General features: G+C 40.8%; 2 protein-coding genes, 2 long non-coding RNA genes and 1 other non-coding gene across 7 annotated transcripts in view; 4 read left to right on the plus strand and 1 right to left on the minus strand.

The window, feature by feature from the left end:
- Positions 1-1591: 1591 nt before the first annotated feature.
- CLEC3A (C-type lectin domain family 3 member A) lies at positions 1592-10103 on the plus strand. The gene is made up of 3 exons (XM_077133102.1): positions 1592-1770; positions 7434-7517; positions 9012-10103. Exons 1-3 carry the CDS (start codon positions 1656-1658, stop codon positions 9401-9403), a joined length of 591 nt encoding a protein of 196 aa, XP_076989217.1. The 5' UTR covers positions 1592-1655; the 3' UTR covers positions 9404-10103.
- LOC143659796 (uncharacterized) lies at positions 8131-34458 on the minus strand. Its single transcript, XR_013163749.1, has 3 exons — positions 34285-34458; positions 11129-11333; positions 8131-10017 (listed from the first exon to the last, which is right to left on the minus strand). It is a non-coding gene; the product is annotated as an uncharacterized LOC143659796 (long non-coding RNA).
- LOC143659799 (uncharacterized) lies at positions 16668-51475 on the plus strand. Its single transcript, XR_013163752.1, has 3 exons — positions 16668-16865; positions 28598-28774; positions 50889-51475. It is a non-coding gene; the product is annotated as an uncharacterized LOC143659799 (long non-coding RNA).
- A 22286-nt stretch (positions 51476-73761) lies between these two features.
- Positions 73762-144179, plus strand: part of WWOX (WW domain containing oxidoreductase) — a 972892-nt gene continuing 902474 nt past the window's right edge. For all 3 annotated transcript variants that reach the window (XR_013163742.1, XM_077133099.1, XM_077133100.1), the window contains exons 1-5: positions 73762-74216; positions 80603-80667; positions 81518-81575; positions 91978-92156; positions 129241-129347. Coding sequence is in view for 2 of the 3 variants with exons in the window: in XM_077133099.1 (XP_076989214.1) it covers positions 74110-74216; positions 80603-80667; positions 81518-81575; positions 91978-92156; positions 129241-129347 (516 nt within the window). In the remaining variant the exon portion in view is untranslated. The remainder of the gene's footprint in view (positions 74217-80602; positions 80668-81517; positions 81576-91977; positions 92157-129240; positions 129348-144179) is intronic.
- Positions 137158-137348, plus strand: LOC143660488 (U2 spliceosomal RNA). Its single transcript, XR_013164085.1, has one exon. It is a non-coding gene; the product is annotated as a U2 spliceosomal RNA (small nuclear RNA).

A 144179-nucleotide genomic window follows, 5' to 3' on the forward strand; every position in this document is an offset into this window, starting at 1 on the left:
ACTTGTCAGTTCTGTAACTGATATCTTAATTCATGGGAAAGATTTCACTGTTATTATTATTAAGCTCTGAGCATAGTGCTAAGTGCTTTGTAGCCTTTATTCCATCGAATCTTTCCAACAACCCTGTAGAGGAGGCATTCTTAGCCCCCTTATTAAGATGAGAAAGGATTCAGAGAGGCTTCTTGACTTACCCAAGATCACACAGATGATCAGTGAGGGGAAGGTAGCGTATGAACCCAGCTCAGTCTGTTTCCACAAACCTCTTAAATCCCTACACATAGACTGCTTACATCAGTGGAGCCTGAGTTATATGTAGAATCTTTATTTTGTGTTTCACCTTTGCATTGTTAAATTATGTCAGACTTTTCTACACTACTGGCTTTACCTTGGGGTTGTAACAATGCTGATAGGTAATAAAGTGGCTTTGGCTGGAAGAAAGTGAAGATGGAGCAAATCGTGTTTGTCTTCTGAGATTCAGAAGGAAGCAATTAACACTTGATTCTTTCTGTATTGTTGAAAAAAAAAGTTAAAATAAACTTGGTCCTTCAGAGCTTCCCAAATCTGCCACTCCTGCCTGCCATCGGTGCCTGGCTGGGTCTAAAGCACCATCTTGGGTACCCTTGGATGGGAGGTTGTTAACTTTTGATGCAAATGCCTCGCAGGTCCCTGAACTTGTCCACTTTTAAGGTTAAGAACAATTATACTAAGTCATTCATGATTCCACTGTTAGTTCTAAAATTCACTTGAAAGTGTTATTTACTGTGTTTGGGGTCGTTTCATGGAAAAAGGTGTCAGATGGTAGAGTCTGAAAGATAAGTGCAGTTGATACTTTACATTGATTTTTATGAAAATAATTCACCCTTTTATTTTATTTTTCACTCTAAAATGTTTTCCTAAGAATATAATTCTTAATGAAATCACAAAATTCTAATGGTGGGAGGTGCTATTTTTTAATCAGGGACAATTCCATGAATCCCATAGAACAAACCGTTCTCAACTTCCACTTGTGCTGTGTAGACGCGTGAGTATGTATAAGCACGTAAGTGTGTGTAGACACACCTTAGCTGTAGTGGCACTGTGGAGTCTCACACTTTCACATACACATACAAGCAGCAACTTTCCTGTTTATTTGTTTTTTGCCTTTTTTTTGTCCTGAAAACTGAATAATTTCCCAGAATATTAAGTGAACTTTAAAGCTTCAAATCAAAGACTTAAATGTTATGAACTTCAAGCTCCTTTTTCTCCCGCTCTCATACACACACACACACACACACACCCCAAACACATGTGTTGCTATTTTTCTCAACTGACTGGGTACACATCTTAAGACTAAGTTAAAAAAAAAAAAAAAGCAAAGCAGACAAAATCCTTGGTTAGCTAGGATACACTCTAAAAAAGCAAATCAACTAGGAAATACAGCAAAAATAAAATAAGACTCGAACACAAGCCAGACTCTAACAAGGGACCACCTTATGCTGTGGCCAGAAGAGACATTCAAACATTTCGTCAGCAGCGATTGCAGCCAAGCTTCACAGCTCCCTTGTATAAAGCCGGCCCCCGGCGTGCCAGAGCAAGATGCGTTTGCACCAGGTACTTGCTCCAGCTTGTGCTTCGGAGGACCTGGCAAAGTGACCCACCCGACTTGCCCAGGAGCCATGGCAAAGAAGGGCCTTGTAATTTGCATCCTAGTTGTCACCTTACTCCTGGATCAGACGTCCAGCCACACGGCCAGACTAAAAGCCAGGAAGCATAGCAAACGGCGAGTAAAAGGTAACAGGATTTCCCCAAGCCAAATTCTAGGTTCGCTCAGTGTGGGGAGGTGATGGGCTGTGTTAATTTCCAGACAACTCCAGGAAATAGTCCGAGGTCACCGCACCATGCCATTGTGGGCATATGACATTTCAGGGGTTGGAGGGAACTTTTGGTTCTCTGGGACAGTTTGATATTTGTAAGAATCATGTGGTGGGGCTTTTTTTTTTTTTTCAACAGAGAAAAGTATTTTATGAATATAAAATATTTCCCTATTGTAGAGCTATTGTCAGATGGGCTTGGAATGTACAATGTTCTTTAATAGAAGCTCCTCTGGTCACATGGACGGCTGCTATTCTGAGTGATGGATCAGCAGAACATATTGGTTATTAGAGCACAGTGTTTTAGTTGTAGATGTTGTGTGACTCTGTCCAAATAGATATTGGTAAGATAACTATAGTCTTATTAAATGTAGAGTAGACGATAAAGCTATTGGTAATTGCAGTTTTCTTTTCTGCCACCGGTTATCGTGTAGATATATTTCTATGTGTCTGGCAGTGTAAGAACAATCTGTACTGTATATTTGACTTTTTTCTTGTCATATACAAAGAAATAGAACCTCTCTTTAACTTAAAAATACCTCAATGCACAAAGTCATGTGGTTTTGTGATGACATTTTAATGCAGAATTGACTCTCTAAGCAATCCCACATGTGGGGCGGCTGGATTTGGGTTAAGAGGTTTAAAAGTTGCAGAGAACAAGGATGATGATAACTTGTTTGCAGGATACTGAAACCAGAGCAAAAAAGCATCAAGGCATGGAGTGGTCTTCACTCATCCTCAGACTGATTCGTTGTCATATCTTCAGGATATTTTCAGTGAAATGTTGCAGTGCTAGTTCCTTAACCATTTCACTTCATTTGTAACAAAACATAAATTTACCAAAAAATCAAAGTCTTAATTGGACACTGAACACAGGCAGACCAGAAGAAAGGGTGGGGGGTGGGGGGTGGGGGTGTCTTTTTGTTGTTGTCGCTGTTTTGTTTTGGGATTAAGAGGTGCCCTTTTATGTTCATTCTATTTTATGACATGAGCATAGCAGCATATTAAATAGCAGCTCACTTACGTGTATAAAATTCCAAACTGTGCATTTGTGTGTGTGAGTATGTACACGTAGATAATAAAAACTAAACTCCTTATTTCTGGGTGGTGAGATTTTTTGTTCTTTTTTGTTTTTGCTTCACTGTATTTTAAAAATAAAAATTAACATATTACCTGTAGACACACAAAAAATTAAAGATCGTTTTATAAGTAAGATTCAATCAAATAATTTGCAAGCAGCTTATAAAGTTAATAGGGCACCTAAATTCTTGATAACCGGCCTATATAAAAAAAGAAATGTAAACCTCAAATTACCCCTGGCTTTCTTAGAGGAATAAAACTAGCAATTTGTACAGAAAAAAAGAAGTGCCCTTTCTGGGGTGGGGTGGGGGGGTGGGGGGGGTTCATTTATAAAATTTAGATCTGTTGCCAGGTTTCTTAAGTGGATTTTTTTTCCTTATAAAATATATTTGCAGGTTACCTTTTTAAATGAAAGATTTAAATCGTTTTCATGAGTGGGTGAAGTATATTGCTGAAGATGAGTGCAGGGGAAGGAGGAAGAAAGAAAGGCAAACTGGGTGACGTGGAAAATTTTAGGGAGTGGCAAAGTGGTGACCACCCAGGAGTGATGTGGTGGGGTGAGGAAGGGAAAGGAGTGTGTGTGTGTGTGTGTGTGTGTGTGTGTGTGTGTGTGTGTTGTCTGTTGTCTGTGACGGTGTTTCTGAAGTGATAGCAGTTTAGCTCATATCCAAGTTTCTCCTTTCTCTCTCTCTCTCATACACACATATACCTTTTTGTTTGCTTGTATAACTGAATGGGTACATATTTTAAATATCATCTCCCAAAACAGTTTTTTCCAAGTAGAATCGAATGTAAGTGAAGCAATAAACCTAGACTTGCCAAAGAGTTGTCTCTCTCCCTCTCACACACAACTCACACACACACATGCACACACTTAAATACCAAGAAATAATTCCAAAGTTTATGAAATCAAAAGTGAGAGCCTTTTTCCTGCCCCAATCTTCCCTACAGAATTACCTACTATCAACTATTGAGTGATAGTACTTTCAGAAATTTTTAAATGTACAATTAAAAATCGACATTTTAACAAAAGAAAAATTGACCTATTATTGGGAGGTAAATGCATTTATTTCATCTATTAAATCTTGGATAGCTATCAGTGTAAGGCATACCTCATTCCTTTTTTTAAAAATGTGTGTCTCTACATTTACTTTTTTCTCTGTCTATACAAATACACACACAGAAGGCAGATATGTGATACGTATATAATAGGAAATTTTGCTCACAGCTTTTGTTTTGTTTTGGGTGCACAGGCTGGGAATTGAACCCGGGTCTTCCACATGGCATGTGAGAATTCTACCATTGAACTACCTGTGCAGCCTACCTCGTTTTATTTTTTTTTAACATGGGCCAGCACTGGGAATTGAACCTGGGTCTCTGGCATGACAGGCAAGAACTCTGCCATGAGCCACCGTGCCTACCCCCTACCTCATTCCTTTTTAACAGCTGTATAATATTCCACAAAATGGGTGGGTGATGACTTATTTATGCTGTTCTTAGTGAACTTTTACATGTTTTCAATCCATCTCTTTTTGATACAATGCCCAAGAAGCTGTTTGGTGCATATAGATTGATTCCCATATGTGGTAGTTAGATTCAGTTGTCAGCTTGGCCAGGTGAAGATGCCTAGTTAAATTGCTGTGGACATGAGCTGATCGGTTGCTGATTACATCTGCAGTCAGTTAGTTAGGAGGTGTGCCTGCTGCAATGAATGATGTTTGAGTTAATTGTCTGGTGCTTAAATGAGAGAGCTCAACGCAACACAGCCCAAGCAGCTCAGCATACCTCATCTCAGCACTCACAGCTCAGCCCAGGCCTTTGGACATACAGAAAGAAATCACCCGGGGGAAAGTTGTTGGAACCCGAGGTCTGGAGAGAAGGCCAGCAAAGCCCATCCTGTGCCTTCCCACATAAGAAAGAACCTCAGTGGAAAGTTAGCTGCCTTTCCTCTGAAGAACATTACATCAGCTAAATAAATCCCCTTTTATTGAAAGCCAATCCGTCCCTGGTGTGTTACATTCTGGTAGCTAGCAAACTACAACACCATACTAGGATGCTATTATAACTTTCTAGAAATAAAATTATAGGTTAACATACTTTCTAATTGTCTCCCCAAATGATAGTACCAGTCCATCCTCCCATCTTCAGAGAAGAATACCCATTCCCACTCACCTTGCCAACCCAAAAGCATATCATTGGCATATGATATCATATTTGGCCTTACCAATCTGACTAAAAAAAAAAAATCTTTTTTTAAAATTTGCATTTCTTTGGTTGTTAGGGAGGTTGAGCATTTTTCATATGTTTATTGCTTACTTCTTCTGGGAATTATTTCTGCATTTCTAAGTGGTACTTACTTTTAGAGAAGAGTAATAATACAATGAACGGAAGCCTTCTCTTGGACTAAAATTGAAATGGAGTGATTTAGCTCCAAACATAAGATTTTCCTGATAGTTACTTCCTAGGTTTCCAATTATGTGTTGCATTAGTGAATAACACACATTATTTACAATGAAATAGTTGGTTGATTTTTCCTCTGTTCGTTGTGGACAAAACACATCCATATTAGCCACAAAGGACTGAAGCAAAAACCCAAGGCACTTGGATAATGACTTCCAGAAGCCTAATTTTAATCTATATGTCTTCATGTTAATTATAATGTTCACAGTGGCCTCCCAACGGAAACCACTTACTTAAACAGAATGAAACAAAGCTGAGAGAGACAGGGGATGACATTTGTAGAGCTGACAACTTGTGACTTGGAAGTAAAGTCTTTAGTGGTTTTTGCAAGTCTGGTCCTGCACAGCTGATGCTTTTGCTCTCTGAATGCACCCTTATCTTTATTCTGGATTGAACGGACCCATCAAGGAAATCTTTGGGTTACTGTATTTCTAAACTGAGCAATTGGAGGCTTTGGGAATTAATGTGAGACATTAAGTGAAATGGAGGATGGAGCCATTGCTGGATACCCAGGAAGTCATTTTCCTAACCCAACGGTGAAACACATGGTTTAAGGAATAAATGTTTAAGGGGACAGCAAATTAGCATGAGTGGATTTTCAACCATTCTGAAACATCTAGGACAGAAACCAGATTCTCTATATGGCATCCTCACAAAGAGGCAGTTGGGGACCATTCAGTTCAATCTTTAAGCATCGTCTCTGTCTGAGGCTAAGGAGGTGTGTCCTAGGGACCAAAGAGGTAAAAGCAATCACTAAACAGAAGCAGCTGGAAGGGAGAGAGGGAGAAGAGGCTCGGAGTCAGTGAGATTCAAATCCTGGCTGCACCTTACTAGCTGGGAGACCTTGGATAGGTTCATTCATCTTTCTGTGTCTCTATTTCTTCTTCTGTGAAATGGGGATATTGGTAGTATCTACTTTATAAGATTAATGAAAGAATTAAGCTCTGGCACACAGAGTTTGGTGATTTTTAATTTTTATCATTTTTTATAATTCCTGCCTTTGAAGATTTACAAGCTGCTGCTAAAAGAGGCCCCATCAGGTCTAGAATTTTGACTTCTTCATCTCCCCATTAGGCACCCTTGTTTCAGGTTGATCAAGATCTGCAAAGATTCTTCAGTCTCATCTGTGGACATTCAAGACCAAATAAGTTGCTAATTCCTAATGGAGATGTATTTTCACATGGTGCTTTATCACTCTCTTTCCCTCCTCTTTGGTTCCTGCTTCTCCATGGAGATCCCTTTGCCCTGCTAGGAGCTGCCATACCTGACACATCGCTGTGTCCAGTGACTGGGGACAGAGGATTATGGGCCAAAAGAAATCAGAGTCAGAGTTCTGCCACTTGTCTGCCACGCCACTTAGTACATTGAACTCATCCTCCTTCTTCAATGGGAATTTCATTTTCCTCCTTTCATAGCTATTCTTAAAGAGCAAAGGAACATTTCATTCATCCAGCAGATATCATTAATGAATTATTATTATGTGCCAGGTATTGTGTTAAGCATCACAGGTACCATAAATAATAAATCAACTGACATAAAGTAAAATAATTATAGACAGAAGAAAGTGCTCTGAAGAAAAATAAACAATCATCAAAGAAAGAAATAATGGGAGGGATACTAATCAAGAGAGGAGGATTAAAAAGATCCTTTCAGAGGAGGACATATTTAAACTGTATCTTGATGAGAAGAAAACTAGGGCAAGAGTGTTGAAGCAGAAGGAACAGAAATACCAGGATCCTGAGTTACAACAGAGCTTGTTCTAGGATGCCTCAGAAATCCATCCTACCTAGAGAGGAAGTCTTACAGGATGGGACTGGAAAGTTAGGAAACCCACCTTACAGAAGGACTTGGCAGTAATTACAGCTCTTGGGAATTTCCGTGTACAAGTTACCATCATGCATTATTTTTATATCAACTAGGCTTGGTTTCATTAAAACCACCCTCTCCTTGGATTCTGGAATCCAAAACTTTATTGTGACTTTAAAAATTTTAATTTATGCTTTTCATTCCTTCTATCCCACTCCACCCTAAAATTTCACCCAGAAAAGGATGGCGATCTGAAGACTCAAGTTGAAAAGCTCTGGAGAGAAGTCAATGCGCTTAAGGAAATGCAAGCTCTGCAGACAGGTAAGACTGTACCTCATTGATGGTTGTCCCAAAAGAGGTGGGAAAAGAAACAGTGATTGCCAACAATTTAAAACATATTTAGAGTACATGTCGAGGTCTGGGTGACATCTTTTAAAAAGAGACATTGACAAGCTAGAGATGTGTCCAAGCCCGAGGACCCAAAAGCTGAGGAGATGACTGTTTTGGAAAATCAGGTTAATTTGTCACCCCATTCTTCTATATACGGGTGGTATAGAAATTAAAACAGGCATTTCAGAAATACATTTTCAGTAATTCTTTTCTAAAGGACATTGAAACATTTGAAGCAATTATTAACCAGCTAAAATAATAGGGATTTACTGGGTGTTTACTAAATGCTGACCAGGAGACCTGCTGAGATTCAACTAAACACAGGATCAGAAGACTCACTCAGCGTGAGATCCTCCTGGCAGGGCAATGGTGAGGAACCACAGCTAGACAGCAGGGCAGTGCCTGGCCTTCTTTCTCTGTGGGAGTAGAATCCGAGGAGAGGGTGGTTTTAATGAAACCAAGCCTAGTTGATATAAAAATAATGCACGATGGTAACTTGTACATGGAAATTCCCAAGAGCTTGTAATTATTAACAGGTCCTTCTGTAAGACAGGTCTTACTGTGCAGAGCTCCACAAGGAGCTAGTCTTCCAGGTCCTCTAGGGCTGAGGAAATGAGTCCCACTGGGTAGGACAGTCTCAGCCTTTACATGTCTCATACTCCATAGAAGCAACTCTGGTAGTAACTCCAAAAGCAAAGCTTCCAGGGTCCCAGTAAGGGACCTGCGCAATCACAAGAGTCACCACCTTCAGGGAAGCCTAAAGTAACAGCTTTCTATCAAGTATTTATAGCTGCCAGGTCAAGGGCATATTACTGATAAGGGGTCATTTTTACCCTATACTGTGTTCCCTGATACTAGGTGACATGCTCCCTTTATCCGGTTTCCAACATGATACCCTAAAACTGTCCTTATGTTTGGTTTATCCTGGATAATCAAAACAATATGTCCAGGGCTTGAGTTATCTGAGTAAGAAAACCACTATCTCTCCACGTACAATCTCATGCTTGTTTTTTACTTCTTATAAAATGTCATCCAGTTCCAAAAGTCCCAAGGAAATTCAGCATATAATATAACTACACAAACCAGCAAGCATGTGTATATCAAAGCAGTACATAAAGAGGCTTAAGGCAATGGTTTGAGTGTTGGGCAGACCTGGGTTTGTGCAGCTGTGAATCCATGTGCTAGGTGAGCTACATACTTATGCAATAAAGTTGTTAGAGATAACAATTTCTTTATGATTCATTATCCTGATATGTAAAAATGACAGTGTCTGGCCCATTACAAAAATCTTCAATCAATATTAATTCATCATTCTTATTATACATCTTTCCCTCCATGAATATTTATTGCTATTTGTCAGGTCCACTCGTAGGCATTTTATGCTCAAAAAAACATTTTATAATGTTAAATTTCACTTCTTCACAGTCTGTCTGCGAGGCACAAAAGTTCACAAGAAATGCTACCTTGCCTCAGAAGGCTTGAAGCATTTCCATGAAGCCAATGAAGACTGCATTTCCAAAGGAGGGACCCTGGTTATCCCCAGAAATGCTGACGAAATCAATGCCCTGCGAGACTATGGCAAGAGAAGCCTGCCAGGTGTCAATGAGTTTTGGCTGGGCATCAACGACATGGTCACCGAGGGCAAGTTTGTTGATGTCAATGGAGTTGCCATCTCCTTCCTCAACTGGGATCGAGCACAGCCTGGTGGTGGCAAGAAGGAAAACTGTGCCTTCTTCTCCCAGTCAGCGCAGGGCAAATGGAGTGATGAGGTGTGCCGTAGCAGTAAGAGATACATATGTGAATTTATCATCCCTTAATGGGTCCTTCTCAAATGTGGCTTCTGAGCAAGATCTGTCATGATTTACAGGCTGTTAGTCCCCAAGAATAAGAAGTGCAGCCCAGGAGTTTGTGTGTATAGGAGGAAAACAGAGCCTGTCAGGTTTGCTACCACTTTTCATTGTGATTTCTCCATCCGTGGGATAGAGGGGATCGGAAATGGCAATCCTGCCATGTGCACGCCATTACAACGGTTTCTGCAAAATGGGCAATCACGCTCTTCTCTCTTTTTCCCTCTCACCTGCATGCACTCAGTCCATTTTAAAAATATGATAACCATGCATTTCTTCAATCCAGCAAAGCAAGCTTAGGCTACCTGGATGATTTGGTCTTAAAAGTTTTTGTATATATTTGTTTAATGAGAATGCCCTAAATCAGAGATTCTGGCTGCCATATAATCCAGTAACTTTTTCGTCTGATGCTTGAGCTGTTCAATCCTGGCAGCAATACGTTCGTAGTCTGTTACCCGGCCCTTTCTTTGTATATATGCTGCCCATTGCCTTTAATTAGCTGCAGCTCCTGGTGACACATCCGTCTTGTTTGCTTATCCCCAACCCTTTTTTCTTTGGAAGTTCCAAGTCAGCGATCCAGAAACCTGAAAGGAATTGATAAAGTAACATATTTGGTCAATTTCCATTCCCGGCAATATATTACAATTTCCAGCTTGAATGGGAAGCTCTAAGGCAGAATAGGAGCAGCAGATTAGGTGGAGAAAGAGAATAGAAAAAAGAAACAAAACTACTTTCCCCTTCCTATAGTACCCTTACTCTGCCTTTATGAAATCAAGCGTGGATGGAATATAAACGAGTTTCCTTTTCACATTCTTTATATACTTATATATTTCAACCATCATATATTTAATGATGGGGCAATCTATCTTTGGAGCCTGAAAATTGGATTTAAGATACTATTTTGGAGCTGCACATACATGCAATTTTTTATTCTGTCAAATGCTATTCCTTCCAAGTTGTTTTACTAGATTGTATGAAGTAACTTCATTGCTTAATATGAAATTACAAAGTCTAGGCTTGGGGTAGATGGAATTTTTTTTAACATAGAACAAGGCAGTTCTAAATATATTCTGTTCTTCAAATAAATGTCTTTTTATTCTTTAAATGTTGAATGAGTTTGTGAGCATTATCCTGCTCTGCAAATGTTAACTAAGGGTGCTTGGAGTTAAATTTTAGTTCGTTTCATTGCACACTAATAAAGACTGAATTCTGATCAAAGTGGATGTATCTGGATGTTGATTACATTTATTCAAATTATATTGACTTACATTAAGCATGGTAAAATTTGGAAAAAAAAATTCTGTATTTGCTCAAACTGGCGATTCAGGTGTTCTCAGAGAACAGACAGTTTTACCTGATAGTAAAGAGGTAAAGTCTGAGGGTGGGGGTGGCTGGGGGGAGCTTTAAAAAGTAAGCACTCTCACAATTACCCTTGGTTGGTCTGGCCAGCTCCCTCCTCCAACACAACCTTTGTCTCCTTAAAGAAAATGACAAGAATGAAATTAGTAGTCATTCTTGCATTCTCTTCACTTTCCTGGCTCTGTGAGAAATTCGTTATATAATTGTCACTTCTCCTCAAGTGACACTTGTCACTGCTCCTGGCTGTGGGAGCCAGGCTCTAGATAGGCTGTAGAGGAACAAACTCAAGGCAGGAGATGCCCTCAGTCACATGCCAGGAGGTGGTAGAGACCTTACCCGAATCAGCTGATTCAGGATCTACAGGCTTCGTAACCATGGAGACGTGGTGATGAAGTTACTGTTGTCAGACAAGCCATGGGGACAGGTTCTCCTTTTTCATCTGTGGTAATGATCTGGGCAAAGCACTGCCCTGGAGGTGGCATTGAGTCTTTGGCCCCTGCGTGGAGTAAGGTGTCTGCCCTTCCACTTCTCCTTGAAAGGGCTGAAAAGACAGCATGGTTCACATGAGACCACTGCCAACTCTTGGGACCCCAGAAGATGGGTTAGTAATAGCATCCTCCCCACAGCAGCCCAATGAGAAGGAGGAAGAGACAATGCCTAAGTCAAAGGAACAGATGAAGGTTAATGGGGGAAATCAAGACTTCAGATGATGGGAGATGGACAGGACTGGATGGAGTGGTTTAGCTGTCTTTAAGAAGAAATGAACTAAACAAGTTCAGCAAGGTGGCAGGATAAATTAATGTGCAAAGTTCAGATTTTTGCACATAAAATTAATGTGCAAAAATCAATAACATTTCTATTCATAGGCAATGAGTTAGCTGAGGAGTCAGTTAAGGAAAAAGTGCCATTCAAAATAGCAACTAAAAGAGTCAAATGCTTAGGAATGAACTTAACTAAGGATGTAAAGGACTTGTACATAGAAAACTACATAACATTGCTAAAAGAAATCAAAGGAGATCTAAATAGGTAGAAAGATATTCCCTGCTCATGGATAGGAAGGTTAAATATAGTTAAGTTGTCAATTCTCCCCAAATTGATCTACAGATTCGACAGAGTACCAATCAAAATTCCAACAACCTACTTTGAGGATTTGGAAAAGCTCACTACCAAGTTCATCTGGAAGGGAAAGAGACCCCGAATAACTAAAATCATCCTAAAAAAGAACGAAGAGGGAGGATTAATACTCCCAGACTTTAAAATCTAAAGTGGTCAAAACAGTATGATACTGGCACAAAGATAGACGCATTGACCGATGGAATCAAATCAAGAGTGCAGAAATAGACCACAAAATCTATGGTCCACTGATTTTTGACAAGGACCCAAAATCCTCTGAATTGGGACAAAATACTCTCTTCAGTAATCGGGCATGGAAGAACTGGATATCAATAGCCAAGAGAATGAAAGAGGACCCCTATCTTACAAAGTAGATCAAATACTTAAATATAAAAAGTAGCACCATAAAACTTCTAGAAGAAAATGTAGGAAAACATCTTCAAGACCTACTAATAGGAGGTAGCTTCCTTAACTTTACACCCAAGCACGAGCAACAAAAGAAAAAACAGATAAATAGGAACGCCTCAAACTCAAATGTTTCTGCACCTCAAAAGACTGTGAAAAAGGTGGAGAGGCAGCCAACTCAATGGGAGAAAATATTTGGAAATCACATATCACAAAGGTTTGATTTCCTGTATATACAAAGAAATCATACAACTCAACAACAAAAAAACAATCCAATTATAAAATGGGTTAAAGATCTCAATAGGCATTATTCTGAAGAGCAAATACAGATGGCTCAAAAGCAAATGAAGAGATGCTCATTTTCACTGGCTATAAGGGAAATGCAGATCAAGATTACAATGAGATACCACCTCACACCTATAAGAATGGCTGCTATAAACAATCAGGAAATTATAAATGTTGGAGAGGATGTGGAGAAACTGGGACACCTATGCACTGTTGGTGGGAATGTACAATGGTGCAGCCATTATGGAAGACCGTTTGGCGGTTCCTTACGAAACTAAGTATCGAGCTGCCCTATGACCCAGCAGTAGCACTACTTGGTATATACCCAAAAGAGTTGAAAGCAACAACACAGACAGACATTTGCACACCGATGTTCATAACAGCATTATTCATAATCACCAAAAGATGGAAACAAACCAACTGCCCATCAACAGACAAGTGGATCAACAAAATGTGGTACATATATACAATGGAATATTATGCAGCAGTAAGACAAAATGATGTCCTGAAGCACATGACAAGATGGATGAACCTTGAGGACATAATGCTGAGTGAAATTAGCCAGACACAAAAGGACAAATACTGTATGATTCCACTTTTATGACCAGCATGAAGGTATAATCAGAGACTTATAATATAGAATATAAGGTTCTTAGAGATACATAGAAGCTAGAGATGGGTGAACTGTTAGCTAATGAGGTTGAACTCCAATGTAAGGGAATAGATAGGAGTGAAGGTGATTGTCTAGTGGGTCTAGAAGTAATATTACCATAATGAAGATGAACAAGATTGAAAGGGTTGTATAGACCTATGTGTCCCACTGACTCACACTAGAAATATGAATGAGTTCTTATAAGAATTACTTCAAACATATGATTCTTGTATAAAGGGTGCTTAAGTCCAGGGTACAGGGGGAAAACTGCTATTGCATGCTATGAGTGAAGTGCAAAAGGAAACCATCAGCAGTACCACAGCAACAGCAGAGGCAAATAATGAGGTGAGGGACAAGAGTTAAGAGGAGGTTTAGATTTCCTATTTGGTGAGGATGTGTGTTTATTGGTTTTCTGTCTCTTGGGGACAATGAATATTGATGGGTGGACTTTGGGCCCTCTACATAATGCCCAATGAATGCAGATGGCTGAAGGATGCACTAATGGAGAAGTAGATTGGCAAACGATGGTGTATACTTATGAATGAAGGTTGTGCTGCTACAAAAAGGAACAATGTCGTGAGGCATGTGACGATGTGAATGAACATGTGGGACATTTGGTGAGACAAAATAAGCCAGAAACAAAAACAACAATGTTATGATCACCTTTAGAAAATGCTTATGAAAAAATAGGGGCCTAGATTGTAACCTTTTAGAGCAGACACACTAAGTCCAGAGTGGTGATTATTTCTGGATTCTGAGACGCTCTTATACATATATATGTATATATATATATATATTTAGAGATAAGAACGAAGCTGAACAGATTGGGGTTAAAGTAATTCAGAACATAAGGGTAAGGAAGAGAATCACACATACTCTTTGAGACCAATAAAAGAAAAGTTTATTTGATCTGGAACTGAAATTTTCTATAGTACATAATTTAATTCAACCTATCTTTATAGCTCATTTGAACAACTGAAACACAGAAAGCACAAAATGAGAAAGAGGTCCTTTGATTCCTGTATAGATTATTGTAATACCCAGAAACATCATAGAGTATATTAACCTGATAATCAAAAAGTATTGGCAAAGTCCCCCTAGGGAGGGGAGAAAGACTATGGAGTTATTAAACCTTACAATCAGGCAATCCCCTGAGACTATGTCAAACTTTAGGGACACCCAAATCAATAGGCCATGCTCTCCATCATGAGGCTTACTCTTGTGAAGCTTATGTAGGTAGCATAGAAGCTTAGACTACCTATAGGCATGCCTAAGAGTTATTTCTGGAGGACCCCTGTTGTTGCTCAAATATGGCCTCAATCTCTCTAAGCCCAACTCTGCAAGTGAAATCATTGCCCTCCCCCCAATGTGAGACATGACATTCAGGAGATGAAAGTCTCCCTGGCGACATGGGAGACGACTCCCAGGGATGAATCCAGACCTGGCCCCATGGGATCAACAATTCCATCCTGACCAAAAGGGGGGAAAGAAGCATAATTAAGAAAGTATCAGTGGCAGAGAGAGTTCAATTAGAATCGAGAGGCTACTCTGGAGGTTGCTTTTACACAAGCTTCAGGTAGACCTTGCTACCTATCATAACCTGCCAACCCCCAACCAGGACCATTCCAGCCAATCCTAAAGAACACCTAGGGCAATTTATACGATTCCACAAGAGTTCCAGGCACTATAGTACCTTGCCAGAAACCTACAACCTCCAGTTGGGTCCCTAGTTCAGATAAGTCCTGACACCTAAGAACGTCAGATAGTTCCATCTCCCTACCCCATATTAGTGACAGACCCTTCCAATATCAAAAATTTAGAATTGCCATAGCCAAAAGAACCCCAATGAGAGGTATGAAAGATCAAAGGTGATGGTGGAATTATACATAGAAGATAGGACTTAAATGAATATGAATGCTAAATCATTAAATTAATATCTCGTTTAGTCTCCAGTATTTTAGAGCAGCTAGAAGTAAAAACCTAAAATTGTGAAATTGTAATTCATGTCAAAGTCTGAAATATGTTCTACAACTAATTGTGGTGCTGTGCTTGGAAATTTATAGCTGTTTTTTGTATATATGTTATTGTTCACAAAAAAAGAAGGAAAAAAAGTCAACTGTGATGATAAAGTATTTAAGCCCTCTAGCCTCCTATATTCTGGAGCAGCTAGAAGGAAAAATATGAGAGGATCGTATGGTAGCTCATGACAAACTCTGGGATCTGTCCTGTAACCACTCTTTGAAGAGTACTTTGAAATCTATTGCTTTTTTATTTCTTTGTTTTGTATATATGTTATACTATACAATAAAAAAGTTTAAAAAAAGAAGAAATGAATTGGTTTGTCGCTAGTCACACGCAGGGCTTTATTATTTAGTGACTCAACCAGTGAAAAGTCACACCCACAAGATCGCCTTACCTAGATTCCCCGTTTGCCTGTTGAGCACTGTCTAGTTAAGAACAATTCCAGGCAGGAGTGATGAACAGGTTTTAACTCTTAGGCCAACTCCTGTGTTTCCATGGACGCCACCTGGACTCGGGTGGAGCGGCACCCTGGAGCGGAAAAGGGGCCATGAACCCTTAAATAGGCAGTCTCACGAGTGCTTTAGGTGTCAGCATAGGTGTCACACCGGAATAGAAAATCGAGCATCTATATAAACAAATGGAAACTTTGTTTTTCACTTTTCTTATTTTGTAAATATTACTGTAATGAACATCTTTGTGATCAGTCTTTTTTTTTTGGCTTTAGATTTTTCTACCCTATTATGATAGATTTCCAGAAGTGGAATTGTTGAATCAAAGGGTAGGTGCTAAATTCGTATCATGGTGCTTAATTGCTTTCCAACGGAACTGTGTCATTCAAGAGGCAGCGTGTCCTGAAATGCTACTAAGTTTGGAGTCAGCCCGTCCTGGTTTGAATGTCAGCATCCACCTCCGCTAGCCCTGTGACCCTGCACAGGTCGTTTTACCTCCTGAATACTTTCCTGATACCTACATTTTATTCAATAAATAAAAATACAATGATCAAGTGGAGGGATTCGTAACATCCATAATATTTGCCTTAGAAAATAATAGTCGATTTGACAAATACTAATTATTCAGCTAAGCAAAGGAAAGACAAGGTGGCGCGCAGAGGGTTGGAAGAAGTTGCACGCATAGTAGGTCACGATATTATCACTTCTGGTACATTCACTTGGGTTACACAAATTCAAGCCGTGCTGAGAGCTGGGGACAGTGAATCACAGAAACAGAGGGAGACCAGCCTTACATTAAAAACCAGAAGAACCTGCAGTTACAAACTGTGACAGTGTCGGGGCCGGGCGGGGCGCAGCCCGCAGTGCGGCCTCTTCTGGCGATCGAGGCGGCGGTGGACCGACTGCGGGTGGCGCCCCCGCGCGACGGTGCAGGGGTGAGCGCGGGGCGTGTGGCACTGTGTCTCTTGGGACGAGCGCTGCAGCCGACTGACTTGGACGTGCGCAGTGTCCGCTGCCTCCGGCCACTTGGGGTGGACTTTCACAGCATGGAGAGGTTGCTGGCACCAGGGCCGCTTTCCCACCCAAGTAGGTGACTTCGTGGGGGAAGGAGCAGTGGTCTGGCTCCCACTTCCGGCTGGGCACCACGGTGAGAAGGGCCTTGTGGGGTGGGGGTGGGGGTGGAGGAGAGCTGACCTCCCTGTCTTAGCTGCCAGAGCCCAGGGCCAGCTGGCCACAGGGCCCAGTAACAACTGGTAGACACCTCCTCCCCACCCTGTAATTGCAAAGCCAGAGTTATCCAACCAGTTTTGTGACTGTGAGCAAACAGCTCACATGCTGAGACTCTTTCCTCATTTGTGACATGCAGGTAATATTTGGGAGCATCTAGAGTGGGATAGGACTCCCACTTCATTAAGGGTTTTTCGTGGGGATTTAATGAGACAAAGAAGATAGAAGGGAATTGTACAATCACCAGCTGCAAACTGATTTCCAAGAACTAGAGGGAAAATAAAAGGGGCTTCATCTTTTTAGAGACAATTGCTGAAAAATTAAATATCAAGTGACTCCGAGGAAAGAAGAAAATTTCCTGAGCAGTCAAAGAACAATGGGGAGAAAATTTAAATGACAGTGATTTTTCAAGGTGTAGAGTTAGCAGAATGAGCAACTAAATCAGCCTTTTGGAGAGTGAACCCTATAAATTCTAATATGTGATGCTTTTTAGCATGATGATATTTGAGAAACAAAAATGAGAGGTAGCTGTTTAACCTTATAACACCTTATGGTAGTTAGATTCAGTTGTCAACTTGGCCAGGTGAAGGTACTGAGTTCTGTTGGTGTGGACATGAGCCAATGGAAAGTGAACCTCATCTGTTGCTCATTACATCTGCAGTCGGCTAGGAGGCGTGTCTACTGTAATGAATGATGTTTGATTTAATTGGTTGGTGCTGAAATGAGAGCGCTCAACTTAGTACAGCCCAAGCAGCTCAGCATACCTCATCTCAGCCCTTGCAGCTCAGCCCAGGCCTTTGGAGATGCAGAAAGAAATCACCCTGGGGAAAGTTGTTGGAACCCAGAGGCCTGGAGAGAAGGCCAGCAGAGATCACCCTGTGCTTTCCCACATAAGAAAGAGCCTCAGCTAAAAGTTAGCTGCCTTTCCTCTGAGGAACTAATGAAATAAATTCCCTTTTATTAAAAGCCCATCCATCTCTGGTGTGTTGCATTCCGACAGCAAGCAAACTAGAACACACCTCTTTAACTGTATAATGGCCTCTTTGTATATAAAAACTTATATGGCACAATGAACTGTGACTTTTTAAAAAATAATTTTCTGAGTCCCACGTGTGATAAATTTATCTAGTGATTTTCCTGTGACCGTTCTATTTTTATCTTACAATGAGAATATGAATTGGGTTTTTATTATGTTGGTGTTGAGAAAACTGAGGCTCAAAGAGGTTAAGTTGTATGCTTATGGCTACACAGGTGAGAGGCTGTAGGGCTGGGAATGGATGCCTTCTGGGCCCAGCCATTTCCAACACCCCAGCTGCCTCTCTTCTGGTGGCATATTGCAGGTAAACATAAAATTAACATGTGGCTATACTATCTAACTGTAGTAAGATTAGTGTAGGTAAATCTAGAGAGCGGATTCTCAAGATCAAAGACAAACCTTTGGTTAAAAACCAAAGAAAACCAGGTACCAAGCAGTGGTAACTTGCAAAACAGATTAATGTTGTTTACTGCTATAATCGAGAGAACTTTCACAGTAATCAAAAACAAGGCAGACTTGGATCGAATGAAATACACGATTCATTTTGTCCACAAATCACAAGTATTTGTTAACCACATACCTAATAAAAATATATAAAGAAATCCTACAACTCAAAAATAAAGAGACAACCCAATTAAGAAAATGGGAAAAAGACATGAATAGACATTTTTCCAAAAAGAAAATACGAATGTCCAAAAAACACACGAAAAGATACTCAACCACACTAGTTATTAGGGAAATGCAAATGAACACCAGAATGAAATATCATTTCACACTTACTAGAATGACAAGTATTTAAAAAACAGAAAGCTACAAGTATTGGAGAGGATGTGGAAAAGTAGGAACTTTTATTCACTGTTGGTGGAAATGTAAAATGGTACAGCCATTGTGCAAGGTAGTTTGGTGGCTCCTCATGAAGTTAAGTATAGAACTTATATGCCACATGATGTGCAGTCCCTCTACTAGGTATTTACTCAGAAGAACTGAAAGTAGGGACACGAACAGACATTTGCACACTGATGTTCATAGCAGCATTATTCACAATTGCCAACTGATCAACTGATGAATAAGCAAAATGTGCTATATGCATATGATAGAATATCACTCAAACATAAGAAGGAATGAAGTCCTGATGCATACTACAGCATGGATAAACCTGGAGGACATTATGTTGTGTGAAATATGCTAGACACAAAAGGGCAAATATTGAATGATCTCATTAATTTGATCTAATTATAATAAGCAGACTGTCATGGTCAGGTTCATGTGTCAACATGGCCAAGTGGTGGTACCTGTTTGTCTGTTTGGGCAAGTGCTGTCCTGTCTGTTGCAATGAGGACATTTCATACAATTAAATCATGATCACGTCAGCTGCATCTACAGCTAATTCCGTTTGTAATCAGCCAAGGGGAGTGTCTTCTGCAGTGAGTGATGCTTAATCTAATCACTGGAAGCCTTTTAAAGAAGAGACAGGCTCTCTTCCTGCTTCGGCTGGCAAGCCTCTCCTGTGGAGTTCATCCAGACCCTCCATTGGAATCATCGGCTTCACAGCCTGCCCTGCAGATTCTGGACTCTGCGTTCCCATAGTCACGTGAGACACTTTTATAAATTTTATATTTGCAAGTGTTCCCTGTTGATTCTGTTTCTCTAGAGAACCCTAACTAATACACAGACTCATAAAGTTAAAATCTAGAATACAGTTATCAGAAGATAGAATGGGGGGGTAGAGAATGGGGAGCTGTTGCTTAAATTTGGACATAATTTCTATTTAGGTTGATTGAAAATATTTGGAAATGGATAGAGATGATGGTAGCACATTACTGTGAGTATAATGTAACAGTGCTGAATTTTCTGTGTGAATGTGGACAAAAGGAGTAATTTTAGGTTGTGTATGTTACTAGGATGAAAGCTAGAGGATAACACATGGGACTGCATAACAGTGAATGCTGTGGTGGACAATGTCTGTGGTTAATAGTACCAATATAAGAATGTTGTTTCATAAACAAATATACATCATTATTGCAAGCTTTTTAATAATAGGGTGGCATATGGGGGAAAAATACACCCAGTGCAAACTGTGGACTATCGTTAGTAATATTTTAATATTCCTTAAATATAAATAAATCTACAGAGACAGTATCAGATGAGTGGTAAACCATGCAAACAAACTCACCCAACTCTATACAGCAAGGACGCAGCCAGACTCTGGCCAGGCATTTGGAACCTGGAGCTGGTCTTTCTATCCATAGCACTGCCTGACTTCACACGTGGGCCAGGATGAGAATTCATTGTGCAGTACCCCATAGCATGCCCTTCCCAGTGCCTGACTCCTGGGAGATACTCAGTGAAGTCCTTCATTAACCAAAGGCTCACTAAGCCCCTTGGATGCTCCTGAGGCCAATGCTGGGCATAGAGAAGTGATAAGACAATGAAAGCTTGGTTTCATAGACACTGCCTTCTAATGGGAATACAGACAAAAATTAAGTTAAAAATACATAAAACTGTAGCTTGCAATGAGTGCTGAAAAGGGAATAAGCAGAATGCTGAAATAGAGAAGGCAGGGGTGGTAAAGAAGACTAAAGCAGTATTTTGGCCCTGGTGGGGACTCAAAATATCTATGACTTTAGATATACATGGAAAGGAGCAAGGCAGAATAGTAGCCAAATGCTAGGTAGATGGATAACTGGTCAACCAGCCCTTTCCTAAGAATGCTCGTCAGCTCACTGAAGTTGGCTTGGCAAGAGTGCTTATGCTATCCAGGTCCTGAATAATTTTTAAAAATGATATCACATTTACTACCTCAAAAAAATCATGAGATTGGACTTTGAAAGATGGAAATGTTCAGTCAGATAGGGTGAAGGAGATAGAAGACACCCTCTTTCCTTTGTAAAATAGTATGCTAGTCATTCGTATTGAACTCTTGAAAGTAGTTAAAATGGGCAGTTTTGAGTTGTATACATGTAATTATGATAAAAAATAAAAAAAAAAACCAATTTGCTAAGAAAGTCATGTGTGCATATGACTTAAATAGGCTGAATTTTATTTAGTCCTGGGAATGTAGAAAGTGTGAAAAGCTTACATTTCTGTTTTGTCGGTGGAAAAATCAAAGCTCTGGTCAAGTTAAGATTGGTATGTAAGCAGTAATCCAGGGTAGCACAGATTGTGTTCAAATCATAATTGCTTCTTAGCTCAGAAATGCCACGGCCACAGACAGACATTTTATGAGCTCTGTGGATATTTATTCAAGTATGCCTAGATAGGCTGATCTAGAGCTTTTGGTATTTGTTGGCAATTTTCTATGTTAGGAAAATATTTTTTAATCAGATGAACTTCATAGTGGTCAAAGGTCAAATAACTAAGTAAAATTAGCAGCAGCCCTGAATGAATGAATAACCACAAACAAACTAGAAAAGGAGGTTATCTCGGGTTGACAGCTCTCTAAATAAAAGAGCTGTCCATAGAATAAGAACAGTTATTTCATTATATGGTACAGATCACCTGGCTTAACTGCCTCAGAATTAAAAGGTTTCTGTGGGTTAGCAGTTGTTGGTGTATTGGGTATGGAGCGCTACGTCTTTTTGGGTATCAGATGCAATGCAGCAAAGCTGTTAAGGCTCTGAGGTCAGACAGACCCAGTTATGAATCAAGATTCTTCCGCTTACTACTTAACTAGGAACCATCCCAAGTTAGGGGAGCAAGTTAACTTCTCCAAGGTTCATTTTCTCATTTGTAGATGGTAAATATAATAGTGTTTTCCTCATTCAATTATTGTGAGAACTGAAGAAGACAATGTCTGTTGTCAATGCCTTGCGCACCCTTAGCAGATGCACATGAATGCTCGCTATTCTTGTTTCGTCTCATTGTCAGCACATTTTCCTATTGGTGAGAAGATGATACCCTCACACATACTCCACCCCAGGTGTCTATTGGCTTCTTTGTCATGACGAAGACACAGTATTTGTCATGGCAGGTGAGCGCACAGTCTGTGCATCTGGGAGTCTGGCCACAGTGTTGCTGACAACGCTGACAAATACTGGAAGGTAGCTTGGTTTAGAAAAAAGGAGTAGCAATTGTCAACCTGAGTTCATACATTGGTTCCACCAAAGACTAATGGCTAAATGAGATTAAGTAAATTTCTTAACCTCTGTTACTTAAGTCCTCCCCTAAAATATTGGATATAATTGTTCCAAGTTCAAAGGGTGATGGTTAAAGTGTCAAGTACATAACACCAAGTATATGTTCAGTTAGGTTTCCTTCCTGGCACTGGGTTTTGGGGTGACCCTGTTCTAAAGTCTCCCTATCCAGACCATATACTTTTTGGGTGGTCCTAATATAATCCAAAAGGGGAAAGCATAAGCAGAGGGTAGTAATTTTATTTCCACAAACACAGCTTGTGTGCTTATTACACAGAGAATAATCATGCAATCATAGAATGTAAGCAGGCTTGAGAGCCTAGGAATAAAGAGGTAATGGGTGTGTCACATCTCCTTGGAGATAATTTAATCAAAAGATTCCAACCTACGGTATTGAATCAGGATGAAAAGAAAGCTGCTCCCACAAGATTGGATCAGGATTAAAACATGACTTTTCTGGGGGTACGTAATGCTTTCAAACCAGCACAGGCAGCATGGGCAAACAGGTGCCTTGGGCATGTGGCAAGATATGGGGTAGACTGTGAAGGGAATGGGGAAGGGGATACTTTGGTCACTAAACTATCAGATTAGCCTTGGTAATCAGTCCTTTTCTCTCAGCTTCAGTTTCTTTCTCTGAAAAAGAAGGAAAGTGGTTGTTTCCTGGCTGCTAAAACAAATACCATGCAATGGGTTGTCTTAACAGCAATTTGTTGGTTCAAGGTCCCAGAAGTTTTCTTCCTCCCAGGGTCAGTATCTTCTAACCTGCCAGCAATCTTTGAGGCCCCTGGCTTGTCCAACATGTGGCACTGCACATAGCGATACCTTCTTTCTCATTCAGGTCCCACTGGCTTTAGCTTCTGGCTGCTCCTATGGCTTCTCTCTCCAGCTGACTTTCACCCTGTTTATAAAGGACTCCAGAAATCTGCATGAAAACCCAACCTGATCCAGTCGGGCCACACCTTAACTGAAGTAACATCTTAAAGAGATCTTATTTACAATGGGTGCCCACCCACCAGAATGGGCACCGAGCCCAATAGCATGTCCAGACTGGAGTATGCAAGTTAATGCACCACAGACATCTAACCAGAGTGCTCCTCCCCGATCTGAGAATTCTACCATGCCTTTATGCATAGTTGACTTTCCCTTCCAAAGCAAACAGGGAGCCCTTGCACCAGCTCTCTCTTTTCTCTTATCCTCCTCTGACATTTTGCTCACTGAACGAGAAATAGTCCCTTCTCCCATGCTTAAAGTTAAAAGGAATTTCCAGGGTTTTCTCTGGCCATTTACGGAGAATTCCTTAAAAAAAGAAATTGAGGGAAATTTCATACCACTGTGTAAATAAGGAAAAGCTCATCCATGGTATTTATTGAATATACGTCATACTTATTTGCTGTGTAGCTTCAATTTTCTGGTTAAAAAAAAAAAAGATGATTGGGAAGGTGGACTATAGCTACCTCCAAATGTTGAGATTATAAATAGGTTGGTCTGTTAGTTTCCTAGGGCTGTCATAATGAATTACTACAAAGTGGACTGCTTCAAACAACAGAGATTTATTTTCTCATCGTTCTGGAGGCTACAAGTCCAAAAGTTAAAGTATTGGCAGGAACAAGCTCTCTCCAACGGCTCCAGGAAAGAATCCTTCCTCGACTTTTTATAGTTTATAAACTGGCAATCCTTGGTGTTCCTTCACTTGTAGACATGGTGTCTTCTTCTCTGGATCTTTTTTCCTCTACTGATAGACACCAGTCATATTGGATTAAGGGCCTGCCCTACTCCAGTATAATCTCATTTTAACTAATCTCATCTGCAATAATCCTATTTCCAAATTGTCAAATTCTGATTTACTAGCTTAATAACTGGGGGTTAGGACTTCAATATATCTTATTTTGGAGGGGAATGCAATTCAATCCATAACATAGTGTATATGATTTTCAGAGCCCGGCACAGAGAAAATGCTCAATAAATCTTCATATCTCATTCCTTTAGTTTAAGCCCCAAAGGTAGCATAGGCCTATTGAGGTTACAGAGAACCTTGATTTTTTTTTGTATATTCCATAGACTTTAAACATGTAATGAATTACATAAATATTTGCAGCGTGGATTAAATGCAAATGAATTATGTAAGACAAGGCAAAAACTCTCAGCACGATGTACATGTCTCCAATGAAAAAAAAAAAAAAGAGCAGGGTTGGGCCACCCAGGTGTGCCCAGTACCAGGTGTGTGGTGTTACAATGGAGCAGAATTTTCCATTTCACCATCCAGATGAGATGCCAGAGCTCCCTAACTGATCTTAGAGTGTAAAACCAGGATGAAATCAAGAAGGGGACATATTAGTGATACAAGAGGGAAAAAAGAATGTGTTTAAGCCAGTGGTTTTGTATTTTATGGGACTTACAAAAACTATCACTGAAGCATGAGCCCTTCCCCCATAAAATTCGTGCATGCAGACAACTTTGCATGCAGTTTCAGGGAGTCATAAACTCCAATTTAGAACCCCCCATTGTAATCCACTAAAACCTTCAGTCCGAACTTTATAGCCATAAGAGACTTTGCCAACCCATTATGACTTTCAGCAAAACATGTGCAAAGGCTTAAATTGCCTTGGTTTTAAAAACTTAACATCCCCAAAAAGGAACTTAATGTTCCCAAAGTACCAAGATATATATGTTGCCCAAACTGGCAAGCCAAGAAAGTTAAGTCAATTTTGTTAAGCTTCTCAAAGGACCCTTTACACCCTGCAGCCCAACTTCTGGGAAAGAGAGTTTCCAGACTCCTCCGTGGGCAGTGGGACCTGCTGAGGAGCTACCGAGGGATATTGGAAGGACACTATCTTTGGGAGTCCAAAGCCTCAAGACTGAGTCCCTGCATTTCCTATTAAGCAATTAAGAAGGGAAAGCTTTGGCCTCCATTTCCCAAACTCTGGCTCCTTGAGGCCCCAAAGATTTCCAAGGCCTTTAGCTATGGTGCTTCAGAAGTCAACAAACCCAGTGTGGTTGGGGCTTGGGGTGGGGGAGAGAGGAGTGTTGCTGAGGATGTAATTCAGGGATGTTTGGGATAATGCCAGTTCTCACTGAGTTCCTGGAAGTGAGTGAATTTAGCACGTTAAGACTGAGGACCCAGGAGTGAGGCCAACTAGATTCAGGTGTCATTCTTTGCCCTTTGCTCTCTGCCTGACCTCGCTCGATTGATAACTGCATTGTGTTGTGGTACATGCCAGATCCCATTTCTAGGTCACAGGTGCTCAGTCTTCCAGCTCCAAGAGGCATTGGCTCCTGGCTGTTCACAGCTGAAGTCCCTTCTGGGCAGTGCCCTCCACTTACAAGGGAGCTGCCTCATCCCTAAGGCAGATCAAATTGCTGGTGGGGACAAAGCCCTGTCCCCTTGCCTCAGTTCTGGCTCCCAGCCTCAGCTCTTCCAGTGGGATCAGCTAAGGCCTCTGCTGTGACTACATCCCACTTCCACCTCTCCTTCTGCTCAACCCTGCTGCCTGCCACCCCCACAGGTGTTGATCCTCAGGCCACTCCCCAATAAACCTGCTTCATGCCAAGCTCGTCTCGAGTCTGTTTCCTGAGAAACCTAACTTATGACACTCTAAAAGCCCCACTGTCCTCATCTGTAAAACAAGCATAAAAACTGGAGCTATATCATTGGGCCCTTTGAAGATTCCATGATTGCATGCAGGGCACTTAGTGCAGGATCTGACGCAGAGTGGGTCCTGCCAAGATGCCTCTTCTCGTCAGACTTCCATAGGTTATATTTGGCCATATGGTACTGCTGTAACTGGACAATTTTATTGGGGAATGCCCCAAATATGCAGGTATCCAGGAAGTGTGGGGCTGGCCTGCAGGAGTGTAGGAGACCTGGCCATGCCCATGGGGGAGAAGCCAGAAGAGATCATAAGCCTGTTGAGAGTCTCAAACCCCTCTGAGATGCTGAAAAAAAAATGCAGATCCTATTCCCAAATACTCAATTTTGAGTATGATTTTAAGGGGTTCTAATTGTCCCTGAGGATCAGTTGTGGACTCCCTGGCATTCTGATGCTGCAGAAACCTAAGTGAGCCATAGATAGTGCAGAAATATTGCCACTGTAGCCCTCGACTCTACTTGAAAGAACAGACAGTGGAGGAGGTGTGCATTATATAGCTGAAATTGACATTAATTTTCACCACAATGCTGGGAAGAGGTAGATATTATTATCCCCATTTAAAGAGCTGGAAACTGGCTTAGGAAAGTGTCCCAGGCAAATAAACAGCATGTGTGACGACATTAAGGGGTATGGAGAGTATGTTTTGGAATGATGAAGTGGTCTTTATTCCTCTTGGGAAACGGATGTGCGGACACCGACTCATGGTTTCTATTGGCTGGAAGCTCGTGTAACTTTTACTCATTGGATGCTCAAGCTGGAGTAGATGTGTGAAATAATCTGGGTTAGTGCAGTAGGTTGAATTGTGTATGCTAATGAAAAATGTGTTCTTCATCTGGGTGTGAACTCATGTTAATAGGACTTTCTGAAGATGTTATTTTTAATTAAGTAGTGGTCAACTGAATCAGGGTGGGTCTTGACCTATACTACTGGAGTCCTGTATAAGCAGAAGAAATTCAAGTACAGTTAGAGAAACCTACAGGGAGAAGCCAGAAGCTAGAAAGACCAGAGAAGCAGACAGAAGGAGAGAGAGAGATGGGCACGTGAAGGGAGGCAGAGGTGGAAACCAAAGATCCTCAAGGACTGTGGCAGCCCAGCACCAGAAGTCTTACAGACTTTGGGGAGAAATATGGCCTTGCCAATAAGTTGATTTTAGTCTTCTAACCTTCAAAGCCATGGGCCTATAAATTCTTGTCAAATACAAGCCCTTGTGTGGAATTTGTCACAGCGGCCTGACAAGCTAAGACATTTTCGTAAGAGAGAATGACTTTCCAGTATCAGAACCGTGATCTTGTGATTCATCTGGAACATTTTCCTAACCTTTGCAGCTGTCAAGGGTGAAGAAATTATTTACCACCACTTTGGCTAGAATAAAAGCTACTGTTCAGCATTGAAAGCCATAAGATGAGATGTATTTACAGAATATCCAATTCAACCCTTTGAAAGTATATCCACTGAATTAAAAATATATATATTTTTATTGAGGTATTATGTACATATAGTCCATCAAAAGTATACAATCAATAACTCACAATATCATCACATGGTTTTGTATTCATCATCATGGTCATTTTTAGAACATTTGCATCATTCCAGGAAAAGAAATAAAAAGACAAAACAAAAATCCATACATCCCAGTTTCAGGTATTTCCTTCTAGCTATTCTAATACGCTAAAAACTAAAAATGGATATCTGTCTAATACATAAGAATAACCTCCAGAAGAACCTCTCAACTCTATTTGAAATCTTTCAGCCACTGAAAATTTATTTTGTCTCATTTCTCTCTTCCCCTTTTTGGTCAAGAAGGCTTTCTCAATCCCATGATACTGGGTCCCGGCTCATCCCCAGGAGTCATGACCCATGTTGTCAGGGAGATTTACACCCTTAGGAGTCATGTCCCATGTAGGAGGGGAGGGCAGTGAATTAGCCTACTGAGTTGGCTTTGAGAGAGAGGCCACATCTGAGCAACAAAAGAGGCTCTCTGGTGGGGGGGGGGAGGATACTTTTAGGCATCATTATAAGTAGGCTTAGCTTCTGTTTTGCAGGAAAACATTCTATAAATGGATACCCAAAAAGTTATACAGAGGAGAGAAAAAACAGATGCATTATAACAAATTTGGAGTATTATATTCCTAGACTATTTTTCAATCATAGAGAAAAAAATAACAATGACACACATTTTGTACATAGATGACAAGAGATTAGCAACCCAAGCACAAAAAAAATAAAATTTCAGTCCTTTCAGGGCAACAAAAATGTCCCATAAAAGCAACCACATTACTGTTTTGAGAAGGTTTTATGTAGAAGCTTTGTTTATATTTACATTGATATGTTGCCCAGGAATTAGACATAGCAAGATAGAGTGTAATGCGTACAACTTTTGGACTGAGACAGAACTTAAAAGCTATTCAGGCCATCAGCATTTGGTAGCATAGGTTGTGCACTGCTCAATTCAGCAGGCAAACTCTATTCACATTGTCTGCAGTTTGAATGGTGTCCCCTGGAACTCTGCAGTGCAGCTGCCCTATGGACTAGGATTGGAATCTTAAAACTCTGAGATCATGTACTCAAGCATCTGTACAAAACTCTTGGCATAATGCCTGGCATAGTCATTAGCTCCTCAATTGTGCTATAATCCTAAGAGTTAAATTATTGGGAATATTAACACTATGGTTAGAGTAGTAACAACAACCAAGAGAATAATAAGCCTGCTTGTTTGTTACTGCCTTACAGCAGCGACAGAAAATATAGTTGAAAACCACCACCATGGTTCATTTATCCGTGCTTGTATTCATGTTGATGCTGCTCTGTTCAACCTCAGCCTGTCTTTGTGTCTTAGATTACAGATGATGCTGCGAGGAAGGTGGTAGTGTTGGACTGGCCCCAAATCATTGTAGTGGCCAATGGTTCCCATGGGGAGACCTGCTCTGTGCTGGAGCTCAGTCCAAATCATGTGGTAGAATCCTGTGCTGCTGATAGGACCCGTGCTGCTGTCATGAGGCTGGGCCAGAGACAGGTAAGCCACGGGACATGTTTCATGTTCTGTTATTCCCAGCTGTGGTGGACTGAATCGTGTACCCTGGCTAAAGTCATGCTCTTCAGCTTAATCCACATATCCATGAGTGTGAACCTTTCTGTAAATAGGACCCTCTGAAAATGGATTGTTAGTTAAGGTATAGGCGCATATATGAATTGGGTCTTCCAAGTCCTATTTAGGTGTGGCCAACTCGAGTCAGGGTATGATAAGCCATATTACTGAGGGCCTTACAAAGAGAGGAAATGGAGATGCAGTCAGTCATTAGAAACCATAAACAGGGAGAAGCCAGAAGGCAGAGAAAGCCACAGGAGGAAACCTGGGCCATGACCAAGTGAGAGAGGACGGCCATCACCGGGACACTACTGGCCCCAGGAGAAAGCCTGGCCTTATCGGTGTCTTGATTTTGGGTTTCTAGCCTTGGAACCACAAAAAAAATAAATGCCTGTTGTTTAAGTCAACCCATTTTGTGGTATTTGTCACAGCAGCTCTGGCAAACTAGATATTGCTCACTCTAGTTCTAACTAGGAAGGTTGATTATTAGCTCATTTATGGTCCACAGAGAAGTGTGTTCAGCCTCTGGAAGCCTGTTTACCAAGTGGTTTCCAGGATCTATTGCCAAGGTGACCTTCTTAGCTGGCTGCACAATTGCAACTCACTGGCTTGAGTCCTCAGCATGGGGAGGACTTCTCTAGTCAATTTGGGTGAATGCAAGGAGCACAATGGGACCATGACCCAGAAATACTCAATTTTTTGGCAAAACACAGATCATCTCTAGTAAAATCTGTCAAAGAATCCATTACCCTCTCTTCTAGTAACTGACCTGCCATCTTACACACATTAGGCAATAACTAGAGGAGTTCAAACCCAGAGTTGGCATGTACATGAGCCTTTCACAAACGGGGTGCAAATAGAGCACACTCTCATATTGAAAATGAATTGCTTGGGCGCCCCCCCACCTGCTTTATCTGAAAAGTCTTGCTCTTAAAGCCTTCCTTGCTCATTCCACCTCACGAGCTGTCTAGGAACCACAGGAGTTTACACGGGTCACAGGGGATCGGGCCGGAGACTGCAAGTCTGGCCTCCACACTCACTCGTCTTGATGGGTAGTGTCACCAGAGCCTGGTTAAGGTTAAGGAACCCCCCACCTTTTGTGTTCCAGAAAACAGTTTACTGGGGAGGACCGCCCTTCCCTATGTGACTTAGATAAGATGCCTGGGAGCCCCTGGTTTACCTATGATGAGGCTGGACTCAAACCCCCCAAGTTCCCCTCCTTCCCTTCATAAATGATTAGCTAGACTGCTTGACCCCACTGATCATTTGATAAAAAATCCTTGTTACTTCAACTTTGGTTACCCTTTTCTCCTTCTTCCAGGTCCCTGAACTTTAAGGGACCCCCCTCAGAGAACAGGCGCTTCAGCATGGAACTTTCTCTGTTCTACTCTGTGATCAGTCCACCCTTGCCTCCTTCTTCCCTGCTTCTCCATGCCTCCTGGTTCTTTCTAGCCTTGTTCACTTCTCTCTGTAAAAAGAAAACCCTTTCTTGGCCTAACCCTTGAGATGCCTGCAGATCCGATAGCCAAAGCATTTTCCTTATTGCAATAGTCTTCCTCCCCAATTGCAATGGTCTCTTTCCCTCCTTTGAAATTATCCTTTCATGTGAAGTCTCTCCTTAGCAAGTCCTGATTAGTTTTTATCTGTCAAGTCCTAGAGAGGATTGTCTTTGGGAGCCTCAGGCAGCTGGAACAAAAACAACGTGGTAATTGAACTGCCTCTGGTCTCCAGGAAAATTGCTAAAATTGCTTCTGCCTGTAGCCCATCAACATAAAATTGAGTGCCACAACTGACTACAGAAGTTTGAGTTTGGGGACCAGTTCTATTATTTAAGTGTTTGGGCCTTACTGGCTTTTAGGGGTAAAAGTCTGGTGGTGGGATCTTCCAGGGGACCTCCATAAAGGATTGGTGGGTTACCTGGCCTGGGAAGCCTGGCACTTAGTATCTGGTGATACGCCAAGAATTTGAGACTTCATCTAGCAATTTCATAGCTGATGAAAGTATTGATCCCCTCTTTCTTTACAAGAAAGAACTCCTCTTCTCCTCTGGAGCCTACTAGCTATCTTGTTGACTGAGAAATTGCAAGGACACAAAAAGTGTTTATTTGGGGTCTTAGAATTGCAATTCAGGGAGCCAGATTCAGGTAGCAACGCAAGCAGTGTCCCATCCTGGGGCTTCCAAGCAACGGTTTTTAGAGAAGAAAGAGAAGGAAAAGGAGGCAACATAAGTTGTTTGTAAAGAATTATGATGGGTGGAGATTTGGGCTTTCCAAATGTCCTTTGAGTTAGACAGTTTACAGATCTCTTTATCCTGTAGTTGTTTCACAGAGTCCAGATGTCCTCAAAATGATTGTTGCTTTTAGTTTTGCATGCCTTGGCAGCTTGGGATATCTGGCTGAGACATGAATAAGAGTAACTTTTGGCCTCCTGACACTATTTGGTCTCCCAACACTATTTTAGATCTCTTAGCCATAGTAACTCCATTTTGTTCTATTACTTTTCTCAAACTCAAGTCTTTTTCTCTACTCATTGTGGGAACCATGCCCTGTTTGGAGCTTTAAGAAATGATTAACCCTTAACTCTGCTCTTTGTCTAGGAATCTTTCCATTTCTTCCCCTCGGAGTCTCAGGATGAAGAGATTTCATGTGTTTGACTCCATAACGCTAGTTCTCTGAGCATCACTCAGTTTAGAGGAAAAGGAATCTAGTATAGAAAGTGATTCACTAAGCTAATACAAACACAGGTAGAGGGAGAATTGGGATGTGAGCTGCCTATCTCTCCCCCCGCTTCTTGCTGGTCCAGGATGTTGCTATGGCACATGATATAGGCAGAGCTAACCAGATCTAGAGTGGGGGGAAGGGGGCCTGTCATTTGGCACTGGCAGTGAGCCTGGGCTGCCCCGGCAGACCTGGCATGGGTGTCCTCAAGGAAGAGCAGGCCCACTCCTCAGCATTAAGCTTCTCCACAGAGGTCCGTGGTGGGACACCTGGGGTTGCTATTCTTGGTGCTCAATTCTTTCAGTCACTGTGCAGTATCACCAACCAAGGGGCCGGCCGGCTCCAGGAGCAAGACTGGTTTTTGCATTCAGCTCCTTTGAGTCAGAGCCTTCCCTTCCCTCCTCTTATCTACACACTAGGATAAGTCTCTACACACTAGGAAGTGTGCATTTTTTTCCTTTTTAAATCTTCAGATCACAGAGGGTCTGATTATATTTCCTTTCTCAGCTATTGAGGTTACTATTCCCTTCCCAAAGGGAGGTGTTGGCAAGGATGTAGAGAAATCAGAACCCTCAAACACTGCTGGTGGGCATGTAAAATGGTGCAGCCACTTTGGAAAACAATCTGGCAGTTCCTCAAAAGTTTGAACAGAGAGTTGTCATATGACGCAGCTATTCCACCCCAGGTATATACCCAAGAGAAATGAAAACATGACTTAGCTAAGAATTTGTTAAATGTTTTAGTAGTTTTTAAATAGAAAGAAGGTGCTCTGAAAGGATTGAGGTATGCAATGACTTGATTTAAAAGACACTTTTATATAAGTACCTATAAAGCGCAATTTTCTTTAGGCTCTGAATAGAAGCTTAAAGAATAGAATTTTAAAATACAGTTACCCCTGCTGGAAATCTACTGCACTGCTGCAATTGCCAATGAAATCTTCGAAGTTATAAGTATATATTTACAGGATCTGCTTACTAGAGGGAGGACATTCATTAAGAATAACTAATTACCTTTTTTACTTGTAATATTAGAACTACTTTGTTAATATATTCAGTAAGTGACTAAGGAAGTAGTTATTTTTATTTTTTGCCAAGGTTTAAATTGTACAGTAGAGCAGACATACATGGGGATGGGGCAGGGTGGGGGAGACAGAACAGTAAATACATAGACTTTCAACTGAGATGAATGTCATAACTAACACAGAGCCTGGAATAATTCAATATAGGCAGAAAAAAGCCCAAACATCCCCAATAATGTTCAGTTTGGCACAAAGACAGTCATCACTGGTTTAGGTTTATGTCCAGAACGGGAGTCTACTGCCCACAGGCCAAGTCGGGCCAGCTGCCTAGTTTTTGTAAATAAATGTCATTGGAACTCAGCTACAGCCATTCACTTACTGGCTTCTATGGCTGCTTTCTCCCTACAGTGACACAGAAACCTCATGTCCCTTAAGCCTAAAATATTGACTACTAGACTTTTGCAATATTGAAAAATACTGGACTTGGCGACCACCAACTTCTGGTCCAAGAATACTTATTCTTAGCTCACAGTTATTGAGAGTCTACCGTGTGCCGCTGGCTGTGCTGAGCTCTTCCCTGCAGACTGGTTAGGAGGGAGGCTCAGCCACCTCCATGCTTTACCTCTCACTCACAAACCTGTGCTCTTCCCTTTTCGCACGAATGGGATTTTGCCCCCCTGAGCTCTTAGGTGCCTCCGTAGTATAGGGCACTTTGGAAACAGAAAGGAGGGCCAACGCCTAACCTGCCAGGGTTAGGGGTGCTTTGGGAGGAAGTAACGCAGCCGTGTTGGAAGCAAAGCAGCAACAGGGGTGAGAGGGGCGACGGTAAGAACTTCAGGTGGAGGGGCCCACTGCAGAGAGGCGGAGGCAGGGCGAAGGACCAGTTTGAGGTGACGTGTCAGCCGCGTGATGTCAGAGAAGCAGGAAGCGCCAGGTAGGGGTGGCTGGAGAGGCAGGCGTGGGCGTCAGCATCCCCTTCTTTGCACGTGGTAACCTCCAGGGTTGATTTTAATGGAGCCCAGATATGCTGCTGTGTCTTAAAAGCTCCCTGGGAGCTTTTTTATTTTTATTTTTTTTCAAGAGCCCTGTTGAAAATCCAGAAACTAGGTTCTGGACTTCGAATCATGCGAGGGGAGGGGGCTTACCCTGTAATGTCTGCAGCGCTTCGGGGGGTTAGGCATAAAAAAGCAGTGACAGCATCCAGCCATTTATGACTGGACTTGCTTTAGATCCCTTTTTGAACTATGATCCAATTTAGAGTGAAATGTCAAAAATCACACCAATAATTTTTAAAAGGTAGGCAGACCCCACGTTTTTAGCTAGCCTTGCCCACTCTGAAAAAACAGCTAAACCTGGTTTCTACCCCAAAGCCTGTGGCCTATTTAAGTGCCCACAGCTCAGAGAAAAATGTGTCACCTGTACTGTTGGTTCAGGAGAAAGGAGTGAGGAGAAAATGCTAACTACTCCCAACACCATTTCCTCACTCTTCATTTGGGGGGTAAATAGAATTAAAAATGAAATCTTTTCCCAACCCAGAATACCTCTCCACAAAGTAGAAAAAGCAAAACAAATTTATTGCTGAATAAGCATTCAACTCAGATGTGATAGTCACAGATAATCCACTAAAGAGATCATAAAGACAGAAAGAAAGCTCATCCTTTTTATGTAGCTCAGTGCATAGAACCCGTTACATAGTGTTCTCACCATTTTTTCTCACATCTTCATGACCAGCCGTGGATGTGCGAAATGGAGCCAACAGCCACCAGAAGTTATTATGCTCGTTGAGGCGTTTTCTTCCTTGAAGGTTACACTTCAAAGAAATGACTCCAGTAGCTGAGTAAATATTTTTGAGTCAGGAAATGTGCCAGGGGCTTCTTTACTCTTAAAAAAAAAGATGTACATACATTTCAGGGGGACAGAGAAAGAATTTATAATCACAAATTTTCTAAAGTAAAGGCTGAAAAAAAAAAAGGGAAGCAGAAGTCCCTCCCTTATTTTCCACTGGGAGAACTATGCCTTGTTTTTTTAATTCTTACTTGCCCTCAACACATTTAAAAACATGTATTAAAATGATTACATTTAAGGAACTGTCAGAGAAACAAATACATGTTTAAAAATATCTTGACTAGGGATACACGGGTGGTTCCGTGGTTGAATGTTCGCCTTCCATGCAGGAGACTCGGGTTTGATTCCCAGATCATGCACCGCCCCCCCACCCCTCCCCCAAAGAAAACATCTTGAGTGATTCCAGATAATGTGTGTAGATACTTTGCCTTCCAGGAGGCAGAACACAAGGCTGCACTTTGTGGCTTCCTTCCAAAGAAAACAGTATGGAATGCTGGGGATGGGTGGGATGAGAGGGCGTGATAGAGAACAACTTTTCCGTGGAGAAACTGGACAAACCCTACCTTGCCAGGTGGCCTAGGTCTACGTCAGCAGCGCTAAGTCACGTTGATAGGATGTGGTATGATGTGAGCTTCCTCCCCAAAACCCACAAGCCCAGCCTCGTCGTGAGACAAGCAGACAGATCCAACTGAGAGTCATTCTAGAATGTCTCCTCAAAACGGTCAACATCATCAAATTGAAAGGAAAGTCTGAGGAACTGTCACAGCCAAGAGAAGCCTTAGGAGTCATGATGATGAAATGTCATATGACATTCTGGGTGGGAGCCTGGGACAGAAAAAGGACATTAGGTAAAACCTAAGAAAATCTGAGTAAATGATGGGCTTTAGTTAATAATGGCATAACAATATTGGTTCATTAATTGTAGCAAGGGTACCATATTAATGTAAAATGTTAATAATAGGGGAAACTGGGTGTGTATAAGGTAGGGAGGCAGGTGTTATGAAATCTCTGTACCATCTTCACAACTTTTCTGTAAATCTAAAACTATTCTAGCATGAAAAGTTTATTCTCAAATATGTGGAGGACACTGATTGCTAAGGCAGTGGCTCTTAGCTTCAATGTGCACATGGATCACTTGGGATATCCTTAAAGTTTAGATTCTCCTTCTTAGCTGTGGGGTGGCCCTGAGAATTTGCATTTTCCCCAAGCTCTTCAGGTGAAGCTGCTGTTGCTGGTTCAGGGACCACACAGCGTAGAGGCTCTCAGTCCCCTCATTAAAAGAAGCACATTCTCAGTGGAGCCTTTTCAAATGAGACCCTTTCCACGCAGATCTTCCGCTGGCAGAATTAGGAATATGTTCTTTCCCTAACTTGCCGCCACTGGGTATCTTTCTACTGTTCAGTATTTAGGGGTGATTGGCACTGCTTTTTAAGTTTGGGAGACTTTTAAACTCCAGAAGAAAGTAGAGGTATGAGAAATCCTGTATTGGTTCCCTGTGATGAGGTCCTGTAAAAGTTTGTTCTTCATTATCACAGTGATCCTACAAGGTAGCTGAGCTGATTTGTCTTGCACAGGCATTGAGGCTCCAGGGGCTGAGTGACTTGCCTTAGGAGAGAGGAGCTGGAGAGAGAAATTAAAATCCAGATTTGCCTTACTGTAGCTCACCAATGCATAAGGAAGTCAAAAAAGAAAACTGCAAATCTTTTCCACTCCCTTTAACCCTTTCCTGTCCCTGTTTTAACCTATGGCAAATTTATATTTGCCTTTGTAGGAAAATTTGTTCATAACTTTATAAAACTAAATTACACAATAGCCAAAGGTGGATGTCCATCAGCAGGTGAACAGATAAACAGACTGTGGTATATGCATCAATGGAATATTATTCAGCCGTTAAAAGGAATGACATTCTGATGCATGCTACACATGGATGAACCTTGAAAATATCATGATGACTAAAATAAGCCATACCCAGAAAGGCAGATATTGTGTGATTCTACTTACATGAAATATCAAGAATAAGCAGATTCACAGAGACAGAAAGATCAGAGGTATTCATGTAATTAATACCACCAAATTGTAAACTTAAAAATGATTAGAATGGGAACTTTTATATTATATAGATGTTACATAAGAAAAAAATGGGAAAAAAATACCTACCCTGCAAATTGGCAATTTTCACAAGTCCTGATTCCATAGTTTCCTCTTAATTATAAATTAATCATTATTCTGTTGTTAGAAAAATGAAACTAAATCACAGTCATGGCCTCACCCTATTATTTCCTCTCTCAGTATTCTAAAGTCAGGGAGTTGCTTCTTGGAATGTAGCAACACCCTGGAAGCAAATACATCTTCAGTCTGTAGCACATCCATTAAAACATCCACCGGAACCCCCTCCACTTAATTTACAGTTGTACAAAGCAATTGCCCTTACCTACATTTTATCTACCCTAGGTCTGGGGAAGAGGAGCTGCCCTTTCGCCCCAGTTGATTTTAGTTTAGCACCTCTTACAAATCTAGTCATGGAAGCATTTTCCAACTTTCTAGAACCCTCCCCTGGAGATTCTGACTCCTCTGGAACGAGGCAGGACGTGGTCCTTAAGCACCAGACATTTGGGAATCAATGGTCTTTTCAAAGAATCAGATTTGTTCCTTAAAACAATAACGGCAACAAACTCAGGGCAGCCTGTATGTAAGTGTAACCCTGTAACTTAGCCATCACAGGTCATGTAAGATCTCCTGAAGCTTTCTCCTCTAAGCCTCAGGCCAGTTTATGTTGCATATATTGGCAGGTGGAATCCCAGCAGTTAGACCCACTGCTTGCTCTGGAATCCCAGCTCTGACACTTAACATCTGCGAGATTTTGCTCCCTAGCCTCTCTGTGCCTCCGTGTCCTTTTCAGTAAAAGGGTTCTAAACTTCGAAAATAAATGAAGACCACCCAAACGAGAACATAAAGGCTATGTATTCAGAGCTTGCTAAAGAAAGGGAGTTGGCCACTCTCCCTTACATTTAGCAGAGATTCACAGGAGGCAGGTGACTGGGGAAGCTTTACTGGGAAAAGAGCGACGGCTTCAGGTGGGCCCTGGTTGGGGGTTGTGGGCGTAAGTGATTTGGGGCGCATATTTGTCTTTCTCTGGTTGTTTCTGAGTTGGAAACAGAGATGAGGGCGGGCAAAGTCTAGAATGTTCTGGTTCTATTGCTGCAGAGATTGTGGTTTGGCTTCCTGGGCTGGTTGCAGCAATGTTTGTAGTCAGAGCTCCATCACATATACTGTCAGTTTTTGTATTCAGTCTCTCACTACCTACCTCATGGTGGTTCTTGCCAGAATTTAATGAGCTGGAGCTAGTGCTTATACAATGCTTGTTACAGAGTCTGGCATGTGACAATGTTAGTGTTATTCCCTGTTTTACCACTACTTCTCCAGCTCTGAAATGGATTAGAGAAAAGGGAGTCTCTGTATAAATCTGACTGCAAGAACTCTTTCCACCAAGGCACTATCTCGTAGACTTGCATTTTAACTACATCCCCTCTTTTATCAAGTTGAAAGAGGATTCAGGGACCACAGGGATAATTGAAACACGGAACACACCCAAATCCTTATTTAATGATCACATCCAGCTTCCCTCCTCATCCATCTGTTTCCCAAAGTAAGTTCTAGCAAAAAATGTACACAAAGGTGGAGAAAAAGTTCTAGAACCAGATTGCCTGTGCTGGAAATCCAGCTCCACCATTTACTGGATGTGTCAGCCGGGAAAAAGTGCCTTAACTTATACAACTTCAGCTTTCCCATTTTAAAATGGAGATAATAATGCCTGCTCCATAGGTTCTTATGCCTTAAAATCACATAACATACGATCAGATCTTGATCCATAGTGATTAGTCAACATGTTTTGTCTTATCCACTCCGTCTCAGATCCTACCTCTATAAAATGGGAATAATATTTATACCTACTTGAAAGTTCATTATAGGGATTGATTTGGTTACTATATGCAAAAACACTTGGTCTGTGCATGGTACATTATTAAAAACCGAATGCATATTAACTCTCATTATTATAATGTCATCTCCCCAGCCCAGGGTGAAAATATATATTAGCAATTGAATCCAAAAGTCAAACAGTAGAAGGAAATGCTGTAGAACCCTGGTTCACAAATGGGGACAGTTTTTGCCCCCAAGGGGAAATTTGGCAATGTCTGCAGACGTATTTGGTTGTCACAATTGGGGAGGAGTGTGCAACTGGCATCTCCTGGGTGGAGACTAGAAATAACACCAAACATCCTACAATGCACAGGACAGCGCTCCCCACCCAGAAAACAAACAACCAAAAATTTGTAGTTTATCTTTTAAACTTTCTTCCCAACAGGAGGCTGGACATCCTGCCCGGTGTGGTTGTCATTTACACTTGTGACCGTGCTCTATTTTTTCTATCATATTTGTTTGTTTTTGCTCTATTGCCAGCTGAATTGGGGAAACAGTGAGCTGCAGAGACAAAATGGTCTAGTTCAAAACGCTGATAATGCCGAGGTTGAGAAACCTTAGTATAGGGCAGTGGTTCTCAACGTGCGGCCCTGACCAGAAGAAGCACCGTGGCCTGGAACTTGATAGAAATGCACATTCTCAGGGGCACCCTCCAACGCAGCCCCCTGATCCGTCACCCTGCAAAATGAGATCCAGCCAGCTGTGTTTTAACAAGCCTTTCAGATGATTAATCTGTTTACCAAGAACTGTGTGGCTCATGTTCCGGATTCAATCTGGTGGTATTTCCTAAAGGCTTAGTTTTCCAAAGATAATGTAGGGTAATCTAGAGAAGAAAGTTCCTGACTTTATTAATTGCTTAGACAGAAAAAAGTTATGGATTGCTAGCTGGTGAGTTAAACATGAACTCACACGTTGTTAAAAAAAAAAAAAAGAAAAGAAAATTGGCAGAGATGCAGCAATTGGCATAATTTGAGCAAGAAAGATGGTCTGCTCAATTTTAACTTAGAAAAAACCAGCATTGATATAGTTAGTTTATATTCAAGAAACATGGATGTGGTTAATTATTACCCAAAGAGCTACATTATTATTTCATGTATATTTATGTCCGTCCATTTATTCACTCATTGAACCTTTATTGACTGCCTATTATTTTTTAGGTACTAGTCTAAACAGTGGGAGCAGGTAGATTAGTACATCTTCCAGCCCCTACAGCAATTATTCTCAATCCTGGCTGCAGCTTCCAATCACTTGGGGAGCAATTAATAATTATTGATGCTTCAAGTGGGTCTTTTGGAGTGTTGGCTATGGGTAGTGTGGTAGTTAGATTCAGTTGTCAACTTGGCCAGGTGAAGGCACCTAGTTCTGTTGCTGTGGACATGAGCCAATGGCATGTGAACCTCATCTGTTGCTGATTACATCTGCAGTCGGCTAGGAGGCATGCCTACTACAATGAATGATGTTTGACTTAATTGGCTGGTGCTTAAACGAGAGAGCGCAACATAGCACAGCCCAAGCAGCTCGGCATACCTCATTTCAGTACTCGCAGCTCAGCCCAGGCCTTTGGACATGCAGAAAGGAATCACCCCGGGGAAAGTTGTTGGAACCCAGAGGCCTGGAGAAAAGGCCAACAGAGATCATCTTGTGCCTTCCCACGTAAGAAAGAGCCTCAGTTGAAAGTTAGCTGCCTTTCCTCTGAAGAACTAACAAAATAAATCCCCTTTATTTTTTTATTAAAAGCCAATCCATCTCTGGTGTGTTGCATTCTGGCAGCTAGCAAACTAGAACAGGTAGTTTTGTTGTTTATTTTTTAAACTTTCTTCCTAGCATCCTGCCTGGCCCAGGTTGTCATTTACATTTGTGATCATGCTCTATTTCTATCAATTTTGTTTTGTTTTTGCTCTATTGCCAGTCAAATTGGGGAAACAATGAGCTGCAGAGCGCAGGGAGCCTTGTTCATCTTTATATTCTCTGTTGAGTGCTTCTCAGTTTCCCTGAAAAAAACTAAGCACTAAGTCCCCTACTTTATGAAAAATGAATTAACTTCTCCCTTATTTATCTAGAATGGTATCAGCTATGTACCATCCTTGGAAGGAAGGGGAAAATAGTCACTCCGATCATTTTCCCTAGGGCTTAATTTTCTCATGGAACCCTGCCTGAGAGAGGCTTCAGGCCAATTTCTAGGAAAATGCTTGAGAGTTCTTGCTACATGTAGAACTGTTCTCAGCACTGGATAACTCATCACCCAGACATCAGCTTTGTGAAGCGGACACTGTTAAATCCTCATTTTACGGGTGAGCAAACTGAGGTCCTGTGCTAGTTTGCTCACTGCTGGAATGCAATATAACAGAAACGGAATGGCTTTTAAATGGGGAATTTAATAAGTTGGTAGTATACAGTTCTAAGGCCAAGAAAATGTCCCAATTAAAACAAGTCTATAGAAATGTCCAGTCAAACACATCCATCCAGGGAAAGATACCTTAGTTCAAGAAGTCTGATGAAGTTCAGGGTTTCTTTCTCATCTGGAAGGGCACATGGTGAACACGGTCAGGGTTCCTCTCTCATCTGGAAGGGCACATGGTGAACATGGCATCACCTGCTAGCTTCTTCTCCTGGCTTCCTGTTTCATGAAGTTCCTGGGAGGCATTTTCCTTCTTCATCTCCAAAGGTCGCTAGCTGGTGGACTCTGCGTCTCGTGGCTATATCGTTCTGCTCTCTCTCAATCTCTTTTTCTCCAAAACGTTTCCTCTTTTATAGGTCTCCAATAAACCAATCAAGACCCACCCAAATGGGTGGAGACATGTCGTCACCTAATCCAGTTTAACAACCACTCTTGACTAAATCACATCATCCAGGGAGATGATCTGATTACAGTTTCAAGCATGCAGTATTAAATAGGGATTATTCTACCTTTATGAAATGGGATTTTGATTAAAACATGGCTTTTCTATGGGGCATACTTCCTTTCAAACCAGCACAGGTCCTATAACAGCTGAACCAGCTTTGTTCGTTCCCTATTGCAACTGTAACAAATCACCCCACACTCAGTGATTTAACACAGCACAATTTCTTAGCTTACAGTTTTGGAGGTCACAAGCCCCAAATCAGTCCCACAGAGCTAAAGCCAGGTGTCAGCAGGGCTGGTTCCTTCTGGAGGCTGCAGGGGAGATTCTATGTTCTTGCCGTTTGTAGCTTCTAGAGGTCACCTGGGTTCCTTGGTGTGTGACTCCTTCCTCACATAACTCTGCCTTCTGGCTTCCACTGTCACATCTCCTTGTCTGTCTCCTACCCTTGTCTAAGAACCACCTTCTAAGGACCCTTGTGATTTCACTGGGCCCAGCTGGATAATCTACGGTAATCTAAGGTCCTTAGCAATCACATCTGCAAAGTTCCCATGCCACATAAACTAAGATTAGATTCTGAGATTAAGATGTGGACATGAGGGTGGGGGGGCATAATTTAGCTTATCCCACCAGCCAAAGTTCACTAAGAACCAGCCTGTAGTCCCACAGAACCAGATTTATTGACCCACTGAAGCAAGGGAGTACACCTCGGAGAGGAGGGAAGCATCTTTTGTAGAGTTTGGGTCCCACTGAAGAATTCCAAAGAAGGTCTAAGGAAAGTGTGTTCTAGTTTGTTATCATCTCTGGAATTGAGACTGAGTCATTTGTTCCTTAAGCTTATGTCCAACTAGTGTTATGACAGAGCTTTCCTTGAAGGCTGGGGGCAGACAAACAAAAAGAAGGAGGAGAAGGAAAAGGGAAAAAAAAAGCAAGCACTATTCTCAGTTTTTGGGTGGTGCGATGGTGGCTCAATGGCAGAGTTCTCGCCTGCCATGCCGAAGACCTGGGTTCGATTCCTGGTGACCGCCCATACAAAAAATATACATATATTCATTCCCAGTCTTTGCATATTAACCTGTGAAAGGGCTCTCCTTCAGTGCTTTTCCTTACAATGAGTTTAGAGAATAGAATAGCTCCAGGCCAAAGCATAGGACTCTCCCTGATCCTTTTTGTGTATGTCTTGTCTTGGGTATGTGTCTCTAGGATTTTCACTATTTACAAGGATTCAAATGTCTCCTATTCCCTAGGAAATAGTCCCTTATAGTCCCTGGCACTGCATTGTATGTCCTACTGCCAACAATCCCTTGTCCCAGGAAGCTCTAACTTGACACCTATTCTATAGCATTTTGTAGGAGAGTTCTGTGAGCTTCCTCTATATGCAGGACAAGTTCTGGGACAGTGAACCTGTGACAAGTGTCCTGGTTCAGTCCCTCAGATGTACTTGCTCCCAGGATTGGCACAGGAATTACTTTGCTCCTCCAGAACTGGGACCAGGGATCTGTGCACGGTACCTGACTGCACATACAGAACAAGTACAGAGTGGAGGAGACACCAGCCAGGGGGCCCCAGAGATCCTATTGCTTTTAAGTGGCCTTTTTCGTGATTTGGTGCTTGCTCAGTTACTGCAGTCTTTTTATGGTTTTCGAGAGCTTTAAGAAAGATATTTCTGCCAGTTCTTGCTCGTTGTTCAAGGTTTCTGTGAGGGAACAGAGCTCTGAAGCTTCTCACTCTGCCATTTTTATCAGGGTGGGGTTACCCGCATATTTTGAAATTGGGTCCATCAAATTGGTGAGTGTGATGATTAGGTTTATGTGTCAACTTGGCCATGTAATGGTGCCCAGTTGTCCAGTCAAGCAAGCACCCGCCTGACCATTACTATGATGGCATTTTGTATACTTAAATCATCAGTAAGTTGATTGCATCTATGTTAGTTTGGAAGCTGCCAGAATGTGATATACCAGAACAGGAATGGCTTTTTAAAAGGGGAATTTAATAAATTACAAATTTACAGTTCTAAGGAAGTGCAAGTGTTCAAATTAAGGCACTAACAAGAAGTCACCTTCACTCAATAAAGGCTGATGGGTCAGGAACCCCTCTGTCAGCTGGGAGGTCACGTGGCTGGCATCTGCTGGTCCCTTGCTCCTCTTCTCCATTGCTTTCAGCCTCTGTTCTTGTAGGGATTCCTCACTTTGCTTCTCTGGGGCTGGCTTTCATCTCATGGCTTGGCTCTCTCCAGGTTGTGGCTTGCTAAACATCTCATGATAATGTCTGTTGGACCCTAAGTATCTCCAAATATTCATGTCTCTGTTTTCTGAAGTAACTGTTCTCCAGACTTCTACATCTGCTCTCTCTGTCAGCTCTGAGGCTTCTCTCATTTTTTGCTCTCTCCAAAATGTTTCCTCTTTTAAAGGGTTCCAGTAAACTAATCAAGACCCACCTGGAATGGAGGAAGTTATATCTCCATCTAATCAAAGGCCACACCCACAATTAGGTGTGTCAAATCTCTGTGGAGATAATCTAATCAAAAGTTTCCAACCTACAGTATTGAGTTAGAATTAAAAGAAACAGCTGTGGCCACAAAGATTGGACTAAAACATGTTTTTTTCTGGGGTACGTAATACTTTCAAACTAGCATAGCGTCTATGACTGATTACATCTACAATCAACAAGTAGAGTGTCTTCAGCAATCAGAGATATAATCCAATCAGGTGTAGGCTTTAAAAGGAGAAGTCAGAAGAGGGAATTTCAATCTCCACTTCAGCCAGCCAGACTCTCCTGGGGGCAGTCACTGAAGACCTTCAGTGGAGTTGCCATCTTGCGGCCTGCCCTATGGAATTTGGATATGTACATCCCCATAGTTGAGTGAGACACTTTCATACAATCTCATTTTCACAGATATCTCCTGGTGGTTCTGGCTCCCTATAGAACCCTGAATAATACAGTGAGTCACCCTCTAAACAAGGAATATGTCCATTAAGCTGCCAGTTCAAGGCCATGTGCCTAAGGTAATGCAGTCACAGCTGACGTTAGTATCAGGTTACCTAGTGATTCTCAGAGATGCAATCTGCAGAAACCAGAAGAAGGGAAATGAAGGCAATCTGAAATGCTGTGAGAATAAAGCATTTACACATTCAGTCATTTGGTCTTTTAGCAAACAACAGGGCATCTGGTGAATGAGACCTTCCTGACCACCTGGATTAAAGCAATCCCCTTAGGTTTTTCTTATATCAGAACCCTGCTCATTTCTGTATTGGTTTCTTAGAGCTGCTGTGAGAAAGTAGATTAAAACAAGAGAAATTTATTCTCTCATAGATCTGTAACCTAGAGAAGATGTCAGCAGGGTCACGCTACCTCCACAGGCCATAAGTAGAGGATCCTTCCTTGCCACTTCCAGCTTCTGGTGTTTGTTGGCAATTCTTGGTGTCCCTTGGCTTGTGTCTGTAGAACTCCAATCCCTGCCTCCATCATCACAAGGCCTTCTCTCTGTCCATATGTATCTGTCTGAATTTCCTTCTTCTTAGAAGGTTACCACTAATATTGAATTAGAGTTCACACTAATCCAGTATGACTACATCTTAACTAATTATATCTACAAAGCCCCTGTTTTAGTTTATAAACTGCCAGAATGCAATATGCCAGAAACAGAATGGTTTTTAAAAAGGGGAATTAATTAAGTTGAAAGTTCACAGTTTCTAAGGCTGTGAAAATGTCCAAATTAAGGCAAGGCTATGAAAATGTCCAAATTAAGGCATCCAGGGAAAGGTTCAAGAAGGCTAATGATGTTCAGGGTTTCTCTCTCAGCTGGAAAGGCATGTGGTGACATCTGCTAGCTTTCTCTCTAGGCCTCTTCAATGGCTTCCCTGGGACTCTGTCAGTTCTGGTGGCTCTACAGCTTTTCCCAAAATGGTTCCCTCTTAAAGGGCTCCAGTAAGCAACCCTACCTTGAAAGGTGTTTCCACATCTCCGTGGAAACCATCTAATCAAAAGTTACCACCCACAATTGGGTGGGTCATATCTCCATGGAAACAATAAAAAAGATTCTACCCAGCAAAATTAAATGAGGATTAAAGGACGTGGCTTTTCTGGGGGAAACTGGCACAGCCCCCATTTCCAAATAAAGTCACGTTCACAAACACTAGGGTTTTGGATTGAACATATCTTCTTTGGGGACACAATTCAATGCACAAAAATTTCCTTCATGGCACTTTTCACATGAAGGTGTTCATATGTTGATGTGTCTACCTTATTAGTGTCTCCTCTTAGGACTGCAAGCACCAAGAACCCAGGGATGGCATCTATCTGGTTCAGTCCCCTCCTTAGCACTGAACGTCAGTACTCAACAAATGCTAGCTGAATAAGCCAAGGAGAAAGGCAGTGGGATGGCTTCTGGAGACACGTGGAAGCTTTTGGTACCCCTGAGTTGCATTTCTCTAATGTGGTCTCACAGATGGGGGCTGCTGGGAGCCAGTAGCCTATAATTTTAAGTAAAACTCTTAATAAGGAGATGCTTATCTTTAAAATCTTTAACAAGTGAAGTGTCTATACTTCAGGCCCTGGAGCAAGGGCAAACTAGCTTTGGCTTATTTGAGAATCTGTCTGAAATAAATATGAGTGAGATCCATTAGGGGAGGGAGGTAGTTAGGGGAGGAAGGTATTACCCTAATGTATCTCCAAGACTTACTGGGAGTTTCCTGGGCAGACCAATGAGGGTTCAGTCAGGATAGGAAGATGCATTTTGGTCTCTTTGGCTAAGGGCTAGTAGTCACTTCTGGCTGGTTAGAGCCCAGTGGTGGGGACTTGGGCTGAAAGCATGAAGAGCAGTGGTTCTCAAATCTGAGCCTGTGTCAGAATTCCCTAAAGGTTGTTAAAACCCAGCTGCTACCTTCCCCATGTAGGTACTTGATTCCCAGAAATGTGAATCTCCCTGGTAACATGGGACAAGACTCCCACGGATGAGCCTCCCCTAGGCATTGTGGGATTGAAAAAGCCTTCTTGACTAAAAGAGGGAAAAGAAATGGAACAAAATAAAGTTTCAGTGGCTAAGAGATTTCAAATAGAGTTGAGAGGTCATTCTGGAGGTTATTCTTATGCATTATATAGATATTCCTTAGAATAGTTAGGAAATACTTGAAGCTGTTGAACTGTAACCTGGTAGATTTGATTCTTGATGATGACTATAACTATATAGCAGTTATCGTGTGACCGTGTAATTATGAAAACCTTGTGATTTTATCCAGTGTGTGGGCAGATTAGTAATAAAATAAAGACAAAAATAAATAAGTAATAGTGGGTGGATAAGGGGTATGGGATGTTTTGGGTGTTCTTTTTCCTTTTTCTTTTTTAGAGTGATGAAGATATTCTAAAATTGATTGTGATGATGAATGCACAACTATATGAGGGCTCTGCTCAAACGTCACATTTCCATAGAAGCTTCCCCTTATCAGCTATATTTAAATCTAGACCCCTGCCACCCAATCTCTCTCCCTTCCCTCCCTTCTTCATTGCTTCCATTTTACCACTTTTTAACCCTTGCTTATTTGGTCTACTTTCTGAATCCTCCACTAAAATTTCAATTCCATAAGGGTAGTGATTTGTGGTTATGTTATTCACTGTGGGACTCTCGGCACCAAAATGGTATCTGGAATGTAGTAGATACTCAATAAATATGGGCAGCGTGAATGAATGAATGAGCTCCGAGTGTGTACCAGGCACTGCACCAGGCACTGAGGTTATGAAGAGGAACAAGACAGACAAGTGCTGTTTCTTGGAGCTCAAATTCTAGGGAGAAAGATAGACAATAAAAAAATCAAATAGGTGATAAATAAGATTTCTCATAGTGCTATGTCTCAAAGTGATTTCCTATGAAGGAAATAAAGAGGGTGATGAAGGTATTAAAAATGGCAGGAGGGGTGGCGTGGTGGTCATTGGGGCTGTTTACTGAATGTTTTCGAACCTCTGCCTGCCAGGCATGTTGCACGATTGCATTTCTTTGGTGCCTTTGGGTGGGGAGCATCATGAAACTCATTCCATTGATGATTTGTCAGTAGAAGTGACATGTAATTTGTCATTGTGAAGCCCTCCAGAGTCTTTTTCTTTCAGCCTTGCCAATGGGCAACTAGCATCACATGAAAGACCGGCTGCGTTGTTATGCTGGGTCTCAGAATGAGGAAATGTGGGGCAGAGCCTTCAGCGGACTTCCGATGTTCATGGGCATAAGTGAGAAATAAATCTTTGTGGATATAAGCTGTTAAGATTTGGGGATGTTTGTTACCACAGCATAACCTCAAATATTCATACTATTCAAGGTGCTTAGAGAAAGTGTCTCTAATAAATTAATATTTGAACTGAGATGTGACTTGTGTAAAGGAACAAGTCACATGAAGAAGATCTAGGAAATAGAATTCCAGGCAGAAGGAACTGGTGCTGAAACACTGGGAATGGGAAACAGGTTGGTGTGTTCTAGAAACTGACAAGAAATCAAAGGCTACAGTGTAGTTAGTGATGGTGAGAATGCTACAAGGTAAGTCAGAGGGGCAAATAGGGACCCGGTCAATCAGAGCATATAAGCCAGAGCAAAAGCCTTGATTTTATCTGCTGCACAATGAGAAGCAATCTTAAGAAGGGCAGTGGCATGATCTGAATTATACTTTAATGGATCACTCTGCCAGCAGAAGAAACCAGACAAGAGATTGATGGTGGCCCAAGCCACCAGAGTGGAAGGGAGAAGAAATGGAGCGAAGTGGTCCCATTAGCTTTAAGATTTATTTTGCAGACAGAACCAATAGGACCTTCTGGTGGATTTGATATAGGGGGAATGGTTAGGTTTAGCTGTGGGGTAGTTAGAGTTGATAGCAGGGAGCACAGTGGCATCATTTCCTAACAGGGAAGGAAGGGGTGGAGCAGGCCTCCTGTAAACCTCTGCACAGTGTGGCCCTGGAGGGGTGGCCTTTCCCAGAGGCAGGCTGGAGCCAAGGACTCAGCATAGCTCCTGCCATGGCGCCGAAGAGTGCAGGATTCTCGTCCCCCAGGTTGCCTTCAGCTGCTAAGCACTGCCTCATCCTAAATAACAGTTGACATTTTTTATTGCCATTGGAGGTGTTTTAGTGTATAAAAGCTGCCAGAATGCAATATACCAGAAATGGAATGGCTTTTAAAAAGGGGAATTTATTAAGCTGCAAGTTTATAGTTCTAAGCTGTGAAAACGTCCAAATTGAGGCATCCAGAAAAAGATACCTTAACTCCAAAGAAAGAGCTGATGAAGTTTGGGGTTTCTCTCTCAAACTGGGAGGGCACATGGTGACATCTGCTAGCTTTCTCTCCTCATTTCCCCAGGGGCGTTTTCCTTTTGCATCTCCAAAGATCTCTGACTATGTGGGCTCTATTGGTTCTGAGCTTTTTTGTTTTCAAAATGGTTCCCTCCTAAAGGGCTCCAGTAAGCAACCCCACCTTGAATGGATGGACACACATCTCCATGGAAACCATCTAATCAAGTTACCACCCACAACTGGATGGGCCACATCTCCATGGAAACAATAAAAAAAGATCCCACCCAGCTATATTGAATGAGGACTAAAGAACTTGGCTTTTCTGGGGTACACAACAGATTCAAACCAGCACACATGGCCCAGCTTTCTCACATCAATTTAAAAATTTAGTTCTTTTGATTAGTCTAAGCTATTCTATTATATTATCTTGTATTACATTATACATTTCTCTTGATCTTTTCCTGCTTATTGAATATAAATATTCTAATTATGCTATAAAATATTTTTAAAGCCCTAAAAGCAGCCTGTAAATTCCTTTGCTCATATCTGTGATCAATTAAGATAATCTAGGTAAACCACTAATAATGCCTGACTCATGACAAATACTTAGTAAATACTCAAAATAAATGTTATTTATTGCTATTTTTGTTATTATATAAAAATATTTTGAATTGTTATTTGTAGCCTTAAAAGCTTTTGATATTCCCTTCACACCTAGGTTATGTTAGCGTTTGGATACAAAACTTTATATAATGAAAGCAGTTAAACATGTGTGCTAAAATCCAAGCTAGAAGAAGACAACATGGACTGTTGTTTTTATTTTTAAAAAACACACGATAAATTAGGGGCCTGTGGTATCTAAGATCACAGCAAGAAAAATGTAGACTACTCCAGGTAACATCAGTAAACCTTACTTAAGCAAAGAAGCAAGGGGAGGAGAGTTGAGGAAGGGCCAATTGTATAAAATGATGTAATGAAGGGTGAGACTTAACTGGCCTCAGTCATCTCCTGGGACAAGCTGAGTCTGAAATTGCAAGTTTAGGAAGCACAGTCTGGGCATCTCAATTTGAGAAAGTAGACACTGGCAATAGATTAATTCTTTGCCTTTATCCCTTAAGGACAGGGATGCTTCTGTGTCCTCTGGGGTTACCTGGTCCTAACAGGCATGATTCTTGATCAAGAAAATACTCTAAATTCCATTAGGATAGTATCAGTTGGCATGTCATGCTCACAGCTCTGGATGGGTCTTCTCTACTTGAAATACTGCAAAATAAAGTTGATCTTGCTCTTGGAAATTGGCTTTCTCTCAATTCCCAGGCCCTTTTCTAGTTTATATTATCTATAAGTATAAACCCTGCAGAGATTCACAAGACTATTAGGTGCTAAATACCTGCATGCCCACTCCCACTCAGCGGGATAAAACACCCTCTCCTGTGAGTGTGCCATATCCCAAACTACTTTCAAAAATGCTAGGTCCTAATTTAGAGCAATCTTATTCCCAAATTTCCCCCATGATTTTTATCCCCAACTGAGTCAGCTCCCCACTCCTGTTATTTAAGACATTTGTCCCCAGGTGAAGTACCATCATTCCCCCATTTCCAACCATTTTCCACTTCTGAAATTCAGGTATTACTAAGAAAGATGGGAGAGATCTTCAAGGAGCTTTCTACTGCAAAATTTATTTTTTTACTTGGTAAATTTAAAGAACAGTACTCCGCTATGAAAAATAAATGAAATATGGTTAATGTTTTTAAAGTAATTCAGTTTTATAGCTCTAAAAAAACCCTTTTGATATTTATTTTACTTACTGTATAATCTCACTTTTAGACTTCTGAAAATAAGACCACTAATATTTAAATTACAATGAAGGTAAGTATGTGCATCAACTTTTTAACTGCAATGAGTTATTGAGTAGATATCTTGATGACTTAATTGCCATCTAAGTGACTCTGAAAAAAACATGAATATTTTTAAAGCAAACAGTGCTTTTTCCCATGGCCGCACATGGTACTTTTGATGCCAATATTTCTTCAAATGACCTCCTGTTACTGGCCTCTCAGTGCACAGTAAGAGTATGTAGAGGAACTTCTTGGATGCCTACCCTAGAAAACGTTTCTCCCCTCCTCATCTGAGCATCACACTATCAGATACACACCTGGCTTCTTCCTTGCTATGGCAGCCATGATTGGTTCACATGTCAGATGTGCTTTAGGTGGAACTGAACCCCTCCCTGGCCCGTCAGAATTGCATTCCCCTTGCCAGAGATTGGTTCAAGGGCAGGCATGTGACCTGTCCTGGAGGATTTCCTTAATTCTTAAACAGGGAGACAAGAAAGGGATGCTCCACTTCTCTACCTCTGTATGTCATCTTCTCACTTCAGGCCTGTGGCAGTCATCTGGAACCAGGAATGGAGTCAGCCCAAGAGGACACGCCAAAGTCCTAAGGAGAACAGTGACTGGAAAGTTAAAAAGAAATGTGTCCTTGCATTAATCAGCCCTGAAAGCACTCAAGAGTTCTGAAATTCTGGTTATGTAATATGTTTCCGTCATCATTGTACAAGCCACTTCCAGTTGGGATTCATCACTTGCATCTGAGAGCACACTAGGTGATGAGTGTCTGCATGTCTCTTTGGGGAGCAGTCGTTCACTCAAGTACTTCCTGAGCACCTGTTTTTTCCCAGCCTCAGGCTAAAGACACAGCAATGACTAAGACACAGTCCCTGCCTGATGTTATCAGTAGTCTATTGGGTGAAGCAGAACTCAAATACAAACTACAATTTCAAATAATTATTTAACAAGAATAAAGACAAAAGCTAAAAGGAGACATTGAAGGTGTTAACTCAGCTGTAACAGAGGGGAGGGTCTGGGACAGCTTTCTAGAGACTGATATTTATGCTGGGCTCTGAGAGACTAGTCTTGACTGGGCTTAGATCTTAACCGGGACAAGGAGGAATGGGGAGAAATTTGGTCAAAGGGAACAGCCTGGATGAAGGTATTTAGATGGGAAGAAAGCACTGTGGGTAGAGGGCAAAGGGCAAGTGTCAAGCAGCAGCCCCTGATTTTGGAGAGGGCAGAAGGAGAAGCCAGATCATGCAGGCCAATGCAGGCTGCATTTGAGATTTCAGTCTCACCCCTGTGCTCCTCCTTGTGGCTCACGCTACTTGGAGTTGATCACACAAAGTGGAGAGTCCTTGACTTACTGAGGACAAATCAGACACTGATTAATCCAGAATGGACAGGGAATTAGAGGATCCATGGTATAAGGGGATGAAGACCGATTCTTTTTCACAGTACCCTATTGAAATGTGCCATGCCCCCTGTTCAGAAAAAGCATGCTATTCCGTGTCTGGGCATGAGGACATTTGGCACACACAGGAGAGTCAGGCTACATGCATTAACGTACCATCTCGTCAGGTCATCTTGCTTCTCAACAGGGGAGCATGTATATTGCTAAGAAGCACTTGGCTGCAGGAAGTATTGTAGACATCAAAAAGTGGCCCCACCTAGCCTGGACACATCCCAGAGTATATTAAACAGATAATCAAAAAGTATTGGCAAAGTCCCTTGAGGGATAGGAGAAAAATTATGGAACTATTAAACTTTGCAACAGGGGAAACCCTTGATACTGTGTCAAACCTTAGGGACATCCAAATCAACAGGTCAAGACCCTGATCTTGAAGCTTGCTGTTGTGCAGTTTATATATACAGTGGAGAAACAGCCTACTTACAGGTATGCCTAAATTCTGGAGGACCTCTTTTGTTACTCAGATGTGGCCTCTCTCTCTCTAAGCCCAACTCTGTAAGTGAAATCATTGCTCTCCCCCCTACCTGGGACAGGACATCCAGGGGTGAAAATCTCCCTGGTGGCGTGGGAGATGACTCCCAGGGATGTGTGTGGCCCTGGCACCATGGGATCAACAATGCCATCCTGACCAAAAGTGGGGTGGGGGTGGGGGTGGGGGCGCGGGGAAGAAGTATAACAAATAAGGTATCAGTGGCTGAGATAGTTCAAATAGAGTCAAGAGGCTACTCTGGAGGTCATTCTTATGCAAACTGTAGTTAGACATTGCTACTATCATAACTTGCCAAACCCAACCAAAACCATTCCTGCCAATGCTAAAGAACATCTAGGGCAATATATAAGATTCTGCAACAATTCCATGCACTAGGATAACTTTCTAGAACCTACAACTTCTAGATGGGTACCTGGACCAGATAAATCCTGAAAGGCAGAGGGGCCAGTGTTTCCAGAACACCAACTGCTTGCATCCCCCTACTCCACAATTATCAACAGCCCCCTCCAACATGAAAAAGTTAGAAAGACCACAGCCTAAGTACCTCTGAAGAGTGAGAGAAAGATCAAAGGTGAAGTAATACAGAGAATGTAGGGATTAACAAATGAGTATGACTGCTGAATCATTCTATTGATATTTCTTTTAGTCTCTAGTGCCTTAGAGTGGCTAGAAATAAAAACCTAAAATTGTGGAATTGTAACCCATACCAAACTCTGAAATCTGCTCTACAACTAATTGTTGCAATGTACTTTGAAATTTATTGCTTTTTCTGTATGTGTTATTTTTCACACAAAAAAAAAAAGAGAGAAGGAAAAGTATAACAGAGAAGATAAGACTTAACAAATGAGTATGACTGCTGAATCAATTTATTAATATTTCTTTTGGTCTCCAGTGTCTTGGAGCAGCTAGAAGAAAAAATGAAAAATCTTGGAACTGTAACCCATACCAAACTTTAAAATCTGTAGTATATCTACTTGTTAAAATGTACTTGGAAATTTATTGCTTTTTTGTATATATGTTGTTTTTCACAGTAAAAAAAATGTTAAACAAACAAAAACAAAAACAAGTTGGCTCATTCCACTCAGTGCATACCTCTCCCTTGGACACATCTGCATTAAATTCTCTAACCTGCACGATCTCCTTTTAATAAACTTCTCTTTTTAATAAAATAAATAAATAAATAAAAATTTAAAAATAAAAATTAAATTAAATTAAAAAGTGACCCCATGTAATATGTACTGACTAGTTAACGAGATTGAACTTAAATGTATGAGAATGGATGGGGTGAAGGTAGTTCATTAATGAATTTATGAGTCATAGTGCCATATTGAAGGTAAATGTGGCTAAAAGGGGTTGTTTAGCGCCATGTACCTCACCAATTAGCACTACAAATAGAAATAAGTTCTTGCATGAACTACTTCAAAAGTAGGACACTTGTACAAAGAGTTTATAATAGAAGGGTGTATGGAAATACTACTTATTGCATGCTATGGTCTATAGTTAGTGGGAATACATTACTAGTACCACAACAATATGAGAGGTAAATAATTGGGAACAGGGGACAAAAATCAAGGGGAGTTTGGGATTTTTCTCTTTGGTGTGGGTGTGTCCATCTGCTATTTTTCTCTTTGAAGCAATGAAAATTGTCTAAAATTTAGAGTGATGATGATTTTAGAACTCAGGGAGGATGCTGTGAAACATTGCTTATTTTGGATAGATATATGTGATATGAATATATCTCAACAAATCTATAGATTCAAAATAAATAAACAGAAAGATCCAAGTGCTAGAGAAAATGTGCAAAGAGAAGTGTACCTATTCAATGTCGGTAGGGTAGCAGAATGGGGCACCCCCTCTGAAGGATAATGTAGTGGTTCCACAGGAGGCTAAATATGGTGTTGCCATATGATTAGGCAATCTCGTTACTAGGGATATACTTGAAAGAACTGAGGGCAGGGATGTGAATAGATATTTGCACACTGGTGTTTATGGCAACATTATTCATGCTACCCAATAAATGGGGGTGGCTGAAGGGTACATCGATTGAAGAGCAGAAGGGCGAACTGTGGCATTTACATATGGGAATGAAGTCATGAGGCATGCAGTGACGTGAAATGAACCTTGAGAACATTATGTTGGGCAAAATAAGCCAGAAACGAAAGGACAAATATTGTATGGTCTCTTTTAGAAAATGCTTATAAGAAAATTGGGGCCTAGACTGTAAACTCGTACAGCAGCCACATTTATTCCTGGGCTATGTTATTTCTAAATTCTGAGATGCTGTGCTATATGTGTATAACCTAGTATTTACTTCAACTTTGGGTGTCTGTGTGATACCTAAGACTCAAGCTGGAGATTTGCAGCTCTGAAAATCAGCATTCCTACATAGAACAACGGTTAAAGAAGCTGAAAAAGAGATCAAGCTTCAAGTAGAGATCAGAATGAAGCTGATCTGGTTGGGACTAAGGTAAATCAGAACACAGGGTAAAAGATGATATTGTCTGTATTTTAGAACTTTACCTACTATGTGAGACCAAAGGAAGAGAGGTTTATTTTGTCCAAAACCTAAATTTTCTGTAGCACACAATCTAACGTAACCTGACTGGCTGGTTCAATTAACCTAAATACATGAGCCTAGAATTGAGAATGAGATCTTGCAATTCTATATAGCTTAATGTAATACCTGGATACATTCCAGAGTATCTTTGGCAGATAATCAAAAAGTATTGCAAAGTCCCTTGAGAGAGTGGAGAATAAAATATGGAACTATTAAACTTTCCTATGGGAAATCGCTCAAACATTAGGGACTCCCAAGTCAATAGGCCAAGCCCTTGATCTTGAGGCTTGCTCTTACAAAATTTATATGTTTAATGGAGAAGTTATGCCTATCTATAATAATGCCTAAAAGTTACTTCCAGAGAAAATTTTGTTGCTCAAATGTGGCCTCTAAGCCCAACTCTGCAGTTAAAATCATTACCCTCTCCCCTACGTGTGACATGATGTCCAGCGGTATAAGTCTCCTTGGCAATGTGGGACATGACTCCCAGGGATGAGCCTGGCCCAGGCACCATGGGTTCAACAATGCCCACCTGACCAAAAGGGGGAAAAGAAATGCAACAAATAAGGTATCAGTGGTTAAGAGATTTCAAATAGAGTCGAGAGGCTATTCATATGCAATCTTCTTTAGATATTGCTAATTGCCATAGCATGCCAAGCCCCAATCAACAGTATTCCTGTAAACCCTGAAGAATACCCTGGGCTCTATTTGAGGCTCTATAAAAGTTTCACTCATTAAGTTTATTTTTCAGAAAGATATAACCTCTAGAGTGTTTCTAGGCCAGATAAACCCTGAAACCCAGAGTTACCACTCTTTCCAAGAGCATCAACCAGTTGCATCCCACTACCCCATAATGTCAACACCCCTTATTGACATGAAGAAAGAAATCCCTAAAGATTGCAAGAAAGATCAAAGGAGGAGGAGTTGTATCAGAGAAGATAAGATTTAACAAATAGGTAAGGCTGCTGAATCATTATTGATATTTCTTTTAGTCTCCTAATGTCTTAGAGCAGCTAGAAGAAAACACCTGAAATGGTGAAACACATACTTTTAAATGTGTTCTAAAACTGCTTGGTGAAATGTACTTTGAAACTGATCACTTTTTTGTATATGTGTTATATTTCACAATAAAAAATGTTAAAAAAAAAAAAAGTAGCACAAACAAGAAGGACATTGATTGATAACTGTGACCCAACAATGCTGTTGAGGACCAAAATTCATTTCTGTTCATCTGTTCTGCCAGCTTAGGTGTGTCAGCAGTGTCTCCATCATGCTCCCTAGATGGCTGCCTCAGTCCCAAGCTTCACATCTTGCCTGAGAGGGTAGACTGTAGGGTCTCTTTTCCAATGCCTGTCTCTTTTCAGGCTGGAAGATCTTCCCAGAAGCTCTCACCATTTGGGACCTGCCAAAGAGGTTCTTGGATAGATTGAACCATTCCCAATGTACTTTGCCTTGATTGGGCCAATGGTGATATGACACTTTTGAATTTGACCATAGACATTTTCTTTGTTATTATGAACCCTTCGCAAAACAATATTTTAAAGGATTACTCAACCGTTTCACTCTCCTCTTCCACCAATTGTGAGAAATTTTGTTAAGTTCCTGAGTTGTTGTTAAAATCATGCCGGGAAGGTATTTTTGTCAACCTGTACAATGGACTTCCTGGAGCAGAGACCCAGGCTGGGAACTCTCTTGCCCTCTCCTTGCCTGTCATGAGAACCATCCTCCACCCAGCATCCACCACCTCCAAGATGGTCATAGAAACTGTGGGAGGGATGTGGCAGTGCCTTGTGTCCACTGCACCCAGAGGCTGTTTGAGATCAAGTTCTCCCACTGGTGGGTCACTGCCACCTACATCCAGGAGGAGGGCAGGCTGGTCCCCGTGAAGGGAGAAGCAGCCCAAGGGCTCAGCTTTGGTCCAGATGAGCTGGTCTTAGAGTGGAATGCTCTCCTGAGCAGAGAGGGTGAGCAAGGACAGAGGTGGGACAAGTAGGACCAAGGGGCTGACTATCTTCCTGGGTAGATTATAAATCTCTGAAGGGCACTGATCATGTCTTCAGAGGCAGTAGGCCCTCATGGTTATGATTTGGGGTACCAGAATTTTGCCACTTACTACCAGCTACTTAGTACTCAACCTCTCTCAGCCTCAGTGTTCTCAGCTGTATAATGGGGATCTTAATAGTATTTCCTCATAGGCTTGTTGCGAGATTCAACTAGTTAAAATATTGAAAGTACTTATTTTGAATTGTGCATATAGTAAGAACTGAATAATACCCACTTTTGTCTTCCCTCTCTTTCGTGCAGTAGTTTTTCTGTACATGGTACAATAATTTCTTAAGGATTTTAAATTGATGCTGGCACTGAAAAGAAGTTTAATCACTAGAGCTAATTCAGATGGCACTATAGAGACAATCTAGGTTCAAAGCCAAATTCCACCACTTCCAATCTATTATAAGCTAGGAAAGTTACCTTCATAAATATTCGACTTCATAAATATTAAATAACCCACATAAAGTTTTTAGCATGGTGTCTCCAGCATAGTAATAATTGCCAACGGCTATCTTAGGTTCACTCTGTGTCAGGCTCTGTTTAAGCAGTTGATAGGCATTATTTCATCTAATCTTACCATACCCCCAGAGGGCAGGCACTGACATTATCCCCATTTTCTCAGTGTGGCAAAGAAGATATAAGGAGGTTACCCAAGGGTGTGGTGAAAGTGGAACTTCTGTGCATTGCTGGTGGGAATGCACAATGGTACAACTGCTGTGGAAAAGAGTTTGGTAGTTCCTTTAAAAGTTGAATATATAAATACTATATGACCTGGCAATTCTACTCCTAGGTATTTACCCAAAAGAACTGAAAGCAATAATTCATACAGATACTTGTATACTAATGTTCACAGCAGTGTTATTCACAACAGCCAAAAGGTAGAAATGACCTGAGTGTCCATCATGAGATGAAGAGATAAAATGTGGCCTATCCATATAACGGAATATTTTTAAGTTAACAAAAGATATCAAATGCTAGTGTTAGCTGCAGCATGGATGAGCCTTGAAGGTATCATGTCGAGTGAAAGAAGCCAGACACGAAAGGATAAGTATTATATGATTACACTTAAATGAATTATCTAGAACAAGCAAATTCATAGGGACAGAAAGCAGATTAGAGGTTACAAGGAGAAGGGAGGAATGAGAAATGGGAACAGAGATTCTATTTGGGGTGATACAAATTTTATAGATTGTGTAGATTTTTGTACAGTATTGTGAATGTAATTAATGCCATTGAATTGTACAATTAAAATGATTAAAAAAGGCAAATCCATGTTATGTATATTTTACCACAATAAATTTTTAAAGAAGAAGAAGAAGGAGGGGGCCACCCAGCTAACGGCAGAGCAGGATTTGCACACAGGCATTAAGCAGCCACTATGTGTGGGGATCCAGGGCCCTGGGTTCCGCTCCATATGGAGAGCAGGTCATTGCATGTGCCTGCCTACATGACTGGGACAGACATTAAAGGTCATCAGACCTCCTCAGGGGGGATAGAGTGTCCACATGGTATCATAAATTAGGCATTGAAACTCCCCTCCCTTAATCACTACTGATAACAAACTCTTGGGTCATGAGATCCTGCTGAAACCCTGTACTCCCAAACCCTTATTACACCCTATAAAATTTCCTTGTCCTAAACCCTTGCACTCCCCCTGCCCACTTTGCAGAGCATTAACTTCCGTTTTCCATGGCTGACTGCCACCGTGAAAGAGCCTCTCCTGTTGGTAAGTCCTAACTAAAAAAATTCATGTCTAATTCTGTGCCTAATGGTCATTTGGTCTTCGGGCTTCCTTGACCCAAGCCTTCCAAGAGCTGGGTTGGAACACTATATTATGCTGCATCCAGCTGGATTGTAGGACTGTTTTTTGTTTGTTTGTTTTGCAGTCATCACAGACGCATAAAGCACCAGGGACTAAGGACAGGGCAGAGAAGAAAAGAGTTCTTTTAGAGCATAAAAGAGCAATATTTGGAGCTTGGAAGAGGAAGGAAATAAATTATCCTCATGTTTTTAGCTGAAGATGTGGAGGTTGGAGAAGTAAAGAGTCTGCCCAAGCACCCAGAGTAAATAGGCAAAATGAAGGTCCAAGCCTTCCAGCCCTCTGAAAGTTTCAAATTCCAGACACAGGAGGTCATGAACTGCCTCCCCCTCCCCCTCCACGTCATCACCCACCATCACACGCATGCTTGCACACACATGCACACACACAGAGCAGAAAGAAACATTGCTAATATGTTTCTCTGACCTTTGCAAAAATTCTATCAGAATTCTGAAGACCTATTCCCTATGGGGGAATGAGAGGGCAGGGGTTGACTTTTTGCCTATGAGCCATTTGATTCTGGAAGGTCAACAAAATATGCTCTGTTGCCTAGAATTGCTAAACCGGCTGCTTAAATCCCCAGTCAGTACAAATACTGTCTCTTTGTTGAAGAAAAATAATGAAAAATGTGTATTGATTTAAAATATCACAGTTACAGGATACCTACAGGGTGTAGGTCCTTTATTTTTCCACAAATTGCAATTTAGTGTGGCCTTTAGATATGAGTACCAGAGAAAACATTTGAAATATACAGTGATAATAGTGTTAATGAGAAAGCCCTAATACTGACTGTCATTTATTGTGTACTTGCCCTGCGCTAGACATTATACTAGGGATTTTCTATTCATTATACTACTTAATTTTCTCAAAAGCCTTATTAGGTTGAACTTCTCATTAAGGAAAATAGACTAGAAACATATATACATAGCCTCTCTGGGAAGCCCATTAAAACGAAAAAAAGCAGTACACTATTTTGTTTTGCTTTGGTAAATAATATATATAAAGAAAAAAGGGCAGAAGAGAAGATGATAGGAAGAACATGTTAGAATCTGGAAAGCAGAAGAAGCATGTTTGGTGTATCTTTTGGGTTAGGTTTGGTTTAAGTGGCAGAAAACCTAATTTAATTGAATAAAAGACATGAGGTTTATTTGTGTCATATGAATATGGAGTTTGGGAATAAGGAGAGTGAAAGTTACATAAAGTTGTCAGGCACCTACGTTCTTTCCAGCTTTCTTTGCCTCCCTGAGGTGTGATCCTTATCTCATAGCCCGAGAGGGCTGCTTGAGCTCCATTCATCACACTCATTTCCTAGCTGGCAGTTAGGAGAAAGGTAGGGAGAGAGAGGTGCATGCCCCTCCCTTTAAAGTACTTCTCTGTAACTGAGAAATTAGGATTTAAGGGATGATTTTGGTTGCTGAAACATTATATAGATATTGCTTTTTGTTTTCAAGCTTATTGGAGTAGACAGAGGGAAATACCTGAAAGCTTTGAACTGTAATCCTGATCTCTGATGAAGATTGTGTAGCCTTTATCTTGTGCCCTTGTGATTGTGAAATCCTAAGACTGACCCTCCCTTGTACCTATTTTATCTGGTTTTTCAACTTTGGAGTCTTGTGATCACTAAAGACTGCTCCTAATGCTTATTAATGAAGGGCTTTGGAACTAACCCACCACAATCACAAAGTTACCTTGATAACCAAAGCTGGATCTAACCAAAATGGGCCTGCCTGGCATGTGCAGTAGCTTAATCTTTAACCTGTAAGCCACCTACACCTCGATATAATACTAAAAATCACACCCATCATCATATTATGGCCCCCATTTTCTTGCATATATTCTGTGACTAAGCATGTAATCAACCTGCAAATGCTCAATAATAAGATCACCTCTAATTGCATCATCTGGGGCCAATGTGCTCATTATCCTAAAACCTGCCCATCTTTTAATGCTATAAAACTATCAGAATTGCTGCAGTTTGGGGAGACAGATTTTTGGCCCCAGAGGCCATCTGATCTCCTGCTATGCACCTAGTAATAAACTTTTTCTCTTTCTGAAAGCCTGATGTCTCAGGAATTGGTCATTTGAGTGTTTCAGGCATGAGAATCCATTGTCTTTCTCCGGTAACACTTCTATTTAATGAATTTAGACTTTTATAATCACATGTCTTTTACCCAACAATCAATCGGTACTAGGAATGGATGCTATCCAAGCTTAGCCCTCTATTTTAATATCTATCTTCATAATTAACCAGAGTCTAGAAAACTGACATTTGTTAAGCAAGTGCTGTACTGGAAATCACCTATGCTTTGGAGTTTGAAACGTAGCACCGCGCTAAGCACTTACTAGAAATGCTAGCACCAGGTAGGAAAAATTGTGGCCATGTAATTTTATCTCTTTTAGTCTTGATGAGCTCACCAGCATAATGGGGGAAATGGATTTGTGCATTTAGTTTAAAGATTTTTGTTTTAAAGAATACATTATTCATCCACAAATTACAAAGTGTAATTAGTGAAAGACACTTCCTCCCATTTGCTTGCTACTGCTAGTCTGGATTGTTCTTTAAGACCTCCCCAGAAGCCACAAAATTGTTTTATGTCCTCAAGGAAACATTGTTATGTAAGAGAGTGGCGGCTTAGAGCGGCATTTTAAGTGGCTCACTCTGATAGGCTAGGGATGTTAGGAAGAGTAAGTTATTCTTTACTTTCTAAATGAATTGACCATAAACCTGCTGGAAGATCCCTCTAGTGCAAATAAAACACAATTCCTTTGGTCGAAAAGTTCAGATTTCTCAGGCAAAACATGGGAGGCAGTAAAGCAAGGTGGTTAAAAGCCCAGTACTGTTATCAGACAAAGGCCATGGATTCTTTCGCTTGACATGTTCGATAATCAATTCCTGAGATTCTGGGTTTTCAAAGAGAGAGTTTATTACTAGGTGTGTCGTAGGAAAACAGATGACCTAGAAGCCCAAAATCTGTCTCCCTGAACTGCAGTAATCCTGATACTTTCATAGAGAAAAAAGATGGGCAGGGTTTAGAATAATGAGCGCAGTGGCCCCAGATGATGTAAGTAGAGGTGATCTAATTATAGCATAGTCTAGATTGATTACATGCTTTGTCACAGGTAAGAAAATGGCAGAATATTATAATGAGATATAGATGATGTTTTAGTTTGCTGGAATGCAATGTACCAAAACTGGAATAGCTTTTTAAAAGGGGAATTTAATAAACTGCAAGTTTACAGTTCTAAGCCATGAAAAATGTCCAAACTAAGGCATCCAAGGAAAGACACCTTAATTCAAGAAAGGCCACCGGGTCAAGAACACCTGTATTAGCTAGGAAGTTGCGTGGCTGGCATCTGCTGGTCCCTTGCTCCTGAACTCCAGTTGCTTTCAGCCTCTGTTCCTATGGGGGCTCCTCACTTTGCTTCTCCAGGGCTGGCTTTCATTTCTTGGCTTCTCTTGACTGTCTCTAGGTTCTGGCTTGCTTAATATTGCATGGCAAGGTCTGCCTGGCTCCAAGCATCTCCAAACATCTGTGTCTCTGTTCTTTAAGTGCTGCATCTGTGTCAGCTCTGCTCTGAAGTTTCTCTCTCAGCTCTGTTGTTTCTGTCATTTCTGACTCTCTCCAAAATGTTTCCTCTGTTAAAAGGATTCCAATAAACTAACTGTGCTGGTTTGAAAGGATTTATGTTCCCTAGAAAAGCCATGGTTTAATCCTCATCCAATCTTGTGGAAACAGTCGTTTCTTTTAAGCCCTATCCAGCACTATATGTTGGGAACTTGATTAGGTTATAGCCACAGAGGTATGGCTCTGCCCATTCCAGGTGGGTCATGATTAGTTTGCTGGAATCCTTTAAAAGAGGAATCATTTTGGAGAGAACTGCATGACACAAGAAGCCTGGAGAGAAAGCTAGCAGATGTCGCCATTTTCACCATGTGACTTTCCAGTTGAGAGAGAAACCCTGAAGTTCATCAGTTTTTCTTGAGTGAAGGAAACCTCTTGTTGGTGCCTTAATTTGGAAATTTCTGTAGAATTGCTTTAATTTGAACATTTCCACAGACTTAGAACTGCAACTAGCAACTTATTAAATTCCCCTTTTTAGAAGCCATTCTGTATCTGGTATATTGCATTCCAGCAGCAAGCAAACTAGAACGTTAACCAAGACCCACCTGGAGTGGATGGAATCACATCTCCATCTAATCAAAGGTCACACCCACAATTGGGTGTGTCACATCTCCGTGGTGATAAGTGAATCAAATTTCCAACCTATAGCACTGAATCAGGATTAAAATATGGCTTTTCTAGGATACATAATACTTTCAAACTGGCACACATGATTTGTAGGTTAAAGTCTAAGCTACTGCTCATGTCAGGTGGGTCCATTTTGATTAGGTTCAGTCTTGGTTAAAAAGATTTCCTTGGACTTGGGTTGGGTTAGTTCTGAATTGACCCAAGTCCTTTAATAAACATCAGGAGCTGTCTTTAGTGATTCCAGACTCTGAAGTTGAAAAAAACTGGATAACTGGATACAAATGAAGGTTAGTCATAAGGTTTTTACAGTCACAGGGGCAGAAGATAAGGGCTATGCAATCATTATCAGAGATCAAGGATTACAGTTTAGAGATTTCAGGAATTTCTGTCTCCCTACTCTAATATACCACAAAGCAAAAAGGAATATCTATAGAATGATTCAGTAATCAAAAGCATCCCTTAGATCTTGATTTCTCAGTTACAGTACTGACTTTTGAATTGAGATAACTGGGATTGAGGCTTTGTTCCATCTTTGCTGCATTTGCTGAACTGAGCCTCAGTTATCTCTTCTGTAGAGTGGGGCTAATAACACCCACTTCTACATATTTGTTATAATGGCTGTATGTGATAATGCATATAATGCATGTGTTCTAGTTTGCTAGCTGGCAGAATACAATATACCAGAAACGGAATGGCTTTTAAAAGGGAGAATTTAATGAGTTGCAAGTTTACAGTTCTAAGGCCAAGAAAATGTCCCAATTACAACAAGTCTTTAGAAATGTCCAATCAAAGGTATCCAGGGAAAGATACCTTGGTTCAAGAAGGCATCAGGGTCTCTCTCTCAAGAGAGAAGGCACATAGCAAACACAGTCAGGGCTTCTCTCTCAGCTGGAAGGGCATATGGCAAACATGTCATCCACCTGCTAGCTTACTCTCCTGGCTTCCTGTTTCATGAAGCTCCCTGGGAGGCATTTTCCTTCTTCATCTCCAAAGGTCACTGGCTGGTGGACTCTGCTTCTTGTGGCTCTGTTGTTCTACTCTCTCTGAATCTCTCATTCTCCAAAATATTTCCTCTTTTATAGGACTCCAATAAACCAATCAAGACCCACCCAAAAGGGTGGAGACATGTCATCCCCTAATCCAGTTTAACAACAATTCTTGACTAAATCACATCATCCAGGGAGACGATCTGATTACAGTTTCAAACATACAGTATTGAATAGGAATTATTCTACCTTTATGAAATGATATTTTGATTAAAACATGGCTTTTCTAAGGGGCATACTTCCTTTCAAACCAGCACAGCATGATTATGCATATGCTTAAACTTAGACCTAAAATCAAGTTGTGCTTCAGGTGTGAATTTTAAGGTTTTTATAGTACAGTTTTAATCACTAATGTTACCAGACAAAGGTGGTGTGTTCTTTCACCTGATGTGCTCAAATGAACAATTCCTGAGACGTGGAGTTTCAAAGAGAGAGTCTATTACTAGGTGCAAAGCAGGAGATCAAATGGTCTATAGGCCCAAAAATCTTTCTCCCCAAACTGCAGTAATTCTGATAGTTTTATAGCATTAAAAGAAGGCAGGTGATTGGATAATAAGCACAATGGTCCCAGATGATGTAATTAGAGGTAATCTCAATTATTGAGCATGTACACATTGGTTGTATGCTTAGTCACAGAATGTATGTAAAAGATATGATGATGTTTTATATTATAATGAGGTATAGGTAACTTACAGGTTAAAGTCCAAGCTACTGTGTGTGTCAGGTGGGCCCATTTTGCTTAGGTCCTTTTTCAGTTATCAGGATACTACTTTCAATGATGAAGATACCTTTTGACTTGGAGTGAGTTCTGGGTTGTCCCAAGATTCTTCATTAATAAACATTAGGGGCTGTCTTTAGTGTTGACCAGACTCTAAAGTCAGAAAAACTGGATACAGTAGGTTTTTATAATTACAAAGGCACAAGATAAAGGCTATACAATCATTATCAGAGATCACTAGTAGTAACAGTGGGAATTACTAACATTTAATGAGCATTTACCTTGTGGCAATGTGCTAGATGCTTCTTCTCTTTCCTTCCTTCCTTTTTTCTTAACCTTTGGAAACATTCTCATGTGCAAGTCTGGCAGGCATTGGGGCAGAGCTTGGCCTTGGGTCTTGGAGACTTTGGAAGAATTCATCTGTACGACTGGGACAGCTGGGGATCAGAGGGATATCTTCCAAGCTTTGGCTGCCAAAATAAAACACTAAACAAATGTCTGAAGACTTGAAACAGAATGGACTCTTTGCTGCAGTTTTTGAGTGGTTGCAAAACAGAACTGCTCACCTGGAGGGAGATTTTCCTCCCCGCAGGGCAGAAACTAGTCAGCAATGAAGTGAAGCTGAGACGCACGCCCGTGAAATGCACTTCTGGCGAGTTAGCAGTTATACACCAGAGCTGCATGGAAGCCGGGGTCCTTGAAATGGAAACTAAACAAATGAAATTTTCAAATTTAGGGGCGTAATTTCTGGAAGCCACTGCAACAGATGCACCTGTCAGGGGAGAGGATCTCCCTGTTGCCCAGGAGAAAATCCTCAGGACTTTCATAATAAAATAAAATGGCAGGCAGGCCACGGTGGCTCAGCAGGCAGTGTTGTCACCTGCCATGCCAGAGACCCAGATTTGATTCCCGGGGCCTGCCCATGCAAAAAAAGAAAATAATAATAATAATAATAATAATAATAAAATGGCCTTTCATTATGCTTCAGGGATTCAAGATCCTAGCCTCGCACAGCTGTAAAGGACTCCACAAGTTACCCAGTTGGGTAGATCCCAATCTTCTAGATTTCACACAATAGAGAAAGGCTCGGCCAGGCGTCCTCTTTAGTGAGGTGGTTTATACTGAAATTGTCAACTTTAAAATTGCATCAAGAAAGGCCATTTTGAAAATCAAAAGAGCAACACCCCACCATCTTCATTATTTCATAAAAGATAAAACATTTAAAAACTCAAAAAGTGGGAAGTAATGCATATCATCTGAGAACTATTTTTATCATATATCTAATAAAGCTTTAGACTCAGCTTGTAGGTAACAGGAGATTCAGAGGATCGGGGAACCATTTAAATAGCACCACATGGAACAAGCATATAGATCCAGAAAGAGGCTGGAGTAGAGGAGGTGCTTCCATGCTTCAAAATGCCAATCCCGCATATCTTTGCTAAGAACACCTTCTCTGAACAGGAGCTAAGGATTTTGGTGTCTGCAGTGAACTGAAATCAAGAATATCTTTAAGTCAACAGGGACTTTCTTGCTTTGGGATCCCAAGTATAAGAATAAAATTAAGTTCAGCTTTCATACAGATGGCGCAGGATGAGAGAAACGAAATTCACTAAACAAAGGGCTGCAAAACGGCTCAGACTGGTCTTGCAGACAGGGAAAGAGGAGGGCCTCTGATGCAAGCCTAGAATTGGCACCAAATCTTTACATAAGTAAAAAGTTTAAATAAGTAAAGGCCAGGGTCACTGAAATGTAAAGCATAGTCAAAAGTGGGAAACTTTGGTGGGAAATTTGAATTAGATTATACAGATAGGTTGTAACCTTTGGAGTATCCAATCAGCAGAGAGACAGGGGAGGGACCTGAGTGCTAGGCTTAGGGTATAAAATCTGTGGCATTCCATTGCTTGGTACATTGGACACCACATTTGGGTTGAGCGCCCGTTCTTGCAAGGCCGTGAATAAATTATTTTCTTCTCCATAATTGCGTGAGTGTTTATTCCCTTTCAGGTATGGCTTTCTTTCCAACACAAATGGAGACTCTTTTCTTGACCTTCAACCTCAGTCTGCGTGCTCTTGGGGGGAGAGACTCACTTGCCTTTGAACTTGGTCAATGAAAAGCTAAATTAATTTTAATAGTCCTGCTGTATTATCTCAAACCTGTTAAAGCATGACTTTCCCCACAATCGTGTGCATTAAAATAAGTCACTATTCCTTCTTTCACCCCAATATAGCCCCTTTTGTCACTCACCCAAGCCCATTCATTCCTTTGATTTGACTAGGAAGTCAGGTCACAGAGACCCTGAGGTGGAAAAGGAAATGAGAGGAGCCAAACCAGGTGGCCTCATCCCTGGGCTTAAGGGTGCTTAAGGGAGGGGAGAGGTGGAAGCACAGGGCAATTGCTCAAGGACTGAGAGCTTAGACATTTACAAAGTTCTGCACTACTTATTTAATCATACCCTCTGTTGGCTACATGGATCCCAGTTTCCCAGGGTGGAGTAAATCCTCCTCTCCCTCCTCGCTCCCATTGCCAGGGGCTTCATCTCCACCTTAGCACTCACATTAGATCACGGTGAGTTCTGAGAATGGCTTCCATTGATCTCACTTCCTCCAATCCATTCTCCGCCCATGAGCTGGAGGGCTTCAAAAATACAAACTTGATTGTGTTACTCCCCAGCTTAAAAGCTGGCTCTCATGGTTGTGAAGTTCAAGTCTGAGAGGAGGGCGGCCTCCAGATCTGCTGTCCTGGAGTGGTTACTACCAGTGCCCCCTTTCACTTTTTAAAGTCTCAGTTTAGAGACTTGGCAGAGAGGCTCAGCGTGGGCCAGGTTCTTTGCTCCTCGTCCTCACCTGTGCCCAGCAGGTGCATGATCGCAGTGGCGATCTCCCTTGGAAAGTCCTAAACGCTGATGCTGGCCACTGCAGAGTACCTTCAGATCATCCTCTGCCTCTCAGCAAAGGATGTTTCCCAGGTGCCCCAGCCCTCTGGCTTTCAGCCAGGGGTGTGACCAAGAAGTTAAGATTTAGGAGATGATGATAATGATTACTTAATCATTATATAGATATTCCTTTTTATTTTCTGGTATATTATACAGGAAATACCTGAAATCTCTGACCTGTAATCCTAGCTGCTTCGATCTCTGATAATGATTGTTTAACTATATAGCTTTGATCTTGTGATTCTAAAGACCTGTGACTGATCCTTACTTATATGCCCTTATCCTGTTTTTTAACTTTGGAGTCTTGTGGTCACTAAAGACAGCCCCTAATGTTTATTAATGAAAAGTCTTGGATCAGCCCAGAACGAACCCACCCCAATTCCAAATCATTTCTAACCTCATCATCTGGAGGCCTTAGGCTTATTATCCTAAAACCTGCCCATCTTTTGGTACTAAAAACTCATCAGAATTACTGCAGTTTGTAGAGACAGATTTTGGGGGCTGTAGGGTATCTGTTCTCCTGCTTTGCATCTAGCATTGAACTTTCTCTCTTTGAAGCCCTGGTGTCTCAGGAATTGGTCATTTGACTGCATCAGGCAGAGAATCCCACACTTTTGATGGGTATCGATGGGAGTCCCTGACAGGTGATTGGAGGACAGGAAGAGGAAGCCCAGACTCTCCTCTCCCCTTTAAGTACTGCTGTGCTGGTGCTCTGGTGGACATTGCCTCTGTGTTCCTGGTCCCAGTCCCCGGAGGGCAGCCCTCTCTGTGTCTCTAGCTCCTGGCCTTTTCTAATACCTGCTGCCTCTGTCTCTCCTGCCCTGGTGGAAGTGGCCTCCTGCTCTTCCCAGTGTCTTACTTGCACCATCAACCCCTAGTTGTGTTTGCAGCTCTTTCGTAACCCATTGTTAAAATAAAATACGAGATGAGATATCATTTAGGGGAGTTCATTTGAGCAGTCTACGATTCTTGAATTGGGTAGCATCCAAACCACACATGGAAAGGAGATCCACCATTGAGGGAGTGGAAAGGGGGAGCTTACACCCACAAATGCAGGAGCAAATGAGGAAGTGTTCAGATTGGCTGATGTTGTTTCCATTTCATAGTGGGGAAGTCAGGTTTTACAGAGTGAGAACAGATATATTCTGATTAGGATGGTATGCTCGTCCATTCTGATAAGCTTTCTCTGCTTGACTGAAATTGGTTTATCACCAGGTGTTGTTTATCTGCAATTCTTTAAGCTGCATTCCATTGTTCTGTTTTCTCAGAAAGCCCCTGTGGGTCAATTGTTTTGGTCTTCTGGAAAATCCTTTCTCAGAAAGGGGTCCCTCTGGGCAATACCTAATGCAGGCAGCTATTCTATCTTATGTGGCATCCTGCAATGAATTTTCTATATTAAATTCCAAATGTTGAAATACTGGCTTCTATTTTCTCAATACATACTGACGATACATAAATAAAATGTGTTGACTCATTTAACCTCACAACAGTCTTATGAAGTAGGCGCTGTAAGAGGCAAATACAAAAAAAAAGGAATTACTTTCCCCTGGTATATAAAGAGACTTCCTACCTTCTCCTCTTTCTCTGAGCACTGACATTAGAAAACTTGTATTAAGATCTCTGTTTTTTTTTTTTTTGAAATGTATGTAAATATTTTTTTCCAAGTTAAATAAGTCCCTTCGAATTTTGCAATATAGGAATGTTTCAAGAACTGGAGCCATTTCTTTGAAATGTAATCATCAAGGAAGATAGTGTACTGTTCTTCCAATTTCCTGGGAGATTAGCATAACTTCAGGTGGAGCTTGGCTCCAAATTGCAAACTTACCTCTCACAGTGAGTCTAAATGATGTAATCAGAGTGATTTAATTATTGAGCATGCACAGATTAATTACACGCTTAGTCACAGAAAGCATGTAAGAAAATGGAGGCCTTAACATGATGATGGGTGTGATTTTTAGTATCATAATGACGTGTAGGCGATGGATGGGTTAAAATCTAAGCTAACATGCATGTCAAGTGGGCCCATTTTGGTTAGATTCAGCTCTGGTGATCAAGATAACTTTGAACTTGGGGTGGGTTGCTTCTGGGCTGACCCAGGACCCTTCATTAGTAAACATTAGGGGCTGTCTCAGTGATCACAGGACTCCAAAGTTGGAAAACCAGATAAAATGTGAGGGTCAGTCACATCTTTTTACAATCACAAGGGCACAAGATAAAGGCTATGCAATCATTATCAGAGATCAAGGCAGCTGGTTTACAGTTCAGAGATGTCAGGTATTTCCCTCTGTCTATTCTCATATACCAGGAAGTAAAAAAAGGAATATCTATATAATGATTCAGTAATCATAATCATCCCCTAAATCTTAACTTCTTGGTTACCACTCTTTGTATGTCTGTTGATCTTATTCTAACAGACTGAATTAGAGACAGAGGGTGTCTCATTTTCCTGGTTTCTTACAGAGACGAAGCATAAATTCCCCCATTCATTGTTCTTGAATGAATAAGTGAATACAAACACACTTTCCCAAGTAAGAGCACATTGACTAGGAGAGATTTTCCTAAGAATCCTGTTCAGTTGTCCCCCTTGCTGGTTACTTTCTAATGGAAAGCTTATCAAAAGAAGAGCAAATAGGCTTCTTAGATTCATTAACGTATTGACTTGGGCACCAGAAAAATCAGGCTTAATTCCCAGGGAATGGTGATTTAAATTAAATCAGGTTTGCAGATTTTTTGGGGGTGGGTGTCAGGTTGGGGGAGGAAATGAACATCGTCATGGTTAATGATGATAAAGGAAAGAAATGTGGTTTTAGGAATGCTACATTAAAACTTGGTCCCACTGCATACATTTCTTGTTAGTAAAGCCAAATTGCTTTCAGCAAAAAGGGATCAATCATATGTTAATAAATTGTAGGTATCGTAGAAGTAATCAATCAAAAGGAAAAGACAGTTCCACTATGGAAATGCTTAAATCAAGTCCTGAATTGGGCATCAGCCTTTAAGTCCCTGGGCAGATAGTACCATCTAGTGTGCAGCTGTGTAACCACACCTGGATTTTTTTTCAACCTTCTCACTATTGCGATCCAGTAGATTTTACAAAACTAGGCCACTCTTTAGGCTTTCTTAGGGGTACATTTTGAGGAGCTTAGCTCATTCCCAAACCCAAACACCTCAAATCTGTTATAATTGTAGTATATAAATCAAGCAGAGTTCACCTACTAGGAACAAAGTCAAAGCCAAGTGCAAGCTGAAGTTATGGGGCCGGGAAGGTTGCAAAATGATAAATAAACAGAGCAAGTCAGTAAGGAGAGAGGGGGAGATTTAGCCCATGAGCAGAGAGCGGGAAGCAAGGGATCAGGAAACTCATGAGAAGAAAAAACAAAAACGGGGCTGACCTTGGGCTCCCCTGTGTCCTGTTAATGTCCTAGTTCAGCTCGTGTGCACACTCCCTGCCCATAAACTCTTGCTCTTGAATGAATCTCTGCAGCTTGCAATCAATGAGCCTGATTAAAACACTGTTCGTTTTAGTGAATCAAAATCTATAAATCCTAAAATCTGACATGCTATTCCTCACAAGTCTCCCAAATGCCCATATATTTATTACAGTGCAACAAATAAGATGTCAGAAGAGGCGGAATAAGATGTCATGATAATCCTTTGGGCCATTATTGGGGTTTAAGCCCCCTCACTTGGACTTTCTGCCGGCCCAAGGCTCTCTGGTGGAGACAGGCTAGTGATGGGACAGGCAGGTGCATCTGACAGTGCTACAGAGCTCTGTGATCAGGGCTTGTAGTGACATCAACAGGGTCCAAGTACCAACCTGTAATCTACTGACAGAAATGGGCTCCTGGATGCCTAAAGTAAATCTCAGTGTTTGATTCAGCAGTTAGTAACTTCCTGGCTTGGTTCTCGACTGGGCCAATAGTGTCAATGTCTGGCGACAGTTTTGGTTGTTACAAATGAGCGAGGGGTAAGCTCCTGGCATCTAGTGGGTGGAAGCCAGGGATGCTGCTAAACATCCTATTGCATACAACAGTCCCATGTTGGGGAAACATACTTAAAAACAAAATCCTTTCTCAACCTTGAAAGGATTTTGTGTTTTTCATCAAGGGAAGACAAAGACCAGACAAACAATTTTATTATTGAATAATCATTAAACGAGACTGTGATGCATCACAGGCATTCTGCTAAAGAGATTGTAAAGACAGAATTCTTACTGTATTAGATAGCTAAATGGACACAACCCATTATATTCCTGTTTTCAAGATAATGTCTTCATATCTGGAGGTGGGTTTTGCAATTTGGGGTCTGGGGACAACTAAAGATAGGTCCATCTGCCCCCTGGAAACTTTTTCAGTATTTTCTTCTCTGATTATCACCTTTCAAAGAGATGGCTCTCAGGTCCATGAGGAAAGACTTCCCATATGTCTTATTAAACTGCAACAAATAAGATGTCAGAAGAGGAGGAATAAGATGTCATGATAATCCTTTGTTATAAGACTGGCAAAAGGCTTATTTGGCATTTGACTTTACACCCCCACAACAAAGAATTATCCCGTCCAAAATGTCGTTAGAGCCCAGGTTGAAGAATCCCGGTGTAGAAGGCAGGAGAAGCCCTGGAGTAAATACTAACATGGTAGGAACAACAGAGGATTGACCCAGACCTTTAGAATTCTATCCAGACCATGGCTACCCAGTTTGCAGAAAGCACCACTTTAAATCATTATCTGTGGACTGATGCCAAGTCACAGGCAACAGGTGCTTGGAGAGGCTCAGGCCAGGGCAACCCAAGATATTTCTAAACGGTCCTTGAGAAGCTGAGCACAGATCACAGAGAATGATTAGAGAAGTGGAGGCTAATCGGTTGGGCTCCATTCATCTCCCTCCCCACCACCAGGGTCTTTGTGACCTAATTTCCTATTCAAGGCAAAGGAAAAAATGGGTTTGAGGGAGGGGGAAGGAGCTAAATTGGGCTGAACAAAGAAGTAGGAAATTAAAGGTAGCATATTTTAGTGCCCATGGATTTGGAAAACATCATGTTTTGATAGGCTTGAGACGGTATAGCAGGCTTGCTAAAATTAAAATTGGCTTTCGTTAACTTAGCTTTTGATTGGTGAAGTTGAAAGGAAAGTGAGTGTCTCCTTAAGAACTTACAGACAAGGAATCCTAAAGCAGTATCAGTTCAGGTCTTGAAAAGGACAAAAAGCAACACTTCCCCCCTTAAAATTTATATATTTTTTTCTGGTGGAGCCTTGCATTCTTCTGTGCCCTAAGTCAGGAAAATCAGTCAGCAGATTTCCCTGTAACATAAGGTTGGAAGCTAGGTTCCAGTTGGGAATATTCTGGAAAACTCCTAAGGCAAGACCAAGTTGAAGTTAGGCTTCAGCATGCCAGCACTCCAAGAGGACTCCAGAGAGTCTGCTTTGTAAACTTTCTGTAAAAATTTGTTTTTAAATAGGTTGACTCGTAAAATACCATTTTTTACTTATTCATTTCATTCATTCAATAAACTGCTAAGTTCTGACACTTTATTCAGTTAGAGACAGAAAGAAGCATAAATGTGGTGCTGTTGTTTTAATCAGGAGCATACAGATAAATGAATAAGTATAATACAGTACAGGTTCTCAGTTGCCCCAAATCTCTGGTTCTGTGCTTTCTAGCGTGCATCCTTGGGTAGTTAACTCGCCTTTTCGAGTTGTGCCCTCCTAACAGAGTTGCTGGATACGTGAAAAAGATAATCTATAAATTCCTGGTTCTGGACAGGAAATTAAACACTTGATAACTGTTAGCTCTTATTATTGATAGAATCACGCTGGGGCTGGAGGGAAACAACTTTTCTAGGACTTGGTTATCAGGTAAACAGAAATTTGCATTTTTAACGGTTTCCAGGTAACTTATATGCATAACAAAGTTTGTGAATCAAAGGAAGGCGGAGGCAAAGAAACCACGATTACTTTCCTTCCTTTCTGCCTCACTTTCGCTCTATGGGGCCTGGACTACATTTCCCAGGATGCTCAATTGTTGGGGACTCCTGCAGGATTGGCCAGAGCAACGCGGAAGTGATTACGGGTCGCCCAGCAACGGGTGGAGTCCTGGCCCGTGACTGGATGTGCACGTCCCTTCCCGGAGGAGGAGTGATTGAAGAAGCTCGGCTCCACCTCCATATTCCCAGAGCGTTCTCCGTATCTTGCTTCCTACCGAGCAGCAGGGCGATCTCCTCGGCGCTTTCACCGCCCCATTCTCCAGGCCCCGCCCCTTTACGCTGGTAACTGCGAAACAGCGGAGACTGGAGTGCGGCTCTGGGGCCGCAGTGCGCAGGCGCGAGCTGTCGGGCGCCCTTGACGCGCGCGGCGCTCTGTTGAAGTCTGAGTTCCTGGACAAGGAGACTCTGCTGCGGGCGACGCAGCGAGTGGGTGACCGAGCACCTCCTGTCCCTGCCATGGCAGCTCTGCGCTACGCGGGCCTGGACGACACGGACAGCGAGGATGAGCTGCCGCCTGGCTGGGAGGAGAGAACCACCAAGGATGGCTGGGTTTACTATGCCAAGTAAGGGGGCCGCAGTGGGGCCACCGGGCCTGGGGACGCACCTGGAACCCTGTCGGCCTCACGTCCCCGAATGCTCCCCTGTCTCCGGACGCCACCTGCGCAGGGAGGGAGCGCGCAGACCCGCCTGGGCGCGGGCCTCCCGCACCACCTTTGGCGAGGGCCGTGCGAAGTAGAAGTGATGGCGAAGGAGTTTGGACCAAGGGCTCCGAGGGTCGCAAGGAGGGTCTGGAGCCCTGGGTCGAGCGTGGGTAACTTGGCCGCGTCCAGGCGCGCCCTCTGCTGTTCAGGAGGCAGCAGCGCACTTTGCAGAGATGCACAAACTGGCCTTATGGAAAAATAGCAAAACAACGTGCAGATGCCCACGTCCCTGTGGGGTGCTAGGAATATGGGTTTTTTTTTTGTTTTTTTTTTTTTTTTAACAAACGTCCTAGATAGTTCCGCTGTCATTTCCTAGGAGAATTTTGGAAACACTAGCAGAACCTTCAGAGCTGGCTCAGTCACTCTATGAACTTGGGGGATAGAACACTCACTCTCAGTTTCTTCATCTGTAAAATGGGTCAGTGTGAGTGAGGGTTAGCTCAGGCACTGTGCCCAAGGCATTTAGCAGAGCACTTGATAATACCCAGTTAAAGCTAATAAAAACCAGTGAGGGCTCAATAACTTTTAGCCTTTCTTGCTGGTTCTGCAGCCGCCACAGATTAGATATTAAAATTTACCACTTAACAGGGAACCTACCAGAGTAGACCCCCGACTTGGGGAACCTGCATTTAAAAAAATTTCCAGGTGAAGTGGATTATCACCCTACTTTGAGAAAGTGGATATAGATAAATAATTTTCCAACTTGTAGAAAGCTTTTGTAAAAATACCTTTTCCTGGGAATCACTCCCAGAGATTCTGATTTAAATTGGTTTTGGATAGGATTCCTTCCCCTCATCCCCCCCACCCTTACCTCATGTTGTAAATCACCTTAGGTGATTCTGATTTACCCAAGGGTGTGAATCACAGCTGTCTTTTGTGGCCTGCTAGAAAGACATAAAAAAGACCGTAGTGGCTTCATGCATTCGGAACACATTTGGGATCTTATTATGTGACAGGCCCATTGCTGGGCTTATACAGAGATAAATAAGGCCCTTTTGTCATCCTTAGAAAGTGCCCAATCCTGTATTGCCAAGTGCCGAGATAGTAAGATAGTCCAGTGCAGTGCATGTAGGAGGAGCAGCCTACCTAGCATGAGGTGGGGGAGAGGCAACATGTTAGGCCAGTGTACCTGGGAGAGTTGGCCCCTGAGCCATGCTGTCCAGAAAAAGTGGAGACAGGAGGGCAGCATAGGTAGAGGGAACCGTGAGAGCAGAACCCCCCAGAGTATGGCTTGTCCAGAGACCTGGGAGGTGTGTGGTGCTGGGCTGTGAAGGGCTCAGGCACAGGAGGAAGGAACCACTTTGTGGAGGCATTTCTGTGCCCTTCTGAGGAGTTGAGCTCTGCCTTCAGGATCCAGGGTGAAGCCATGAAGTGACATCTGGTGTGTGCGTTTAGAAAGATGATTTCTGATTCTGGAGAACCAAAGGGAAAATTCTTGCAGCAGGGAGTCATTAGGCTGTTGCAGGGGTCCAGGCACTCCTTAACCGGGTACTTACTGTTTGCTCTGTTCTGAGCTCTTTGCACAAAGGATTCCTTTCATCTGTCCCAGGAGACCTTCCCTGACTGAGCCCTATCCCTGTACCTTCCACCCCATCACCTGTTTACCTGCTTCATGGTACTTAGCACGATCTGTAGTTATCTTAATACACTTCCTTATTTACTCACTGTCCTGCAGATTGTAAATTTTATGAGAGCAGATACCTTTTCTTGCTCGCCTCTGTATTCCAGTGCTTAGCATCTAGAAGATGTAAGATATATACTCATGTAGTAAGCAAATTAATTCATTTAGCGCAGGTTTGCTGCAGGCCTGCAGGGGATGGAGCCCTGTTGCTCCGGGCTGGCTCTCCTAATGGGCGCTGGCTCTTTGTGTCTAAGGAAATTATGCTGCCTTTTTTTTTTTTTTTTTAATACCTTAGAAGAACATGCTTGAAAGTGATGTTCATGCAGTAGAATATAAATTTAACTTTGAATCTGTGGTCTAAATTAAGATCACTATTATCTCTTTAAATTACCAAAAGCTTATTGAAAGGAAAGAAAAAATTAAAGAAAGCCTCTATTTAAGGTTGGTAAGATAACACTGGGGATATGTTGTGGTTTTCTCTTTGTTAAAAAGTAATTTTAGGGTATAATGAAAAAGAATACCTTTTAATTAATTTTTTACACATAAGAATTTATTTTAAAAAAAGACTTCCGTGTGAAAGACACAGTTCTAAGTTCGTCAATCATGTTAACTTCTTCAGTCCTCTTTATAACCCCAAGAAGTGGGTGTTGTTTTTATCACCATTTCACCAATGAGGAAACTGAGGCACAGGGAGGTCAGAGGCCTTCCCTAAGGGCACCCTGCTGGCAAGTGGGAGATCCAGAAACCCAGGGCTGTGGGGCTTCGGACTCCATCCCCAGAAGATGTGGGGCACCCTCAGCTGGGCCCATGGGCCATCCCTGGGGGCAGCTGTGCCCTGAGGGGGACCGCTGCCAGGATCTGCCGACATTTTCAGTGGCCACAACTCTGGGTGGAGGGAGGGTGCTGCCAGTATCTGGTGGTCTAGGCCAGGCGTGCTGCCCCCTATCCTGCATGCAGGGCAGCCCTTTAGGAGACACCCAGCTCTAGGTGTCAGCACTGGCCGGGTTGGAACCTTGGTTTAAGGCACTTTCTGTGAAAGTCAAGAACATGGGGTGATAACTTTTTTTTGTTTTTGACTTTCAGCATAGGAAAAAAAAATGTTCTGGGTGATTTTAGAGGTGCTTTGAAGAGCCCTTCATTCATTCCACGTATTTACATTGAGTGGCTGCTGTGGGTGGGGCGTGGGGTGGGGTGGGTCTGTGAGAGGATCCATCCAGCCTGGGACCACCTTCAACTCAGTGGCTCTGTGTAGACTCCCCCCGGGGTCCCTTGCAGCGACCGCAGGGACTTCTTCAGGACAGATCTCTGGGGAGCTGGGCTCCAAGCTTGTGTCATGCCTGCCTGTGGGATGAAAACTACTTCTAATGTCAGGCACAGAGAACTGTGTATCTGTCAACCTTCCTGAAGAAGCTGGAGGAGTGGCCAGGAGAGGAGCGAGAATGTTTTCCATCATCCCAGTATTTGGTGTGTTGCTGCACTGTCGACTGAGGAAGAAGCAGGGGTTGGCGTGTTCCCACTGTGCAGGTGGGGAGCAGGTTATCTGCACCAGGCGTCTGAGCTCCCCTTTTTGGAAGTGGGACTTGTGAGTTGTGGGTGATGTGCAAGTGAGATTTTGTCTTTGTCCCCTGTTGTTGTGCAGGGGTGTGATCGTTCGCCAAGCATGGTCACAGGTATTGTTTTAACCTTCCCAGGAGCTCAGGGCAGGTGTAGGGCCAGGGACAACAGCTGGCTGCATGCCGCTAGGTGGGGGGGTTCAGGTCTCACCTCCTGAGTCCCTGCACCCTTCCCTTTGTGGTAGGGGCCTCGCCACTGAGAGTTTCCAAAAGTTGACCAGAAGCCAGTAGTTCTTTGCTTGTGAACTTGCAAAATTTTATGGGAAATTAATGCTTTCTACATTTATTTGCTTTAAAATAATTGAAAGGGAAAGAACATTCAGATTTTATCTTCTAGATTTCAGTGATTAAATATTATTTTCTATTTTGGCATGGAATTCATCCTCCCCTTTGCCTCTTGCCACATCTGGCTATTTCCCTGATTAAGTAATTTTGTGTTCCTTAATACCTGGTGTTGTTAGGCTGTTACTTGCCCAGTGTTTTAATTAGGACTTAGTTTGTTCTTCTGAGATTAAATGTTAAGTTTGGCCTAAAAACCAGCCAGGTTTGTATCCTAGATTTGTTAAAGTAATAGCTAACGCCTGAGGGCTCTCTATCGCTCAGGCACTACCCTCAGAGCAACCCCCCTGTGGTTGGTACTGGGGTATTTCCATTTGTACCTGAGGAAGTCGAGGCTCAGAAGGTGAGTGTCACGACCATCTGCACAGGCAGGTGACGTTTGAGATTATCTTACTGTGTTGTCGACTCCCTCTCAGGAACAGAAAGGAACCAGCGCTTTATGGGACACTTTGAACTTATATCTGTGGAGAGAATAAACATCTTAGGAAGATTAACATTATTACTAAATCATGATAAAATAGACTGAATTTTGTCAGTCTATCCTGGAGTAAAACTAAAACAAATAGGAAGCAAAAACGACTCCCAGATGTTTGCAGTGATCAGGTGAGCTGCCTGTAGTTGCTGCTTTTGTTGCATCAGGTTTTGGATTCCTTTTGTCTTCTCTTCCCTACACACCTGTCGGTCTGCACAGACCTGTGCCTCAGTGCGGATTCCCCTGCTGGGGATTCGGGGTCTACCTCCCTGGTGGTTGGCGTTGTCGAGGGTTTGAGACTGGGGATGACTTTGAGATGACCTGCTTGTCTGTTGGGGTGGGCGGGGCGCCTTCCCAGGCCAGCAGGGGTAGGTGGGCGCAAGCTGAGACCTGAATGAGCCTAGGGCCTCCCCGGTCCTTCTGGTGTGAGGTTTCCCGATGTGCCAGCTGCCGCCTGGCCCCACCCGCACCCCTTCCTCTCAGCCTCTCTCTTTTTTTTTAATATATTTTTATTGGGATATTGTCACGCACCATGCATTCTATCCAAAGTATGCAATCATTGGCTCACAATATCATCACATAGTTGTGTATTCATCATCATGATCATTTTTAGGACATTGACCTCACTTCAGAAAAAGAAATAAAAAGAAGAAAGAAAAAAACTCATACATCCCATTCCCCTTACCCTTCCTTCTCACTGACCACTAATATTGTAATCCATCCAACTTTTTTAGCCCGGTATCTCCCCCTATTATTTATTTTTTGACCTTATTTTTTTTTTTTTTTACTCTCCTGTCCATAACCTGCATAAAAGGAGCATCAGACACAAAGTTTCCGCAATCACATAGTTACATTATAAAGGCTATATATTTATATAGTCATCATTAAGAATCAAGGCTACTGGGACACAGCTCAACAGTTTCAGATACTTCCCTCCAGCCATGCCAATACACCATAAACTAAAAAGGGATATCTATATAATGCATAAGAATAACCTCCAGGATAACCTCTCAACTCTGAAATCTTTCAACCACTGAATCTTTGTTTTATCTCATTTCTCTCTTCCCCCTTTTGGTCAAGAAGGCTTTCTCAATCCCATGATGTGAGGTCCCAGCTCATCCTGGGAGTTCTGTTCCACGTTATTAGGGAGATTTACACCCTGGAAGTCATGTCCTACATAGGGGGATCAACTTTTCCCTTGAGCCTACCCGGCCTCCCTGTCCCCTGCATTGTCCAGCTCATCACTGTGAGAAAAGTGACCTTCCACCTTGCTCCTGGCTCCCACGAGGCCACATACATCTGCCTTTCATTGTGCATGCTACACTGTTTTGTAATTATGTCTGTGCCTCATTAGGGTAGGAACTCACTCATACATTCATTGGTTCAGTTCTTTCTTGAGTGCCTCCCATTTGCCAGGCACAGTTCCAGACCTCTGGGATGCAGGAGGAATTGAGACAGAAATCCCTCTTCATAATAAGATCAGTGGAAGAGGCAGACAATAAGCAAGCAGATAAATTAATATAATTCCAGTTAGTGATAGGACTAGAAAGTCACCCACAGTGAAAACAGGGCAAGGAGGCGGAGTTGCTGCTCTAGCTCGTGGGTGAGAGATGAGGCCCTCCCTGAGGAGGTGGATTTTGACTAGAAACTTGAGAAGGAGCCATTGTGGGGGAAGATCTAGGGGAGACTAGTTTAGATGGAGGGAACAGCAAGCACGAAGGCCCTGAGGCACGAGGGATCTAGGTAGGTTTGAGGTCAGATGGGAGCCAGCACAGCTGGAGTGGTAGGGGCAGTTCCTGGCCGGCAGTGAGGGGCCTGGAGGGGGAAAGGAAGTACCCTGACATTCAGCATAAAAGCCTGTGGCCCAGTTTCATGTTGCTGCCCAGAAAGTTTAAGAGTTTTCCCCCTCTTCTCTCTCCTCTCGCTCCCCTCTGCCCTTCCCTTCTCCTCCCCAGCTAGCTTATAAAGGCAGGCTTTCAGGAAATTTCCACTGGATTGCTTCTTACAACCTAGAGAATTTGACTAATGTAAAGATAGAATTTATGTTCTAATATCTCTTTCTAGATATCTAAATATCTCTGACTTTACTACTTTTGAGAGATGGTATTAAGTGGAAGAGAGAAAAAAATTAATCCAATTGATTATTTTTTTGAAGTGTAACTCCTAACTTATTGTTGTGCTGTGCTTTTTTTTTCTTTAATAGTCACGCCGAGGAGAAGACTCAATGGGAACATCCGAAAACTGGAAAAAGAAAGCGAGTAGCAGGAGGTTTGTGGTTGTTGTCATCATAAAAGTAAAGAATCTGGTATTTAAAGCATTAATTAGATAGGAAAATGTCACAGGCAGAGAGGTGACAGGTCACCATGTCATTCTGGGGAGGCTCTGGCAGAGGAGCTTATAGGATTTGGCAGGAGATGATGTGCTATTGGGGTGGAGCGAGGATGATTTCTTACAGATCTTAAAAAAAAAGTGTTAAAATACAGGAGCCTTTGAGTCCTAGCATATTAGATTTTCCTGTAGTCTGCTTGTACAGTTGTTCTTGATTCACATCATGCAATTAAACCTGTCAGTGTTTTATGAAACAACATAAATCGTGATGACTTTTAGGTGCTTGTATTCCTGAGAAAGTGTGATGCACAAAATAGAAGTATAAGAAGGTCCCTGTCCTCAGAAGGTTTGGGATCTAGTTGGAGAGGCAGGATGTTCTCATGAAAAAATGAAACTGCTCTATCGTGTCATATAAGAGGCAATGCAATAAACATCTGAATGGTGTGTTGGGCGCTTGCTGATGTACAGAGGTATTCCATGAATTCACATGGACTGGTGTATCCAGGAAGGTTTACGGCAGAAGCAGGAGCCAAGTGAAGCTTTTAAGAATGATCTAGAATGAAGTAGGATTTTCTTTCAAAGCCAGAGGCAAAAATGTACAATCCAGTTGGGGTAATGGTCCTTGTGCAGCTGCCACAACTGGAACTGATGACCTAAGCACGTGGGAGGGACAGCAGTTGGTCTGGCAGGAGAGGCTTAGAGGCAAGGCTGGAACAGCCTGGGCCTCTTGACGCCTGGGTTCTCTTGACCCCTGCCCTACCTTGACTTGCCAATCTCTCCTGCATTTCAGATTTGCCATATGGATGGGAACAAGAAACCGACGCGAACGGACAAGTGTTTTTTGTCGAGTAAGTGTTTACATGGAGATTATTTGTGACCATTTTGCTTTCTAAGAAGAATTATGTATTATAAAATCAATATGCATTGCTTATAGAAAAATTAGGAAAATGAAAATTATAAATTTTATAACTTTAATCTTAGCAGGAGTAACTACTCTTAACAATTTTTGGTTTATTCTTCCAGACTGTTTTCTATGATCATGCTTTCTTTAAAAAAAAAAAAATCTACTAGGTGAATGGTTTTGTACTCTACTTTTTCCGCACAATTTATTGTGAGCATTTTCTCATATTCTTATATATTTTTCAGGAAGATATTTAAAGGGAATAAAGTCCTCTTTTGTACAGCTGCATTATAACTTATCAGATTGTCTCTTGGTTATCGATGTTGTTAAATTCTGTTATTGGGCATCTATAATTATAAATACTGTTTTGAGCATCTTGTCTGTAGAACCTTTTCTCCTCTCTGAATTCATTCTTAGAATAAATTCCTGTAACACACAAAAAGTAAAATAACCACTTGTCAGGCATATAGCACGAGCCTGGCCCGATTCTAATAACCTTGCTTCTACAGTAGGCTCATTTGGTCCCCAAATTCGATCCCCTGAAGGACAGTGTTGTTTTATCACTGGTTTACTATGGATGATGCAGGCTGAGCTGATAAATAATCTGTGAAGGGTCCCACCTGTAGTCTGCTTGTAAAGTTTTATTTCTGGTGTTTTACTATACACAGTTTAACCCCAGCTCTTTTTGGCTGTTTGTCTTTGAGACTTCCCAAAACACGCAACTTTTTTCATAGATACAGTGACACTTTATTTTCACCTTATATATTGCAAGTTCACATAATAATCGTTAATTAAATGATTTCAGTAATGAGTTAAAATGGTACAGGTGGTTTTGGAATACACCTAGGGAAATCTTGGTATGTAGCCAGTTTTGGGAGCAGATAGGCCAAAACTGGTTGAGAGGAGTCTCTCAGTGCCATGGGTAGCCCCAGTGAGAGAGGCCATCTAGCAAGTCAGATATGGGGAGCGTTTGTTGTTTGTATTGGTTTGTAAGAAGTTTTCTTCCCCTTGATTTTTGTAATGTACCAATTTTTTTTATTGTTGTGAAATGTAACATATATACAAAAAAGCAATAAATTTCATAGAGGTCCTCTGGAAGTAACTCTTAGGCATACCTATAGGTAGGCTAAGCTTCTCTACTACATACATAAGCTTCACAAGAGCAAGCTTCAAGATCAAGGGCTTGCCTATTGACTTGGGAGTTCCTAGTATTTGAGAAGGTATCAGGGTTTTCCCCAGTGGTAAAGCTTAATAGTTCCATATTTTGCTGATATACACATATATATATATATTTTTTTTCCCCTTCTCTCCAGGGACTTTGCCGATATATATATATATATATCGTCATTATATGTATATATATATAATCATCACAGTTGACTTTTTTCTTTTTTGTGAAAAATACATATATGCAAAAAAGCAAGACATTTCAAAGTGCATTGCAATGATTAGTTGTAGAACAGGTTTCAGAGTTTGATATGGGTTACAGTTCCACAATCCACCATTTTAGGTTTTTACTTCCAGCTGCTCTAAGATACTGGAGACTAAAAAAAAAATAGCAATATAATGATTCAGCAATCATACTCATTCGTTAATCCCTACCATCTCTGTATAACTCCACTATCAACTTTGATCTTTCTCCCACTCTTTAGGGGTTATGCCTTTAGGGCTATGCCTTTTCTAATTTGCATGTTGGAAGGGGCTGTCAATAATAAGGTATAGGGGCATGGAACTAGTTGATGTTCTAGAGAGGCTAGCCCCTCTACATTTCAGGACTTATCTGTTCCAGGGACCCATCTGGAGGTTGTAAGTTCTGGAAGGTTAACCTAGTACATGGAACCTTTTTTTTTTTTGGCATGGGCAGGCACTGGGAATTGAACCCGGGTCTCTGGCATGGCAGGCAAGAACTCTGCCTGCTGAGCCACTGTGGCCCATCCTGCATGGAACCTTTGTAGAAATCTTACATAACACTGTAAGTGTTCTTAGGATTGACAGAAATGGTTTTGGTTGGGGTTTGGCATGTTATAATAGGCAGCAATGTCTGATTGAAGCTTGTTTAAGAGTGACTTCCAGAGTAGACTCTTGACAGTGTCTGAACTCTCTCAGCCACTGATACCTTATTTCTTCCACTTCTTTCCCCCGTTTTGAACAGGATGGCATTGTTGATTCCACTGTGCCAATGTCAGGCTCATCTCTGGGAGTCATCTCCCATGCCGCCAGGGAGACTTTCACTGCTGGATATTATGTCCCATGTAGGGTCCCCTTGATTTTTTTTTTTTATTATTAATTAACGGAAAAAAAGAAATTAACCCAACATTTAGAAATCATACCATTCTACATATGCAATCAGTAATTCTTTTTTTTAATAAAAAACAGGTTTTTATTATTATTTTTTTTATTTTTATTTTTTTATTAACGGAAAGAAAGGAAAAAAAAAGAAATTATCACAACATTTAGAAATCATACCGTTCTACATATGCACTCAGTAATTCTTAACATCATCACATAGATGCATGATCATCGGTTCTTAGTACATTTGCATCGGTTTAGAAGAACTAGCAACACAACAGAAAAAGATATAGAATGTTAATATAGAGAAAAAAATAAAAGTAATAATAATAGTAAAAAAAAAAAAACCTATAGCTCAGATGCAGCTTCATTCAGTGTTTTAACATGATTACTTTACAATTAGGTATTATTGTGCTGTCCATTTTTGAGTTTTTGTATCTAGTCCTGTTGCACAGTCTGTATCCCTTCAGCTCCAATTACCCATTATCTTACCCTGTTTCTAACTCCTGCTGGACTCTGTTACCAATGACATATTCCAAGTTTATTCTCGAATGTCGGTTCACATCAGTGGGACCATATAGTATTTGTCCTTTAGTTTTTGGCTAGACTCACTCAGCATAATGTTCTCTAGGTCCATCCATGTTATTACATGCTTCATAAGTTTATTCTGTCTTAAAGCTGCATAGTATTCCATCGTATGTATATACCACAGTTTGTTTAGCCACTCGTCTGTTGATGGACATTTTGGCTGTTTCCATCTCTTTGCAATTGTAAATAACGCTGCTATAAACATCGGTGTGCAAATGTCCGTTTGTGTCTTTGCCCTTAAGTCCTTTGAGTAGATACCTAGCAATGGTATTGCTGGGTCGTATGGCAATTCTATATTCAGCTTTTTGAGGAACCGCCAAACTGCCTTCCACAGTGGTTGCACCATTTGACATTCCCACCAACAGTGGATAAATGTGCCTCTTTCTCCGCATCCTCTCCAGCACTTGTCATTTTCTGTTTTGTTGATAATGGCCATTCTGGTGGGTATGAGATGATATCTCATTGTGGTTTTGATTTGCATTTCTCTAATGGCCAGGGACATTGAGCATCTCTTCATGTGCCTTTTGGCCATTTGTATTTCCTCTTCTGAGAGGTGTCTGTTCAAGTCTTTTTCCCATTTTGTAATTGGGTTGACTGTCTTTTTGTTGTTGAGTTGAACAATCTCTTTATAAATTCTGGATACTAGACCTTTATCTGATATGTCATTTCCAAATATTGTCTCCCATTGTGTAGGCTGTCTTTCTACTTTCTTGATGAAGTTCTTTGATGCACAAAAGTGTTTAATTTTGAGGAGCTCCCATTTATTTATTTCCTTCTTCAGTGCTCTTGCTTTAGGTGTAAGGTCCATAAAACCGCCTCTAATTGTAAGTTTCATAAGATATCTCCCAACATTTTTCTCTAACTGTTTTATGGTCTTAGACCTAATGTTTAGATCTTTGATCCATTTTGAGTTAACTTTTGTATAGGGTGTGAGATATGGGTCTTCTTTCATTCTTTTGCATATGGATATCCAGTTCTCTAGGCACCATTTATTGAAGAGACTGTTCTGTCCCAGGTGAGTTAGCTTGACTGCCTTATCAAAGATCAAATGTCCATAGATGAGAGGGTCTATATCTGAGCACTCTATTCGATTCCATTGGTCGATATATCTATCTTTATGCCAATACCATGCTGTTTTGACCACTGTGGCTTCATAATATGCCTTAAAGTCAGGCAGCGCGAGACCTCCAGCTTCGTTTTTTTTCCTCAAGATGTTTTTAGCAATTCGGGGCACCCTGCCCTTCCAGATAAATTTGCTTATTGGTTTTTCTATTTCTGAAAACTAAGTTGTTGGGATTTTGATTGGTATTGCATTGAATCTGTAAATCAGTTTAGGTAGGATTGACATCTTAATTATATTTAGTCTTCCAATCCATGAACACAGTATGCCCTTCCATCTATTTAGGTCTTCTGTGATTTCTTTTAACAGTTTTTTGTAGTTTTCTTTATATAGGTTTTTTGTCTCTTTAGTTAAATTTATTCCTAGGTATTTTATTCTTTTAGTTGCAATTGTAAATGGGATTCGTTTCTTGATTTCCCCCTCAGCTTGTTCATTACTAGTGTATAGAAATGCTACAGATTTTTGAATGTTGATCTTGTAACCTGCTACTTTGCTGTACTCATTTATTAGCTCTAGTAGTTTTGTTGTGGATTTTTCTGGGTTTTCGACGTATAGTATCATATCGTCTGCAAACAGTGATAGTTTTACTTCTTCCTTTCCAATTTTGATGCCTTGTATTTCTTTTTCTTGTCTAATTGCTCTGGCTAGAACCTCCAACACAATGTTGAATAATAGTGGTGATAGTGGACATCCTTGTCTTGTTCCTGATCTTAGGGGGAAAGTTTTCAATTTTTCCCCATTGAGGATGATATTAGCTGTGGGTTTTTCATATATTCCCTCTATCATTTTAAGGAAGTTCCCTTGTATTCCTATCCTTTGAAGTGTTTTCAACAGGAAAGGATGTTGAATCTTGTCAAATGCCTTCTCTGCATCAATTGAGATGATCATGTGATTTTTCTGCTTTGATTTGTTGATATGGTGTATTACATTAATTGATTTTCTTATGTTGAACCATCCTTGCATACCTGGGATGAATCCTACTTGGTCATGATGTATAATTCTTTTAATGTGTTGTTGGATACGATTTGCTAGAATTTTATTGAGGATTTTTGCATCTATATTCATTAGAGAGATTGATCTGTAGTTTTCTTTTTTTGTAATATCTTTGCCTGGTTTCGGTATGAGGGTGATGTTGGCTTCATAGAATGAATTAGGTAGTTTTCCCTCCACTTCGATTATTTTGAAGAGTTTGAGGAGAGTTGGTACTAATTCTTTCTGGAATGTTTGATAGAATTCACATGTGAAGCCGTCTGGTCCTTGACTTTTCTTTTTAGGAAGCTTTTGAATGACTAATTCAATTTCTTTACTTGTGATTGGTTTGTTGAGGTCATCTATTTCTTCTTGAGTCAAAGTTGGTTGTTCATGTCTTTCCAGGAACCCGTCCATTTCATCTAAATTGTTGTATTTATTAGCGTAAAGTTGTTCATAGTATCCTGTTATTACCTCCTTTATTTCTGTGAGGTCAGTAGTTATGTCTCCTTTTCCATTTCTGATCTTATTTATTTGCATCCCCTCTCTTCTTCTTTTTGTGAATCTTGATAAGGGCCCATCAATCTTATTGATTTTCTCATAGAACCAACTTCTGGTCTTATTGATTTTCTCTATTGTTTTCATGTTTTCAGTTTCATTTATTTCTGCTCTAATCTTTGTTATTTCTTTCCTTTTGCTTGCTTTGGGATTAGTTTGCTGTTCTTTCTCCAGTTCTTCCAAGTGGACAGTTAATTCCTGCATTTTTGCCTTTTCTTCTTTTCTGATATAGGCATTTAGGGCAATAAATTTCCCTCTTAGCACTGCCTTTGCTGTGTCCCATAAGTTTTGATATGTTGTGTTTTCATTTTCATTTGCCTCGAGGTATTTACTAATTTCTCTTGCAATTTCTTCTTTGACCCACTTGTTGTTTAAGAGTGTGCTGTTGAGCCTCCACGTATTTGTGAATTTTCTGGCACTCCGCCTATTATTGATTTCCAACTTCATTCCTTTATGATCCGAGAAAGTGTTGTGTATGATTTCAATCTTTTTAAATTTGTTAAGACTTGCTTTGTGACCCAGCATATGGTCTATCTTTGAGAATGATCCATGAGCACTTGAGAAAAAGGTGTATCCTGCTGTTGTGGGATGTAATGTCCTATAAATGTCTGTTAAGTCTAGCTCCTTTATAGTAATATTCAGATTCTCTATTTCTTTATTGATCCTCTGTCTAGATGTTCTGTCCATTGATGAGAGTGGTGAATTGAAGTCTCCAACTATTATGGTATATGTGTCTATTTCCCTTTTCAGTGTTTGCAGTGTATTCCTCACGTATTTTGGGGCATTCTGGTTTGGTGCGTAAATATTTATGATTGTTATGTCTTCTTGTTTAATTGTTCCTTTTATTAGTATATAGTGTCCTTCTTTGTCTCTTTTAACTGTTTTACATTTGAAGTCTAATTTGTTGGATATTAGTATAGCCACTCCTGCTCTTTTCTGGTTGTTATTTGCATGAAATATGTTTTCCCAACCTTTTACTTTCAACCTATGTTTATCTTTGGGTCTAAGATGTGTTTCCTGTAGACAGCATATAGAGGGATCCTGTTTTTTAATCCATTCTGCCAGTCTGTGTCTTTTGATTGGGGAATTCAGTCCATTAACATTTAGTGTTATTACTGTTTGGATAATATTTTCCTCTACCATTTTGCCTTTTGTATTATCTATATCATATCTGACTTTCCTTCTTTCTACACTCTTCTCCATACCTCTCTCTTCTGTATTTTCATATCTGACTCTAGTGCTCCCTTTGGTAATTCTTGCAGAGCTGGTCTCTTGGTCACAAATTCTTTCAGTGACTTTTTGTCTGAGAATGTTTTAATTTCTCCCTCATTTTTGAAGGACAATTTTGCTGGATATAGGAGTCTTGGTTGGCAGTTTTTCTCTTTTAGTAATTTAAATATATCATCCCACTGTCTTCTAGCTTCCATGGTTTCTGCTGAGAAATCTACACATAGTCTTATTGGGTTTCCCTTGTATGTAATGGATTGTTTTTCTCTTGCTGCTTTCAAGATCCTCTCTTTCTCTTTGACCTCTGACATTCTGACTAGTAAATGTCTTGGAGAACGTCTATTTGGATCTATTCTCTTTGGGGTGCGCTGCACTTCTTGGATCTGTAATTTTAGGTCTTTCATAAGAGTTGGGAAATTTTCAGTGATAATTTCTTCCATTAGTTTTTCTCCTCCTTTTCCCTTCTCTTCTCCTTCCGGGACCCCCACAACATGTATATTTGTGCGTTTCATATTACCATTCAGTTCCCTGAGTCCCTGCTCATATTTTTACATTCTTTTCCCGATAGTTTCTGTTTCTTTTTGGAATTCAGATGTTCCATCCTCCAAATCACTAATTCTATCTTCTGTCTCTTTAAATCTATCATTGTAGGTATTCATTGTTTTTTCCATCTTTTCTACTTTATCCTTCACTTCCATAAGTTCTGTGATTTGTTTTTTCAGTTTTTCTATTTCTTCTTTTTGTTCAGCCCATGTCTTCTTCATGTCCTCCCTCAATTTATCGATTTCGTTTTTGAAGAGGTTTTCCATTTCTGTTCGTATATTCAGGATTAGTTGTCTCAGCTCCTGTATCTCATTTGAACTATTGGTTTGTTCTTTTGACTGGGCCATAGTTTCAATTTTCTGAGCGTGATCCGTTATCTTCTGCTGGCGTCTGGGCATTTAGTCAGATTTCCCTGGGTGTTGGACCCCACAGGTTGAAAGATTTTTCTGTGAAATCTCTGGGTTCTGTTTTTCTTATCCTGCCCAGTAGGTGGCGCTTGTGGCACACGTTTGTCTGCAGGTCCCGCCAGTAAAAGGTGCTGTGGGTCCTTTAACTTTGGAAAACTCTCGCTGTGGGGAGGTTCGCCAGCCGAAGCGGCTTGGAAGAGTGCCAGCCGGCCTGGGGGTCCGAACGCGGGGAAGGTCGCCGGCATCCGCAGCCCGTGAGAGCACCTGTCCGAATTTCCTAGTTGGCCCGGGGCGCCAAGCGTGGTGGGAGGGCGCCAGCTGCCACAGCCCGGGAGAGTGCACTGTTCCAAGCCGGACCGGGGAGTCACATGTTTGGAAGGGACCCCCCCCGGTCACCGTTCTCCGTGGCCTGGGAATTTCCGATCCAATTCTCTCAGTTGGTCCGGGGGGCCACGCGTGGTGGGGGCGCCAGCCGCCGCGACTTGAGGGGACCGCCTGCCCAATTCTGCCAGCTGGCCCGGGAAGGAGGAGGGGAGGGACTCTGGCTGCTTGCCGCCCCGCCCGGGGAAGCCCGCGCCCCTCGGCTATCTCACCAGAGCGGGTTCTCTCAGCCAGTCAGCCGTTCCAGGATGGGGTACGCTGTCTTTTTTATCTCTGTTGTGGCACCGGGAGCTGTTCTGTATCGTTTCTACTCCCCTAGTAGCTGTTCTGGAGGAGGAACTAAGATCCGCGCGTCATACTAAACCGCCATCTTCTCTGGAAGTCCCCCCTTGATTTTTAAAAGTATTTTTTTTCCTTAGCAAATTAAGTTTATCTGCTTTTTGGTTGTATGTTGCAAATTTTTTTTTCTAAGCTTTTCTTTTAATTTTGTGATTTTTATTTTCAGTCAAGTCTGGAATGGAATTTCTTGATTTTTGCATTATCAAATGGCTCCATTATTATCTTGGTAGGCTCTGCCTTTGTATGGGTGCTTATAAAGATATTCATCTGAGAAGGATGCTATTTTTAATTGATTTAGAGTAGCTGTTCCCAAATTGTGGTTTCTGGACCAGCAGCATCAGCATCCCCTGGGAACTTATTAGAACTCCATATTCTCAGCCCCCGCCCAGCAATCTATGTAGTTCTCCAGGCAATTCTGGTGCCTGCTGGTTTGAGAACCACTAGTCTACTCTAGAGCTGGGATTGTCAAACTTTTTCCATATGGGTTGGATAGTAAATGTTTTAGGCTTTGTGGACCATATGGTCTCTGTTGCAGCTGTTGTAGCACAAAAGCAGCTATGGATAGTACCTAAATGAATCAACAAAACTATGTTCCAATAAAACTTTCTTTACAGAAACAGGTGGAGGGCCACATGTGGCCTACTGGCCCTAGTTTGCCAATCTCTTGTCTCGTCCGGAGTAACAAACGAGGACTTTGGAGTCAAGCTGAACTGGATTGACTTGTAGCTTCCTGTGCCAGTCACCCATCTAACCTCTCTGGGCTTGTTGCAGTGGTGTGCTACTGAGTTTAACAGCCAGCTCTTTAGGGGAAAAAAGCCCTGATTTGTTTCAATGGTGTAAATATTTCCACCATGGCCCATTTCAGACAACCACTGTGAAATCACAGTGAAGCTGGAAGGAGTGGGACGCAATCAAGCCAGCGTGAGCCAGTTCTCATACACCACTGCCCTATCGTCTGCATATAACATTGGCGTCCTAATGCTTATCTGACAGGCTATTAATAGAATCAAAATGAAGAGGGTCTTAGTGTTTATTGGATGATTGGTATAAATTATAAACTAGATGTTTTATAGGCCTACATATATATTGTGACCATTTTAAATAAAATTTTATGTTATTTCTGGAGTGTTCTTAATAGTTTTAAAGATATTTTGAGGTTCATTTATTAAAAACCACAAGAATGTATTTAAAATGTGAAAAATCTATTAATAAGGTAAGCTGCTAATCCATATATAACAGTATACTTGAGTTTCTACAAGATTTTGATCAGCTCCAAATCAAAATTAGAATCCTCATAGGAGGTATTACGTACGATCTTAAAGTGAAAATCATCAGAATTTTAGTAGTTGGCAATTTTGTATTTACTTTAAAAAATTTTCAAAACTTTGACTTTTCTACTTCTCCCTGATCTCCTTAGGGCCTTGCCAGGACTGATTTAATCGAAGAGCTGCTGCATAGCAGCTGACAGGTCTTAAAGCCACATTCACACTGAATAGCAGACGAACCATAGCCTTCTCGAGAGGGCTTTGTCTCTGAGATCTAAGAATACAAGGCAATAGCTATTATATATTATAGTGTATTTTACAGGCAGTTTTAAAAGTAAGAGATTCAGTGACTATCTTTTCAGGCAGAAATGTAATCCTTCTGGAGGCCAGAGGATAAATTAAATGGGTTCCCAGTTCTTGTCAGTGTTAAGATTAAGCCTTTTGGTATATGAAAAATGGGATTTTCCTAAACTATCAGGTTATCTTATATTTCCTAAAATAACTGTATTTAGGTGGTTCAGTGGAAGAATGCTCACCTTCCGTGCGGGAGACCCGTGTTTGATTCCTGGACAATGTACCCCCTCACCCCCCCCCAAAAAAAATATTCCTGTGTCCACTGCTGTGGGTTAATGTAAAGTACTTTGTTTCTCCTTTTCTTTGCAGTCATATAAATAAAAGAACCACATATTTGGACCCTAGACTGGCATTTACTGTAGATGATAATCCAACAAAACCAACCACCAGACAGAAATATGACGGCAGCACCACCGCCATGGAAATACTGCAGGGCCGGGATTTCACTGGCAAAGTGGTCATAGTTACTGGAGCTAATTCTGGAATAGGTAAGTTGTTACTTGTTACTTAACAATTATTTTATTTTTGTGACTACCATTATGAAATTTAATGAACTCTAACTGTAATGAAATTTTATCTAGTGATTCTCTAATTTAAAAACATATTTATAGCCCTTTCCAGCTATTGCTTTATAAAATTCTTGAACTCTTTGTAAATCCCAGTGTTATCATAGAAAGCTATGTAGGAGCCGACCTTGAATTCTCTGAAAGCTGAACACTCAGCAAAAGACTGTGGCTATTTTGGTATTCAAGGATTAGAGACAAGAGACTCAGTCTAAGGGTTTTTGAGCTGGTCCATGTGGTAATATTCCAATTTCCTGGGTTATTCAAACCAGTGAAAAAATTGATTGGTAATGGGATATGGGGAACAACAATGTATCATGACTTTGGAACAAAGGGTACTGCAGGTTTCGAGTAGTCACTCAGAATATCATTTTCCTTTGGGGAAAGGATCTTATTTCTTTATAAAATTGGAGAATTAGACCTTGTCTTACCCTCTGAATTAACCCTCTGTGATGCTGGTGTTTAACCAGTGACCATGATAGGGTAGATGACTCTGGCAGGGTTTCCTTCCTTCTGCAGGATTCCCTAAAACATCATAGGCTCTTAAAGAGAGAGGCAAAGCAGGTGTTGATACCATCTCTGCATATGAATTTATTTTTAGTAAGTTTTGGTCCATTTACGTCAATATCTGAATCAGTAAGAACCAGCTACTTTAAATTAGAGTATTCATCTTCAGATTAATTTACAGATATGAAAAAAAGAATTGCTTTGACCTGTTTTCTGTCAAGCTCCCTGTCCTTGCCACTTCCCAGCTCCCATGTTGCACTCCTTGGCTATTTTGCATAGACTTTTGTCTCCTCACCCCTTGGCGGGTCTCCTTTGCTCTCCTTTTCTTAATTTTGAATGAATCCTTTTTCAACCTCTGGAAACATTCCCTAATATCATTAGGGCAAGCACAGAGGGCAAGAGAGCATTCTTCAGTGGAATTTTTTTAAAAACGTAAAGGGATTTATTTGAAATTATTTTCAAACCTCATCCTGAGCTCAGAATATAGTTAGATCTTTTGAACTTCTTTTTGCATTGGGATAAATTCTATGTCTTCGTCACTGACATCAAAATTAATATGCTATATTTACAATAATGGTTAAATTGTCAATCATCCAAGAAACAATATATTGTGTTGCTTGCATTGATTACTGTTGTGGCAAGAGTATGGACTGATACATTGTAGAATAATTATTTTAAAATATCTTTTTTTTCAACATTCAGTTAACCTAAAAATTAACCAAAAGATCTCATTCCCTTCATCTTCTGGCCAGACTTCTTTTTCTTTAGTTAGTAAGATATGCGACTACTGATTGTTTTCTTATTTTCTGCATGAGTGTTCAGACTTTGCTCTGATATTAAATAGCCAATCTGTGGATATGGCTAATGCTCTTTCAAGATTTGTAACATCAGGCTTATGACATTGTAATCCAGGAATAATAGAGTTGGTTCAGAATACAAAAAAGAGCTACACCTCACTGGATGTGTGTCGTGATAAAAAGAAAAGGACATTCTAAAGCCTTGCAGCGTCAATGTGTTGGTCAGAATGGGCCTCAAACCACTGAGTAAAGCCCCAGATGCTTTGTGTTTCTTCTCAGCTCCCACTTGCCCTTGAAGATCCTTCCTTCCTGATATCCACGGTTTGTTTTATGGACTCCGTAAGTCAGTGTCTCTGGTCCAGTTGGATATTTGGCTTAAGACAGAAGGGATGTTGTGGAAGGTCTTAGGGAGACCAGCTCGTCCCGTTCACACACCACAGCTATTACCCAAACTCTAACATTCTCTCAGAAACTGCCCTTACGCCACCGCCTCACCCCATTTCCCCTCTCCACTCTTGAGAAGCATGCGTCTAAGGGAGTGCTGAAGATTTTTAAGTTCTTAATTTTGGAAATAATATCATACTGAAAACTCCAGGCAATCAAGTGGTTGCAAATAACTTTCACTTTGCCGCGGCTTAAAGAAAAGAAGCTGAAGATAGGCTTTTCGTCACAACTAAGTTAGCTTTTATATCCTGAGTGGCTGCCTTAGAAAGTGTCTTTGCCCAAGTGGTCTGTGGCTTCTAGATAAAGTCCTGAACTATGAAGCATGCCAATTTATAAATTGCTATCACGACTGTATTTCTGCACATTTCAAATGAAATAGTTGAATGCAGAGTGAATCGGGCATCTTCATTTCTAGGACTTTGGGCTTTCAGGAGTCATCTCCAATCCAAGCTTTGATGGAGTTGGAATTCCCTTTCCTTTTGCCACTCACGGGAGCCTGTTTTCCATCTATAAGCTGTTAAACCTTTGGTCTAGCGAATTGCTGTTCTCTTTGAAGCAATTCAAAGGACTGAAACAAAGCATATCAGTATTTTGAGAGTGGTGACTGCACAACTATAAAAGTAGATATCTAACTTGCTTCACAAAGGCTGATTTTCAAACGTGTTATTTCTAGTGGCTCTTTTTTTTTTATTTTTTAATTCTCTACAAGGTACTGCTTTGTCGGAATCACCATTGGTGAAGCTCTCTCCTTGTAGAAGGGGACATCGGACATCTCTAACTTGATGGGCTTCAGGGTTGTGCTAGGACACTACCCCTTTGAATTGGTCTTTAAATAGACTTGTCTTGTTGCACCTCCCATCCCCCAGAGCTAGATTTTGAATTGATGGTATTTGGTATTACTGAGGCAGTTGGAGGGAATCTTACTTAAACTCAGAAAGTTAAGGGTAATTCTGGAGGAAAGAAGAAGACTTCTAAGAAAATGTCAGAGTGAAACACTAGAGAATACTAGAGATTCATGAAATCTTTGTTTTCAGGGTTTAAGTATGTAGCCCGTTGTTACTGTTGAGTGGATTCAGCTGTTTAGATCAGGGGCCTTTTGGCTAAATCTGACCCACTGCCTGATTTTGTAAACAAGGTTTGTTGAAGCACAGCCATGCTCATTTATTTCCGTTTTGTCTATGGCTGTTTTCCTGTTACCAGCAAGCTGAGTAGTGGCCTCAGAGACTGTTTGGCCTGCAAAGCCTAAAATATTTGCTATCTGACCCTTTACAGAAAGTTTGCTGACCCCAGCACTAGACGATTTAATCGTTTTCAAAGTAAGATTGTCCCAGCATTTGCTAAATTGGCCACGGTGCTCTCAAATGGATGCCCTGGGGCCACATTAGGATTGTGGCAACACAGCATTATGTAACTGGTGGGGGCACCCCTTACCCCAACTCTATTCCTCCTTATTTTAGGGAGCTGCAAGGATTAGGATGTTGACTCCTCAGAAACTAACACTTTTCTCTCCTTGACCTTTGTTTAACCAGCTTTTTGAATCCGAAGAACTTTGTAATTGAAAGCTGTAGATTGTGGACCTCTCTCTGTGGAGATCAGCATCTCAGTATCCAGGGGGAAGTCATCTCTTCACCCAAAGCTTCTACTAGCAGACCAAGCGGCCCGGAACCCCACAGTCCAGACTGCTAAGCAGTAGAGACAAGGGAGGAATTCATTCTGTTTGTGTTCACCTAGCACTCAGCAGGGAGGGGCAGGTGGTTTACCACTATCTCATGCTAGCAGCTGGATGGCTCTGATTTGGTAAAAACATGGAAATGGCTTCAACATGGTGACTGTTAAATAGCTTCTTTAAAGGCTCAAGGGAGGAAATTTTTAGGAGAGAGCATTTTCCACTATGGAAAATCCCATAGGTCTTTTCTAGACTCCAGTCATTCTAGCTATAAAATCTTATAAGCTCTTGAATCTTCAGGCAGACATTGGCTCATCAAAGGCAGGTTCTCACTTGGGTTCTAATGAAAGGTTAAGTTGAATGATGCCTAAATGTGGGACCACACCACTCCTTTTCATTGTCCCTTTAGTGGGGTCATTTGTTAGAACTCATGCAGATTATTTCAGTGAGCAGGAGATCCTGATCATTGTCATTTTTAAGGAATGAAACATAGATTTTGTGAAACATCTTGTTATTAACAAGTATGAGCGAATTGGATATTTTCAGCCTAATGTTCAGTGGTAATGGTGATAAAACTTTCTTAATTTTCAGTCTTATGGTAGTGGTTACAGTTGAGTCAGGATGAAAAGTTCCTTTCACCTTTTGCAACATTATAATGCTGGGCTGCCCCAAATGTTGTGAATTTAAGTCTAGAATAGCCTGGCCTGGTTTCAGTTTTTAAGCCAGAGGACCCATTAACAAGAACAAAACTGCTTTTTCTCCTGAATGCATACCAGCTGGCCACCTTGGTATGTACCAGTAAAATGTATTTCAGGAATGACCTTCAATTTTTATCACTATTTATGTTATATAATCACCTCCCCAAGGTTTATTACAAGGATTTTTATACATGTATATATCAGAATTTTCAGATACAAAAAATACTTTTTCAAGGTATCAAAGTCACCCTTAAACAAAAATGAAACTATCAGTCTCATGCATGGAGTCCCCAAAAATGTTGTTGTAGTACAGTGTTAAAACTGCTGGTTTCTTAAAACCTGGGGCTCTTGTACCTAAAAGTCGTGTTAAATTATAGTCAAAGGCGATCGCCATATCCCACAAAACATCACCATGCAGAACTCAGATTTGGTGTAAACTTGGAATTCTCCCAGTTCTACAGTAATGTAAGAAAATTACTTTTTTTCATGTAGAAAAATGTGTTCATTTTTAAGACTTTAAATTCGTGCTTCCCAATTATGAAGTACCCTACCTTCTATACACCTTCAGATTTTTTTTTTCTTTTCCATACTTAAGTGTTGGTAAATTTTCCTTCTGTACAAACCATGCCATTGACTTTTTTCCAGTTATTCCTAAATAGCTCATAAAGGTGAGGCCGGAAGCTAATTTATAGTCTTTTTCTTGGGTAAAACATATTGTTGTGGAATCACTGCACTTGGGGTCCCAGAATGCCTGATCACAACTTTCTCTTTGATTGTTGACAATACTTACACTAGTGGGATCTTGGAATTTATCTCCTTTTTAAGAACCTGGTGCTCATTAAATAGAGGAAAAAATTCTAAAAATAATTTAAATAACCTTTTGGGAACTTAAACTCCCATTTTTAATTAAAAACATTTGTGACAACTTTGCTCTTACTCTAAAATATTCCCATATAAAATATAAATAAACAAAAAAACAAGAAAAAAAAATACACCCATATCCTGTAAGTACAATGATTTTGAAATTATTTTGTTCTGAGAAACTGTTTAGATTTTAATGACATTATTGGAAGAAGTCCTGGAATGACATAACATAAAAACTGAGAATTAGCACGTCAGAATTAAACAATCATTTTATATTTAAATATTCTTCGACGTTGAACATATGTTGAAATTGCATGATCAAAGTATGAGATTTATGATGTCTTAAGAAAGAGACCAATTTGAAACATTGTAATGAGCCTCATATCATAAATTGGCAATCCCATGTGAACAACTATATTAAATAATATCTGTATAAATTTGATTAAATCTCAACTGAAACTTGTCACCTGAGGTCACCAGTTGAATTTCTTACTTGGATATAGTTTAAATTTTAATCTGTCCTGTTATAGTGCCAGCATAACAAATGAGGGTCATACAAGCTATTGAGTTTGTATGAGGGTCATACAAACTCATAATTTAAAAGAATATTTAAATATATGATTTCTACCCTAGTTGACAATTTATAGTGTTACATAAGATTTGAAAAATTTGAAAATTGTTTTATTTAATACCCTATTAAACTAACTTAATCTTTTGCTTTTACGTGTAGAGTGATGTAGTAAGACTCTTAATGAAAGTGTTCTGTATTTTTTTCTGTAAATTAACCTAAAAGCAGTGAAATGTTTCCATATATTTATATATTTTTTCCACTAGAGGGCTCTGTTGCCCTTTGGTATAATTGAACAAAGGGGTGGCTTTGGAATATAGTTTTCTTCTCAGCGGGACTTGCTTTCCTTTTTGTTAAATTATGCCTTTTACTTTTCTAATGTATTTTTTAGGTCTATGCTTTTCAGTGATAAGAGTTCAAACTGAAGACTGTTGCTAGTATAATGCTTGTTTTCTCTTTTTTGTTTTCTTTGTTTTGTTTATATAAAATGCCAAGGATAAAGCGATCCATTTACTAAAAAGGTCCATTGTATTCAGGGATCAGCCTTCTCTGCCAAATCACACAAGGGCATGTGTTTTCATGACATTGGTTTTGAGTGTGCTGTCCTATCAATAATGTGATTTTTTTCTTCCTAAGTGGAAATTGTAATATTTGGATATTGATGCCCGTTTAAGGTTTCTTTAGAAATGCCTTTGTGACCGGTGTTTTCATAAGAACGTAATATCTCCCTTGGCTCCTGCTACTCTAGCCTTTCCCCGTGTTATATAATTTATTGTAAGTAGATTGTTTATTAATGATATATTCTTCTTGGAGAAAATGTATTCTTTTGGTCTTCCTGTACGTTTCTTAAATAAGAGAGTCCCTATTAAACACGGAGTATGAAGCAGATAGCCAGTCCTCCACAGATACAAAGTCTTTTAAGGAGGGGAATTTTTCTTTTGGCCCTGTAACTAAATTTTGAGGCAACCCATTAATTGCAAGCTTTAGCTCTCAAACAGAAATTTGGCTCAGAAAAGAAAATACTTCTGGCTTTATAAAATTGCTTATTTTCAAAATTTGAAAGGGAGCAAAATGAATATACCACATTATATACTTTTATTGATGTGATACTTTTTCTTTTTTGAAAATGAAAAAGTCTGAAAACATTGTGAATGTACTTGTGACATTGTAAAAATATACCATAAAATGACAATGCTTTGGTCATTTGTATACAAATATGGCCATTGTTTATCAAATAAATTGTTAGGACTAGATTAGTATTCTGGGAATTATTACAGATTTTGTAGTAAAAGAGGTGCTGACTGCTAAAATCCCATTCAGCATTGATTATTTAATCTGTCAGAGCCTGCATCCTTTCCGATCATTTCTGCAGCATGTATGCATATGGTGTTTAGATTTGACTCTCAAACTTTTCCAAAATAATGTTTGGGTGAATAGGAAGGTCTTGTAAAGATCAAATTAAAGCTCTGGTAGACTGATCAAAAAGCGAATTTCAGAAGCTAACCTAAATTTATTAATTTCCTTTGGTTTAACATTATAGTTCATGAAATGCCAATCTTTATCTATATATCCCTAACTAAGTGAGGTAAATAGAAAGTGTTCTTGTAGTCAGTGAGTTGTTTGAATCTAATTGTTCAGATCTTTGAGTTATTTACCAGGCTATGCTGCTTGTTTTTTTTGACCCTTCATGAAGAAGCACTATTCAGATAGTGCTGTCTCTGAAAGCAAATCAAGGGTTCTGTAGGCTCTGAGAATGGGTATAAAATTGTGAGTGAGAAAGAGGTGCGCAGGGGAGAGAGAAAACGTGCGTGCCTGTGTATATGTGTGTGTGTGTGTGTGTGTGTGTGTGTGTGCGCGCACGTGCCTGTGTGTGTGTGTGCGCGTGCCTGTGTATGTGTGTGTTTGTGTGCACGTGCGCATATATGCTTGTGAGATGAGGGGGATGGAGAAATGTCTTTACTGTTTCTCCATAGATGGGGGGGTGACTTGTTTGTTTTTATATGAGCCAATTATCTCCTAAAAAGAAGGAAAGTTAGAATCAAAGAAATTTCTTATATGGTTTCATGGAAAATGAATTTAAAAACTAATGAAATTATTTTCTTTTTCACCCTTACTTTGAAAATGTACTTAATTGTTCCAGGTGAGTGGTGTTTGATCATTGTAATATTGTCCTATATTGATAGCGCTTTGGAATTTATGAAGATTTTGTCCACGATGTCTTATTTAGTTCTCACCACAGTGCTTACTGCCATCCTGAACTGGTGTCATGACAAACGCACAGAGAGGTGAGGTGATTTGCCTGAGATTGCACAGTTCCTAAGTGATAGGTGCCTGCAGGACCAGAGCAGAGGGTTTCTGACCCCGTGCCTGGAGCTTGCTCCGCTGTACTTGCCACCTTCCTGTTCCAAATAGTTCATTCAGTCTCTTCACCCCTGGTCCACATGCCTTACATGCATTCTCATTTACTTTAGACAATTACCTTAAAAATGATTTTTCTTTTTATAAAACATGTATTTCTTATGGATATTTTAGAAGTTGCAGATAAGTAAAAGAAGAAATAGGAATCATCCTTCATTCTTACCAGTCAGAGGCACACTGTTAATATTGAGCACAAGTGATTCTAAGCCTTTTTTCTCCTTTTATTTAATTGGGGCTTGTGATCATCTTTCCCTAGAATTAAATACTCTACAGCGCCTTTAATGGTTGCATAGTATTCCATTATGTGTCTCTCCCAGTGTGGCAAATTTGGGTAGATTCTATCTTTTTGATAACTACAGATTGGAGATGAAGATTTTGTAATGAGATATTTATACCCAGCTATGACTATTCTATGGTTGTATTTTCGATAAGTATAGTTGCTGAATCAAGAGATTTGCTGCCTAACTTTAATATCTTATTTTTTTTGTTAAATTGCACCCATTGAAGGTTCTACCTATTTGAATGCCCATTTGTCTGCTTTCTTGCCAAGCTTTGAGAATTAGCATTTTTAGAAAGTACCATGTAAATTTGCATGTCTCTAATTATTAGTGAGATTGACCAGCCTTTTATATATTTGGCCATTTGCATTTATTCTTTTATGAATTGCCTTTTCATCTTATATATGTGGCTATTGGATATGTATTGATTGCAAATTGATTGCTTGCTTCATGTGGTTTAATTTAATTTTCAAAATGTCCCTTCCTCTTAGAAGTTAATTTATCTCAGAGTGTCCATTTTGTTAAATACATATTCAGTCTTGTGATCAAGGGAAAGTTCCTAACGAAAGCAATTGGCTTAACCACCTACTTTGCTTCACTGAGAGTTTTCAGCATAGGTCTTACCTCTTATTCTAGGCATAGCTCAAATTATCGGCGCTGTAGTGCTGGCTACTGCATTTAAGGAGGGAGCCACCCAGCAAACTTGAGTGCCAGGATAAAACAGTGGACAAAATTTGGTTATTTATGTTTTTACTAGTATCCCTCAGATCTGCAATTAATGATAGTAACATCTCCATAGAGCTTTTCTATGCATTACCTCATTTGTAGAGCCCGGCTCCCATGTGGTGGAATTGTACCACTGCTGAAAATAGCTTTGCCGGCTACTGGGGCAAGCTTGCTAGGTGACAAGTGTCTGTCTTGAGAGGCAGAGTGTGCAGTAGAAACAGCACTGCCTCTGGAACCAGACATGACCTGGTTTAGAAACCTGGCCTAGCCACTTCCTGTCCTAGAGACACTGGGCAAGCTATTTACATCTCTTGTCAGCATCTGTGAAACCTGGATGCCCTACCTATTTTGCAGATTTGTTAAAGTTGGGAACAGCAGAATGCCTAGCAAAATGTCTGTTAAACATTTTGGGCACTTAATGAAGGGTGACCGTTTCTGGTTGAGGGAATCAGGTTAGTGAAATTAGTTTTGTAATTTCCTAGTTTCCAAGTTCTCTGGTGCCCTAAAATCTGCTACCATCTGTGAGTTTGTTTTGAAATGATCCTTCTAAATAACTGTTTTAAGCATTGACTTGTCGGTATGAAAGAAAACTTAAGAAATATTTTTTGGTTGGAAGTCAGATAGATAGTGCTTCATCCAGAAAAACAGAATCAAATGCGGGGAAGGAAAGTCAAAGTTTTTTTTTTTGTGGTCAAGAAACAAGGAAAATACATTAAACTCAGGAAGAACAAAAGAAAGGGAAAGTATTATAAACTATTGTACTTGAAGCAAATTCATCACAATAGCATTTTTATCATGAAATTCGGCCTTACAGAGGTTGTTCCCTTCAGTTTGATGAAGGATAGGAATGCCTGATATGCCATGTATGGGTGCCCGCCCTTGCTATCCAACTTACTTGATCAAGCCAAAGAATGTATCGGTGTTTGCATATAATTTTATCAGCGTTTAAAACCGTACGGTGATTTTATTGGAAGCTACTAGGATATGATAGGAAGAGAACTGACCGTGAAACAGGTTGTCATTAACTTGTTGTATGACCCAAGGCAAGTCATTTAGCTTTTTTGAGGTGTACTATTCCTCATTTGTAAAATCAAGTGAATAATAATTTCCCTGTCACTTCTGTTTTGTGAGGACCCAATGAAACATTATGTGAAAAGCAGTAATGAAGAGTGGATAGGAAGACAAGGTAGCTTGCACTTTTGGGTGAAGTAACCTGGCTCTTGCCAGAAAAGAGACTCTTAAAAGGAGGAAGTTTCAGGTTGGGAAGGAGACTGGGAGGGAGAAAGTAATTTAATTCCTTAATAGATGGAATAGAATAAGCACTCTAATAGTCTTTTTGTTAGGGTATGCTTAGAGGTTTCTAGAAGTACCTTCTCCAGGTTCAGAAAGGTAACCAGATGTCAAGTGATAGTGCTGTGCATTGAGCAGTTGTTTTGAGGGTGATGACTAGAATATTTTAATGGCTGCTCCCCCAAAGTTGGGACAAGCTATAACCTAGCCAGATATTCAAGGGTGGGAGCTTGGGGTAACCAGAAGGAAATCAGCAGAGGCAGAAATAGCCATGGGTTTGTAGTAATGATGTTCATAGGTGAAAATGTCTGTTCTTGGGCAATACATTTTCTTCTTGGTTGCCTTATGTTTCACCTGTCCACATCCTTCCCACGATCACAGTGTGGAGCTAATTCAAATGCAGATGGGAAGAATGAACTGCATTTTGTTTGCTTTTGGGACACCATCAAAATGGCCAACAACATCTCGATTCTGGAAACAGTTTTACTGGTGATCACATGAATCGAAATAATAAACATAATCTTTTTCAAATGGAGACACTCTGCTGTCAGCCACCAATGTCTTGTAAGGGTCAATCTTAAACTTTTTGCATCTTTTAGTATAATGCCTTCTGACTTCCTTCACATTTTCTGGATGGCTGTCTTGTGCAGTAAGGCGGCCATGGCTTCCAAATCAGCAGCTGGATTTGAGAAGTTTCTCTCAATGGAGAGACCATCACTGTATTCCAAAAAAAAAATACCATTACGACTTTATCTACTAGGAAAGGAAGTTTCAATTCTAAGCTCCTGTGTTGTTACCAGATTGAGTGTTTGACAAGGTAGAGAGCGACGTAACAGATCCGTATAGGGAAACATCTCAGTCAGGGAGCCGAGTCAGATTTTTGGCAAGAGATCCGATCCTTTTAGCCTGAAAAGCTGGCTGGGGAGCTGTCAATCTATGTGCATGAGGGTCTTTTTTATGCTAAGTTTTGCAATTGCTGCCTGGCAGTGTTCCTCTTTTATTGTCCATTGTCCTGACAAAGGAGGGATTTAGCTGGAGGGAACCAGAAGTGTTTCTATCTCATCATCATTGTGGGACCCTCAGCCCTTGCCTTACTTTAGTGTACACATGCACATCTCTCATGCTTATGTCCCTTACGTGTTTACTTAATTATTAGGAAGGTATATGAGTTCTCTATTGCTGCTGCAGCATATTACCAATAAGTTAGTGGCATGAACCAACTCCAGTTTATTCTTATTATTCTAGAGTCCAGAATTCCAAAATCAGTCTCACTGGGCTAAAATCAAGTTGTCGGCAAGGCTGGTTCCTTCTGGAGGCTCACAGGAAAAACCCGTTCCCTTGCCTCTTTTGAAGGTTCTAGTGGTGACTTGTGTTTCCTGGCTCATGAGTCTTTATTCCATCTTCCAAGTGCATCTCCTTAGTCCCTGCTTCTACCATCATGTGGCCTTCTCCTCCTTTTACTCCATTCTCCCTCCGCCTCGCTCTTTGAAGGGCTTTTGTGTTTACTTTTAGGCCCACCTGGATAGTACAGAACCATCTCCCCATCTCAGGATCCTGATCACATTTGCAGGGTCTGTTTTGACAAGAGAGGTAACATTCGCAACTTCTGGGGGTTAGGCCCTGGATATCTTTGGGGGCCATTATTCAGCTGACCACAGAAGGTGATAGATCTTCTCTGAGAAGCCTTTCAACTTTAGCACCGAAGACCAACTTTAGCATCGAATTCTGCCCTGCCTAAATGGGTCTTTGGGCTGGGTGATTTTGTGTAGAACATGCTGGTTCAGTGTGCCTCAATGTTCTGAGTTTTGGGGGCCCTCCCTTCAAAGCCTTGATTTATCCAGCTTGTGCTTGTTTGAAGATGGACTATAAATGTCAGGAACTCTCAGTGTCTTGCCTGCTATGGAATAACTTGGTATTATGTTCTAGGTGGGGGCCATTTAGCCAAGAGTACAGCTCAGTACACATTTAGGACAGGGGTAAAAACTGGTAGTCTGTGGCCTACCAGATGTTTTATTTGGGCCTCACAAAAATGTCCTGTATTTTTTTTTTAAGTAATATTTTTATTAACACATGTTCACACACACACAGTCCATACATCGTGTACAATCAGTGGCTTACATCATCATCACATGATTATGTGTTCATCACCATGATCATTTTTTAGAACATTTGCATCACTCCAGAAAAAAAAAAAAGAAAAAACTCATACACTCCATACCCCTTGGCCTTCCCTCTCATTTACCACTAGTATCTACATCTACCTAATTTATTTTACCCTTATCCTCCCTATTATTTATTTATTTATTGTCCATATTTCTTTACTCATCTGTCCATACCCTGGATAAAAGAAAGGTCAGGCACAAGGTTTTCACAATCACACAGTCACATTTTTTTTGCACGGGTAGGCACTGAGAATTGAACCCGGGTCTCCGGCGTGGCAGATGAGAACTCTGCCTGCTGAGCTGCTGTGGTCTGCCCCACACAGTCACATTTTAAAAGTTATATCTTTATACAGTTGTCTTCAAGGATCGAGACTGCTGTAACACAGCTCAACAGTTTCAACTACTTCCCTGTAGCCATAAACTATATACCATAAACTATAAAGGGATATCTATATAATGCAAAAGAATATCCTCCAGGGTAGCCTCTCAACTCTATTTGAAATCTCTTAGCCACTGAAACTTTATTTTTTCTCATTTTTCTCTTTCCCTCTTTTGGTCAAAAAGGTTTTCTTAGTCCCATGATGCCAGATACTGGCAATGCCCTGTATTTTGCTTTGTTTTCCTGGATTACTTACCCCCATATTAAAATCAGGATATTGAATCTAGAGTTTTGACTCTCTTGAAAAAAGCAGACAAGTTGGTAACTGCATGATACCCCTTGCCCACATGGCAATGTAATTGCTCTTACCCTATCATTTGCGCAGTCAACAAACATTTATAATTGCTGAATATTAGGAGCTACGTCTTTAACGTAGAACCAGACAGAGATGAAATCTGCCCTTCTGGTGCTACGAACTGGGCAGAATATCAGCAGCTTGACCTTTGTCAAGCTATTTCTAGAGACCATTTAATTTTATTTGCTTTTAAAGCATAATATTTTCTTGACCATACATTCTCCTGCGTGTGTATACTTCTAGGCAGTTGCTAATTATTTAAGTACTTTTCCCTTTGTATTTAAAAATACGAGATATTAAAATCTTTTTTTAAAATAGTACAGAAAGCACCAAATTTGTTCTTGGAAATTAAGGGGGACTTTGCTATCTTTGATGGATGCCTTTTTAGTCTTATTACTGGACTCTGATTTTTCTTCAGCTTCATTCTCACTTGTGCATCTTAGTAAAGGAAAATAAAATCTGTAATAGGTGTAGGGTGGACAGAATCACTATGAAGTTGAAGAACAATGCGCAGATCCATGGACAAATGTAATTGCTTATTCTGTTAAGTATGGTAGTCACAGTTCATAGCTTGCCTTGTGTTAATAAGCATGCAGCTCTATTATGATTTTTAAAAGCCCACCCTGTATCTTTTGATAGGGTGGTGGGGTTGGGGGGAAGCAGAAGTGTTTGACTATAGTTGCAACATAAGCGATTATGTACCATTCAGATAATACGTACTAAACATTTGTAGCTAGTTTGAGTGGCACATTTACTCATTGTATTTTGTGGACAGATTTCTTTTATGGTTTTTGATGGGTTTCCTTTAGTTAGTTCTTTTGCTTAGCTCCATGTTTTGACTTAGCCCCATTGCTCTGGACTCTTCATTCCTCACGTTGTTGATGGTATAGCTGAGCTCTGCTAATGTTAGTTATTAATCTGACAATTTATACCAGGGAGGTTTTATAATTGCCATAATTCTTCTTTACTCCATTCCATTTCCCAGCTTCTCAAATGGTGTGGCAGCTGCAAAGCACAGTACTTGGATGCAAGGCATTAGAACAGTAGCTTATAGTTACGATGTAACATTCTGTCAGTGCTGCAGGGAAAGTGGTCAATTTTTTGGATAATATTTGGATTTGCAAAAAACATGCAAACTTTTTACTACTGATGTAAAATATAAGAAAAGTTAGATAAATAAAAATGGCACACTCAGCCTTTAAGGAGTGACTTCTAGATTCTGTTTTAGGTATAAAGCTGATTTTGTTTGGATTGACACATTTTTCAGAGCTTAACGTTTCAAAGGATGATTAAAAAAACCAAGAACAGCAAACTCTGAATATCATATGTTCTGCTTAAACTGTCCAGAGAAAAGTGCCCGAAAGCAAAATAATTTCAAACTAACCTCTATAGAACAAATAGCTTTAAATGAGTATAAAGCTCAAACCCACGAGAGCTATCTACAGTAATTTCCAGACTGCCCATCATTGAAAGCTAATCATAGGTAAGCTAGTTGACAGAAGCAGGGGATGCACTTGCAAGACTGGGTTGAGTGGAGCTGGGAAGGCAACAAAATTTTATAGAGTTGTCACATTTAGCAATAAGGGATTCCGCCTTTACAGCTATAGAAAGCTTCCATTGTCCTAACAGTTTTTGTGGCTCTAGCACAGGAGCCATACTTGGTTCCTTAAATGTTCTTAGGCTATTTCCTTTAAGAATTGCTTTGTATTATTCTGTGTGTGTGTGTATGTTTATTGGTGGCGTGGTATTAGCTCTCATGACAAATAAGAAACAGCACATTGCCAATGTTGACTTTCCTATTTGCTTAAATATTACTATTGAATTTCAGAGTCAACATCCTGACAAGATGGCTTGGTTTTAAAGCCTATGATAGAAAACTATCAGCCATTATTGATAGCACTTCTGGATAGCTATCAGAAATCTTTATTCAGAAATTTAACCATAATTTTAAAGCTGACATTACAGTAAACAATAACGTGGATGTTGCAAAGACTATTTTCTTTGCACACAGTACTCTGTAATGCCTTCTGAATTTTACCTATTCTCTAAGACTCTTGGGGACCATTAACCTCCTGTTTCCTTAGTTTCTTTTAACCTTTTTACATTGTGACAATTGGGATGAGAGTTTTCTTTCTGGTATTCAAAGCACATCTCTGGCTCATCTCCTCTTTCTCTGTTTAGTTTCATATTTTACTTTAATCTCTCTGTACATGTGTATCTGTCATTATGGTATTTAAGCTCTTGGAAGAATTTGGCAGTTACTAACTTCTTGAGAAATAAAGCATTCCCACAGTTTTAATGTTTTGTTTATGCTGAGTTTAAAAATTCACAGTATTTGGCTCAGGTCAGGATAATTTAGGTGTTGTTTGCTATTAGTAGAACTATTGTCCTTGTGTTTAGGAGTATAACTTTGGTGTTAGTATGTAATGACCATAGTTTCTCCATGTTAGTTGTGAAAAGAACCAGGAGAATATGAAGATATCAGTAATATTGCCATATAGTAATCCTACTGCAGAGAAGTGTGCAGAGAGAAAATCCAGAAGAAAGCACTGAACTGAAGCAAGAGGAAGTTTTGTACTATAGTGCTGATGACCTGGCAAGATTGAAAGAGGGCAGAGGTGACGGGCAAGTCGAGAGGGAGGGTATTGTCTGCACTTGAAACATCGAAATGCCACGACAGGGCAGATCCTGCAATGTAGACAAACCTGGCTCCCGCTTTACTCTGTAAATGAAGACATGGCCGTGCTGCAACACTGAGGCTGCAGATTTTCTAGGGAAAACCCGCCCAGATGCAGCAACTCAAGAGTCGTTATTTACCTAGTAGAGATTAAAAAGTGCAGGAAGACATTTTCAGTGTGCGACGTGACTTCTCATGTTTACTTCGGAGAATGACGCTTGCAGGCTCCATTGTAGATGACTAGATGTGAGGGGAAAATTTCTTTCTGAGAAGAATGGGCTTTAGTTTCTTCGAAAATCCATGTCTTTCAGTTTTTTGAGTTTCAGAGGCATAAAGAGAGATGCAATAGGAAGAATTTTCAACTGTGCAGTTGCTCAGGTTTTATTATCCCATCAAATAAACTGTTCAGATTATTAGAGGACAGCTTTGTTTACTTCTATACATTTGATTGTAGGAGATTCTTCTAGTCTGTGAACTTAGATTTCTTTCTTGCACTCATGACATTTATCTATATCAAGCTTTCTTTTTTCTTACTAATTTTTTCAGTTATTAGTTAATAGAATACTTAGACTGAAAGTATTATGAATAAAACTTCCACTAAAACCGACCCAAAAAGATTATAGCAAGGAAGAGTGAAATTTGTGGACATGTCTGTCTGATTCGTTTTGTAGTTAATATGAATTCTTTTAGGACTTGACTGTATAAGCAGTGTGCCTTCATGTGACTTCTGAGATCTGTAGAATACAGCGTTCACCTTTGTAACTGAAATTTATTCAGCATGCAAATGTGAGTAGATGATTGTTTTATATGTGCCTCGTATCAAGTGATGGGTAGGTGTGATAACTGTGTATAAAATTATATTAAAGTCCAAGAGGTGCTTTTATGAGGCAGGCTAGAAATGGCATCCGATTTTCTTATGGCTTTTTCATGTCCGTTTTGATGAATCTATTTATTACCTCTATAATGAGTAGTACACATGGTTGGTTAGCCAAGTTATTGAACTTCATCAACCTTGGCTGAAATTCACAATGCGTGCCAAACTTGTTGTAACATGTAAGAAATTACATCTGGACTAAAAGGTTCAATAATGATTACTCTTATAATGGAATCTTTTACAAAGCATGGGATTTCTTGATATGCCTATGCTTTTGAAAAATCATCATGATAGAGTGAAACAAGGAATAACATAACTGAAAAAAGTATTTACTTATTGTATAGAACTAAGTCATAGAATAGGCTTATTCGACTCCTAGGACATGTGAGAAAGGGTGGTTTCCTGAGTGTGTTTGCTCTCACACATCTGTCTCTCTCTCTAGATCTTACTAGATCTAGCCTTCATCACATGACTTTGGAACTCTTTTAGGCATAGGGGATGAAACCTAATAATGTGCTTTTATATCACATCCATTTATGGGTTCTAAAGTGATTTGCAATGTGTAGCTATGCTATTCTTAAATTACAGACAATTGAGGAACTTAGAATTTTATATTCTCACTAGAGCATGGATTGGCTTGTTAACCCCCAAAGAGGTATTGGGTTTGAGAGGCCTTTGCCTCTCCTAAATTATGCACTAATTGAAAAATAAGGCCAGTGGAAGGCCAAAACATTACCTTAATCACTGAGGAAGGTGATATTGGAGAAGGTGGCTTTTATAAGTGGGCTAGTGGGCTCCTTAATGCTGAATATCAGCATTCCACTGGGTGGCCCACCCTGATGCCCACAAGGCCTTCTCCAAGGGCAGAGCCCGGCAGATTCCAGCAGGGTGTGCTCCATAAGAGGAGGGGCTAGGCTGGGGGTGTCGAGTTTTCACTCCCAGATTTCACAACTGCATAAGTTACATCACCTCTCAAGGTCTGGAATAGTGAGGGCCAGAGAGGGGTCAAAGGATGTGAATCGTGAATCCAGATGGAGAGTCCTTCACCCAGAAGGACTCTTCCAAAATGGGGAAGATAACCTTTTTCCCTACCCGATCAGTAAGAAACTAGAGTGGTTAGTTTCTTTGGGAATGTAAGACTGAAAAAGAAAAGCGTGTCTTCTGCCTAGTTTTTTTTATTCTTTTTTAAAAATTGATATATTCACATACCATGTAATCATCCAACATGTACAATATCATCATAACTACATTTATCATTGCAATCTACTTTTTTTGTGTGAAAAATAGCATATATACAAAAAAGCAATAACTTTCAAAGCACATCGCAACAATTAGTTGTAGAACAGATTTCAGAGTTTGGTATGGGTTCCACAATTCACCATTGTAGGTTTTTACTTCTAGCTACTCTAAGATATTGGAGACTAAAAGAAATAGCAATATAATGATTCAGCAATCATACTCATTTGTTAAACCCTACCTTCTCTGTATAACTCCACCATAACCTTTGATCTTTCTCCCACTCTTTATAGGTATTTGGGCTATGCCCATTTTAACTTTTTCATTTTGAAAGGGGCTGTCACTAATAAGGGAGCTGGCCCCTCTGCATTTCAGGACTTGTCTGGTCCGGAGACTGATCTGGGGGTGGTAGGTTTCTGGAAAGTTACCCTAGTGCAGACTCTACTATAGAGTCTTATATAATGCGCTAGGTGTTCTTTAGCATTGTCAGTAATGTTTTTGGTTGGGGTTTGGCAAGCTATGATAGGTAGCAATGTCTTACTGAAGCTTGTGTAAGAGTAACCTCCAGAGTAGCCTCTCCTCTCTATTTCAACTCTCTCAGCACCTGATGCCGTATTTGTTACACTTCTTTACCCTCTTTTGGTCAGAATGGCATTGTTGATCCCTCAGTGCCAGGGCCAGGCTCATCTCTGGGAGTCACCTCCCATGCTGCCAGGGAGACTTTTACTCCTGGATGTCATGTCCCACGTAGGGGAAGGGCAGTAATTTCACTTGTAGACTAGGGCTTAAAGAGAGAGAGAGAGGCTATATCTGAGCAACAAAAGAGGTCCTCTTTTGGTAACTCTCTGGCATACCTATAGGTAGGCTAAGCATGTCCACTACATATATAAGCTTCAACAAGAGCAAGCCTCAAGATCAAGGGCTTGCCTATTGATTTGGGTGCCCCTAATGTTTGCAGAGTATCAAGTGTTTTCCCTAGTGTTAAGGTTCAACGGTTCCATATTTTTAATCCCATCCCTCAAGGGACTTTGCCAATACTTTTTGATGATCTGCTTAATATACTCTGCAATTTATATACTGCCTAGTTTTCTTTTAAACTGTGAGCCATTGCACTTTCCTTTAATATAACTAGACATACTTTTTGACTTTTATGCTTTCCAACTTGCTAACTCTGGGACCTTGGACTGTACTCTTAGCTTTGAGTTTCTGTTTGTTTTTTAATGAGGTGGGTACTGCAGCACCAGCCACATGGAAGCTGGCAGAGAGATGAAATAAGGACACTTAGCATTTTGTAGATGTTCACTGTGAGTTTCCTTATTTATTATTTTGGTTCTAGGGCTCAATTTTTATTTTCTTAACTTTTTACCATGGACAATTTCAAATGCATGCTAACATAGAATTGCAGTTTTTCTTAAGAGGTAACAAGGAACTGGTTTAAGGTGCACCCTTGAATGGCTGAGGAAAGAAGACTCACTTGAGTTCTAGACTCATAACCAGCCAGTTGAGGGCCAGCTCTACATTTGTCATGGTCACTTTCCCACTTTGGAAGTTTGATAAATATTTGCCTTTTTAATTTGACTGTCCTTTGGTAGTGTGCAAAGTGTAAGCAGATAGTAAAAGGGATTTTTGCCAAGCTAGTTTTACTTTTAACAGAATAGACTAAAGCATGTCTGTCTTCTTCCATATCCATTTAGACCTAAACTTTTTTCCTAGTGTGTGAACATCATGAATGAATCACCAGGAACAAAGCAGGTCCGGGGGCCACTGTGCAAAGGTGAGGGAGCCTCACTCAAGGGAACGGGATGCTTTAGACCAAATGGCTGTAATGATAAAATGTTGTCCAAGTGCTGTCATTGGCTGACTGTCCGAATGGCTTGCTCCACCATCTTAGGGAGAGCTGAGGGCACGGCTATAGAGAAATTGTAGAGTATCATCCAGCAAAGTGAGTCCCTCAGATGATAGTGCTGGAGCCAACCCATTTTTGCTGACAGTGCAGTAGGCCTTTTAATTATTCTGTCTTTGATGAAATATTTATTTTTAATTTTATTAAACTTCTCCTATTAAAAGTCATGTTACTACACTTGTTGAAAGGACATTTAAAATGACTAATGTTTTTTTTTTTGGTAATGCATCATTAGAATTCAGTTGAACAATAAAGATGTGCATCGTATAAGAATAAGGACATGAAAACTAAAGAGAAAAGGGAGGATAAAAATGAATCTAGCGCTTGCATGGGTAGTTCAGTGGTAGAAGTCTCACCTGCCACGTGGGAGACCTGGATTTGATATCCGTCCATGCACTCCCCTCCCCATTCCTAAAAAAAAAGAATTACTCTAGTGCTTTCTTTTCACTGGGCCCTGGTGTCTAAGAACATCCATTCTGGGTGGTGTGTTCCTACATTTGATGTGGAATAACAAGGAAAAGTTAAAATAAGTAAATGTCTCTGGGTTTTAATTAAATTTTTTAAAGAAATAAACATCTTACAAAATCCATATCTCGTGACTGAGTCTTTTCAAAATTGTTTAATTTTTTTTTTCTTGTGTGATAATAAACACATTTGGGACAGCCCACTCTGCGAAGCCAGCAGGCATCTGCCTGACTTCAGTAGCAATCACCCAACTGCTGTAGACCGTAATCAAGCTTGCAAAAACCATGTGCTGCACGCTGTGGGAGAGCCAGACTGAAGTGCTTAATGTGCCACTTCACTGATGTGAAAGGGTAGCAAATGTTGAAAATGGGGTTTCTGAATTGCAATCTTCATTTGGCATCTCTGTTACCTACAGCTGCTCAAAGAAGTTTCTACCATGCAATGTTTCTTCCAACTCTTAACACTTGCAACCTTAAGTCCTCTAATGTTGATGAACTGTCTAGACCTTTGGTTGATTGAAACCTTCGTAGTGTTGTTAAGAAAGGTAAAGCTGCCATTGGTTGGGCCACATCTACAATATTGTGTTCATTTCTGAATGAAGCTCTGACAAGTTAAAGGCTGATGGAGTCATCAGATCATGTCCCAGGAACATCCATTAAAGGAAAGTGAATGGATAGTTAATGGTAGAAGAAATGATTGACATAAGTTAGTTCTTAGAATAGCTATGTGTGAGAGAGAATCCTTCATGTGGCTGGCTCCAGGGGACAGCACCAGTAGATAGAATTATACAAGGAGGTAGCATTCAAATGACTAGAAGGGGAAAACAAAACAACCTTTTCTAATGATTCAAGTTGTATAATAATTAAGCTGGTAAGTTTTCCTGTCATTGAAAATGTTTTAGGAGGCTTATCTTAACCTGGGTTTCTCCAAAAACAACTGAGACAAAGACTTATTTGTAGATAATTTATTTGGGATGTGGTTCCAGGTAAGTATGAGTGAGAGATGGGAGAATTAAATGGGGAAGGAGGAAAAGACAGTGCTAGAATATTTTTGGGTTGGACACTGCTGTGGGTGACTACTGCTTAGTCCCATGGAAGTTTCTGAAGAGCTTTGTGAAATGTGTCTCAGAGCTGTCTGACTGGGGAATGATAGGGGAAGCATTTATCCATTGGCTTCCATCCCCATTGGACAAGGGTGGCCCCACAGATTTTAACTTCCCAGGCTTTTTCCTGTACGTGTCCCATGCTGCAGTGTCAGAATCCCCAGGATAGGCATGGAGGGATACATAGTGTAGCCTCAGGTGAGGCTGTGTGAAATCCAGTTGGATTTGTGTGAAGTTGGTTGAAAACTTTTTGGAACTGTTTGCTGCAGAGTAGCTGGAATGAGGTTCATGGGGCTGAGAGAATTTGAAGGGGGTTAGGAGAGGTGCCCAATACAGTCCACCCCTTGCACCATTACTTGGACCTCTTTCTTGTGCCCTCCATTAAGTACAGTCCATCCTAGGGTCCCCTTAAAATTAACAAGGCTGAGTTAGCCCTGGTATGTGATTCATTCTACAGTTTTGACCTTTAATTGACTGTGCTATAAAAGAGGTGTTGCTTTCTTTTATTGATGCTACTTAAATGAATAACAGTCATTCAACAAATCAGTCTTTCAACAAATACTTATGGAGTGCCTGCCTTGTACCTGGCATTGTTCTGGATGTTGGGTCTATAGCAGTGAACAAACTATTCCTGTGCCTGTGGCATTTGCTTTCTTGTGGAATATGATTTTCAGAAGTAGCTACACTTTTTCTGTGGTTTTATCACCTGGTACAAACCAAGTGGGGGAATTGCCTGCTTTCTATTATTAGAAATATTATTAGAAACAGGCTACATTGAATAAATGAATTCCCAGTCACAAGAGTGTTCACACGTAGACTTGGTGGCCGCCTGTTGAGGGTGCTGCAGAGGCCGTTTCTGTGGAGTAGGATTTGGATTCAGAATGGCTAAGGTCCCCTTCTAACACTGAGATGGTGTGATTGCACAGATGGATGTGTTCTGCAACTATTTTTTCAAGTACACAATACCTGACTGCTTTCTGTTTATCTTACCAGGGAACAAACAAAATGTTTTTGAAGCTTTCTGTTTAAAAATAAAATAATAATAAAAAATCTAGAACCACTGGATTTTAGCCTTTTTTCTTGCATCCTGTACTGCTTTGAGAATCTAATGGAACCCAAGGCCCCTTTCCACAGGGGAAAAATAAAGGTATTCATACCCAGGCATTGTGTACGATTTTTGAGGATAGGAAAGATTGCCCATGGACACCAGATTAAGAAATCCTGAAGCTTGTTAGGAATTGTAGTTATTAATAGCAGTTAAATATACCATTGAAATTGAATAGTATTAGAAATAAAAATGTGCCTAGACAGGTTTTTGTTAAATTTTTATTGTAATGATCACTTTTCTGATAGAAATTTATCAGCATGTGATTACTAAAGTATTATTGATTTCAAAATTACCCTTTGCTAAACAATGAAAATTTCCTAACTACCTGGCAGGTAATGAAAAAAAAATTCTGTTACTGACAGCTTGTCATAGTTGAATCTAAAACCTGGGGGCAAAATACATATATTCTATGTAGTTTCCATTTCTAGACCCTGAATTTCTAAATTCTTCCTTATAAAATTTTAAAATTTTTTTGAAAGATGGGGCCCACTAAATATTGATTTCTTCTTTTTACAGTTTCTTAAAATATTTGGTTTTCATACTGAAGGTAATTATTTAAATGCATTCTACTGATGGTCAGTATATGTAATTTATTTAAAACAAATGGAAAGATTTTGGTATTAGAATTAGATGAACAACCAAGACCTGACACTTGGTACTTTACTCATGGAAGGTACATGATAATTGTTTATGGAACTGAATTAAGGCTTTACGACACTTTGAGCAGCTTTTGAAAGTCAAGTAGTTACTCCCTCTGTGGAAACAGAAATAACTCAAATATTACATGATGAAAAACTAATGTTAGTTTACTTAAACAAAACTGTGTAGCAGTGTGTAATAGCCACAGGAACTCCTCAACCAAACATTAAGTAAATGCAATGAAAAGATTCGTAAAAATATTATCATGCTGCAAAAGAGCTAGCAGTGCCAGATACCCCATAGTAGCTGGTTGTTCAAAGACACTTGGTTATCAGTCTCAGAATTATACTCGTGGCGTCTTGGTTGCCATTCACCTTGAATGTGATTATGTCTCTAGCATGCCAGGAAAACACCATTTTGCTCAAGTGTTGCATGTGGAACTTTGCATGAAGTCATTGATTATGAGTGAATAACTTTAAATGAATCCATTTCCTTAATACACAGTACTGTGCTACTTCCCACAGAAAGATGGAATCAGTACTGTTGACTAAAATAGAGGTTTGCGTTTTTCTAATTTCTTATTTAGGCCAATCTGAGCAAAGATTTCCATTTATTTAAACAAGATTGAGTTCTTGCTATGCCGAAAGAGTGTTTTTAGCTTAGTAATTTACTTAGAAACTGCCTTATTCAATATCTGATGTTAAATTTGAACTAAAACACATAGCATCATATGACACGGGTTCGTACATTAACATTTTGTTGGATTGGAAGCAGAATCAACACATTAGTCATTTTAATTCATTTAGGTTGGCTTTTTCTAGAATTCTGGAATCCAAAAACAACACATTTGTCAATTTTACACACAAAGGGAGAGGCAGGACATAGTTTTTAGTTAAACATCCAGCTTTGCAATGAAAAGCAAATGTAGTTATTGTAAGCTGAATGAAATTCAGGGTGAAACAAACAGTGTAATAAGATTTTGATGCAAACTGAATACTTTAAAAATTTGTTTTATGTTTGTTTTAATGAGATTCGCTTCATACATGCTTTCATAGAGTCTTTTGAATTGTTTGAAATTAAATTTTCTCTGGTCATTATCCACATGGGTTATATACTTGACTGCTGTAATTATTAAAGTTTTCTTCCATGGGAAGTCTTAGGTCCGAGTCTTTCCATGCTTTGTTGAATTGATTGTTAAAAGTGCACTGCCTGTTCTAATTGTCAGCAAACTATGGTACATCGCCAAATCTATACCCCCATCTATTTTTGTAAATAAAATTTTATTGGAACACAGTTACACACATTCATTTATATATTTTCTATACCTCCTTTCATGTTACAACAGCAGAGCTTAGTAGTTGTGACAGAACATTTGGCCTGTAAAGCCTAAAATAGTTACTATCTGGGCTTTTATAGAAAAATTTTGTTAGCACATGTTTCTCATGTAAGGACTCTTCTGATTTATTTTCAGAGATGTTAAGAAAATAAAGCTCTGTACATAATAAAGAGAACTGTATGCTTTCTTTCATTTAATAAAGTGGGCACTAAAGAGTATTCCATTTCCTTTCTTTACCTTGGTTGCCAGAAAGCTCAGAGCTAGCATTTAAATACTCAAGTAAGGTAAACAGCTTCCTTGAGGTGCCTGGTAACTCAGCTTTCTTTTTCCTAATATGGCCTTTGGGCACTTATTTTCACTTTTTAAACAAAATCAACTTTTTGAGGCATAATTTACGTACAGTGGAATTCATACACTTAAATTGTACAGGTCAGTGATTTTGACAAATGTGTTCACCCCTGTAACCAAAACCCCAATCAATATTTTTCCTCCGGCCACCTGACCCTTGCCTCAGACAACCACTGATTCCACTTTATTTTTAGTTCCTGTGTTTATTATACATTGCTTTTTGGAAATAGTTGGGGCACCAGTTATTAATTGTTGAATAACATAGCTAGTAGAGAAACTAAGATTCATTTATTTTGTTAATCTTTTGTACAGATTTTTAAATTTCCATTGTAGAATTTGAGATATAAATCACATGGGGAGTGTTTTAGCTAACGTCATATTACAAAAAAAGCCAAATGTACTGAGAACTTACTACTTAGCAGGTACTCTGTGTAGTTATCTCATTTAATTTTCCTAACAATCTCTTAAGTCTTTTTAGTGTTCCCCTTTTACAGATGAAGAAACTGAGGTTCATAGAGGGTAAGTTTTTACCCCAAACTTTAAGGGTCACCAGAAAGTGGTAGAGACAGGTTTCAACTCAGATCTGTCAGACTTCAAATGATAAAACCCTTATGCTGCCCCTAAGGACGACAATCTCACTGTGTGATTTCAACAACAGTCATGAAATAACTTCAGCTCTTGGTAATAAGAAGGTGTGAGAAACGGGAGTGTATAAATGTGTTCCTGCAGTGAGATTTAGGAAAAATTGATATGCAGAGAGAAAACTGGTTTAGCCAAGGAGGAAGCTGTAAGGGACCTTTTCTGAGCCTTAGTTTTCTTGTGTGCAAAATGGGATAATTGTACCATATACGTATATTCAGTGTTGAGAGCAACATGGGGCTGCAATGTGAAAGTAATTTGCAAGCCTCTCGTAAGAGAAGGCGAGTTCTGGGCAATGATAAGATCAGAGGGTCTCACCCTTGAAGCAGCATCAGAATCCTGGGGCACTTATTAGAACCCAGACTGTTGGGCCCCACCCTCGGAGTTTCTGATTTAGGAGGTCTGGGATAAGGCCTGAGAATGTGCATTTTTTGTTAGGTTCCTAAGTAATGCAGATGCTTTTGGTCCAGGTACCACACTCCAAATAGCAAGAAACCAGATCTTGCTTTCATTTGCAGATCATTTTTCTTAAGCGTGAGAGAAACTGCAAGGAGAGGTTCGATTTTGACTGAGGTCTCATCTCCTCCCCTTCAGTTATTTGTCTAATTTGGATCTGAAATAGTTTGATTTTACGTCCCTGTGGTTGAAGTTTTTAGGCGACTGGAGCGCATGGGACATTGCCTTTTCTCCTTTTAGATAGTGCAGATCTGGTAAAAGCACCATAAGACCCCTGATTTATTTATATTCTTTTAAGAAATTCTCTGACTTTATGTTAATTTCCTTTCCTCGTCCATATCTGTTTCAAAGCACTGAAGAAAACCAAGCGCAGCTTGCTTCAATAGACCCTCCACACGGTATGTGCTCGAGGGGCAGGCTGCATGTCTGAGCCAAATAACAAATCTGGTTGAGCAGGCTTCCTCAAGCTAGCTAAGACTGCGAAGGAAAATCTCTGTTGGAGCCTTTTGTCTGCTGGTGAATGGCAGAGCCGTCTGCTGCTGGGAGCTCCTCCAGGCGTGCAGCTTTCACGGAAGCCCTGCGAAGCCCCAATGTCCTAGCATGGCTCTGAAGCCTTAGCCACCTCCGAGCTTTCCCTCTCCTTTTTGAATTGAAGTTAAGCACAATCCTTAATCACGCACGTTACCCATGTCAGGGTTTCTACTGGGGCGCTCTTGGCTAGAGGCAGCAGCTGGGACGAGGGAAGCCAAACAAAAATTTACAGCTGGTCGAGTCTCCAGGAGTCCGGCAAAACCAGCCTCAGCTGGAAGGCGCTCTGGGCTCTCGCACATTCTTAGTGAGCAGGTGCCTGATCACGGCTGATGGTTAGATTACACTTTTCCTGAAAGGTAGGGATTTAAAATTGGAGTGTTTCACCCATCGCTCGTCACGGTATTCCAAAACAGAATGCTACCCAACTGAAAATTAAACTCCTTCCCTCTCCCCCTCCCAGCTGTGCCTGGTTTTCTTTAAACTAGTCTTCTCAGATAGCTTCAGAAGTCGTGGCCATTGCTTAATGGGTGCCGAGTTTCTATTTGGGTTGATGGGAACATTTTGTAATTAGCCAGCAGTGATTGTTGCACAACATTTGTGAATATAATTAATGCCACCGAATTGGACACTTAAAATGGTTAAAATGTTGAGTTTTATTATACATATTTTACCACCACAAATTTTTTTTTAAAAAGTGATTTCTTTTATCAATTCTGCATCCTGTACTGGCACTGTTATTACTGAGTGTGTTGTATCAAAAAGGTAAGAGTCAAATTGGTGATGATTCTTTGTGTTTTGTTCTGTGCATCCTGGCTTGTGAAAGCAAGTGAAGTGAAGAGTTTAATTTACATCCTGTATTGCAAGCCAGTGAGTGCTGGCATCTTCCACTCGGGACTGCTGTGGACTGTTTGACTATTGTAAGAGAACTCACCAGAAGCAGAAAATAATTTCATATATTAAAAAATATATATGTATTTTCAAGTTGAATTGAGATGCTGTCTGCATTTGTGTTTAAAAAAAGAACTAAACAATCACAGGAAATATACACAGCCAAGCTACTGTTAGGTTTCATAAAAATTTAAAAAGCAGTTACATTAACAATATTTTATAAAAGGGCAATCTGGTTATTAGATTACCAAGGACATTGCTTTCTCTTGATGACTACAAGGCAAAACCTATCCTTTAATTGGGTATTTTTTACACTGAACTCACTTTGTCTTAAAGTCTTTTACATGTTGCCTTCCTATAGTACATTTTGAGCCGATCTTTCTTGTTGGTAATTATTGCTTCCTGACCAATCATGGTAAATGTTCAGTAACCAATCTTGTTTCCCCATAAGGAGTTGTCGGGGTCCATGATTTTAGAAAAGGTCATGGTGGACACGGGGTACTGAGAGCACAGAGTTAATGGAACTCTCTGGCCACGTATCTAGCGGCAAAGAATGAATTTAAGCCAGATTTTTGACATTACATCCTAGAAAGTTATAAGCGACTGAGAATGAAAAGTCAATCCGGGCCTTTTACCAGTGAGCCTCAAAAACGTGCTGAATTTTCCCAACATCCTGTCTTGAGCAGCTCTCTGTGACTTGGGGAGCATATGGAATTTAATCTTTTCAAGATATGAAGTAATACACCGCTTTTTAAAAGGTGAGGCCCAAGGTCGATTGCAACTTAAAAAAAAAAAAAGGCACTTGACTGAGAAGACTCAGAATGGAGTAGGATTTTCATTTCAGGAGGCTTTCCATGGAATGAAGTTTTTCTTTTATCGGTTTTAAACAATTCCTTCCTAAGCACCTCTTAATTGATGGCAGTGGAAAATATGTTGGGACACAAGCCGGCCCTGACCCCATTGGTCGTTGGGGAAGTAAAGGAAAGCCATCTCTTTTTGGGTGAGTGCAGGTAGGGGACCTGGTGGCAGGTCTGTTTGCGCTAAGTCATAAAGAACCCTGTCTGGAGCAGACCAGGGAGGAACAGAGGCAGCAGCAGTGAAAGGAAATCCGGGCACAGCTGTGAAAACAATGAACCGCTCGGTAGTATAATATGAGCGCGCTTGCAAATTCAGAGCTGGGTTTTCTTCTCTTGAAGTGGCTATAAATTAATCCATCAACGTGAAAAAAAGAATAAAGGTCAAATTTCAAGGTAAATCTTTCCACGTCGACCCTACCCCTACCCCAAACACTTCAGTTCACTTAGTAGATACTGCTGGGAGTGTAGGATTATAAGAGGAGAGGATGGGGCAGGGTGTTCTCTTCTGGTGACCAAGAAGACTTGCTCTCTGAAAGACGAGCTAAAAGGGTGTGTCGGAATGTGAAATTATGCAGCCATTCCACGCCTGCGTGAGTGCCAAGGAATGAGAGAAGCTGTAACTTGTTGAGAGTCTTTATACAACGTAGTGGTCTCTATGTCTAAGAAACTGGGTGGTTTTTAAATTTTTTTACCATGAGACCTTTGTTTTTGTTTTGTTCTGTTTTTATTTTTCTTCTTCCGAGGATCTGGGCTGAGTTTACAAATGTGCTGTGTACACTTGGGAAACAGTCCAGGGTAGGGCTACTTTCTCTTTGTGCGGGGGCCTTTATTTTCAATTTTACTTTAACTCTACTAATGGAGTTTGGCATGCGAGCCTTTTAGAAATTAAACAGAAAATTAAAGCATAGCTTGTAATGGTTATGGTACTAAAATTGCCCCTTGTAAAACGACTTATTGGTTGAAAGCATAAAATAGAAGTGTTCTCCAGAATTAGTCTTGCAGCGGCGGGGTTAAATTAATGCTGTTAATTGGAAATTACTGACCTCAGAATAATGTATAGAGAAACTTCTTTCTGTGGGTTAGTTATTCCATCTCATAGGTCTTACTTACACAGAGAAACGTCTGGTAGCGCAAATGACGGTGTTAATTCTGAGCTCTGTGATGAAATATTAAATAAGAGAGACAGTAATTTGATAATGTATCTCAGTTTGGGGGTGGGTTCCGTAAAGGAGGTATGTTTATGTAATAAACTGGCCGGAGAGACTAAATTCTTTGCCTTGTCGGGATGGCACAGAAGGGAGCTAGGGCAGGGCAGACTGTGGAAATGGCAACAGCTGCCCTTTAGACTATTTCCCTCTCTTTCAGAAGGACAACTGCTTAATAAGTTTCACTTAAATGATGCTGCAAATGCCAAAAGTATGTGCACAGAATTCCCTGTTATTTTTTAAAGCTCCACAAAGAATAGATGGCAACTTTTAGAAATCATATTTAACAGACGAGGCAGTAACCACCCCCCCCACACACACACCCCCCTCCACCTCCCACCCCCCCCCTCCACCCCCCACACCCCACCCCCACCCCCCACCCCCCACCCCCCCCCCCCCGCCCCAAGCTCCTGCTCAAGGAACTTCCTTCTAGTTTGTTCCTTTGACCCCGTCTGAGGTGGTGAGGGAGGTGTTTGGGGAGCTGGCTGGTGGGGGTGCACCTGCTTTGAACTCAGGCCACACCGTCCGTTGAGAATCCTCCTACTTTTTTGTCCTTGTGATTTCCTGGGTCCCTTAACCTCCAGGGTCATTGATTTGGTTATGTAGGAAATGAGATAATGATACTTCCTAGGATTTCTGAGAAGGACATCTTAGAATTAGAGAAAGCATTTTGTAAAGCACCAGGCCTTGAGCTCGGCATGTAGTTTCCTTCCCCAGTCCTCTTCCTTACCTGTGCATTCCAACGGTTTTCACTAAGAATCAGGATGCTCAGGTTTCGTTTGTAATAGGAATAGATTTCCCCTTTATTTTCTCACTTGCCTTGATTGCTGTGTATTAGACTTAAAGACCCCTAAGCTATCAATTAGAAATCGTTCATATGTTTATTTTTAAATTAGTTTCTTGTAAGAGGCGTGCTTGCACAAGTTTAAATGAAATTAGACATTATAAAATGCAAAATAAGTCTTCTTTGCCCCTCACTGATTGCCCTGCTCTCAAAGTGATCAATGTTAATGCGAATTCAAGCATGTATCTACACCCAGCTTATTGTATCATGAATGGATCACCTACGCCTGCACTTCTGTTCTGGGCTTTTTTCTCTTAATTACATGGAGGTGTTCCCTTATCGCCCCATCGTATTCCACGTCATTCTTTTTTTTTTTTTTTTTTTTGTATGCTGTGTGGTGGGGGTCACATTTCATTCTTTTTCCATGTGAGGGATCATTATTGCAACACCATCTGTTGAATTTTTTTTTGGGGGGGGGGAGAGGGAAGTTCATGGGCGGAGAATCAAACCTGGGTCTCCCGCATGGCAGACGAGAATTCTACCAGTGTACTACCCTTGCATCTCATTCTTTTTAACTTCGGCATTTAACAGCAGCATTTCATTCTGTGCAAGCTGTATAATTTATTTAACCTAACTGAGGGACCTTTATGATGGTTTCAGCATTTTAAATGGTGACAAACAGTATTGAGTTGAACGTTGTTCTCACTTATGTTTTTACCCATGTGGGTAAGTGTATTTGTAGGATACATTTCTAGCTGGGTCAAAGGGCATGTTCTTTTAACATTTGACAGATATGGCCCAATTACCCTTAAAGATGTCACGCCATTTCATATTTCCTCCTGTTAATATATGAGGTCGTCTGTTTCCCTACACCCTGCAAACACAGGCACTGCTCAATTAGGGTGCTCTTTATTGGGCCTGCCTGGGACTATGTTAAAGGTCATCTTTGGGCACTTTTTGCCTATGATTCATAACCAGGCTGGTCACTGGCAGGTCAGGTTAGAATTCATTCACCCAGCGAGGTGGCAGCACTAGCAGCCAGCCTGAGGTCAGTCTTGCCTCTCGAGAGATCTCCGGCAGTCACTTGGAATTTATTGTATAGCTTTACAAAACTTTATAGTCTCAGAGTTGTACTGCCCAAAGCATGTAAATGCAGCCTGGTGATATTTCAAAAAAAAAAAAAGAAATTCCATGGAAACGGTGTATTTCGTTTCTGAATTCTCCTTTCTTGGGTTGGTAGCTTTCTTTTGTAAGTATTTATACTTGATGCTTATTTATGTGATCGAGTGTAGTTAGAAATCTCTGTATGGTACTTGTTGTTAGCTGTATATAATGCATTCATTTAAAAGCCGGGCTGGTTATGATTTGTTTTCCTCTGGAGAGATCCCTGTAGTTTTGTAATTTCTTAATTGTTGCCAACTATGGGTAAGTATTTAGAAAGAGTGATTTCTTAACTCTTTGGAACTTAGAACAATGCAATTGAGATGGAAAGTGAATGTGATCATTCGGGTAATTACAATAACTCCAGAAACAGCAGTAGGGATTACCTGGTCCGTTCCTGTGGCCTTGACCTTGGCCTTACAGATGTGGTGAGCATATGTCCTAGAACTTCATCCACGTGCCCTAGGAGAGTGGTCATGCCAATATCATGTCCCTGTAATTTCATTTACATTAATCAAACCAGTTGGAAAAATGTGGTCCTTGAACTTACAGAGTTGCTTGTCCTTAAAGTTAGTAGTTTATAAAAGCAAAAATTGTCCCCAAATCTAACTCCAGATGAGAGCTATCAGGCTTGTCTTCTTTCTCCATACATGGCAGTAGATCTCCAGGGAGGGAGATGACACGTGCTAGAAGATTCTGCAACTTGTTGGTTAATTCCTAAAGATTACTTTAGTGGTCTAGTGATATGTTCTGAGGGGTGGGGGAAAAATCACCATCCCTGTGGCCTTTTAATTGTGTACAGTTACAAGTAACATTTGTCTCTAGTGTTTCACAATTATAAATTAATAATAGCAAGCTATTGGAATTACGGGTGTTGTAATCCCCAACTCCTTTGGGCGTGTTAATAAAAATGATAATTAAAACCATAATTTACAGTAAATGGGGACACTGCCCAAGTAAATCCACAAAATGGAGAAAATTAAAAAAAAAAAAACCTCAAACCAGAAGGAGACTTTCTATCATCAGGGAAAGAAATAGCCTTGTTCTGAGCTCCTACGTCAGTGGGGAATTTGCCAGTGTTTGGGGACTGGGCTTGTCACCTGATGTTCTTTGTGCCTGGGGAGTCTGTGGGTGATGCTGTCCCACTGTGTAACCTGAGTCACCCTCCTCAATCTCGCACCAACCTCCCTCCCCACTCGTATTCCCTGCCTGGGCAATGAATTGCCGTCCTCCCCTCTGCCCAGCTGGTAGTCCTAGGGCCTTCTGGACATTTCCTCAAACCTAAATTCAGACAGTCGCAAGGCTTTGTTGGGTTTTCCTCCTAAATAGTTTCTAATGTATCCCCATAGCTGCTCAGCAAAAGAGGGGCCTCATCCCTACCAGGCTTCGGTGTCTTCCCCTAGTCCATTCCCTGCAGGGCCACTAGAGATGTCTCAAATGATGAAAATAATAATAACAGGAATGATCATATTGATATTATTGGCGCTACACCTGCCCACATTCTTGCACAGACTTCCTGTGCCCTGCGGAAGAATCCTGCAGTTTTCACTTGCTGTACGGGGTTGCACCTTGTTCTTCATTCACCCCAGGCCGTGTGCCAGTCCTTGTGCCTGTTTTGCCCTGCACAAGCCTTTGTGCTTGTCTGGTTCCGTTTTATGCCCGTTGGTCCCAATGTCATTCTTGGCCCAAACTTTTCTGCTGCCACTCGGGTACATTTGGGAAGCGTGAAAGTGCTGAATTTGCACCATGTAGCCAAGTGTCTGCTGAGTTATTCACTCTTCTCTGTCTGTCTGTACCGTCAGATTTTAGAAAGCGTAGCTAGCTTCCTGATCGTCTCATGTTGACGGAGTAAGGCAATGAACTCTTTAGCAAGTCAGTGTGAGACGTTCTTTTGGGAATTTGGATGTGAACATGGTAATTGAGTCAGTTTTGTGACAAGGATAGAGTGTGGTCTCCAGCAGCAATCTTCCCCAGGTAATGCGCCTCTAAGCACCAGTGTCCAGTGGCACGGAAGGCAGTGCCAGCAGCGTGGTGGAGGCTGCAGCCAGCCGGGGCCCAAACACTGTTCCTAGTGGGCATCAGCTCGTTGGCCCACTTGGTTGTCAGCAAGTGAGGATGCGGACTCAGTGTGGCTATCATTTTCTGAGAAGCTGGACATCTAGCTTTTGATGAAAAAAATCCCCCAATTTTAATGCTCGTATCTAATTCTTACAAGGAAGGAAGGGAGGCAAAGAGAAAAGAAGAGAGTGGGAGAGAGCAGGAAAAAAGGGAGAAAAGGAAGGAGGAAAGATGGAAGAGAGAAGGAAAGATGGAAAGAAGAAAAGGAAGGGAACAGGAAAAGAAAGGAGGAAGGAAAGGAAGTATGGAAGGAAGGGAGACAAGAAGGAAAGCAGAAAGGAAGAAAAAGGAAAGGAAGAAAGGAAAACAAAGTGTGGACCAAACAAAACAGGTCTGTGGATTTGATTTGTTCGGTGGTCACCCCTTTGTAACCTCTATTCTAAAGAATGAAAACTGGTGTAAGATAAGCAGTAATTTTATTTTTTTTGTATGTTTTCAGTTTTATGGTTTTTTAATGTTTGTATCTAAACTTAAAACCCAAGAAGACAGTGAGATATTAAACCTCCATGGCCACAAGCTATTTCTGTTTTATTGGTCGTATCATGTACTAGAAAACTGATGCTGACCATTGTTTGAAAACCTCTTCCTTTATTTTCTTTATATTATTGGCTTTGAATATTCTTCTGAACTCACACTTGCCATCTCCATGCAGTGGCTGGTTCAATTTAAACATTGTCATCAAGTTAATTTTTTATAAGATATCAGGTTATTAAATTTAGTAAACCATTGCCTTCATTATTTTGCACAAACTTTGGCACTGTGCAGAATTGGCTTAGCATTACTTCATTTAGCTAATTAAACTGGCCATTGGCTGCAGTAATACAAGAGTGAGAGATGCTAGTCTCATGGGCTTTAACCAGGACTTTAGCAGTAGGTAGCATTATTAAACTTTTTTTTTTTGTAAACTCTGCACTCTAGAGATATGGTTTACTATGAAAGTGTTATTGTCCTTCCGGTTAAGCTATCATCATCTTTTGAAATATCCATGCTTTGGTTTTGCTCCAAAGACAATTGTATCAGATAAGAATATGGAGTTGTCCACTGCAGCTTTTAAAAGTAGGCTAGCAGTGTGTAACACATTGCTTAGATTAAGAAGATATAAGATCCAAGTATCATTTTATGAGACAGATGGCTTACCCATAACTACAGTAAGAAATTATTGAAAGGAGAGAGGGTGCAAACTCATAGCTACAGCCTGTTGCTGCCATCATGTCAGTGTGCTCCTTTTGGTAATAAAAACCCTCTGTAATAAGTTATTTTGTCAAGTGAGCTAGCATGACTGAACAGGTTTGTTTGGGAAAATAAAATTTGATAGAAAAAGGGCATGCTTTTCCCCCCTCTACATAGATTTCTAGGGAGTGGCATTCAAACCTTCAGTGAGTGAAACCTTTGCAGGATTTTAATATTTATTCAGTATTTAAAAGGTTACAGAGTCTTCAGTGTTACTGTTGAAACAACTTGGATTGCTTTAAAACGGTCCAGACTCATGGCCTTTTAGCCACCTGCAAAAACCTCATTCATTTGATAGATATTTATTGAATCCTCCTGGGTGCTAGTCCTGTGGAATACAGGGATGAAAAAGGCATTTACCCCAAGGAGTTAAGTTCATCAGATAAATGAGCTCTATTGACATTTTCTCAGTATACTAGAAATGTGGTTGCTAAAGAATGACTGAGCATTGCATCTACCATCGTCATCTCCGCCCCCAGTATCACTTTTTTCTTTTGATACCCTCTGATGAAAATGTGGTGAAAAATATTTCTGATCATTGCTTTGGCCTGAGTCCACCATTTTCTACAAGATCTTTCGGGTGTGTAGTCCTGGGATTGCAGGTGAGGTCGTTTTTGGCCACTTTGCTTTATTCCATGTGGTTGTCAGCATTTCATTAGCCTGATTGATGTAGCATATCAGCCAGCAAGATTTCTTCCTGTGCCTGCTCCCATCCAGTCAGCCTTGGAACAGCTGGGCTACAAAACCTGGGGTTTCACATCTCTCTTTTTTTCCCAAAGGATCTAGGTGTCTCTTGTTCCCTGGTGATAAGGGCTGAAAAGGAGGTAAATTTCAAATGATTGATTTTTTGCCTCCTGACTAGAAGATACGGCTTCAAACGCCTTTCACTATATACACCAAAGAGGAGGCAAACAGCATTAGATGTTAAACATTTCACATTAAAAATTCTTTGTGCTTTGCTTTAGGATCTGATTCAGTTATAGAAGGTCATTCTTATATAATGATAAGTGAATATCTTGAAATGCAGAATTTGCATAATCTCAAAAAAAAATAGCACAGGTTGTCTCCTCACTGAAGTTTAAGAGTATTCCAGAGCTGGTATTCAGGCAAATGGAATAGCAGCTCCTTTGGCTCATTTCTTTTAATTCTGGTTGATACTAGAGCCACTTTTGGGTTACTGTTGGAAATATATCTAGAATAAAGTTTTAATTTTTCAGTAATAATGACCACTACATATAATAGGGAGGTCATACAAATCAGAGAGAAGACATAGGGATGTTCCCAAAAGATTTTGAAAAGAGGAGGGAACTAATGTTTGCTTTCCACCAACTATGGTTATGTTAGTCTCTTAATATATGTTTCACTGTTTATTCCCCATATTACAGAAAAGATATTTGACTTACAGCTGGGTTAAAGGCACAAACTCAGGTCCCATGGGTTGTAAACGGCTAGACCTGATATCCAGGCAAGCGTGTCCAGCTCCTGAGTTTTGAGTTTTCCACTGTGCTGAGCTGGCTTTCCTTGAGCACTAGTTCCTCTAAGTAGGTTGGCCTCCATGAAGATTAGATATGTGGAAATGATACGAATGGATGAACTTTGCTAGGCTCGTTCATATCCTGATCTCAATAAGATTATGCTACTCTGCTTTTCTGCACATATTAACATTATCTTGGAAAAAAAAATATGGGCATTTGACATGGATTTGGCTGAAGTACTCTGCTCCTTTTTCTCACAGAATCGATTACTTTGAGGTTGCACTGTTCTCTATGTGGTCTTCTACCACAGTTCACAAAATGCGGCATTTTACAGTTCAGAGCAGCGGGTTGTACTCAAGCTCTGGAATTAGACTCCCTATTTTATTTTTTCATCAGTAATCTGTAAGTGTTCCAACTGTTCTATATCCTTGCCCACATTTGCTGTGGTCAGTTTTAAAGATTTTAACCATTGTAGCAGGTACGTAGTAATATCTTGTATCTCTAATTTGCATTTCCCTAATGACTAATGAGGTTTGAGCCTCATAAAATTGTAGGGAAATTTTTCTTCTTTTTCTACTATCTAAAAGAGTTAATACGAGACTGGTGTTTTCTCCTATCTTGAATGTTTGGTAAAATTCAGTGCTGAAGAATATGGGTCCAGAGTTTTCTTTTTGAGAAGATTTTGAAATGGTCTCTGAGAGACAAAGTTGCCCCTGGTTGAGAGCCACTGTCCTAGGGCTTTGCATGTGGGCCTCATAAGGCCATTCCACATGACTCAACGTTTTAATGTCATGTCTCTAACGTTGGCTTTTCTTTAAACCATAGGGTTCGAAACGGCTAAGTCTTTTGCCCTCCACGGTGCACACGTGTTCCTAGCCTGTAGGAACATGGCAAGAGCCAGTGAAGCTGTGTCATGCATTCTAAAAGAATGGGTAAGCAGCCGACTATTTCTTTTTCACTGTCAAGTACGCACACCAAGGGTAAACACATGGTGGTTTTAGTACGGCGCGTAAAGTTTATTGCTCTTGGGATAATGTTTTCTTTATTTTTAAAGTCGTGGTCGTTCTGTTTACTTTATGAATAAAAGGATGAGCAAGCCCATTACGAGCCCTGCGTTTGTTTATAGTTCGTTGTCAATGTCATCTGCTTCCATTAGTCAGAGGTTTGAAAATGTTTACTCATTTAACTCGTTTATTTAAGAAAAATAAAACGTGGTTCACGCCCATGAATGCATGCAGTTTGGAGATTGTTATACTTATGGTTTGTGAGATTAGAAAGGAGTAGGCTTTAACCCTCTCTTTGTTTTATACCTATTTGCTTTTCTCTCTCTGTGTAGAGGTTGACACTGACATGTCTGTGTATGCTATCACATGCGAATTCATTGTATAAACATTTATCGAGGACTTACATATTCTTAGCACGAGAAATATAGCAGAGTCCCTGCCCTCATGGGGCTTACCTTCAAGGTAGGAGATTCAGACCATAAAGGAATAATGAGGTTAATATTTAATAGAAGGTCAGGCTGCCATACGTGCAATGACAGACAATAAAGCAGTGTAAGGGATGGAGAGTGACCTGGGGGACTTTTTTGTGTGGGTGATCAGCAGGGTGCCCTCTAAAGTTGTGACATTTGCTCTGAGATCTGAATAAAGAAGCAACCCATGCAAATGTCAAGGGAAGTAACTTGCAGGCAGTGGGAGCAGAGCACAGAGGCAGGAATGTGCTTGGAGGGCTCAGAGGTCGGCAGAGAAACGAGAGAGACTAGAGCTGATTGGGAGAAGAGGAGAGGAGATGGGAGAGGCGCTCAGGGGCATGTTGTATAGAGTTTCAGGAACAGTGGTGAGGAAGCCAATAGAAAGCTTGTGCCAGGGAGTGACACCAGCTGATTGATGTTTCCGCATCCTCACTGGGTTGCAGTGTGAAGAACAGACTGCATTCAAGATTCACTTGTCATTCATTCCCATGTTTATTAAGTGCACGCCTGGGCGAGGTGCTAGGGTCTAAAACAGGCAGATTTAACCAAAGGAACATAAATGCCAGTGTCAACCTGAAATAACACTAAATGCTGCTTTGGAGAAGTTTGTGGTGGTATGAAATGGTGACTAATACTAGTATGTGGGACCACTGGGAGAGGAGTCCCCGAGGAAGAAGTCATTATGCTGAGATCTCCAGACAGACCAAGGGAGGTGGAAGAAGGGTCCAACCAGGCAGGGGAGCAGCATGTCTGGAGGTCCTGAGAGACGCTGGAGGAGGAGAAGGACATCCTGGCCGGGAGTAGAGTATGAAGGGGTTGGACAGTCCTTACTGACCTTATCTTCATTTCTGAACAGAGCAGAACTTTTTCCCGCCATCCATGGTTTGCTTAAGAAAATTTCTGGTGTTCTGGATTAAACATTTTGAAAGTAAATGTTTTTGTTTCACAGCTGCTAAAACAGATACTGTCAATAGGTTGGCTTAAACAGTGGGAATTTATTGGCTCATGGTTTTGAGGCTAGTAGAAGTCCAAATCAAGGAATTCAGCCAAGCGATGCTTTCTCTCCGAAGTCTGTGGCACTCTGGGGCTGGCTGCCAGGGATCCTGGGCCCCTGGCTTTTTTGTCTCATGGCAGTGCACATGACAGTATCGTCTCCTTTCTCTTCTGGGTTTCTTGCTCTTCTGATGGCTTCTTTCTTGTGTCCAGTTTTCTTTGCTTATAAGGACTTTGGCCATTTTGAATTAAGGCCCATTCTCATTCAATTTGGGCAACCTTAACTAATAACCTCTTCAAAGGTCCTCTTTACAAATGGGTTCACACTCACCGGGCCAGGGATTGGGATCTAAACATGCCTTTTCTGGGGGACATGACTCAATCCCCAACAGTAATGAAAAGAAAGATTTGTTTCTTGTTATTAATTGTATTTCACTGGACCATTATTTTGGGTTAATAAAAATGTATATATATATTTAAGTCCCAATTTTTTCAGACTATCTTAGAGTCTTTCTGTCTTTGTTAAAGAGTAAAAACTTCTGTTAGGTGATATAATAGTAATCTTTAGAGATGTATTAAGAAGAAAACAAATGCTAATGCATGAATATGGTTTAACTGTTGGTATAGAGTGGAAAGGTAAACTTGATGGAAGGTAAATGTTATTAGCCATTTCTTGCATATCTTCCAGAAAAAAAATTTTATTTGCTAGCAAATACACACACACACACACACACGCACATACACAATTTCTTTCTCTGTTTTGTACTTTGACTTTTTATCTTAATACTCTCTATTTAGGGGATCTTTTCTTATCAGTACTTATAGATATACCTCAGTGTTTTTGACTGCTAAATAATATTCTATTATGTGCTTATTCTGTAATTTATTTAACTAGCCCCCCTTTTGATATATTAGGCTGTTTGCATTGCTTTGCCATTTCAAGGAATGCTCTCTTAAAGTTCTTTGTCTTGCATTTCCATCCATAATTAAATTTAAATCATGCTTCATTGAACATTCTTGATGTCTAAGCTTGTGAATACATCCATAGGGCAAAATCTTAGCAATTGACTTGCTGGTTCTAAGGGCCCATTGCATTTAAAATTTTGTAAGCAGTTCCCACTCCTGCAAACAATACAGAAGAGTGTCTGTTGTCTGTAAGGGGGTAGTGTTAAACTTGTAAAATTTCGTCCATATGATATTATATTTTAAACTAGAAAAATAAAATGCTATTGACCTAGTGATTCTATAATAACCGTATTGTATAACAACTTTGATGTTTAAACCGATGTTGGAAGATAATGTTAAGACATGCATTTAATGCATTTTTAAAAGTATGTCCCCTTCTTTTCTTATAGCATGTCAGAGAACAGATTCATCAGTATTTATACCATTAAAACTATTGTTTGATGCATAGAGCAAGAGATTCCTGGAGGTACCCTAATTAACTGTGGAACCTTGGGCGAGTCTCTTAATCTGTCCAGCACCTCAGTTTCCCCCTCTCTAAAGAAGAAGGTTGGGTAGGATGATCTCAAAGATGCACCATCTGTTAAGCCATAATTGGGTCCCTAAAGGTCAGTTTAAATGACAGTCTTGCCATTGTGTAGATTCACTCTCCTGTATAGTAAATAAAGGTAGACAACAAACAGCAAATCCAGAGAAAGAACTATAAAAATATTCATTGTCAGGGCCACGGGAAAGGGAATTGTGAATGAAAACAAAACTGACCCATGCCATTTCAAACTTTTTTATGTTTTGAAGAGACTCAACCCTTTCATCATCATCTCTTCTGTTGGCTTGATCTCTTGATCCTACTGTACTGTGTTCTTCATTATCCCTTGGTTATGATTACGGAAGATCAAATTTAGCACCAAAAGCCTTGTAAATGAATGTCCTTGGGGGATAATGTCATCATTGCCCAAGGTGTGTGAGATCCCAGGACCATGCCTGGGTGATGTATTTTGTGCTTGGGATCCCTCATCCCCACCCATATCTTTCAACCTTGATATTTGCTGGTCTGGTTTTCTTCAGGCCCTTAGATATCTCACATCTCTGCACAAAGATTTCATCCTGCATATCATTAAATCCCACCCTCTTGTGTTTCTCAAGGTCAATTTGATTGACTTCAGTTTCTCAAGCTGCTAGCCGATCTACAATGAACCATGTCAGTATCTGAGCCGGGAAGGTACTGCAACATATTGGCACCTCACAGGACATTCTCAAAATGATCCAAAGATTTTTTTTTGTTGTTGCAGAAAAAGCTCATTCAGAAGTTTGGGCCATTTGCCCAAAGGCTCTGCAGGCATTCTCAGTCCTAGTTCTGGAGATAGAATTTGGTCTTTCTTCCCCAACTTGCCCTTTCCTGCCTGGTCTTTCTCCCCCTACCTTCGCTGCACACGCCAGAATCAACACGTTCCAGAACCTTCACATCTGTCCCTTAGCCAGTGGAATGTTGTTCTCACAACCACGAGGGGGCAGCTAAAAACTACTGGGTATCGAGAACTTTTTGTGGGTTGCACTCTGGGCAGAGCACTTTATTACCCTGATTCAGGCCCACACAAAAGCCCAGTCTTCCTGATTTTCCAGAGGAGCCTGTGGAGGTGTGGGAGGTTAAGGGACTCACCCAGGCTCACGACTGTCAGGGCAGAGTCAGACTTCCAGCTTGGTCCATCTGACTTTTAAGCCCAAAGTCTGTCTGTTCCACTCCACAGCCTGGCTTTTCTCTCACATTGAGCATCATGCAAGTTAGCAGACTTCCAGGTTTGGCTTTCAAAAATCGCTGTGTGCTATCCGAGTGACAAATTTCAGGATTAATTATATAACTCAGAAGAAGCAACTCTCATCTATCCTATGGTGCAAAGCTGTCTTTTTTTTTTTTTCATTCAAGATACCCTTCATAGAGTTCTTCAACTACTTTTGGGGAGATCTGGCTATTTAATAAAATCTGACTTAAATGAAAACACATTCTATGTAGAATTCCACTAAAAGTCTATATGGAATTACAACTACTAATTATGGAAAGAATGCCCTCCTGCTGAGATGTGTTGGAAGCTCCAATGTTAAAAATACTAGAAGAAATGAAAACAATTAAAATAAAATAGTAAGAACAGTGCAGGAGTAAACCACCCTCTTAAAAGACCAATCCATTTCACATAATTAAAAAAAGAGGGAGGAGGGGGAGGCCTCTCAGCACCCACTCATACTTAAATAAAATATCTGTGGTAATGGGGTTCATGCCTGCATTGTTAAACAGTCCACAGGCTGTACAAATGTGGTCTACCTCACTGACATCCTTCAGTGGATTACAGACCACCCCTATCTCTGAGACCAGTGCCTGAGTTTTTCCTAGGTATTTCAGGGAGCCCATGTGGCCGTTTTTTTTTTTTACATGGGCAGGCACTCTGGCATAGCAGACAAGCATTCTTGCCTGCTGAGCCACTGTAGCCCACCCCCATGCGGCCGGCCGTTTGATCAGGAAGCTTACCTTTTCCTGCTTTCAGGATAAAGTGCGCTTTCTTTTATTTAGCAGCACTTTCTCCACCTTAGGATTGCCTGTTGCTTCTGTAAGACTGGGGCTCTGATAGTGTGTCTCTGGGTCCCCACAGTGCTTTGGGCTTATTCTTTCCTTCATTCAATATCTATTTATTGAAATGAGGTTTTTATTGCTCTATCTATAGAGACCTTGCAAGTCCCACTCCCCTTCTTGAGTTCTGAGGACTTCAAGGGATGTTTCTTGAAAAGTACAGCAGCTGAAGAAGTATCGAAATGCATCGCCACAGCAAGACCTCGATGCCCCCCTAGTGTAGAGTTCTTGAAAGGGCTAAGTGGGGCTCCCAGTTCCTCCTTTCTCTCACCCTTTTACATTTTCTAAATTTTAGAATCCTAAAACTTGAAATCTAAAGCTTATGGGTTCTGTAGGGGAAGGGAGTTGAGTAGAGATGGAGTAGACAGACCTGAGGTGACCCACCTCCCTCCTACCTGTATGCAGGAGGGAAAGAGTTGGGCCATGGCTGGGGAACAGGATCAAGAGCAGGAAAGAGATTATGAGTGGCCAGCTTGCCGTGTGCCAAGCCTATGCCAGGTCTGCTTTATAAGATGAAGAGTGAAATAAGATGAGAGCTCACTTATGAGAGCTGCCTGTTGGTAACACGTGGATCTGATGAATGTTCTTAAACTCTAGCATCCACTAGTGATGGAGAGAGCCGACAGGCTGGACAGGCATGGGAAAAGGGGCTGAGGACCCTCTCTTGGAGTTACTATGGACCCACCTTTGATTCCGCAACTTGTGTCTTGGGTCCCTTCCTACATCGTGATGGAGAAATGACCAAGAATGAGCAGTTTGATGAGAGGGCTCAGTCCCCACAAAATACTTCCAAGCCCAGCCCTCTTAACTTGCCTGTTAACTTGGTTTAGACCTCAAATCCTCCTGGAGACTGGTTAGGATGGCATGTCATCATGCAGGAGAATGCAGCAGGGATCTGATTGAGCTGCTTTTGTTTATTTCATGGATATTTAACCAAGAATGCTAAGAGGTCAGGAGAAGGCAGGCTACATGGCCTTCAAGATGCCTTATGGTGTGGCATCTTTTTGGTCAATTGTCCCAGTCCAGAAACTGGGTATTGTCAGTGCCCAGAGATGATCTGGCATTGAATGCATAGAGAAGTGAAGTACATAGCCCAGAATTTACAAGAGAGCTTTACCCACCAGGCCAACATTAGCCTGATCCATCCTTATTGGGAAACCACAGGGGAAGCCAGATTCTAATTGGAAAATTTGTGTGGGAAGTCTGTACTCAAAAATATAGAGGTGCTTTCCTCTATTGTGCAGATGCATTTTTCTCTCTTATGGGGACTGGCCAACTCCATAGTCAATTAGGGTAGCATTCTTCTAAACAGTTTTTAGGAGAACGCTACTCATCCTTTTCTAAACTTTTGCAAATTATCCCTCTACCCCCATCCCCAAATACATTCTATCTATCTATAATAGGCCCTCAATAAATTTGTCGGTCAATGAATGCATGCGTTAACACTGTCTAGCGGGCAATGGCCAGCTCTTAGTCTGAAAGATGTTCTGGTCTTCCAAGCTGATTTTGCACATTTCTCTTCTCACTCATTGGATGAGTTTATAGGTGAAATCTCAGAAATCCATTTCTGAAAAGCACCTTACTGAAATAAACCCAAGTCTGAAGATACCAATGATTAGTTTTAGTCCAACCTGTTCTCCTGCACTCAGTCCTCCAGTAGGTGTTAACTCTTCCCTGGCAAAAGGAAGTCAGTTGTTTAAAACTCTGTTGGGGATTGAATAATGCCTCACACAAGACATGGTCAAGTCTTAACCCCTGTCCTATGATCATGAACTCATTTGAAAATAGGAATTTTGAAGATCCTATTATAATGAGGCCAAATTGAATCAGGATGGGCCTTAATCCTATGTGACTGGAGTCCTTATAAACAAAGGAAATTTGGTCAAAGAACTAGAAGTCACAGGAGGAGACTGATGGGGACAGATTTCCCTGTGAAGGCAGAGAGCAATGACAGTGAGCTGCCATCAGAATGCTGCAGACTTGGGAGAAGGCGTGGTCTGCCCACACCATGATTTCGGACTCTGGCTTCCGAAAATATGAGACAATAAATTATTGTCATTTGGGCCAATGAACTCATACATTCGTTGACCGACAAATTTATTGAGTGCCTATTATAGATAGATAGAATGTATTTGGGGATGGGGGTAGAGGGGTAATTTGCAAAAGTTTAGAAAAGGATGAGTAGCATTCTCCTAAAAACTACCTAATTGCTACCCTAATTGACTATGGAGTTGGTACCTGTTATAGCTATTCTGGCAAACTAAGATCAACACACTGTGCTTTAATAGGAAAGATTAGACGCAGACTGCTGTTTAACCCCATGGCACAGGGCGATTTTTTAAAACATGGTTTTTTAATCCCTGCACTACTGGTGTTTTGGGCTGTATGATTATTTATTGTGGGGATTTTCCTGATGAACAGCATCTCTAGCCTCTCCTCACTAGATGCCAGTAGCAAACCTCTCCCACCCCAGTTGTGACACCCCAAGATGTCCCCAGACATTGCCAGATGTCCCTTGGGGAACACAATTACCCTGATTGAGTACCATTGCTATGAAATATGCTGTACTATAATGACTTAAGATTAGAAGGAGGTACACGCTGTCATCTTGGCCAAGTTTCTTAATTTATCTAAGTCTCAGTTTCTTTGTTTGTAAAATGCAAATAATAATATCAATGTCAAAAGGTGGTTGGAGATACCATCTTGGCCTTTTGGCTAAGATCAAGTGTAATATCTTTTCTTATCAGTTTAATATCTGAGGTGTCCTCTATTTGAGGACAGTATATTAAATTGATTTTTGGAATAAGGAGATGGAAAAGGGGCTTACTTCATCCACTCCATGCATCATCTTGGTATTGTTGTACTTCTAGGAATGGTACATACATGGTACATTATGGGAATATTTTTTTTTATAATTTTTTTTTGAATGCAGTATCATGGGGGTCACATTTCATTCTTTTTCCATATGACTATCCAATTATATTAGCACCATTCGTTGAATTTTTTTTTTTTTTGGTGGGGGTAAGTGCATGGGCCGGGAATCAAACCCTGATCTCCCACATGGCAGGTGAGAATTCTACCATTGAACTACCCTTGCACCACCCCATTATGGGGATATTATATATATATATATGAAAAAAAGGTTGATTGTGAGTATTAAATGCATTAACTATATTTGTATAAAGTATTGGACACATTGCTGGAGGCAATTTAATGTTAGCTGCCACTATAATAAAGGTAACAATAACAGCAACAGTTATTTTCTTATTTATACATGAACGTGCAATAGTAGAGGCTTACTATTCTTAACCTCTCCAGGCAGTCGAAAGAGGAGCTGTGGGGAGGATGTTTATTAGCATGATTCTAATGGCATTGCAATGAATTCTTTTTCTGTCTTCATATGTACAGACTCCTACGTTTTAATAGATGTGTATTTAGTTTGTTGATTAGTATTTTCCAGTGAATATGAGATATTAGCATCAACTGTCACTTGAAAAGCCATCTTAATTATTTATGTGATTGCTTTTTCTTTTGTATTTACAAAGAAATACTCTTTGCATATATTTAGGAAAGATGATTAAGGGATTAGTCATCAAGAACAGCAAGCAGTGGTTTATATCAAAATGGTTATTGAGAAAGCAGGGAGACGAAGGGTGAAAATAAAAGATTTATTAATCAGAGGTAATGGAATATGCATGTTTTAGGGAGAAGAGTGGACACGCAGTTGACTGTAGCCACACAGTTCAATGTAGCCACACGTTCAATGCTGGGGAGAATGAGCCATTGTAATTATTCCAGTTTTCTATTAGTTGGTACTAGGTCTGTTTATCTATTTAGAATAAAGGGGTGTGGAAAGCACTGCCAGCCTTATGTCACTGCAGCCTCATTGATAAGCATCGGGAATCATAAGGGCAACATTATTTTCAGATATGGAGCACTAAGTACCGACCATTGTGTTAGGCACATGGGTGTGATGCTTTGCTGAGTTTTTAAGCAGTACTGATGCACTTGTGTTTTCATGATGACGATATTATGGAGTGTTATTACCAGGGAGCTGAGTAACAAATTGCTTGTACTTTTAAAAACGTCTGCAGAAATTCAGCTCCTTTTAAATGCCCTCAAATTCACCCAGTTAACTTTATGAGCTTTGCTAACTACGTGGAGTTTCTCCCAATCTCCTCTGATAATAGAAGCTTAAATCCCTATAATTTGCCTTTCCAGGTCACAGGCCTTAGGTGTGTTGCATTTGTGTGTGTATGTGTGTGTGCAGGTGTGGGTGTGCAGCATGGAGGCAGGTGGATTGCTTACAAGCTGAATGCCTGTCTAAGCTGGTGACTTGGCTTGGAAAAGATGGCCTATATTCAACACATCACAAGTTATAGGGCTTATCTCCATTATTTTGAATGATCTTTAGCCAAACAAGAATATAAAAACTATTAATATTATTAATAGTATAGATTATTGGGAAAAGGCCATCCTAAATCAGCTGCCAGATTTGTTCCTCATTTCTTTGCTTTAAAAATTGTTTTTATGTATAGTATTGGATTTTCAATAAATAAAGTATGATATAAACAAATCTGTGAACCAGCAGGAACTATATAAACCACTTGCTTAAATCAATAGACACGCACAACAAGGTAAAGTTCCAGCATCCTTCCTGGGGGACGTTTTTGTTCACAAAATGCCATATTGTCATTTGCCAGTGGGGTTGGGGGTGCCTGTTTGTCTATGTCATCGGCACTGTGCTTTGAATGTCACAATGAAATATTGTGGGATGTGTTAAACCCATATTACAGATGAGGCATTGGAGGCTAGAAGAGGAGAAAAAGCTTGTCCGGACTCACAGCTGGGAGCTAAGTGTTGGATCCAGGATTTGAAGCTCTGCTTGCCCAACCATAAAACAAAGCCATCATCTTACCTGGTCCAGAATTCTTGGTGGGTGTTGTGCCAGAAGATTGGTCCCTGTTTTTCAAAAATTAAGTCAAATGTTGTATTTGTAGAGAATTTTTTTGTGATTATGGATGTTTTTCTGTTCATGCTCTGATACAACCTGTGGTCTCCTGGGAATGAGAGCTTCCAGGTAGCTTTTTATAATCTGATGAATGATGATTGTCATCAAAGGAAGCTCTTTCCTTCCCAGGCTTCCATATCAAGTGGTATGAAGTGTATTTACTGTTCTGCTTAAGTTGCTTGGCTGACCTTTTTGGTCATGGGCCCAGGAAAGATTTTTTTATCAGATAATAAATTATTCATCGCCCTCATGGACATAATCAATTGCTAAAATATTCTGAGTTTACTGTCTCCAGAATGCCTACAACTTGTGCTTGGTACTTAGCTTCTCAGCTTCCTATTTCATCTCTCATTCTGAGAATTTTACATTGACTTCTTCTTGAGTGTTATTCATTGCTTTTGATCACTGTCTCTGGGTCTTCATTTTATTTTCTGGCCACCGCTTACAGTCTTGAACTGAATCTTTGAACTTTATATCTATTGTAACCTTTGTGTAACGAGGGCCGTGATTAACCGCTGAGTTTTAGAGTCAAAGCCAAGTGTAGGTAGATAGCTCTAAATCATCACTCCCAGTCATGTGAAACCCAAAGCAGATGCACCTTTCATTAATGTGGGGTCTCCTGAGTTCTTATTAAGCGATTTTAACATAGTTTGAAGAGACAGATTTCATCTTCGGATGATGTTCAGCCAATGTCTGTAAGGCTTGCTTCTGGCCACTAGGCATTTAGACTGTTATTTAAGAGGGAAAAATGTGCTTGAGACTGTTTTTCCCATTTGTTATTGGACACTTAGAGAGAATCTCAAATGGAGCAAGTCTTAGCTTTAACAGAAAGGAGAAATAGTCCTTGTGCTGATAAAACCTCTTGCACAAGGACAAACAGAAATATTGCTGTAGATGAAGCAGCCAGTCTCAGGATGAGTGACACGCTTTGAAACAGGTTAAAGTTTACTTTAAACAAATGTTTTAAATAGAGCTAATTTTTAATTTACAGAGAGGCAGCTTGGAAAAGTAGATGGAGCCCTGGCTTTGGAGTCAGACAGACCTGGGATCGACTCCCAGCATGGACACTTGTTCACCAGGTGTCCCTGCGTGAATCTGGTCATCCCCTTGAACCTTGGTTTATTTGCCTGCAGAATGGTGCCATTAATAGCCCTCTGGGTCATCGTAAGAACTGAGTGAAACAGCACATGTATGTCTTGTACAGAACCTGGCACATAGTGGATATGCAGGAAATGATAGCTACAGTAGATGCTGACTTATCCAACACAGACCGCTGAAATAGACAATTCTCTCAGCAATCTTCTTGAAAAAAATGTGCTCCCTCTTCTAATTTTTTTTTTTTTTAATGATCAGAATATTGAGAAATGGCCAAGCCTCTCATTAAGATGTCAGTTCATACTGAGATGAGCTTAAGGAAGGAACAAGGGGTGACCTCTTTCCTAGGGACTGGAGCGGTGACTGTCCTTTCCTCATTGCCCAGACCCTGGCCATGGACTGACTGGTTCTTCCTAGAGGCTGGAATTATGCAGGAGGCAGCAGGGAAGCAGGGCTAGCAGAGCCGACCTCGTGGTCCTAGGGGATTCACCTGGAACTAGCCCCTGGGGGTTAGATATGCAGAGGTAGATATGTCACAAAGGCCCAAGAGAGCCTTAGTGGCCAAGGTGGGTTTAAAACATGTCCATAATTTTTTTGATACCCTTCCCTTAAGAGGTGGAGCCTAATTCCCTTGCCATTGAGTATGTGCTGTATTGAGTGACTCACTGTCAGTGATAGAATGTGGCAGATATGACAGCTTATGGGTCCTGAGAAAGGTCATGCCAGGCTCTGCAGCTTCCTCTTTGCTCTCTCTCTTGAATCTCTTGCCTGGGAGAAGCCAGCTGTCACATTATGAGGACACTCGAACATTGTGAGGACACTCGAGCAGGCCTATGGAGAGTCCCATGTCCCAAGGACTCCCAACCTACAGCCTTCAGATGACTGCAGCCCAGCTGACATCTCAATGGTGACCTCACGAGAGGCCCTGAGCCAGGACTGCTTAACTCAGCCACCCCCGAATTCCTGGCCATAAGAGACCCGATGAGATAATCACTTCTGTTTCAAGTCATTGGGTTTTGTCACATAGCAATGGACAGCTAAAATAGAGGCCACTGCCTCAAGAGGGGAAGGATCTCTGAGCGAGACTGGACAGTGAATTCAAAAGAAATGAAATTTAGACTCTAAATACAAGGAACATTAAGTTCTTGGAGTTGCAGTGGCCCTCCAGGGCCGCCTGATCTGCTGTCCTTCCAATGTGCAGACCACTTCCAGCAATGCCCTTGTCTGGGGATCATTCAGCTTTAGCTTAAGCTCCTCCAATGGTGGACAACCCCCTCCCTCCTAGGACAGCCCATCCCATTTCTGTACACCCCTTAATTAGAAAGTTCTCCTTATATTGCAGCAGCATCTTCCACTGAGCATCTTCTACACACTGGTAGAACCTCTGAGTTCCACTGACTGCTTCTTATCAGTACCCAGCTAATACTCACATCTCTCAAATTCCCTAAATAATAAAGCCAAAGTTATTGAAGATATTGGGATACTAAAAGTTGGCAATAAGGCTGGCCCCCACTCATTTCTTTGCCACCTCTGTCCCTCTTTTATTACTGAGGTTTCGGATTTGCCTGGTGGGCTTGGGGGTGCCGACCACTTGGGCATCCTCGAGCAGGCAGCAGACGCTGGAACCGAGCCCCGTATTGCCTTCTCAGGGTGAAGGAATCTGGGCGAGTGGGAGCAACACATTCCTTTAAATGGCTGAAAAGAGAGGGCACATATTTCCCCACCATTCCCGGATTCGAAATGTTTCAACTGCATTGTGATCCATAAACCAGGGAGCTGGAAGAAACTTCAGTGCATCTTTGGTATGGCTTCGTTGTTTATTGAGAAGCATTAATTAATACTAATTAAAGTGCACTCCTATTATAGCACTTTGACAACTCTTCAGATTTCTGACTCTGGGAAAATAAACAAATGAAATGCAGGTGCTAGAGCAGAAAGAGTAAGTTATTACTGAACTTTAATTACTTGGAATGTGTAGCCAGAGAGAATTAGTTAATATATTACAGGATGCTTAAAATCTACATCAAATTGTAAGCAATTTGAAGGCAAAACTAAAAATGGGGACTGGGGAAGGAAGGGTGCTGTTTTTGAGGCAGAGAAGGAGGGGGCATTTCTGTAATGGTGTCAGTAGTGTTTCAGTGATGAATCCCTGGGTTTCAGATGCTGCAGACACTTGCACAGCGCTGTTCAGAGTGGGTCCCTGGCCTGCAGCATCAGTGTCACCGGGAACTTGCTAGAAATGCAGATTTTTGGACCCCAACCCAGACCTCCTGGATCTGAATCTCTGGGGGTGAGGCTCAGCAATCTGTGTTTTGCAAGTCCTCTGGGGGATTCTGGTGCATGCAAGGTTTGAGAAACACCTGTCTATGATTCTCACCATGTACGTTTTCTTTCGTAAAAGAGTAAGTGCAAATTTGTATGTTTGCCTTAAAGTCAGATGTCCCCAGTTGACCAAGTAGCCTAAAGATTTTCAGGCCTTTTAAACAAGTAATACAAATACCTATTAAACGTCTATTATGTGCGAGGTATAGTGGGCATATAAAACAGTTTAGAATATTGTCATCACCCTCGGGGAATTTACGAATGAGATGAAGCACCCAAAGTGCAACCCAGGCCAGCAGACAAAAAGCATCAAGAGAAAGGCTCTCCTAAGACTCATGAAAAATGGTTTCCCCAGATGGTAAAGCAGGGCCCATGAAGAAAGAACTGTTGGTAGACTGCATTCGGCCAGATGGTGAGGGCACTTTTTGAAGGGAAGAATGGACACAAGTCAAAGGGTATCCTTACAGTGCATGGCCAGGTTTGGATGTACAGTGGGGGATGAGTCCAGAAGCTGCAGTTTGAGGCCAGACCATTCATGACCTTGGATTCCATCTGGGAATGGACTTTATTATTAAGGTTGTGAGCAGCCATTGAAGGATCTGAGTGAGGAATGGTGCAATCCACAAACCATGATGCAGGAAAGATGTGCATGCTGAATTAGACAGGGGAGAGCATTGAATTGAGACTGGGGACACCGTTACCTGGGATCCAGGTCTGCAGTGGTTAAAATGACAGCCACGAGCCAGGAAGGGCAGGAGACACTGGACGTACTTGCTTCTTTCCTGACATTCAAAGAATACTTGTAAACATGTCAACTGAGTTGCAAAGGATAAACATGATCATTCCTTTCAGTGTTTCCTGCTCCGAGAAGGTTTAACAAATTATCGAAGGAAAATCTTCATGACTTTGAGAAACTCTGTGAAGGAGAGACACATGCTTACTTCTCTGCAGCCCTCTTTTAGAAGGAGGATGATCAGAGATGTATTGTTCAAACCAGGAAGTGCTGAGAATAAAAGGAGGGGCTCTTAGTAGTTATGCTGGGAGATAAACAACGTCATGGGAACTTAAACAGGGACCTCTCAGAGCCCACTAGGAATCTGAACCACCTCTGGGTGACCAGCTACCCTGGCCATCTAATGAGGTTTCCAGCCTGGCTGGAGAGCAGCAGGTTTGGCTTTTGATGGGGCACATTCAAGCCACAGGCTTGCCCCTTGTCCCTTCGGTTCTGGGTTGTCTTCTGTTCCTTTAAAGATGCTGCTGTTTTCATTCCCATGAAAATCTGGCCAGCC

The sequence above is a fragment of the Tamandua tetradactyla genome, chromosome 16 (genome assembly GCF_023851605.1).
Source record: "Tamandua tetradactyla isolate mTamTet1 chromosome 16, mTamTet1.pri, whole genome shotgun sequence".
Taxonomy (NCBI): domain Eukaryota; kingdom Metazoa; phylum Chordata; class Mammalia; order Pilosa; family Myrmecophagidae; genus Tamandua; species Tamandua tetradactyla.

What these genes read in the sequence shown, in the direction of transcription:
- CLEC3A (XM_077133102.1), top strand. Translation starts at nt 1,656, where the DNA reads ATGGCAAAGAAGGGCCTTGTAATTTGCATCCTAGTTGTCACCTTACTC. An exon ending in TAGCAAACGGCGAGTAAAAG is followed by an intron (nt 1,771 to 7,433) that starts GTAACAGGATTT and finishes AATTTCACCCAG; the next exon opens with AAAAGGATGGCGATCTGAAG. An exon ending in AATGCAAGCTCTGCAGACAG is followed by an intron (nt 7,518 to 9,011) that starts GTAAGACTGTAC and finishes ACTTCTTCACAG; the next exon opens with TCTGTCTGCGAGGCACAAAA.